The sequence below is a fragment of the Dromiciops gliroides genome, chromosome 2, assembly GCF_019393635.1.
Source record: "Dromiciops gliroides isolate mDroGli1 chromosome 2, mDroGli1.pri, whole genome shotgun sequence".
NCBI lineage: Eukaryota > Metazoa > Chordata > Mammalia > Microbiotheria > Microbiotheriidae > Dromiciops > Dromiciops gliroides.
Genome location: NC_057862.1, coordinates 274,051,364 through 274,191,588, shown reverse-complemented (window position 1 = coordinate 274,191,588; position 140,225 = coordinate 274,051,364). Strand labels below are relative to the sequence as shown.

General features: G+C 36.4%; 2 protein-coding genes across 2 annotated transcripts; one reads left to right on the top strand and one right to left on the bottom strand.

Moving 5' to 3' along the window:
* Positions 1 to 20,274: 20,274 nt before the first annotated feature.
* Positions 20,275 to 112,556, bottom strand: WDHD1 (WD repeat and HMG-box DNA binding protein 1). Its single transcript, XM_043986204.1, has 26 exons — positions 112,443 to 112,556; positions 111,124 to 111,243; positions 107,423 to 107,534; positions 106,216 to 106,367; positions 104,768 to 104,879; positions 104,544 to 104,594; positions 103,344 to 103,439; positions 101,783 to 101,875; positions 92,251 to 92,357; positions 91,970 to 92,111; positions 91,039 to 91,252; positions 87,917 to 88,101; positions 85,555 to 85,739; positions 84,599 to 84,840; positions 79,090 to 79,227; positions 70,221 to 70,377; positions 62,593 to 62,707; positions 61,794 to 61,925; positions 51,154 to 51,365; positions 50,951 to 51,066; positions 50,215 to 50,271; positions 49,353 to 49,390; positions 47,483 to 47,650; positions 27,690 to 27,817; positions 21,458 to 21,596; positions 20,275 to 21,096 (listed from the first exon to the last, which is right to left on the bottom strand). Exons 2-26 carry the CDS (start codon positions 111,198 to 111,200, stop codon positions 20,902 to 20,904), a joined length of 3,363 nt encoding a protein of 1,120 aa, XP_043842139.1. The 5' UTR covers positions 111,201 to 111,243; positions 112,443 to 112,556; the 3' UTR covers positions 20,275 to 20,901.
* Positions 112,557 to 112,697: 141 nt separating this feature from the next.
* On the top strand, positions 112,698 to 138,853 carry SOCS4 (suppressor of cytokine signaling 4). The gene is made up of 2 exons (XM_043987356.1): positions 112,698 to 112,944; positions 131,850 to 138,853. Exon 2 carries the CDS (start codon positions 131,944 to 131,946, stop codon positions 133,252 to 133,254), a length of 1,311 nt encoding a protein of 436 aa, XP_043843291.1. The 5' UTR covers positions 112,698 to 112,944; positions 131,850 to 131,943; the 3' UTR covers positions 133,255 to 138,853.
* Positions 138,854 to 140,225: the final 1,372 nt, after the last annotated feature.

Genomic DNA, 140,225 nt, shown 5'->3' with positions numbered 1-140,225 from the left:
TACACGACTTCTAGTCAGTGGAACACAATTATTGTTGATTACCCTATGTTAAATTGCTTGCCTTCTCTATGGGGTGGGAGGGAGGAAGGGAGAGAATTTAGAACTCAGAGTTTTAAAAATGAATGTTAAAAACTGTTTTTACATGTCATTGGGGAAAAATAAAATACTAAAGAAAAAAGTCTTCACTTCTTCACACTAAACATCCCAAATCCTTCCCTCTATTTTTTATGAGACATTTTTAAATCATTAATTAGGTAAATTAATTTAATTAACTTAATCATTTAGTTAGATTCCTGTGACCACCAAAAACTGTAATCTTTCACTAAAAATTGCTGAAAATACTTGCTGCATATGAATTTTTAAATTATTTTTAAATTTTTAATTAAAATTTTAAATTAAAAAAAACTTTAATCACTTGGTTTACACTCCTGCTCAGCAAACTATCATTACTCTCATTCTCAATACTTTATTTCTATTAACACAATTTTTGGTTGCTATGTTACATTATTAACTCATATCCCATTATGAATATGATCCCCTTGAAAACAGGCTTTTGTATTGATAATTCCCAGAGCTTAATACAGTGCTTTGAACATAGTAAGCACTTAATCAATGCATTTTAATTCATTCATATCAAGCTTACAAGACCACTAAAACACTCAGATCTTTTTCACAAGACACAGCTGTCTAAGATGCCACATCAATGTATTTTTGCAGGGGTTTGTGCTTCCATAGTATGTCAGTAATAGTCCAGATAAAGAGTCTGGTAGTTTAGAGAAGTATTAATGTTAGCATCAAAGATAAATGCAAAGAGGTGTGAAAAATTATACACATTTTTGTGCCTGTTGCTTATAATACCAACTTCTCTGTCACAGATCCAACACTTTCCCTGTTTTCTGTGATCTATTACACTGAAATCTTCTATTCAGGTCTCTGATTCACTTATCACTCAGGTCTGTATGTGACCATTTTAAATTAAAATTGAGTTACACCTAATAAAATCTTATTGTTCAGCCAGCCTGTTCCTGCAGCCTGCTTTCTGGCCACTTAGAATAAATGACACATGGATGAATACAGTTCTGTCAATCTAACAAAATATACTGAGAGGATTTTTGCAACCTATAAAAAAGGAAATTTAAAATGCTAATAATTTTTGTTTTAATCAGACTGATGTTTTTGGTACCAATGCCACCACTCAAATGTGACATTATTCTTTAAGTGGTCTGAGCAGATAATAAAAAAAAAATAATTAGGAAAAGGCTATATATAGTCTTTGGTCTGGTTTTGTAGGGCAATTAGTAATTTTGGCATTCCCACCAAACTCCACAAAAAGATATTCAATTTGTATCATATATTGGCATAAATGAAAAGTGTGTGACATTATTTGTGGCATAGTGTTGTCTCAAGAATCCTTTATTTAGAGCATAGGGTAAAACCAAAATAAAACAAAATAAAACAAACAAAAAACCAATGATCTAGCCACCAGTGTACTGAAAATTCTCTTCATAACCTTGTTTTCATTTCAGGTTTTTCTTTACATATACTTTTCTTACCAAATAAGTCATTCTTAGTAGCATACATCCTTCAATCCAGGTTTTCCTGATTGGCTCTTCATAACAACTCAGAATCAATATGAAGCATAAAACATTAAAAATGAGTATGGGGGCAGCTAGGTGGCACAGTGGATAGAGCACCAGCCCTGGAATCAGGAGGACCTGAGTTCAAATCCACCCTCAGACACTTGACACTTACTAGCTGTGTGACCTTGGACAAGTCACCTAACCTCAATTGCCTCACTAAAAAAAACTTTTTTAAAAAAGAGTATGGAGGTCACTGTAGAATAACAGCTCTGACCAGTACATACATAGTGCTTAGCATATAGTAGGTGCCTAAGAAATGTTTACTAATGGATTGACAGTAACATGTGATTCAAGTCATAAGTTCACAGAATCCTAAATTGAGAGATGGAAGAGTCTCAAAGTGTTATCTCATCCAACCCCTTTTTTACTAATGAAGAATTTGAAGCCTAAAAGGTTAAGTCATTCACCCAAGGTCACCTAGGCAGTGAAAGAGCTACCATTCAAACTTTGGTCCTCCACCTACAAGCACTATCCCATCTTGCCCAAATGCCCCAACTCAGTCTCATCCTATAATGAATGTGGACTGGACATACATTTACACAAAATCCATGGCTGGCTTCCAGCATGTGCTAGCCTTGTCATTACCAACATCCTAAAGACATCCCCAGCATACTACAAGTCTCCATGGCAAGAAGGGATAGGGACAAGAGGTCTGCCTACTCACTTTGCTGGGGTACCAAAGCCATCCTCAGGGGTCACCTTCTCCATGTCAGCCCTAGCAAAGGCTCCTTGGTAGAAGGGATTATCTCATTTTTGCATTCATATTGCCAACACCTAGCACAGTGACTTGCATATAGTTGGTATTTAATAAGTGCTTATTCCCAAAAATCCTCCCCCAAAAAAGTAAGTGCTTGTTAACTGATTAGTTTCACCAAACCTATCCCACAAGAGAAAACTTTAACACTGCTGGTGCAAAACCATTTTTGGTTTATTATTTCTCTCCATTTTGCATTCAGGGACAAAGATAAAAAAGTTTGGGTGTTTGGTTTTTTTTAATCATTGAACAAGGTGGTCATGTTAGCTATTTAGACAAGACAAATTTTCCTGTCTGGTTTAAAGGCAAGGTTTTATTCTTCTCTGTAACTGGGAGTAATCATGGGAACACCTTGATCTTCAGGACGTGGGGTCAGGCACTCTTCTGTGGGACACGTGTTCCAGTGCCTTGCTGGAGGACATGACCCTGGTCGAGATAACACAGCAACTCCTGATTGCTCACCTTGGGAAGAGGGGCAGTACTGAGGATGACTAGCCACAGAGACCTGAGGGTTAAAAAAGTAACCAATGAGTAACAACTGAGATTCTATTTTCTGGAACTCTTCTAATGCATACCCTCCCTTGGCAAGGGTGGGATGGTGGGTGAGTGTTTATCTCCCCTACCCACCCCCAATGGCAGTGGAGGCTACAAGCACATGTCAGCAAGAACGTGTGCTTGCCCAGATGGGCCTAAGTCCTTTTTTCCCTTCTGCTTTCTGTTTATTTCCCTGGGCAGAGTCCAGCAACAGGCCATCCTGAGAGAAACAGACATCTCTGGGCCTGCTGTAACCTTGTGAGTTTGTGAGATTGGGAGTTTCAGAGGTGGGGATTCCAGGCATAGTGCTACTTCTTGGAGGCTGCAACTTGGAGGAATAAGTCAAAGACATCCCCTGGCTGGCCAGGAAATTTGGATCTTCTGAGTTGTTCAGACAGTGCTGGTCTGATGTCAAAATGAACTATTTCAAGTGGTGCCAAAGAGCTGTTTTTGTTTTTAATGGAGACTATCAGTTGTAATGAGTTATTCTTTTATCTTTCTATATTTGTTAAGGTATGCTTAGGAATCTTGTGTCTGATGCATTTTCAGTGGTGGAGAAAATAAACCAGTCTTGTATGCAATACTCATGTTACATGTTGAGTTTCAGCTGCTTTTGGTAGAGACCCGAAGAGAAGAGCTATGTCAAAGTTTTGGGGGTTTTAGAGATTTCATTAGAGTTTAGGGACTGCAAGGAAGAGATAAAGAGATGTCTGACTGACCTGCTTCTCCATGGTTAGGCCAAAACTTAATCTGTGGAAATCTGGAGCTAGCTGTCCTTGTGGGAGGGGATATAATATAATGGATTAGACTTTCTTTAAGTTCTCCTTGAGTTTGCTCTATCAAGTACAATGTTCAGGGGAAAATCATTCAGTTCAAAATCATTCTGTTGCCAGAAATACCCTGGACTCTAGGGATATAAAGCCATGAATGAAAATAGTCCCTGGCCTAAAGCAGGTTACATTCTATTGGGGAAGACAACTATGTTTATGTGTGTATACATATATATGTATGTTTACATGCATGCATATACGAAATAAGTTTATATAAGATCAATTAAAATTAATGGGAGAGCAGCTAGGAGACACCGGGAAAAGCCTCATGTAGGAGGTGATATTGCAAATGAACTTCAAAGGAAGTCAGACATCACAGGATGTATAAGTGAGGAAAAAGTGCATTCCATGTTGGAGACAGCCTTTGCATAGTCACCAAGATGACATATAAGGCAAAGCAAAAAAGGCTGTTTTGCTGGGACATAATATATAAGTAATGCATGATAAAACTGGAAAGGTAGATTGTAGTCGGGTTGTAAAAGGCTTTAAAAATGCCAATCAGAGGGATTTGTGTCTAATCTTAGAGATATTAGGGAGCCACTGACATTTATTAATCAGGGAGTGATGTGACCAGATCTGTGCTTTAGGAATTTTATTTTATTTTGGAGGGGCAATGAGGGTTAAGTGACTTGCCCAGGGTCACACAGCTAGTAAGTGTCAGTTAACTGAGGTCAGATTTGAACTCAAGTCCAGTCTCATGAAACAGTGAAAAAGACTAAAAAAGTAAGCATCACTACTTAAGGCAAAGTAAAATACTGACCTTTTTAACTTTAGACTCAATCTAGTTTATAATCCAATTCACAGAGACTATTTCTATCTGAAAGGATAATGTAAGTGAAACAGATTTGACTCAAGGGCAAGTGCTTTATCCACTGCACCACTCAGGGGCCCCAAGAATTTTATTTTGACAGCTGAGTAAAGGATGAATTGTAGAATTGAGAGACTTCAATTGGGAAAACCAAAAAGGAAGAGGTGATGAAGGATTGAAATAAGGTGATAGTTATGTGAGTCCAGAGAAGGGGTTAGATTCAAGACATGTTGCAGTGGTGAAATTAAGACTTGGCAACTGATTGAACATAGAAGGTGGGGACCAGATGACTGAGTTAAAGATGACTGAAATTCTGAATCTACAAGATTAGTGTAGGATATTTGTTTGCATTGGAAATGGGTTTGGGTTTAAAGACAGGTTCTGTTTTGAACATGTTAAGTTTGAGATGCCTCAGGACACTAGTTCAAAATATTCAATAGGCAATTGATGACATGAGACGAGCTTAGGAGAGATACTAGGACTGGAAATATAAGTAGGAAATACTGCAGGAAAGGTAGAAAATGATCAGGTAAAAGCCACACAGAGAATTTTATATTTGATCCAGGACATAAGAGGGAACCAATGGAATTGACTGAACAGGCACAGGAAGTAGGGAGAGTGTTATATCATCAGACATGCCAAGACCAGTGAGGTACCCACCAAATGCCCTTTTCTTTACCCTGCAGTAAGTGCATCAGAAGCAGTGAGAAAATATCTGCACATGCTCTGAAGAGAAATTCTGTGCCCTTCTGTTCTGTCATCACAAACTTTCAAAAGGAGGCTCAGTGATCATACATGTGAGTTCTCTGTTCATGTACTCAAGACTGGGCCCTCATTGACAACTCCTCCATTACATCTTTAAAAATATATCTGGGGCAGCTAGGAGTTCAAATCTGGCCTCAGACACTTGACACTTACTAGCTGTGTGACCCTATGCAAGTCACTTAACCCTCATTGCCCCACCAAATATATATATATATATATATCTGATGCATTTTGCAAGGACTGTAATTTTTAACTGGGGTCAGGAAGAGGCAATGTAACAAGAATTAGATTGAGGGGAAACTTGTACTTCCTAGTATGTTTTGCCACTAACACCCACCCACCACATCAGAAACTACACTTCCTGCAGGGTCCAAAGTCCCAGAGGTTGAACTTGGTATCAGGGGACCAAGATTTCAAGTTCCCATGGAATGTTGTGCTTGCAACAAGGGTATATCATGATAGTTTGAGATAAAGAGAAAAGAAGAAAAATGGAATTATTCAGGGGGTTGGCATCAGGTCCTTTTTCTGGAGCTGACCAAAATTAGAATCAAGGATGAATCTAATGAACCAACTAATGACTAAATTACAAGGGTCTGAGCTAAGAGAGCTGCCAAAATGCTATGCTGTTGTAGCAGGTGACATGTTCTCCCCAGTCCTTGGGTTCCAAGGGCAACATGGTGCAGGCATAAGGTGCCCCTTATGATTATGATTATATAACAGAACTGAAATGAGAACGTAGGTATCACTATGATGGGGCATTTTCCATTAAAGACACATAGATGAAAATTCAAATTGGGCAACAGAACCTTACCCACTGATTGGCTAAATTTGCTAAGTCCTGCTTTTGTTGACAGTGAGGGCTGCTACTGCTACTCATCTGGGTATGTCCCACTGCGAAAATAAGGAATTTAGAGAGTTGTACTTATATATCCTTGTTGTTTCTGTATGTAGCCTTGCTATCATTTTCTAGTAAAAGAGTTTTGTTTTGATTTTGTTTTGCCATCTGTTTCATTGACTCAATCTCAGCTAATCCCAACCCTGTACTTGGGACCAGTATGCGTGTGACTTGAAACATTTGTCATTGCCATCGGGATTTGGTGATGAAGAATTAGTGGGTTGTCAAAAGGATGGATGGTGATTACAAAGAAGAGAGTGATGGGGTACTTTGATTACTGATGTGGCATGACATAGGCCTTTATTATTCAGTAGGGCTATTTTCAGGCAGCTAAGTGTCACAGCAGATAGAGTGCTGGGACTAGAGTCAGGAAGACTCATTTTCATGAGTTCAAATCTGGCCTCAGATACTTCCCTGGGCAAGTCACTTAACCCTGCTTGCCTCAGTTTCCTCATCTGTAAAATGAAGGAAATGGCAAACCCCTCCAGTGTCTTTGCCAAGAAAACCCCAAATAAGGTCACAAAAAGTCAGACTAACTGAACAACAAAGATGACTATTTTCCCCAAGTGTATGTGAGAAACTGGATAAAGTAGAACTTTCAAGACCATGCTGGGGAAGTAGAGATTGGTAACTTATCCACTTGAGAAATAGTTGTTAAGATTATTATGTTTTCTTTATTTCTTTTCCTGTTCCAACTAAATGTGTTTACTGATTGTATGGTTGTAATTTGTCTAGATTTCTGTGAGCACAGTAATGACCAAGGACCTAAACAACATGGGAAACACAAGAAAATTCCCTTCACAGGCATGTGTGTGAAGAGCTGTGTCAGGATCAAGACCACCCCTCTCTTTATTCCTCTCCTTTTACTATTAAAAGACAACCTGGGGGCAGCTAGGTGGCGCAGTGGATAAGAGCACCGGCCCTGGAGTCAGGAGTACCTGAGTTCAAATCCGGCCTCAGACACTTAACACACACTTACTAGCTGTGTGACCCTGGGCAAGTCACTTAACCCCAATTGCCTCACTAAAAAAAAAAAAAAAAAGACAACCTGGGTGGGGGGGGCAGCTAGGTGGTGCAGTGGATAGAGCACTGGCCCTGGAGTCAGGAGTACCTGAGTTCAAATCCAGCCTCAGACACTTAACACTTACTAGCTGTGTGACCTTGGGCAAGTCACTTAACCCCAATTGCCTCACTAAAAACAAAACAAAACAAAACAAAAAAAAGACAACCTGGGGGGCACCTAGGTGGCACAGTGGATAAAGCACTGGCCCTGGATTCAGGAAGATCTGAGTTCAAATCTGGTCTCAGACACTTGACACTTACTAGCTGTGTGACCCTGGGCAAGTCACTTAACCCCAATTGCTTTACAAAAAAAAATGCTATAAATATTTTTGTGCAAATAGGTCCTTTTCCCTTTTTTGGATGTCTTTGGAATATAGACCTAGCAGTGGTATGCTGGATCAAAGGCTGTGCACAGTTTTATAGCCCTTTGGGCATAGTTCCAAAATGCTCTCCAGAATGCTTGGATCAGTTCACAACTCCAACAACTGTGCATTAATGTCCCAGTTTTCCCACATCCCCTCTATTATCCAACATTTTCCTTTTTTGTCATATGAGCCAATCTAATAGGTATGAGGTGGTACCTCAGAGTTGTTTAAATTTGTACTTCTCTAATCAACAGTGATTTAGAAAATTTTTTCATATGACTATAGATAGCTTTGATTTCTTTGTCTCACTGCCCTACAAAAACAAAACAAAACAAACAAACAAAAAAAGACAACCTATTTTCCAGAGCTAAGGCCCAGCAAGCAAGCTGTGCCCTGAGCTTGGCATAACAATCCTTTGCACTCACCCCCTGGTTGAACTCTTGCAGCAAAATCCCAGAATTGTTTCACACCAGCTTCAGATAAGTGCTGAACTTGGACAAACACCTGCAGGAACTAGTCATGAAGCCCTGCTATAAATCAAACTTGTCTCACTGTTGCTGTTACTCCTCATTGTCAGGACTACAGCTCATTGCATAGCCACTGCTATATGTGTCAAGGTTGGCCTCACTAAAGCAGGTTTCCTAGAAGAGGTCCTGGTACGTCTGTCTAGTTTCACTCCTCCAACCGAATAAAGAAAGCTTTTTGCGTATAATTACTGTTAGCTTTTTGGTTTTATTTTGTTTTGTTTTGTTTTGTTTTTTATTCATTTCTAGGGTTAATTGTGGTTGTGGTAACTTATGTGGTTCTTTGGTTTTGTTTTATTTTTCAGAGTTAACTGTGGTTATGATAACTTCTGTGAACTCTTTGGTATTTTCAGAGTTAACAACAGTTACATAATCTCTGTTACCCTTTGGTCATTTGTTTTCAGAGTTGACAGTTGACACTGTCTAGCTCATGGGATGATGTTCAGTTGTTTCAGTTGTGTCTGACTCTCCATTAACCCCATTTTGGAGTTTTCTTGGCAGAGATACTGGAGTGGTTTGTCATTTCCTTCTCCAGCTCATTTTACATATGAGGAACTTAAGGAACTGAGGCAAACAAGGTTAAGTGACTTGTTCAGTGTCACATGGCCAGTAAGTGTCTGAGACTAGATCTGAACTCATAAACTCACAAAGATGAGTCTTCGTGATTCAAAGCCCAGTACTCTATCCACTGTGCCATCTAGCTCCATGGAATGATACTTAAAGACAAACATGTTCTAGGAGCAGCTAGGTAGCGCAGTGGATAGAGCACCGGTCCTGGAGTCAGGAGTACCTGAGTTCAAATCTGGCCTCAGACACTTAACACTTACTAGCTGTGTGACCCTGGACAAGTCACTTAACCCCAATTGCCTCACTAAAAAAAAAAAAAAAGACAAACATGTTCTACCAAACTAAATACAGAGCCATTCTCACCATCTTTGCTGATCCACACAGGTGTTCTTTTAAAAATTCTACTCAATAAAAAGTGAAGTAATTGATTAGCTTTCCTTGCCCCTAAGAGAGATAACTGGTCCAAATCCTGACTCACATGTATTGGCTGGGTGACCTCTTAGCAAATTGTTTACACACTAAACATCCCCAAGCATCTCTCTCTAAAATTATACTTTAAATTATAGACTACTTGATAATCTCCATTGGTAGAATGACTTTCCTTGCCAAGACTTCCATATAGTTATGAAATCAGAGGTCTGGACCAACAGATAATTATGGCTTACTTTCCTCTTACCTTAAAATCTTCATCTCCCATCATCTTTTAAATATATAACAAGAGCAGGCATCTCATCATTGACAACTAAATGGTTGTGTTCCTCCATCTGTCTGCTTACTTACTTTGTGTCACCATTACCATGAAATCAATACTCCTATTTGTACACTGGATACAGTTTCCTGGCAACACACATCTTGAACCAATTCAGGTGAATTTCCTTTGTCATTTACAGCCAATTGGTTCCAACATCAAGTGGCTCTTTGCAGTGTCTGGTAGGCATTAGTATTTTGTCTGCTTTGGGGAATTAAAGGTTATATTTATGCAGCATATTTCACTTGTGGTTTTGAGGTTCTGAAAGAACAGGTATCCACGGAGGCATTCATGAATGTGTGTTAAGCTAGTGAATGTTTTTTGTGAGATTCAGATAGTGCTTAGGGTAAGATGTCTTGTGGTTCTCTGGGATGCAGCTGAAGAAAATGTCTGGAAGGGACCATCCCCAAAGAGGATATTCAATAAAAATTTGTTGTCAATGATTCTACCTTGCCACTTTCCCTCTTCCCACGGATTGCAAATTGACTACTAGCATTAAAACATCCTTATAAACATAAAACAAAACATCCTTATAAACTTATTTTCAAGCCAATAAATATGCATTGCGGAATACCAGTTTAGAAATAGTCTCAAGAGGGCAACTAGATGACCCAGTGGATAAAGCACTGGCCAGGATTCAGGAGGACCTGAGTTCAAATGCGACCTCAGACACTTGACACTTACTAGTTGTGTGACCCTGGGCAAGTCACTTAACCCCCATTGCCCTGCCCCCCCAAAAAATATATCATGAACCATACAAGACAGACTTTTGATATGACTAGCATATCTAGTGTCATGGTGTTAATTCAGTGGCACGGGGAGAGGAGGCAAATTTGCATTTTTGTTTTTAATGTGTTTTTATCTTGGTGATTAACACATTTCTATACATCTAAAGCATGTCTTTTCATATTCATGTACATGTAGATCCACATGCATATATCTCATGAAACAGTGAAAAAGACTAAAAAAGTAAGCATCACTACTTAAGGCAGAGTAAAATACTGACCTTTTTAACTTTAGACTCAATCTAGTTTATAATCCAATTCACAGAGACTATTTCTATCTGAAAGGATAATGTAAGTGAAATTCAAATGATGTAGAATAAATTTTTTAAAATTGGGGGCCATTTCACATGATACTAATGCTAACTAATAGAAAGAATGTTTGTCTATATAGAAAGAAATGCTCGGTCTCTGACAAAACCTGGGTAGCTAAGTCCTTTGGAGATACAGGCAGAGAAAACTAGACAAAAGTTGATTTCTGCAACTCTGTTGATTCATACTTCAGCCTCCATGCCTTTAGGCTATATCTCTCTGGCTCCATCATCACACAGATCTCCAAGCTCATCTACAGACACTGTGCAGATGACCTGCTAAGGGCAGGAAATTTATTTTTCTTTATTTCTAAAATGTCAAAATCTTTTTTCCAAATAAAATTTCATTATGGATTTGGCATTTGGAATTCAGCTATTTTAAAAAGAAAGTTTACTATGAGGAAATGTCTTTTTAGCTATTTTTCAAACAAGCTGAAATATTTCTCAAATTCTGAAAAAGAAAATTACTAAATTTCCCTGCAACTTACTCTATTAAAAATGTATCCAAACGGGGCGGCTAGGTGGCGCAGTGGATAAAGCACCGGCCCTGGATTCAGGAGTACCTGAGTTCAAATCCGGCCTCAGACACTTAACACTTACTAGCTGTATGACCCTGGGCAAGTCACTTAACCCCAATTGTCTCACTAAAAAAAAAAAAAAAGTATCCAGACAAATAAACAAACAAACAAAAGTGTATCTAAGATCCAAGGGTGTAACTGGTAAGTTTTTAACAACCAGCTCTTCAAAAATATACAACATATTTTTAGGTTTAATCTTTATTATTTCCCCGCCACTTTTTAAAGTGCAGTTAATCAACAAAATAATAAATCAGGTCCTCATTTGTAAACTATATATACAGATAAATACATACACAGCATCCCCTCTCCCCATAGGAATGATGGGATATTCAACATATTTGGTTATTATAATCATGACTCATACATTTTCAAAATGCTTATTTGGATATGTGATTGCATTAATTTGGAAGATCCTTCCAACAATACAGATCGCAATTCATCCATATCTGTGCAACTCTTGCCCATGTTCTCCCAAAAGCTCCTCATGAGGGCTAGTGCACTAGTGGCCTTCGTTGGTTTCTCTCACCATCAAGAGGGTAACACGGGTGTACTTGCTCTTGCCATGTGACCAGTCGAGGTTTTCTTTTTATCATGTTGTCCTTTATTCTTGGTTTTTTTTTTTAAATAACAAACATTTTTATTTAAAGTTTTTAATTCCAAATTCTATCGCTTCCTTCCCTCCCCCCTCCCTGAGGTAGTAAGTAATCAAATATAGGTTATACATGTGCAATTACTTTTCTCTTGTTCTTTGGACCTCCCTATTGGATAAATGTTAATGCCTGTTCATACCCACCAAGTGCCTTTTCATTATCTTCTATGGGATACTCATTTTTAGCTCTTCACAAGCAGTCAGTGGGCAGCAAGGTGGCAAGTGGATGGAGCACTGAAGTCAGGGAGACCTAAGTTCAAATTTGGCTTCAGACACTTACTAACTGTGTGAACCTGGAAAGTCACTTAACCCTGTTTGCCTCAGTTTCCTCATCTGTAAAATGAGTTGGAAAAGGAAATCCAAAGAAACCCCAAACGGGGTCATGAAGAATCAGACATGACTGAAGACTACTGAACAACAAAGCAGTTGAGTTCTGCCTTACTGACATTAGTAACACCAATACAATGTTATTATTAAAAATATAGGCCTTTGCTTTGTTGTGAAAATTTCTAAGTCACAGTGTTAGTCGAAGAAAAAAACAAAGTCTCCAAATCAAAAGAAAACAGGTTTATTGAGAGAGGGATCCTGTCTTACAATAAAACCAGCCTCAGGTCTAGGACCCAAAGATCCCCAGCCTCAGGATCCATGGATATTTATACACCATGACTCCTCCCACAAATTAATATAATTCAAGGGGTACAAATACAATAAGTATGGAATAGGAAGGAAAAAACCCATCAGTCAGATACTAGTACAATCACTCACCATTCTATATATCCTACTTAAAATAGCTCTGTTACTAAGTAACAGGCTCATAACATAAGAAGCCATCTACTGGGTTGTCTTTGCCATCTCAGACGTAGCATCTCTGGCCTATCTTTCTTTGAGTTGTTTCTCAGCTATCAAGACTTTCCACCATATTGGTTAAGCTTGGCTTTCCAACTTCTCTCCCACCCTGACTGGTCCCTTATAACTCAGAAGTTACTATTTTAGGTGTCTGACCTTTAAGCTGATTGGTGGCTATACCTAACCACAATTAGAAGTCAAATAGTTGAATCTTTGGTTAAGCTTGTAGAGGAGACAAGTTAGCATTTGCCTTACCTCCTTTCAATATCTATCTTACTCTTAAGCTAGTAAAGAATGTCGCGGTTTGTAGTTTATAAACTGCTTTGTACTACTGTTAAATCACTTGTATCTAAGGAGTGGGGCAAATCTCACTTACAAATTCCATGTGAAGACTTTGTAATTTCCTAAAAGTAATCTCTCTTCTTGTTCAACTCTAGGATCAGTTCATTGTACTACCTGCCTCATATATATAAATTGTTGGATAACTTTTATAGGCTGTCCATCCAAATGTCTTTTGAAATCTAGATACTTTTCATCTACTTGGTCTTTCCAGTATGAACAGGCAAGCCAAACTCCTTTGAGTAATTTCAGATATCTTCTTCTTCAGCCTTCTGGGGCTTGATGCAGTATAATGTAATCCTGGGATTCTGAAGGATCTCCCTATACACACACAAGGATTCTTCATTTTATACAATGGTAGACATTATTGAAATATTTGCATTTTTGCTTAATTGTTTTCTTTAGCACAAGGAAGGTTTCTTTCTTGAAGAGGGTGGTAAATAATCATAAGGTGAATATAAACACAAAATACAATGCTACATTTTTTCCCCTTCCATATAAATATTTTATTATTTTCCAGTTACATTTAGAGATAGTTTTCAACAATTTTTATAAGATTTCTAGTTTCAAATTTTTCTTCCTCCCTCCACTCTCCCCAAGATAGCAAGTAATCTGATATAGGTTATATATTTACAATCACATTAAACATATTTCTGCATTAGTCATGTTATGAGAGAAGAATCAGAATAAAAAGGCAAAACTTCAAAAAAGAAAAACAACAACAACAAAAACAAGATAAATAGTATGGTTAGATCTGCATCCAGATCCAACAGTTCTTTTTTTCTGGATTTGGAGAGCATTTTCCATCATGAGTCCTTTGGAACTATCTTGGACCATTGTACAATGCTACTTTTTTTTTGGGGGGGGGGTTGCAGGGCACTGGGGGTTAAGTGACTTGCCCAGGGTCACACAGCTAGTAAGTGTCAAGTGTCTGAGGCCGGATTTGAACTCAGGTATTCCTGAATCCAGGGCCAGTGCTTTATCCACTGTGCCACCTAGCCGTCCCCCCACCTAGCTGCCCCCACAATGCTACTTTTTAAAAGAAAAAAAATAAGGGAAGACAAACCAGAAATTTAAAAACTTGTGATGATCCTTAAAGTTGAAGAGATTCGATTGCTTCCCTTTATTTGGTTGTTTTTCATTTGAAAAAATCAGAGATGGTGCTACATGTGAAATTAGATGGTTATGAATTCTGTAAGAAGTACTGGCACCAAACACACACACACACACACACACACACACACACACACACACCAAAATTAGAAAACACCAATAAAAAAAGTGACTTATAGCACCTAAGAAGAGATGAAGAGATGAGTATCCTTTTTTGGTTTTCTGCATTTTGTTTTAACTGGAGCCGTACATCTGTACATCTGTCACTACTAACCATCCAAAAATTGGGGAGAAATTAACTGCAATATTATGAACATTTGATAGACTGATGAACCAAAGCTGATGGAAAAAAAAAGTTTGGCAAAAAACGGATTCCTCATTTCTTGTACTCTGTCACAGTACAAAGTATTATGCTAGCTGCTATTTTAATTAACTGATCTAATAATATTTGCATTTGAAAAACATGAAGGCTATTGAAAGCTTAGTTAGCTAGATGACTCAGTGGATAGAGTGGTGGGCCCAGTGTCAGGAATACCTGAGTTAAAATCTGGCCTCAGATACTAGCTGTGTGACCCTGGGCAAGTCACTTAACCTCTGTTTGCCTTAATCAACTGGAAAAGGAAATGGCAAACCACTCCAGTATCTTTCCCCCCCAAAAAAACCCCATGAATAGTGTGGACCACAGGATCATAAAAAATTGGACTAACTGAACCACAACAACAAATTGAAAGTATCTCACTGAGCCAAGTTAAGACTCCTCTAGAGCTAGAGATAATAATAATAAAATTCATCTGGAGGGATAAAATTCAAGAATGTCAAAGGAAATAACCTCAAAAATCCAAAGGGGACTAAAGCCTACCAGGCTCTTAGTGTTCACATACTTGCAAAAGCAGGTATAGAAAACATGAAAAGATACTAGTGAAACTACACCATGATAATGAAATGGTGCAGGACTTAATGCAGATATCCAATCAGCTTTAGCCTTGCTGAAGCTCAGACCTTCTGAACTCAAATAATCTACCAGCCTGTTTCCCCAGGAGCAGCACCATGCTAGGCTTTAACTAAGATCTTAAAAGAAAAGCTATTAAAATGAAAAAAAGACATTGGAACTAAGTCATAAATCTTAGATTACCTTAATGTTCCTCTATCAGAGACTGACATATCCAACAGATAAACCCAAAGGAAATGACACCCCCAAAAAAGTGTTAAAAGCTGAATTTCAACGTCCTGAAAGAAATGTTAGAAGATATAATACTACTAATAATAGCAATAATAAAAGTAATAGAAAGGAGGAGGGAGAGGAAATGAGAAGATGAGAGAGGAGTTAAAGGAGGAGGAGGATAAAGGAAAAGAACAAGGACAAGAATGAGAAAAAGAAGAAAGAACAAAAACAAGAAGAAAGGAGAAGGAAAAGTTAGCATCTATAGAGCTCTTCAAGGTTTACAAAGCACTAGCTGGGGCAGCTAGATGGTGCAGTGGAGAAAACACCTGCCCTGGATTCAGGAAGACCTAACATCAAATCTGGCCTCAGACACTTGACACTTACTAGCTGTGTGACCCTGGGTTTGAAGCACTTTACAAATATTATCTCATTTTATCCTCACAACAACCTCTTGTTCTCATCACTTTTATAGGCAAGGAAACTGAGGCAGAGTGACTTTGCGCAGAGTCAAAAAATTTGTAATTATCTGAGGTCAGTTAGATTTGAATTCAGTTCTCCATGACGCCAAGTCTTGCATTATAACTACTGCACTACCTAGGTATTTCTTAGCTCCAATGGGATTTACAAGAAAATTAATCCTGTCCTAGGCACAAAGAATTCACAAACAAATGAGGGAAGGTAAAATTCTTAAGACACATCCTTTCCAGACCATAAACTAAAAATCATAAGAAATAGTGGAAATATTTTTTAAAGCTTCAGACCTAAATGGAGACTTAAAAAGCCATCCTAAATTGAGGAGTTATTAACCTTTTGTTAGTTGGAACCTTCTGACAGTCTATTGAAATTTGTGGACCATTTCTCAGAATAATGCTTTTAAAAGCATAAAAATGAAATACAAAGGATTACAAAGGAAACCAATGATAGTGAAATAGTTTTTAAAAAATTTTTAAAGAGTTCATAGACCACAAGAACCACTGTCCTAAAAAAAAATAAATCAAAGACTAAATCATAGAAACAATATAAAATGAAATACGTAAAATGAAAGATAATTATGACATATAGGATATAGCTGTCTTCAAATGAGAAAAAACAAAAAATTTGTTAAGAGAAAAAAGAAGGGGGCAGCTAGGTGGCGCAGTGGATAAAGCACCAGCCCTGGATTCGGGAGGACCTGAGTTCAAATCCAGCCTCAGAGACTTGACACTTACTAGCTGTGCGACCCTGGGCAAGTCACTTAACCCTCATTGCCCCACCAAAAAGAGAGAAAGAGAGAGAGAGAGAGAGAGAGAGAGAGAGAGAAAAGAGGACTAAAGAATTGGATATATAATTTTTATTTTATTTATTTGTTTGTGGGGAAATGAGGGTTAAGTGACTTGCCTAGTCACACAGCAGGTACGTGTCAAGTGTCTGAAGTCAAATTTGAACTCAGGTCCTCCTGAATCCAGGGTCAGTGCTTTAGCCACTGTGCCACCTAGCTGTCCAGGATATATAATTTTGAAAACAAATTAGAAAAACAACAAATCAATAACTTTAAAACAATCACATGGAGCTATTTTAAATTAAAGAAGAAAATAAACAGAACTCAAAATTTGCCATCCACCTTCCTTGTTGCTGCACATTCTGGACCACTGAACCTCCCACCCTTCCACTTGGAGTTTCGTAATGAATGAGTATGTCACATGAGGCACTCTATCTATCCAGTCCCAGCCACACTTCACATTCCACCTGTACTGATGTACCTATCATCTCACAACCTATCTATCATATTTGTATCTCTTATCATTTTTGTCAATTTGCAGGGTATGAAGTAGAACCTCAGAGTTATTTTTACTTCCATTTCTTTTATCATTAGTGATTTGGACATTGTTTCATATGGTTGCTAATAGTTTGCAATTCTTCTAAGAACTGTTATATGTTTTGTAATATAAGATATACAAACGGGGCAGCTAGGTGGCACAGTGGATACAGCCCCAGCCCTCGATTCAGGAGGACCTGAGTTCAAATCCGGCCTCAGACACTTAACACTTACTAGCTATGTGACCCTGGGCAAATGACTTAACCCCAATTGCCTCACAAAAAAAAAAAAAAGATATACGAACAGCTCTGTCTATATCCATATAGATCTAAGAAATTTTATTAAGATTTTTCTCATTTATTTCCCTTCTTATGCTGGATTAATTTGGTGTAGAAACTTTTCAATTTCATGTAATCAAAATTATATATTTTATCTTTTGTGATTGCCTCTACCCATGTCTCCTAACCATAATTGGAAAGATATATATGATCTGCTCTTATAATTTTAAAATATGATCTTTAATATCATGGTCACATACCTGTTTAAATCTATTGTGGAACATGGTATAACATATTGCTCTAAAATTAATTTCTGCCTGACTACTTCACAGTTTTCCTATCAGTTATGTTTTTGAACTATTGAGTTGCATTAATTCTAATTCTTCTTTTTCTGTTCTACTCCACTGATCTACTTCTCTACTTTTAAATTTTGATTACTATTTTATACTAATGTTTGAGGTCTGGATTCATACCTTCACTCCTACCTTTTTTTGTTATAACCCTTAATATTCCACATCTGTTTCTCAAAATGAATTTCATTTTACTGAGTTTTATAAAGTATCCCTTTGTTACTTTAAATAAATTTTAGTATAATTTTTATTATATGGCATGTTTCACCCACGGGCATTGAATGATCCGTCAGATCTTTAAGTTGTTCTTTAAATAAGGAGCACTTTGCAATTGAACCCACACTTCGTGTACTCTTCCAGCCTTCCCCAGCTACAAATGGTCTTGGATCCAGTAACACTGATCTCTACTGTTTCTCAAACGTAACACTCTATTACCCAATTCTGGGCAATTTCACTGACTGTCCCCATGCATGTAATTAATAATCTCCCTCCTCATCTCTGGGCTTCTAAGTCCCAGCTAAAACCTCACCTTGTAAAGGAAGCAATCAATCTCTCTTAATTCTGTGCCTTCTCTATGTTGATGACTCCCCGTTTATCCTGTATATAGCTTGTTTGTATATTATTTGCATGTTGCTCCATTAGAATGTGATCTCTTTGAAAGTAAGCATGGGTTTTGCCTTTCTTTATATCTACAGAGCTTAGCATTATGCCTAGAACATGGTTGGGCTAATAAATGCTAATTGGCTAACTGACTAAGAAATGAAACTTTTCCCTCTCAGCATAATTTCTCTACATTTTTCCTTAGTATCAATTTTAAATAAAACAAGAAAAATAAATGAATAAAACAAGACTTACAAGAAAAATTGAAAAGATTTGAACTTTAAATAGGATAAAGATTTAGAGCTAGAAAGCAGAAATATGTTTAATGTGATTGTACATATATAACCTATATCAGATCGCTTTCTGCCTTGGGGAGAGGGGAGGGAAGGAAGGGTGGGAGAAAAATTTGGAACTAAGAATCCTATGAAAACAAATGTTGAAAACTATCCTTACATGCAACTGGAAAATAATAAAATACTTTTATAAAAAAAAAAGATTTAGAACTAGGTGATACAGTAGATTGGAGTGCTGTGCCCTGATTTCAAATACAGCCTCAGACACTTCCTAGTGATGTGACTTTGGTTAAGTCACTTAACTTCTGTTTACTTTGGTTTCAACTGCAAAATGAGGGTGATAATAGCACCCACCTCCCAGGATTGTTGAGAGGGTCAAATGAGATATTTGTGAAGTACTTAACTTAGCATAGTGCCTCACACACATTTATATAGATGCTAACTATTATTACTTGTTAAAAGAGTCCATAGATATAATGTGATTTAACTCAGATTTATATGTAGTAAATTCGTTTGGAGGGCAGCTAAGTGGTGCAGTAGATAGAGCACCAGGCCTGAAGTCAAGACCTGAGTTCAAATGCAGCTTCAGACACTTGCTAACAGTGTGACCCTGGGCAAGTCACTTAACCCTGTTTGCCTCAGTTTCCTCATCTGTAAAATGAATTGGAGAAAGAAATGGCAAACCACTCCAGGATCTTTACCAAGAAAACCCCAAATGAGGTCACAAACAGTTGGATACAAGTCAACAACAACAACATTCATTTGGCTGATAGTGAAAAGAAAAGCAAGCCACTCTAGTCACCTTTTTAGCTGTTCTGATTATACAGCCTTTAATGATGCTGCTCAGAAAAGTACTGCTGTTACTGCAGAGATATCAAACTCATAGCCCATGAGTGCAAGCTCCTGAATGAGGCCAGAACCAGATTAAAATTGGGAAATGTTTAAGAAAATAAATGCATCACCACCTGGGTAATATGAATTTGTGGTTTTCTAAGTCAATAGGTGGTCTATAAGAATTAATTTCCATTTGAGTTTTATACCACTATTGTAGTGGATTAAGAAGGAGATCTGGCTTCAGATTCTGCCTCTGTCACTGACTACCTATGACACCCCAGGCAACTCACTAAACCTCACTAGGCCTCAGTTTCCTCATGTTAAATGAGTAGCTTATACTAGATGACCTATATGATCCCTTGCAGCTCTAAATCTGTGATCCTATATAAATGTAGTTCACATCTATTCAACTATTCTCGGCCTTATCACAGTGCCTGGCACATAAAAAGAGCTTAATGTTGATTAACTGATTGATTAAGAGAATCTATGACCAAGCTGGCCAAAAGAAAATTATACTCTGGGCTGTAGAGTTGTCAAAGCATTATCACTACAAAATTTTTTCTGCCCACAGCTTTTTTTTCTTATTTTTTGGCGGAGCAATAAGGGTTAAGTGACTTGCCCAGGGTCACACAGCTAGTAAGTGTCAAGTGTCTGAGGCCAGATTTGAACTCATGCCGGTGCTTTATCCACTGTGCCACCTACCTGCCCGCCCCTGCCCACAGTTTTTTAATGTCCAAAAGACTAAGAAAAAAGAGAATCAAGGTAGCAAAAATAAATTTTGCTTTCTAGTATAAATTGTCATGAAAATGTTAAGAAATGGACTACTCGGTTAATCATAAAAATGCTGTTTTATTATTTTAAATAAACTACAAAAACAAACCATAAAAAGTTGGACATAAAGAAATCTCTTAAAGACAATAAACAAACACCTATATACATAAAACATCCATATTCATAACAATGTCTCCCTGAAAATGGCCAAACAAGTCCTGGAAAATTGAAGAAAACCATTTTATGTCAACACATTTTGAAAGGGACAAGTAATAGGCCAAATGTCAAATCTGTATTGATCTGTGATACCTGTTATTTGTGATTAAAATAAACATAATTTGCTAAAGGGTGTTTCTGAGACATTTAGCCTTTGATAATGACTTTAAAAGGCAGGAAAACAAATTAGAACTAATTTCGTGTTGAGTAAAGATTGGTTCATTCTACTTATCTTGGTTAATGCCAATAGTCATAATGGTTCTAAATGGCTTTCCACATATGGACAGAGTAAATAGTAAATAGTAACATTTTATTAAATAGAACAGTAAACAGAACATTTTATACATATGAAATAACAAATACAGATAGAATCACAGTATTTTGAAGGGAGTCACTGTCTGCACACTTAAACACATGTAGCTTAGCTAAAACATAATCAAAGCTGATAATGGAAAAGAAATTTATTTTTTTAAGATCAGTTCATTTTTTATGTTAGTCTTTCTTAAATGCAAAAGCTGATAGTTTCTGATTGGTAGAAATATCTAGGGGTTTTCGTTTTTTAGACAAATTCAGATTCTCCTTTGGTTTTTCTTGTTCTTTCTGTTTTGTATTATCATTGCTGGGCTGTTTTCGCTTTTTTGTTTCAGCTTCATTTGCAGCTCCTCCTTTGGCCTTGTTGGTCCATGCCTTATAAAGTAATTTTTAAAAAGGTTAAGTGAAAAATAATACAATTTTAAAATATGACTGGATATTTATGGTTCATAGTATAGTGGCTAGAACAACTGACCATCTGTATTGATAGAATTAGTTTCTAAAGAAGGAGTAACTCATACTATTGAAATCAGACCTAGAACAACACACACACACACACACACACACACACACACACACACACACAGTGCATATATGTAAAGCAACACTTTACAAAGTTCAATAAGGCTCATTTCCTGTTTTTCTTTAGAATATTAGATGTATTAAATTCCCAAATACTAATGGATTTTAAAAAACAGGTATTTACTTTTCAAGAGTTCTCTACAGCTTTTCTTACCTTCCTTTCTTCATCTGACAACATTCTGAATCGATTTATTCCCTCTTTTATTATATCTGGTTCCTGTGATAAATTAGGATGATCGGCCAAAATATCACTTCTGTTTTCTTCAAGCCACATCTGAAATCCAGTCTTTGGCCTAAAAGAGTTACAGCAAAAAAGCTATTTCAACTCTCCTAATTACACTTGGAAAATTATCTTTATACTTGAAGCTACATGGTGCCTTTACTTTTTAGTAATTAAAGTGCTTTTTCCCCCTGGTCATTCTTCAAATTGGTAATTAACCATTAATACCATAAAATCTATATGTGATCCACAACTATCATGGCTAACAGTCCAGAATAAATTACTCGAAATTTTCTTAGTACTACAATTTATTTTAAACAAGAAAACATAACTTTATATAATCAAGTTAAAAAGAGAGAAAAAAGTTAAAGAGGTAACTTTTCACTTTCTCAGAAATATCTATAAATTAAACATGTATTAGTGTTAAATTCAGAAAGGACTGAACTTTGGGTAATGCCAATTATTTTTTCTGATTAAAATGTTCTCAAGTCCTTCTTACTACCACTTTAGGTTTAATAAAAATTTAAGAAAGAAATAAATCTTGCTAAGTTCTTGTCTTTATGTACTTAAATGATACAATAAAGTCATAATATGAAATCTAGATTTCATTTCATTAACCACTTAAAATAAATCTAAGGGAATAACATGATTATATGGCCCTTTCTCCTTTGATGGATATTTCAGATCCATTATTTTTTATCATTATTACCATTACTATGCTATTTATTTTTTTAAAATATAAATTTAATATACGTCAACTAAAAGATGCCACAAAGAACAAGTCTTACATAAAACTATTAGCATCTCACAAAGCAAATCTGAACAAACCAAAGGAAAACCAAAGAAAGCCAGATTTGCTGTCTCTTTCAAAGTTGGTCTCAGGTTTTGCAATCTTTCATTAAAAAAAAAATGCAGGAGTAATTAATGTAATTAATATACTATTCTGGTTCTGCTCATTTTACTTTATACATGTCTTCCTATATTTCCTTGTATTCTTCATATTTTCCTCATTATTTTACAGCAATATAGAATTCTATTATATTTATACCATAATTTATTCAGCCACTTTCTATGTATTAGAAGAAAAAAAAAGTGATTGTCTAGATTAACATAAATCTGATTAGGGAATATGTGTGTCTTTTCACATACTAAAGAACATTTAGGCAATAGTTTGTATTTCCTTCTTCAAAAATTGTTTCTTTGTACCCTTTTACCATTATATCACCAACAAGTAAATATTACTCTGATAAACTGGCAATTCTAAGGCTATGGTTGTAGAGCATTTTATCATTTTCATTGGTAGAGGGAGCTTTTTCATTAAAAGTTCCCTAGGGGGGCAGCTAGGTGGCGCAGTGGATAGAGCACCAGCCCTGGAGTCAGGAGTACCTGAGTTCAAATCCAGCCTCAGACACTTAATACTTAACTAGCTGTGTGACCCTGGGCAAGTCACTTAACCCCAATTGCCTCACTAAAAACAAACAAACAAAAAAGTTCCCTAGGGGCAGCTAGGTGATGCATCGGATAAAGCACCGGCTCTACATTCAGGAGGACCTGAGTTCAAATCTGGTCTCAGACACTTGACATTTACTAGCTATGTGACCCTGGGCACATTACTTAACCCTCATTGCCCTGCCAAAAAAATAAGTTCCCTATGCCCATGAAATCCCATATCTAATTTTTAAAAAAAATGCATGTGTGTGTGTGTATGTGTGTGTGTGTATGTATATGTATATGTATATGTATATATCACTTCCTTAGAGGTTCTGAAAGGTTGAATCTTTATGATATTTTTCCATTATGTCTTTTAATTACAGAAGTATTATTTTGTGCCATGCAGCATCTTTTTAATTTTGTATAATTCAATTCAGTGATTATGTCTTCTAATAATTTCTTCCATCTGTCTGGTTCTTCCTTTCTATAGCTGAGACAAATTCAGTTGTTTCAACAATATAGTTGAGACAAACATATTCTTCCTCTTTTAAAAATGATTTTTAAAAAATCAGTTATTTGGCAAAGAATTGGAAATTATGGGGATGTCCATCAATTGGTGAGTGGCTGAACAAGCTGTGGCATATTAAAGTAATGTAATACTATTGTACTATACGAAATAATGAACAGGCCGATTTTAGAAAAACCTGGAAAATCTTAGATGGACCGATGTTGAAAAAAATGAGCAGAACCAGGAGAAGATTGTATACAGTAACAGCAACATTGTGTGATGATCAGCTGTGATACTTAGCTCTTCTCAACAGTACAATGATAAAAGAAAATTCCAAAAGACTTGATAGAATGTGGATCAAAGCATACTATTTTTACTTTTTTTGTTGTTGTTTTTCTTTCTTGTATTTTTTCCTTTTTTTTCTGAATCTTTTTTTACAACATGACTAATGTGGAAACATGTTTAACATGACTGCACATATATAACCTATATCAGATAGCTTGGTGTCTTGGGGAGGAGGAAGAGAAGGACAGAGAAAAATTTGGAACTCAAAAATCTTAAAAAAATGAATGTTGAAGACTATCTTTACATGTAATTGGAAAAAAAAATACTATTAAGAAAAAATTTTTGATTATTTGTCCAGTTAGGAGTTTGTCATAGTATAGCATAATGTACAATTCCAAACTGATTATTTTTGGTCATAAAGATATTCAGGCTTTAAGCCTGGGTTTATATATTTAAAAAAGAACAACAAAACCCCCAAATTTTTCATATATTGCCCCATAATAGCCAGTCTCTAATATAATTATTTGTTTTAAAATACATTTTGAAATCTGGAACATATCTTTTTACCAGTAAGTCTTTTCTCTCTCCACACACAAACTTTAGTTTGTTTAGTGCTATTTAACTGTATAATCTCTTTTGTATCTTTTTATTGGGCTTATAAAACCTGATAGGGATATATTAAAATCTACTACTACTAATTTTTTTTCAGCTATTTCTTCTGGCAAGACTGAGTTGGTGGCATTTTTTTTAAAACTACAGAATTATTTGGTAAATCCATATATGAGGTGCCTGTCTCATAATTTTGTGTTTTTACATATATGAATATACATATGTGGGCCTGTCATTTCATCATTGCAAGGACCTCATAGTGTAGAAATAGCCTCAACTTCTGCAAATTAAAAACTCATCCATAACTTTGGCAGTATCTGTATCTTTTATAGTTATTTAAAGCTATCTGGGGTACAATATGGCATAGTCAAGAATAAGAAGGCCTCAGAGCCAGAAAGAGCTGAGTTCAGGTCCTACTCTGACTAGCTGTGGATTCCTGGTGTGTAGTGATTTAATTCTCAGTGCTCCAAGCAACTAGAGTCCCTAAACTGATATGTTGTATTGAAAGTGTCCACCAGCACTGGTAGAAGGTGTTTCTTTACATCAGTGAAATCACAGGTCCAATCCCTATCCATACTTCTTTAAATGCTTCAGTGCTACTCCTCCTTCATGGAAAATTTTAAGTCATTCTTTCAGTCTGAAATGATGTAAATCTTTCTGTATTGGGGCAGCTGGGTGGCACAGTAGATAGAGCACCGGCCCTGGATTCAGGAGGACCTGAGTTCAAATCCGGATGCAGACCCTGGACACTTACTAGCTGTGTGACCCTGGGTAAGTCATTTAACCCCAATTGCCTCACCCCACCCCCCAAATCTTTCTGGATTAACTATGTCTCCTATAAACAGTATGCTATTGTATTTTCTTTCCTAATTAATTGTAATTTTTTTCCCCCTCAGAGAGTAAATTTGGTATTACAGTTATTAAGTTTGTCATTTTTTCCAATCATTCTACATAAAAGGGAATATGGTATTCTTTCTATTTGTTATTAACCTATATTTAATGAATTGACTATAGTAAAAATCCTTCAGTCTTTTGTGAATAATTATGGATATTGGCCTTTTAAATTTGAAATTTTCTGACCTGATCTCTTTTACCCTCTTAATTTTCTATTCTTAAAAAACTGCAACATCTTTCTTGCAACTTACTATATTTATTCCTTATTATTATAGTGTTGGAGTTTAATTAAAATGTCTAGTAGAGTTGTATTTTGGATTCTTTCTTGATAGGACTCTACAGATTTTATTTGCATAATATCACTTTTTTGTTAATTCTGGGAACTTTGTGATTACTTACTGTAACTCTACTTACTACATATAGTTGATATCTTCTGTTTTTCTAAATTTTCTAGTATGTCAGTAATTCTGAGGTTGCTTTCTTTCACTCCATGTCTATCACCTAGAACTGTTTAACAATTATTTTGGTAATTCAAGTGACTTTCTAAGTTTGTTTTACTGATTGATCTGTTTTGTTTGCAATCCTGTTTTCTGCTATAGCATGCTGTTAGTTGCTTCTGTGGACTTGTTTAGGTTTCCTATTCTATTCTATATTCATCATTTTAATAATGATTTCATCCCAATCTTTTTTTTAATATCTTTGAATTCTAGAGTTCCTGTGATTGTTTGGGGGTTTTTTGAGATCCTTTCTTCTTGCAATTTTCTTCCAAGTGCTAATTCTTGCTTTAAAAAAAAAAGTCATTTTTCCATTTGAGGACATATCTTAGAATATCCTGCACTGTTTCTTTTTCCATTTGCATTACTTTTAGTAAATTAACTGCTTAATAGTTTGCTATTGTATTAATGCTTTAAAAAATTGTTAATGTTTACTTCAGGTGATTTTTATTTTCTGATGTGCTTTTTAAGAATTTTTCTTTCCTTTGGTTTTTCTTTTTTTTCTGGTTCTTTTGCACTTTTTGAACTGATTCTTTTGCAATAAAATCTATATTACTTTTTTTAAAGCAGAGACACCATACATTTTATTAGGTATGAATTTAATTATTACTTGCAATATATTATAGGATTATTACCCTGTTATAAATGAAGGACGTGAGCACATAGAGAGATGAAAGGACAAGTAAGTATAAATACAGATTGAGAAACTGATGGCATAACTGCAATGAGAACCAAAAGCTTTTAAAGGTTTATTGCCCACTGTTTAACTTAATGTATTCGGGAGTTTTGTAAATTCTAGATGAAAAATCCCTCTTGAACAAGTAACTTAACTTCTCTCTGACACTGTTTCCTCATCTGTAAAATGAAGGGAATTGGACTAATAGGTTATCTCTAAAATCTCTTCCAGATCTAAATGTAGAAACCCTAGTTCTAAAAGGATTTTTAAAAAATACATATGTGGGGGCAGCTAGGTGGCACAGTGGATAAAGCACTGGCCCTGGAGTCAAGGAGGACCTGAGTCCAAATCTGACCTCAGACACTTGACACTTATTAGCTGTGTGACCCTGGGCAAGTCACTTAACCCTCACTGCCTTGCAAACAAAAGAAAAGAAAAGAAAAGAAAAAATATATATATGTGAAGTAAGATTTAAACTCATACCCAGAAAAGTGGAAAAATAAATACTTCTTTAAAAACGTATGGAAAATAAATCTAGTTTAAAGTTATTGTTATTTTATTCAAGTTAAATTTTTCTTTTCTCAAAGTGTAAATAGTTTGGATTTTATGGATTTGTTAGAGATTTTGTTCTTTGACTAGTCATATTTGCTGAGATTAAAATTATAATTCTAAAATTATCTTGAAAAATATCTCCTAAACTTTAAAAGATTATTACATTAATATTCTAACCAAAGTTGGCAGAACAATATGGCAGAATTAGTGCGATTTTCTGCTCATGCTGCCTTGCCTTGAATCATAATCTTAAAGAAAAAATAGGGGCAGCTAGGTGGTGCAGTGGATAGAGCACCAGTCCTGGAGTCAGGAGTACCTGAGTTGAAATCCGGCCTCAGACACTTAACACTTATTGGCTGTGTGACCCTGGGCAAGTCACTTAACCCCAATTGCCTCACTAAAAAAAATAATAATAATAATTATCAAATACCATCTAACTATATAGACAATGTCTGGTCATATCAAGGATTAAAGATACATAATTCTAGAGTTAAATTGTCATTTTTTCCCTAAGTACAGTAAAACTTTTATAATTCATGAACAGAAAGCTTAACAGAAGGGTAAAATCAGTTTGATGCCTTTCCCCATCTGAAAAGATAAAATAAAATGTTACCCATATCACTTTAAATGATATAGTTAAAATAAATTTTATATAATAAAGCTTAAAAACTATAATGAACTATAATAAGAAGGCAATAAAATCTTATGTAACTTGACCTTTCATTTTCAGTATTTTGAGCAGACATAGCTGGACTTTCAGATAATGAATTTTCAGGATTTTCTTTCTCTTCCACTATTTTATCTGTTTGGGAAGTACAGGGCTGAAAAAAATTTGTTGCTGGTACCTATAAAAGAATTACAAAAATTGTCATGGCTTATAAAAGTTAATAATTTTACATATCACAAGTACATGTGAAAATAGCATTTAAAACAGGTCAAAATCACACTCAAATTAAATAATTCCCACTTTCTGGTAAGTCCCTGACTCCCAGAACCTAGTCCCCTCATATTAGCAAAACTGCCCCCAGATATTTCAACCTTGTTTGCCCAGGGCACAAATAGGAGATTTTTTGCCTCTCAATTCCTCTCTTCCCAGACTTTTAATAAGGCTCTTAGTTTTAGAAAAGCAAACTGATGAAACAATTATGAGTCCTTAAGATATAAAAATGAAATCTGGTTTTGAATATTTACAATACAAGACTCTCTCCCTAAGATGATTTACAGTACTTTCTTATTATAATTTCACTCTAGAACTGTACATTAAGGGCAGCTAGGTGGTACAGTGGATAGAGCACCGGCCCTGGAGTTAGGAGTACCTGAGTTCAAATCCAGCGTGGTAAAAAACGGAAGTTTTAGCTTAATCATTTGAGAGTTGAGGCATGCTACTGAAGTGACTTTTGAAGGACCGCCCTTTTGGGGAGGAGACCACGATGAATGGCGGTGCGCCTGCTGCTGCTGGGAGAGCTGGCCAAGCACGCCATACTTCCAGGACGCCAACTTAAAACTGAGAGTGGAACTGAAGTTCGCTCTCTCACTCGGGCTTCTCCGTTAAACCAGGGCAGTGCACCTCTGGTGGTTGGCTCTGGTTCTCGGGCTGGCAGGCAGTTTTGGGATTCGGTAAGTTTTATAATGGAATATAGACTAAGCTTAGATCTAAGATTATTCATTTGTATTTCTACTTTCCTATTTCCCTAATTGGTATCACTTTGTTATCTAATTAATTCCCAAACAATAAAAGCTAATCCCTCACTGATTAAAGCTCAGAGGCTTCTTTTTCTTAGTATTCTGGGAGATATATAAGGGAAAAGTTAAAGGGGGAGTTTAATGCTGTAATGATTGGAATAACGCCACCTGCTGGATACTTACTGTAGAGGAGTTCTGCCCATGAAGGGAAGGTCTTTGAGGGCAAGACCAGGAGTCAGGAAGTGACGCGAGCTAGTGGGAGGAGGAAGGAAGAGACTGGCGCTCAGTCTCTCTTCTTTTTCCTGAGGACGCTGGCGGAGAAGGGAGCTAGAAATGTGCTCTCCCTTTAATAGATAGGAATCTAGGCCTTTCTCTCTCTCTTTACCAAATTCTTATTCTCCTTAATAAATGCTTAAAAGTCTAACTCTTGCTAAAGCTTGTAATTGATTGGCGACCACTCATTAGATATTTTAGACAGACTAGCTAGAATTTTAGCCCTTAACAATGCTCTTATAACTAATTTTAAATCTCACACCAGCCTCAGACACTTAACACCAAATCACTTAACCCCAATTGCCTCACTAAAAAAACCAAAAACAACAACAAAACTGTACATTGAATTGTTATATAGTTTTTTGATATTTTCCTATTTTTCCTTCGTGACCAAAAGGACAAAAAAGATCATAAAGACAAAAATAACAATTCTGATTATGAGAAAGTTTTTATACAAACAAAACCAATACAGCTGGATTTTAAAAAGGAGTTGTCAGGAGAGAGGATGGGGCAGGAATCTACATCAAACAGCTAACAAAAGTCTGATTTTACACACACACACACACACATACACACACACACACGGATTTGGAGTTGACACAAATATATGACTGAGATCCATTTCCACATAGAAGCATTCAGAAAATATGAACATTTTTTAAAGAAATGCAAACTATCAATAATTCTGAAAAAATGCTGTGTCACTAATAAAAATAATGCAAACTCAAACACTTTTACTTTACACCCAGCAAATTGATAAGGATGAAAAAATATGGGAATAGTTAAAAGAGGCATATTACACTGTTTGTGGAGCTGAGCATTAGTACAAACACTTTAGAAAATAATTTAGAATTATACAAAGTGACTATGTCCACACTCTGACACAGAGATTCCACTGCTAGGAATATTATACCTCTCCTTTCCTAAGAGGTGATGAAAGATAAATGACATATATATCAGAATCTTTATAGAAGTACTTTTTATATTAGCAAAGTATTAGAAAAAAATCAGATGTCCATCAACTGAGAAATGACTAGATGAACGATAGTACATGACTATAATTTCCATAAGAAAGGAAGAATGTGAAAGATACAGGGAAGCATAGGACGCCTTACATGAATTAATGCAGAATGAAATAAGCAGAACCAGGAAAATAATATATACAGGGACTATAACAATGTAAACAGAAAGAATACCATAACAAAATAAAAACTTATTACTAATCATAATGACCAAACTTAGTCCGAAAGAATAAATCTGAAAATGTGCCATCCTCCCTTCTTTGGAGAGGGAGGGAACTATCATTATTAATATAATACTATAACATAAGAAATCACAAAAGGGACAGTTTCAGAGATACCCAGACTTATATGCGCTGATGCAAAGTAAAGTGAGCAGAACCAGGAGAACAATTTATAACATCAACATTATAGAGATAATCAACCCTGAAAAATTTAAGATTTCTGTTCAAAAACAAAATATTTCCAGAAGGCTATTAATGTCTTTGTATACTTATGTAAGTATTTTTATACTACTCATCTCCTGACAGAGAATTGCTGGATTCAAGATACACATTGAGACATACATTTGAGGGCATGCCCAACTTGAGAATTTGTTTTGCTTGATCATGCACACTTGTTATAGGAATCATGTCGTTCCCCATCCCCCACACTCCCCTGACCCTCCGCAATGGGATGGGGGAAGAGTGAGAACAGCCAAAGGAAGGGGGAAAAGAAAAGGAAATAAATGTTTGTTCACTGAAAAAAGATTAAAATATAGGAAAAAGGGGCAGTTAGGTGGCGCAGTGGATAGAGCACCGGCCCAGGAGTCAGGAGTACCTGAGTTCAAATCCGGCCTCAGACACTTAACACTTACTAGCTGTGTGACCCTGGGCAAGTCACTTAACCCCAATTGCCTCACTAAAAAAAAAAAAATGTATAGGAAAAAAAGACAGTTTAAATCCCAGGTTCAGCAAAATGTGGGGGCAGGGCTGCTTATGTTTTCTCCTCTAGGATTACCTTCTCCCTACTCTGTATAACTTGTATTTGCCCTACTGTTTATATCTTTTCTCCTTCATTAAGCCCCTTGAGGACAAAGGTTGTTTTTGTCTGCCTTTGTTTGATCAACACTTAGCAAAGTTGTAAGGTATATAGTAAGTACTGAATAAATAATTATTGACTGTCAGACTAGTTTGCTCGACTCAGTAGATGTGTTGGTTAATTTTTCTCAACCACTATAATTTATATACACACATATATACAGATTAGTAGTGGGCTTCCACCAGTCATGGACAACCATGGATCAGCGCCTTGAAGAGCCACAGGCCACAGTGTGGCTGTGCAGTCCAATACAGGAACCACAGCTCCTGCCGCAATGAAGACATTGGAAAACTGCGCTCTCTGTTGTCCATTGGTTCCTGCATCTCATTCGTTTTTCTTCCTCCAGAGCTTGGAGGCCCATCTCAGGTGCGAGCAAGCTGCTCCTGAGTACTGAACTCCATCGGGCGTGGTCCTTGGCCATCTCCTCCCAGCTGCCAGTGTCTATTCCCAGAGCCCTCAAGTCTCGCTTGCATACATCTCTGTAGCGAAGCTGGGGACGTCCAGCAGGTCTTTGGCCTGGGGCTAACTCGCCATAGAGTAGTTCTTTAGGAATGTGCCTGTCTTGCATGCGGTGCACATGACCGAGCCAGCGCAGCCATCCTTGTTTCAGTAGCGTGTAGATGCTCGGAAGTTGCATGCGTTGGAGCACTTCTGTGTTGGTGATCCTATCTGACCAAGATATGCCAAGGATGCACCAAAGGCAGCGCACGTGGAAGCTGTTAAGCTTCTTCTCTTGTCTAGTATACGTAGTCCATGTTTCGCTGCCATACAGTAAGGTACTCAGGACACATGCTCTATAGACAGCAAATTTGGTTTGTCTTGTCAGTTTACTGTTTGCCCAGACACACTTGGCAAGCTTAGCCATGGTTGAAGTAGCTTTCCCAATCCTCTGACTGATCTCAGAATTAAGTGACAAATTGTCACTGACAATAGAGCCAAGATATGAGAATTGGCTTACAACATCTAACTGGTAGCTACCGATGTGTATCAATGGAGGCGACATAGCACTCTGACATATGACTTTTGTCTTTTTAAGATTAATGGTTAGGGGCAGCTAGGTGGTGCAGTGGATAGAGCACTGGCCCTGGAGTCAGGAGTACCTGAGTTCAAATCCGGCCTCAGACACTTAACACTTACTAGCTGTGTGACCCTAGGCAAGTCACTTAACCCCAATTGCCTCACTAAAAAAAAAAAAAAAAAGATTAATGGTTAGGCCAAAGTCCATGCAAGCTTGGGAGAAGCGATCCAACAAGGTCAGCAATTCATGCTCTGAGTGACAGGCAAGTGCGGCATCATTGGCGAAAAGCAGGTCTCTAAGGGTGCTACCTCTCACTTTGGTTTTGGATCTCAGATATGAAATGTTGAACAAGCCTCCGTCCAACCAGGAATGCAGATAGATGCCATCAGTTATCGCACATATAATATGTCTGTGTGTGTGTGTGTGTGTATTAAGGGCCTAAAATTCTAGCTATGATGTCTAAAATCTAATGAGTGGTAGCCTTAAATTAGAAGCTTTAGCAAGAGTTTAGACTTTTAAGTATTTATTAAAGTGCATCAGAAGTTAGTGAAGAGAGAGAGAGAGAGAGAGAGAGAGAGAGAGAGAGAGAGAGAGAGAGAAGTAAAAAGCAAACTTCAGGGGCAGCTAGGTGGCACAGTGGATAGAGCACCAGCCCTGGATTCAGGAGGACCTGAGTTCAAATCTGGCCTCAGACACTTGACACTTACTAGCTGTGTGACCCTGGGCAAGTCACTTAACCCCAATTGCCTCACCAAAAAACAAAAACAAAAAATTTTTAAAAAAGCAAACTTCATCTAACTATCTAAGAAAGACCAGCATCTCTCCTCCCACCAGGCCTCAGTCCCGAAATGACAGGCCTCGCTCCTCCCAGAAGCCTCTTGTGAAACAGGAAACAGGGCCATCCACACACAGCTCCAAGCTAATTGGTTGGTAGCACTGATTGACAGGAACCACAGGTGGCAAACATCACTTCCTGACGCTGATCTGACTTTTGAAACCCCAGAAAAGGTCACTTCCAGATGCTAAAGTCACATGGTTTCTTTTTAGGCCAGAGCTCACAATGTCCCTCCCAGCAGGGAGTGTCATTCCAATTCTCACAATATATACATATATACACATTTATATACATACACACACACACACACACACACACACACACACACATGTACACACACCTCTGAACTGCTTCTCTTTGCTATAAGGTATGGTTCTTTGGGTGTTTGGGGGATATATTATTGGTTTTTAAAGAAAAGTGACATAAAAATAAAAGATATCAAAATTATTTTTTTAAAAACTTTAGTTCTTTTTTTAAATATGAAAGAATGTTCCAAGTCACTATTAGGAGAAATAAAAACAAAATTTTCCCCTCATCTCCATCAAACTGTCAAAGATGGTAAAATGACAAAAATAGTTAATGCTGGGGAAGCTATAGCAAGTCAGATCTACTAATAAACTCTTGGTGGAACTGTGAATTAGTCCAGTTGTTCTGCAAAAGTAATTTAGAATTACACGAGAAAAGCTATTAAATTACATGAAAAATTGCAATAATCACTACCTTCTTTGCAAAGCTTGGGGACTATGAGTATAGAACAATATAAGATTTGATTGATATATTAGTTTTGTTGAGACAGAAAGAAAAAAAAGGAAAGAGGAAAAGGAAGGGAGGAAAAGAAATGACAAATGTAAGGAATTCAAAGAAAATTTAACGAAGAGAAGACTATGCATGGCTACATATGCCACTAAACATGTCACAAGTCAAATTAAATGCAGTAACTCCTTGTGGTTCCACAGGTTTAAAACTGAAATATACTTTTTTTCCCCTTGGTAGAGGGGTGGCAGGCTATGGATATATAATTTGCATATACTGCCAAATGCGGTCCTTTGTGTTAGTTGGTTTTAATTATTTTTCTTTGTTCTAAGTGAGAGTTCTATGACGTAAGGATTTGGGAAGTGAATGGTGATTCAAAAACAAAAGGCATAAATAAAAATATTTCAAAGGAACTAGGATTTTCCAAACAAACAAAATATAGATTCCTTCTAAATTTCAATGCTGCTTCTCCCTCCTATGCTCTTGGGCAGGTTCTGGGTAATAAAAACCCCAGGTGAGCTTTTCTTTAGTTGTTCTTTTTATTAGTGGCAGCAGTCATGAGGTACTCTAGAATTGTCTGTTCCAGGGCAGTGATTTTCCTTTTGTTCTGGAGGACTTCTGTACACTAGTACTTGCATTCTAGCTGGTCCTCAGGGCACAAACAACTGAGACCTCTCGAAAGCAGATAGCATAAAGTTTTGTTCTGCTATCAAACAAACAAAAATCCCTGATGTTTTGTCACTTGTGTGTGTGTGTGTGTGTGTGTGTGTGTGTGTGTGTGTGAGAGAGGCAATTGGGGTTAAGTGACTTGCCCAAGGTCACACAGCTAGGAAGTATTAAGTTGTCTGAGGCTGGACCCGAACTCAGGTCCTCCTGAATCCAGAGCCAGTGCTCTATCCACTGTGCCACCTAGCCGCCCCTGTCACTTATTTCTAAGTGTGTTAGTTAGTATGAAGGTTACTTTATTATAAAGTAGAAACATTCAGCTCTTTCCAAGGCTCATCTTACTTTCTTCTCCTTAGCCTTTACTATCAGAATAACACCCTGTTTATTGCAATGTCTAGAAGTATCTCATTCTTCAGTCTCCTTTGTTAGTTCTCCATTCATTTCAGACCCAATAATTGTGAGTGTACCAGTCTTGGGTCTTCCTTCTTTTTTCTTTTTCCCTGCTATACTTTATCACTCAAGCCCCAGCCTCTCCCCTGAGCCCCAGTACCCATATTACCATCTACCCTTTAGAAATTTCTAATTGGATATCTCAGGCATCTCAAAATCAGCATATCCAAAACAGAAATCTACCAATTCCCCCACCTTACCAAATTCCCTATGGTTTGTTAGGACACCCACTTCCCAGTCACCCAGGTTCACATCCTTGATAATATCTTTGACTCCTCACTCTCACTTCACAAATCAATCCACTGCCAAATCTTGTCACTTTTTTCTTTCACATAAATGGCTTTTCTCATATATGTATGTTCCCTTCTCTTCACTTATATAACCACCACCCTAGTGCAGATCCTCATCATCTCTCTCTGTGCCTTTAAATTAGTTGAACCCCATGTCTGGAATGCCCTCCCTCCTTCACCTCTGCCTCTTCATTTCCCTGGATTGCTTCAAGATTCAACACAAATCTTACCTACTGCTCCCTCCAGCAGCTAATGTCTTCTAAGTGTTTCCATCTACTCTGTATATATTGTTTCCCCCATTAGAATGTAAGCTCCTGGGGCAGCTAGGTGGTGCAGTGGATAAAGCACTGGCCCTGGATTCAGGAGGACCTGAGTTCAAATCTGGCCTCAGACACTTAACACTTACTAGCTGTGTGACCCTGGGCAAGTCACTTAACCCTCACTGCGCCACCACCACCCCAAAAAAAGAAGTAAGCTCCTTAAGGCTAGGAAATGTGTTTTTGCCTTTCATTATTTAGGATGTAGTTTTTGTAAGTATTACTGACATATAGCAAGCACTTACAAAGTGCTTGTTTGATTAATTGAATAAAGAACTTATATAAGACTGTTAAAGTAATACTTCACAAATAAGACCAGGAAAACCAACTAGTCATTGTTTTGTGGATTACCAGACTTCTACTCAAATGATACAATGACAGGAAGGGATGGTATCAGGAAATTTACCTCTAAACCATCCTCTAAGGAAGAATTCATTAAAAAGCTAGCATATTTCATGTGCAGAGGTTTACTAATAATAAAACTGAGAGGAATGATCAAATCGAAGACACTTTAAATGTAGGTTATGCTTAGGATATATACTACAAAAATATTATAGGCCCACCTTCAAAATCATAGGACAAGATCCCTGTCCCTCTGGGGAAGGATCAGGAGAGGTCTGGATTGAATATGCCACAGAATTACTAAAAGATTGGCAGGCATCTGAACTTGTCTAAATGTATAATTTAGTATGAAGTATCAGAGGATAAGCTTTTGAATTTGAGTTCTCAGAGAGCAGAAACCTCTGAAACCAAATCAAGAATGCTAGAAAAAAACAGAAACTACTGGCCTGGTTTGAGGTGGCATTCTGCTAGTTTCAAGAACACTATTCAATATAAAGAAGAATCACTATACAAATGTGTTCTAAGAGTTGTAAGCCTATAGTAAGACTGGTAGAAAAAGGAATGAGACAAATGCATTGTTGGTGGAGTTGTGAACTGTTTCAACCATTCTGGAGAGCAATTTGGAACTATGCCCAAAGGGCTATGGGACTGTGCATACCCTTTGATCCAGTAATACCACTACTAGGCTTGTATCCCAAAGATCATAAAAAAGGGAAAAGGACCCACATATACAAAAATATTTTCTAACAGCTCTCTTTGTGGTGGCAAAGAATTGGTAATCAAGGAGATGCCCATCAATTGGGGAATGGCTGAACAAGTTGTGGTATATGAATGTAAAGGAATACTACTGTACTATAAGAAATGATGAACGGGCAGATTTCAGAAAAACCTGGAAGGACTTACATGAACTGATGCTGAGTGAAGTGAACAGAACCAGGAGAACATTTGTACACAGTAACAGCTACTTTGTGTGATGATCAGCTGTGACAGACTTAGTTTTTCTCAGCAATAAAATGATCCAAGACAATTAATTCCAAAGGACTCATGATGGAAAATGCTCTCCATATCCAGAAAAAAAAACAAAACTGTGGAATTTGAATGTAGATCAAACCATACTATTTTTTACTTTTTTTTTAAATTTTTTGAAGTTTTCCCCTTTTGTTTTGATTCTTCTTTCACAACATTACTAATGCAAAAATATGTTTAATGTGATTATACATATAAAACCTCTATCAGATTTCTTTCTGTCTTGGGGAGGAGGAAAGAAAGGGAGGAAGGGAGGGACAAAAATCTGGAACTCAAAATGTTATAAAAACAAATGTTGACAACTATCTTTACATGTAACTGGAAAAGGAAATAAAATACTATTAAGATTGAAAAGAAAAAAAGAAAGGAAATAAAAAGGAGTGAGACAACCTAAGAAAGCCAATAATTTGAATGACCTAAGTATGCAGAGAACTACAAGGATGGGCGGGGGGGGGGGTGTCAAAAGAACATATAACAAATGCTATACAGAAAATAAACATTTGACCTGTGAGCAGTTAATAGAAAAAGGTAAAAAATAATGTCCCAATGGGCTGAAACTGTATTGAGTCACCTAGTTCTAGAAAAATCTAAAACATCTTTTCAAATGTGGGCTAAAGAAACATAACAAAAGAATCACACTCACAACAAAGATTTGAAGATGAAAGCTTATAGTAATCCTCGAGAAGGCTGTAAAGGGATCAAGTTTTCAAGGGTCTAAAATGCCAAAAGAGTTGATATCTGATCCTGGAGGTAATAGGGAGCTTGTGAGTTTGATATAGAAATCTATCTCACCCTATAAGAAGTTCAAATAGGGATGGTGATAATAGAAGGGGGGAGAGGGGACTGATACAAGGGAGGGGATATTGGGGAAGGCAGTGATCATAAGTAAAACAATTGTGAGAAAGAAGAAAGTGGGGGGTCAGAATGGGAAGGATAAACAGGTGGAAATAGCATAGGGAGAAATAGACAGTCATAACTATAAATGTGAACACATTTAAAGCAGAGTAATACACACGGGGTAAATGTAAAGAGTTGAAACAAAATCAGCTTCAGCTGAAGCAAAGAAAGCAGGGGTAGCAATTATGATTTCAGACAAAGCAAAAATAGATCTAGTTAAAAGAGATAAAGAAGGAAACTATATTTTGCTGAAAGGTACCATGGACGATGAAGTCATATCAATGCTTAACATATATGCACCAAATGCATCTAAATTTCTGAAGTTGAATGAGTTGAAAAATCTCCAGGACCAGATAGACTCACAAGTAAATTCTAAGAACAATTCATCTCAATACTACATAAATTATTTGAAAAAATAAGTGCTTCAAAAAATCCTGGAAAAACAAGCATTAAATGATATATTGGGAAGTGAGCAGAACCAAGAGAATACTGTACACAGAGACAGCAATACTGTTTGATGAAGAACTGTAATGACTTGACTATTATCAACCATACAATGATTCAAAACAATCCGAGACAAAGAATATTGATGAAACATACTATCCCCCTCCGAGGAAAGAACTGATATTGATGGAACAGATTGGAGCATGCTATTTTTCACTTTCTTTCATTAAGTGACAAATATGGTGATGTTTTGCATGATCATATATGTATTGTGAGAATTAGAGTGCTACCAACCTGTTGAGAAAGATATTGCAGGGAAGCCCTGCCATGAGGAGAAAGCATGTGACTTGGCATCCACATGCGAGTTAGTATCCAGAAGTGACCTTTTCTGGGGTTTCGAAGGTCAGATCAGTGTCAGGAAGTGATGTTTGCCGCCTATGGGTCCTGTCAATCAGTGCTACTAAACCAATTAGCTTGGAGCTGTGTGTGTGGATAGCCCTGTTTCCTGTTTCACAGGAGGCTTCTGGGAGGACCAAGGCCTGCCATTTTGGGACCTTGACCTGGTGGGAGGAGAGATGCTGAGCTCTCTTAGATAGATGAAGTTTGCTTTTTACCTCCCTTTCTCTCTTCACTAACTTCTGATGCGCTTTAATAAATACTTAAAAGTCTAAACTCTTGCTAAAGCTTCTAATTTAAGGCGGCCACTCATTAGATTTTAGACATCATAGCTAGAATTTTAGGCCCTTACATACTGGCAAGCCAGGTAGGAGCCGAACCTACAATCACAAGAGGAATACATACAAGAGCAAACCTTGAACTGTCACATGAGGGGAGACATGCATGAAGTCCAGGTACTGCACTGCTTTGGGAAAGGCTGAGGAAACAGCTATTGGCAAACATCGAGGTTGGATTTTCTTGGTTTAATTTTCCTCCACATGGCACCAGGTGGCCAGGCTATGCCATCTCATTCAACACCTGACTTCAATTCCACCTCCAATATGCCTGATGTCATGGGCATCTCAATCCAATGCATCTGATTAAGCCTGACTCAGTTTTTTCTCTGTTCTTTTATGGTAACCCCCATAATTATCTCAGGTGTCATGATAAATACAATGTTGGATTTGGCCTTGATATCTGCTACCAATTATATTAGATTCTTTAATTTCTCATAATGGCATGAGGATAATTAGGCAGATGATGCAAAAAGTGATGAAACAAAGATAAAAATTATTTTCTAAATTAATAGCACAATTGTCTTTTCAACTTATCCTCCACAGGGGGAGTGTAATAATATTAAGTTTTAGAAAATGTTTCAATTTTTGTTTTTATTATATGTTTCATGTGTAACAACTAAGATTCTGAATTTCCTTAGACTTTTTTTTTGAGAATTCTCACTGTTTGATTTGATTATTGACAAAACTATTTTAAAGTTGTGTTAAGCTCAATTTTGTAAGAAATTTTCCTGGCTGATTAACAGCATCCACACATCAACCCTTGAAAAGACTTCCATTCCACGACTAAACCCAGAGGGCATCCCAAGAATCATCTGAGAAAAGCCTTCCAAAGACTTAAATGGACATTTTCTTGTTTCCTTTTCTACATTGTATACACGGTTTATAATGTCCACTTACTAAAGGGGTATGCCCCCTTTAGTTTTTCTGTTCGTAATGTCCACCCGCTAATAGGGGAGTGCCCCCTTTAGCCTTTGTCAATGTGTCACTCAATTTCTTTTTCTCTCTTTTCATTCCCTTTACTTTGTTAGTCATAGGCATCTGTAACATTATTGCTTCATGTGATGAAATGATGTTTCTTCGCATGAAGCACAGGGGGGACAGTGAGAATTAGCGCACTATGAACCTGTTGAGAAAGATATTACAGGAAAGCCCTGCCATGAGGAGAAAGCATGTGACTTGGCATCCACATGTAAGTTAGCATTCAGAAGTGACCTTTTCTGGGGTTTCGAAGGTCAGATCAGTGTCAGGAAGTGATGTTGGCTGCCTGTGGGTCCTGTCAATCAGTGCTACCAACCAATTAGCTTGGAGCTGTGTGTGTGGATGGCCCTGTTTCCTGTTTCACAGGAGGCTTCTGGGAGGACCAAGGCCTGTCATTTTGGGACTTCGACCTGGCGGGAGGAAAGATGCTGGGCTCTCTTAGCTAGATGAAGTTTGCTTTTTACCTCTCTCTCTCTCTCTTCACTAACTTCTGATGCACTTTAATAAATACTTAAAAGTCTAAACTCTTGCTAAAGCTTCTAAGACCACTCATTAGATTTTAGACATCATAGCTAGAATTTTAGGCCCTTACAGTATGGCCCATATCAGATTGTTTGCCGCCTCAGGGAGGGAGGAGGGAAGGGAGGAAAGGGATAGAGATTAGAACAAAAAATTATAAATAAAAATATTTAATCTGGAAAGGTGGGGGAGGGGTATGCTGGGAAGAGTACAGGAGGTATATATGTATTTATATACATACACATAAATATATAATGTGCATTTATGAGTTATTTAGGTCTTATTTATATAGTAATTATATTTAAACAAAATTGCCATTTGATTTATATAAATTGATATGTATATGTTATTTTAAACAGTTATTTAAGTGTTTAAAATACTAAGTTACATGTATTAGAATTATATCTAGGTATATCTAAATGTAATAATGTAGAAAATTTATATTACATGTCATATATGTGTGTATATGTATATCTGTTTGATATATGTATAAAATATAATTATATATCACAAATAAAATTTAAAAATTATTTTTTAAAGTTATTGAGCAGAGGGATGACATGGTCAGACCTACGCATTAAGAAAATCACTGGCAGCTGTGTGGAAGATGAATTGTAGTGGAGAGAGGCTTGAAGTAGGGAAACAAATTAGAAGTCTACTATACTATCACTCTTTGCAGATGATATGATGGTATACTTAAAGAATCCTCGAGAATCAAGTCAAAAATTACTTGAAACAATTAACAACTTTAGCAAAGTAGCAGGATATAAAATAAATCCACATAAATCATCAGCATTTCTATACATGACCAACAAAGTCCAGCAGCAAGAGATAGAAAGAGAAATTCCATTTAAAGTAACGGTAGATAATATAAAATACTTGGGAGTCTACTTGCCAAGACAAACCCAGGAACTCTATGAACACAACTACCAAACACTCTCACACAAATCAAATCAGATCTAAATAATTGGAAAGATATCAATTGCTCATGGATAGGCAGAGCTAATATAGTAAAAATGACAATACTGCCTAAATTAATTTACTTATTCAGTGCCATACCAATCAGACTACCTAAAAATTATTTTATACAGCTAGAAAAAATGATAACAAAATTCATCTGGAAAAAACAAAAAATCAAGAATATCCAGGGAAATAATGAAAAAAAATTCACAGGAAGGTGGGTTAGCGGTACCAAACCTGGAGCTTTACTATAAAGCGGCAGTCATCAAAACTATCTGGTACTGGCTAAAAAATAGAGTGGTAGATCAATGGAATAGGCTAGGCTCAGGAAATGCAGTAGTAAATGACACTAGTAATGTAGTGTTTGATAAACCCAAAGACTCCAGCTTCTGGAATAGGAACTCAGTATTTGACAAAAACTGCTGGGAAAACTGGAAGATAGTATGGCAGAAATTAGGCATAGACCAACATCTTACACCTTATACTAAAATAAGGTCAAAATGGATACAAGATTTAGACATAAGAGGTGATACCATAGGTAAATTAGGAGAGAAAGGAATAGTGTACCTATCAGATCTTTGGAAAGGAAAACAGTTTTTGACCAAACAAGAGATAGAGTATATTATAAAATGCAAAATGGATGATTTTGATTATATTAAATTAAAAAATTTTTGTACAAACAGAAGCAATGCATCCAAAATTGGAAGGGAGGCAGAAAGCTGGGAAACAATTTTTGAGGCCAGTGCTTCTGATAAAGGCCTCATCTCTAAAATATATAGGGAATTAAATCAAATTTATAAGAATCCAAGTCATTCCCCAATTGAGAAATGGTCAAAGGATATGAATAGACAGTTTTCTGATGAAGAAACCAAAGCTATCTATTCCCATATGAAAAAATGCTCTAAATCTCTAATGATTAGAGAGATGCAAATTAAAACAACTCTGAGGTACCACCTGACACCTATCAGATTGGCTAAAATGACAAAAAAGGAAGATAATAAATGTTGGAGAGGCTGTGGGAAAATTGGAACACTAATGCACTGTTGGTGGAGCTGTGAGCTGATCCAACCATTCTGGAGAGCAATTTGGAATTATGCCCAAAGGGCGATAAAGCTGTGCATACCCTTTGACCCAGCAATCCCACTTTTAGGTCTTTTGCCCAAAGAAATCATGGAAGGGGGAAAGGGACCCACATGTACAAAAATATTTATAGCTGCTCTTTACGTGGTAGCAAGGAATTGGAAGTTGAGAGGGTGCCCATCAATTGGGGAATGGCTGGACAAGTTGTGGTATATGAATACAATGGAATACTATTGTGCTGTAAGAAATGATGAGCAGGAAGAGTTCAGAGAAACCTGGAGGGTCTTACGTGAGCTGATGATGAGTGAGATGAGCAGGACCAGAAGAACATTGTACACAGTATCATCAACATTGAGTGTTGACCTACTGTGATGGACTATATTCTTCTCACCAATGCAATGGTACAGAAGAGTTCCAGGGAACTCATGATAGAAGAGGATCTCCAAATCCAAGAAAAAAAAAGAAAGAAAGAACTGTGGAGTATAGATGCTGATTGAACCATATTATTTCTTTTGTTTTGGGTGCTGTTGGTTTTTTTTTTCTTTCTATTTTGAGGTTTGCATCACTGCTCTGATTCTTTCTCTTGTAACAGGATTAATGCAGAAATAGGATTAATGTTATTATGTGTATATATATGTGTGTGTGTGTGTGTATATATATATATATATATATGTATAGAGATATATAGATATAACCTATATCAGATTACCTGCTGTCTAGGGGAGGGGGGAGGGAGGGGTGGGAAGGAGAAAAATCTGAAATTGTAAAGCATGTATAAACAAAAGTTGAGAACTATCTTTACATGTAATGGAAAAAATAAAATACCTCATACATTTAAAAAAAAAAAAAGAAGTCTACTATACAAAAGCCATTCCCCAAATAAAGGCATCCAAAATAACTCTATTGATAATAATAATAATAATAATAGATACTATTGTAAAGAATTAATTGTTATTTGAGGTTTTTATGACCCCATCTTTTGGCTAGAATTAAAAAAAAAAAACCCTCGGCACACGCACTGGCCTCTGGGGCTCCGCAAAGGGCACAGTGCTCCACTCACTGGTTGTAGCCATCGCCATGGTGCTGGCACCTCACATCATCACCACTCGCCAACGCCTACAAGAGCCTGGCAAAATTATAATGATTGGAAGCCCAGTGAGGGCAGTCATGTGACTGTCAGAGCGGCCAGCCAATTGGCTGGGGGCTGTGTGTGGTCAGCCTGGGGTCTGCTGGGAAGTCACCATTCTAGATTGAAGCTGGAAGGCAACAGGACACTGCTGTGTGTTCTCAACTGATTCCTGGGAGGTAGTGTTGTTCAGGTTGTATGATTTCCCTTTCCCTATTTTATTTCCTTTCCCTTGATCCTACTGATCCTGTTTGTGTTTTTTTAAGTTCGTTCTTATTAAATAAATCCTGCTCTGTTTTGAGGGAGGCTGTCTCCTTCTTTGCCCCAATATTGCGGCGAGCCACTTAGCTAACACTCCCCAAATTAAAAATTGGTCCCCACACCATTTATATAACACTTAAAGATTTTCAATGTGCTTTACATATATTATATAATTTTATCCTCACAACAACCCTGGGAGGTAGATATTTTATAGATAGATGAGGAAACTGAGGCAATAGAGGTTAAGTGATTTGCCCTAGGTCACACAGCCAATATAAGTGTCTGAGTCTATGAACTCAGGTCTTTCTTATCCAGATCCAGTGCTCTATCCACTGCACCACACAGCTGCCATAAGGCATATGTGATGCACTGGAGGAAAACAGGACTATTCTCCACTATAAATGTGAATGAGATGGCCATAAATATGTCAAATATACTCGAGAGTAGAATTACCATTTAGTTCAGAGGAAACTGATCCCCACAGATCCAGTATCAAGTAACAAATAATGGTATAAAGACTGAATGGTTATTAAGAACTGAAACAAAATCTGACCTTAGACACTTGACACTTACTGGCTGGGAAAGTCACTTAATCCTCATTGCTCTGCAAAAAAGTAAAATTAATTATCTTTTTAAAAGAACTGAAATAACATGATAGAGCTTTACTGAAAAATTTTGGTGTTCAAAAAACAATGAAGAAATTTAAAGAAACTAAACAAAGACTTGATAACCAGACAGAAAGGTGTAAATGTGGGGTATAACATCTGGAGAAGAAAACAAGAAGTGAGGAAACAAGAAAGGTATATAAGATATTAATATTACAGAGACAGAGACAGAACCCAAAACCATCACCTTAATTCAAAAGAACTATGAAAAGCAGCTCAAAAACTCAAATAGAAACTCACGAATGTTGAAGTCCAGCTTTCTTAATAGTCAAACCAAAGAGATCCTACAGAGGGGCAGCTGCTTTGTATAAAGCAGACACAATACACAGAAATTTTAAAATTTTGCCTTGGACTAAGGAGGACTTGAGCCAAACCCAGAAGCAGTACCTCTTCTGCCTAGAACTCCGACTACAGTCCCCTAACACAAGGAGACAAGCCACAGAGTTCAGAAATACTGGTGCTGAGCATTTAACTATTATTGTTGTTAGTACTGCAGTGTTGTTTTCTTTGCATGTATTGTTGAAATGTCTAATTGTCTTATGTTCTATATGTATTTTAGGCACTTAGCCTGTCAAGGGATGCTTTGCATATACTATAAAGTTGACTGGATATATGTTTTTTCAGGCAACTGAAAAAAACTTAAACATGAAAAAATATTTAACACCTAGTTACAATAGGTTCTCCCACAGGGACCATGGACAGATAGTGTTACTATCTCTTCAAGAAGGAAAAGGAATTTTGAGAGTTTGAGAGTTTAAATGTCATTCTGGAGAATTACTGAGAAAAAAGATCTAGAGAACTTCTTTCCTGAAAAACTGAATTTAATAGTTCTCTTCTGAAGAAACATTATAAATAGAATTTAACTGCTATCATGAAAGAGCTAAGTGATGCAACTAAGTTTCCAGATCTGAAAAGTCTGTAGTAGCAGCAATCGTTAGAGAGAACTCTGGCTGTGAGTTTTCTCACAGCCAACACACTATAATCTTGTTTTATTGTTTTTGTTAATAAATTGTATAGCCAATAACCTTGTTGTTTATTTTAGGTTGGAAGAAGAAGGGTGGGGGAAGAGAGGGAGAGGGAAAGAGAAATGACCAAATACTTATGGGAATAGAAGATTCTCTAGTTTATTAAATAAGTTATATGTTAATTATAATTTATTTAATAAACTGGATTTTAAATAAATTGGTTTACTTAATAAACTAATAATTTAATGAAATGTTACTATTTTAATAATTAAAGTGGAAATAAAGGGGAACATACCCCTTATCTTGGAATCCAGAATGAAAATGAACAAGGAAAATGATCAAGTATTAGGTGGAGAGCAGTGATCACACCATAAATGGTAAAAATGATGAAAGAGGAAAATAACAATTTTTAGAAGGAATATAGAAAGACAGGAACACTAGTGCACTATTAGTAAAGCTCTGAATTGTTCCAAATGTTCTGGAAAACAATTTGGATCTATGGCCAAAAAGCCACTAAATTTTACATACTCTGACTTTGTACCACAAAGAAATCAAATAAGAGGGATAAGATCCATATGTATAAAATGTTATGTCAGAATGTTTTATTGTAGCAAAGATATAGAAATAAAGGCTGCTCATCAACTGGGGAATGAACTGTAGTATCTGAATATAATGAAATACTATTAGCCTATAAGAAATGACAAATATAACAGCTTCAGAGAAGCCTGGGAACACTTATATGAACTGATGAAGAGTGAAGTGGGCAGAACCAGAACAATTTACATGAAGACTACCAAAACATAGAGGAAAACAACTCTGAGAGACTTTGAAGCTCTGAATCAATACAGTGAACAATCAGGATTTCAGAAGGCTGATGACAAAATACTCTTCTCAAATCTTGGCTAACAGATAATGGACCCGAGGTGTGAACATAAATTTACAGACATAGACAATATGATGATTTGTTTTACTTGGTGACTTGGTTATGAGGTTTCTATGAGGCATGGGGGAAGGGTGGAAGAAGGGACTTGGTGGGTAATGAAAGTCATACAGGCAAAAAAAGAAAACAGCATCAATAAAACATTTTTAAAATACATAGAAGAAAGCAGAAGGCAGTGCAGATACAGACAGGCAGGTCATTTTGCTACTAGGGTGTTAAATTTCATATATAGCTTTTGTAATTGTATGCAATCTCTTTTTCTTTATATATTTTCTTTTATTTTAATTGATGTTGATTTTTCACTTTTACTTTGACTAGTTGATGTTCTGATTGTACTGAGCTAGCTGATCATGATAGGGTTTCCACAATAGTAACTAGTAAGTTACCTATGTTAAATTACAACCAATCATATTTTTTTGAGTTGTTTCTCAATGCTTGCAACATCTAGTGACTTCTGGAAACATGAATGATATACAGGAATGAAGCTTAAAAGTAATCTAGAAACCTTTTACCACTAGTTTCTAAAACTCGGGCCTTATTATGCAATATACTTTTTTACCATCCACCCATTCATCTTATTTAAGTCATGAAATATCAAGTATTTGTTGTCTTAGGTTGGAGTTTATTATTAAGTTCTTCATAGAATTTCTTTACTTCCATTTTCTTCAACAGATGCCATTATTATCTTCATATTGGTCTTTTTACTTATGAGTGTCACAAGACTAGATGACAAAGTGCCCCATGAAAATATGTTTCTTATTGCCTTTGGGTATACCATCATAAGCCATGAAACAAAATAAAACTAAAAATGACTTTCAACTTCCACCCATTACTGAAGATCACAACCCTTTTAGGCCTTAAATGGACAATTTTTATGGTTTAATGTTATCCAAAAAGATCATCACCTTGTGATGAACTTTTTGGTGATGAGCCCCTCTGACTAGTCATTAGACAAAAGATAATCTGTTGCTAGGCCATAGTTAAAATAAAACCTTCCAGTTTGGTTAGATCTGCCAGACCATGCATTCTAATGATATAACTTGCAAAAGTCCAAGATTTTTTCCATATCATAATGAAGTACTGGAGTTGGACGTCAGTAGAAGGTGCAGGAATCACTAACCAAATTTAAAGTAAGGCAAAAAGATAAGATGTTGCTATTCACAAACAATAATAGCAATGGAAATAATACCTGCTTAGATTTTGGTTTGGGAATCAGAGGCTTTAAAACTGGAGATTTTTCCTTAGTTGAAGTTCGATTAGGCACAGTAGATTTCTTGGATAATTTCTTCATATTATCTAAAATGTTACTTGATGTTGAATTTACTGAAATAGTTGATTCTTTTGCACTGGCTGATACCTAAAAAAGACACATTGTTAAAATTTCATATTAAAAAGAAACTTTTCCATTGGAACACTAATACACTGTTGGTGGAGCTGTGAACTGATCCAACCATTCTGGAGAGCAATTTGGAACCATACCCAAAAGGCTTTAAAACTGTGTATACCAGGGGCAGTTAGGTGGCGCAGTAGATAGAGCACCAGCCCTGGATTCAGGAGTACCTGAGTTCAAATCCAGCCTCAGACACTTGACACTTACTAGCTGTGTGACCCTGGGCAAGTCACTTAACCCCAACTGCTTCACCAAAAAAAAAAAAAAAAATTCAGCAAGACAATGCTTTGGGAGGGGCGGCTAGGTGGCGCAGTGGATAAAGCACCGGCCCTGGATTCAGGAGTACCTGAGTTCAAATCCGGCCTCAGACACTTAACACTTACTAGCTGTGTGACCCTGGGCAAGTCACTTAACCCCAATTGCCTCACTAAAAAAAAAAAAAAAAAAAAAAGACAATACTTTGGGGCAGCTAGGTGGCGCTGTGGATAGAGCACTGGCCCTGGAGTCAGGAGTACCTGAGTTCAAATCCAGCCTCAGACATTTAACACTTACTAGCTGTGTGACCTTCGGCAAGTCACTTAACCCCAATTGCCTCACTTAAAAAAAAACAAAAACAAAAACAAACATGCATACCCTTTGACCCAGCAATACCACTATTAGGTCTATGCCCCAAAGAGATCATAAAAAAGGGAAAAGGACCCACATGTACAAAAATATTCATAGCTACTCTTTTTGTGGTAGTAAAGAATTGGAAACTGAGGGGATGCCCATCAATTGGGGAATGGCTAAACAAGTTGTGGTATATGAATGTAATGGAATACTATTGTGCTGTAAGAAATGATAAGCAGATGGATTTTAGAAAAACCTAGAAAGATTTACATGAATTGATGCTGAGTGAAAGGAACAGAACCAAGAGAACATTGTATATAGTATCAACAACATTGTGTGATGATCAACTGTGATCGACTTAACTCTTTTCAGCAATACAATGATCCAAGACAATGCCAAAAGACTCATCATGGAAAATACTCTCCACACTCAGAAAAAGAACTACAGAGTCTGAATACAGACTGAAGCATACTATTTTCACTTTTGTTATTGTTCTTGTTTATTTTTTCTTGCATTTTTTTCCTTTTGTTCTGTGGAAATATGCTTAACATAATAGTAATGTATAACTTATATCAAATTGCTTGATGGCCTCAGGAAGGGGGAAGGAAGGGAGAATGGGAGAAAAATTTGGAACTCAAAAATTATCTTTATGTGTAATTGAGAAAATTTAAAAAAAAATTTTAAAAAGCAAAAAAAAAAACCCTTTTCCTTTCAAATTTCAATCAAAATCTTTTCGCAAATCTTATCTTTAGAAATAAAATTGGGGGCAGCTAGGTGGTACAGTGGATAGAGCACCAGCCCAGGATTCAGGAGGACCTGAATTCAAATCTGGCCTCAGACACTTGACACTTACTAGCTGTGTGACCCTGGGCAAGTCACTTAACCCCAATTGCCTCACCAAAAAAAAAAAAAAGTGAATGACAAAATAAAATATAAAAGTGAATGACATACTATAATCAGCCTTTAATGACCCCAAAACCTCTTTAATTTTGAGCACATGTGGACATTTCTCCCAAACATTATTAAATTACAGAAAATATATTGCTTAAAAACTTCTTACCTTAAAGGGATTCACTCGTCCTTGATTGCCAGGTGTAACTATAACATTTATAATAAAGAGAAAGAAACTCAATTATGTCTTTTTTACAATTAAATACTTTATCTTTTTTTCAGATAACAAATGAATCCTACTTAAACCTCTGCAGATTCAAAAAACTATTTCATACTTAGAAGAAGAGAACAAGGAAGATACTCTCCTTGGCTTCCTTATCAAATAGAAATTGATAGGGGCAGCTAGGTGGCGCAGTGGATAGAGTACCGGCCCTGAAGTCAGGAGTACCTGAGTTCAAATCCAGCCTCAGAAACTTAACACTTACTAGCTGTGTGACCCTGGGAAAGTCACTTAACCCCAATTGCCTCACTAAAAAAAAAAAATAGAAATTGATAGCCATTAACTCTAGGTATACAGAAAGGGCTAGAAGCTGTAGAAGAAGAGGTCACTGAAGGAGAGAGATGCCAAGAAAGACAAGACCAACACACACTTACATTTTCAATAAGACCAGGGTTAACTTTTAGGTTGGTAAATTTTCCCTTTTATTTTCTATTTTAACCCCGATGTGTCCTTGTGGATAATAGAAGGGGAAAAAATAATATGAAGGGCTGTATGCTTGTTTCAGAGCTACTAGGATAGGGAGAAGTTGGAAATCTACAACTCTTTTCAAAGGGTTCTGGGAAAAGAGACCAGGTAAAATGAAAACTGGTGAATATGATAACAAGGGCAGCAGGGGAGCAAGTCCTGGATTCAAAAGCAGAAGAAAGCATGGCCTGAGTACTTAGCCCAGGTTTTACCACTAGAAAGAAGTCCCATACATTCTCTCCTTCTGTCCCCTCTACCTCAGGAAAAACTTGAAATTGTTTCTCACCTGATTTGATAGCTGGCCCATCAGCTGAACTTCCACTTTTACAAAATGGATTCTGTTCTACAGAACAATTAAAATTAAAGAGTACTGCTTAAATTTTAGCATTAAGCTCCACTATCAACAAAAGTATTCAATAAAGAGCTAATCCTCTTCCTTCACCTCAGAAAATTAGCTGTCCTTTCTCAGAATCAGGCCAACATTTTGGCCACTACTTTTTTAAAAGCTCATATCATATCTTATTGTTCACTCAAGTTATTTTATTGTATATTTGTGTTATTTCCTCCTAGGCAGATTCATGTCTTAATTCGTTGGACCACAGGCCTTTTAGCTGAGATAAGGCATTTGAGATCTTGTAGTCCTCACTTTACTTTCTTCTGTGGAAAGGCAGTAGGCATAGTGCCTTAATAAATGATTATTGAATGAACTACAATGGAGGAAGAGAAGGTCCTTTTCAAATGCAACATTTCTCTAACCTTACACCCAAAGCTACAACTTATCAGACTTGCCAGAAGAAAATAATTACTATTATGGAAATTAACTATTATGGAAAATTACTATTATGCCATTGCCCTACTCAATATGCAGTCTTATCTTTTTTTCTCTCCTTTTCTACTGCCAAAACCTTCAATAGGAAATGTTGTATAGAACATAACTTCTTCATACTATAATGTGGACATGTAATATGAATGTCAAGAGAAAAAAATAAAGATTTGTCTTACTGTCCCCAAATGTATCTTACTATTCTTATGTAGATCTGTTTTTTCTTCTATTTCATCAGCTTCTTCACTGTCCTCAGAATTATTTTCTTCAAATTTGCGATTTACAATGCTAGGCTGACTCCATTCTGTAGTGCTGCTATAATTAAAGGAGAATAACAGTATTCATTATAAACATCAATATAACATTTAGAAAAAATTAACATCACCAAAAATTTAGTTTTACCTGGAATTCAGTTTATTTCTGAAATCTTCCTCTTCCTCGTTTAAGGATGCTGCCACTTCTGTTGCCTTCTCTACAGCCAATTCACTAAGCCTTTGGGCTAATATTAATCTCCTCGAGCGAGAAGCATATTTAATGGCCAGATTCACAGCATTTTGAGTCATTAGTTCAGCAAGCTCTACACAACGAAACTCTCGATCCAGTTTACAAGAAAGCTAAACCAAAGAGGACAAAACACAGACATCTTAGTCTGATCAGGCAATGAAAATGAAGTTTCTATAAAATGATGAGATGTGAACCTACTTAAAAAAAAAAATCAAAAAGACATTGAAGAGGAATCAACACTTTAAGGAAGTACGCAGGCCAGCCATGCTCACTCCTTCATTCTTCTCCAACTCCATTTCTGACTCTCTGGACTTCTTTCTCCACTACTTCCTCAAATGGCTGCCTTCTCCCTTTCCTCCCATTTTTCTACACCTTTTAAGTGTCGTCTTCCTTCATTAGAGTGAAATTTCTTTGAAGGCAGGAACTCTTTCTTTCTGCACATATTTGTATTCCCAGTGCTTAGCACAGTATCTAGCACATGCTAAATGCATAGAATTATTGATTTTTTATAGCAAGGATGAAAATCAGTATCAAATCAGGAAAAAAAAAGAGAAGATATGGCACAGAATTGAGGTAAAAGTAACCTGATGTTTAAATGAGCTACTGACATTGAAAAATGAGAAATGGATAAAAGAACACCAAGTATTGGCATTTCTAGGGACTTTTAAAAAGTCTTTAATCTGACTTGTCAATGACCTCATAGCTAGTACATGTCCAAATCGTCCTGACCTTAAGGCTCTTGCTCTCTCTCTGCTATTCCACTCTAGAAAAGGAAGATTAGTTGATATAAAGCTACAAAATTATGCCAACATAAGAATTAAAAAGAAAAAAAATGAACAGATGAAAAAGGAAAAAAGATCTAGAAAAATTCTACAATAAACTTTTTCCAAAAATCACAGTGGACCTTTGCACTCTATCCAGTACCTGGTGTACTTATGTGAGAAAATAGATATGGCCTTTAAAAAAAGAAAAAAAGAATAAAAGAATATAGGAAGAGAAACTAGACCAAGTACACATGGAGCAGCTCTGTGCTGAAAGTAACAATTGAGAAATAATTTCTCAAAGTATCTGGAAGAAAGGATACTAAAGTCCTTAAAAAAAATTTTAAGAGCTCATTATTACCTTCTTACCCTCTCCCCAAAACTGACTGTTAAAATAAAAACTATTGTATCATATGCCTATTTTTCCATCTCTAAAAATGCTTATTAAAATAATCTACACATATATGCAGGGGTACTCCTTGACAAATGTATGAATAGGGATGAGACAAGATTTTAAAAACAACATTCTTCAACAACCACCTTTATTGTCCACACATAGGATGCCACTGTGGTTACTTAATGTTGACCATTTTTAAAGTATTTAAATTGGTAGAGCAAAACTCTACTTTAAGCTGAGCTTTCCTCCAAAAAAAGTGTCTCTGATAGGTATCAAAGTTATACAATATTCCCTAAACAACAGGTATAATTTTGTCTGATTTAATTCTGATTATTAATACTGAGGGAGACAGAAAACTAAGACATGCCTTCCTGACGATGGTATTTGCCATTGCTAAAGAAGATATCAAATTTAAAATCTATTGGGAAGAGGAAGAATTCCATATAGAACTAAGGTTTTTAACCTATGGTACATGAACTTTAAAAAAAATGTTGATAACTATATTTCAGCATAACTGGTTTCCTTTGTAATGATATATACAGTAAGTCGTACTATAATGGGACATGTTCTTAAAAATCACCATGCTGGGGCAGCTAGGTAGCACAGTGGATAGAGTACTGGCCCTGGAGTCAGGAGGACCTGAGTTCAAATCCAGCCTCAAACACTTAACACTTACTAGCTGTGTGACCCTGGGAAAGTCACTTAACCCTCATTGCCCTGCAAAAATTAAAAACAAACAAACAAAAAAACCAAGAGACCCTTGAAACAAAGACACACACAGAGTTAAAATAAAAGGCTGGAACAGAATCTATTATGCTTCAGTTGAGGTAAAAAAAAAGGCAGGGGTAGCAATCATGATCCCAGACAACACAAAAGCAAAAATAGATCTAATTAAAAGAGATAGCAAGAAAACTACATTTTTCTAAAAGGTACCATAGACAATGAAGTAATGTCAGTACTAAATATATGTGCACCAAATGGCATAGCACCTAAATTCCTAAAGAAAAAGTTAAATGAGTTACAGACGGAAATAGTAAAACTACACTAGATAAATCTAAATAAGAAAGAAGTTAAGGAGATGGATAGAATTTTAGAAAAGTTAGATATGATGGATCTCTACAGAAAACTAAATTGGATTTGAGTCTCAGCTGTATGCGGCATCTTCAAAAAAAATGACCATGTATTAAGGCATAAAAATCTCATAAACAAATGCAGAAAAGCAGAAATATTACATAGCCTTGTCAGACCATAATGCAATAAACATAAATTAAAAATTAATTGGAAACTAAACAAACAAATCCTAAAGAATAAGCGGGTCAAAGAAGAAATCACAGAACGACAACAATGAGACAACATATCAAAATTTGTGGGATGCAACCAAAGCAGTGCTTAGGGGAAATCTTCTATCTCTAAATGCTTACATCAATAAAATAGAGAAAGAATATGCAATTAAAAAACTAGAAAAAGAAAAAAATTAAAATTCCCAATTAAACACCAAAATGGAAATCCTGAAAATCAAAGCAGAGATTAATAAAACTAAGTTTTTTTAAAAATAATTGAAGCTGCTTTTATAAAGAAAAAAAACAACAGAATAGACAAATTATTGGTTAATTTGGGGTTTTTTTGGTTTGTTTTTTTTTTTTTAAAGTGAGGCAATTGGGGTTAAGTGACTTGCCCAGGGTCACACAGCTAGTAAGTGTTAAGTGTCTTAAGGCCGAATTTGAACTCAGGTCCTCCTGACTCCAGGGCCGGTGTTCTATCCACTGCGCCATCTAGCTGCCCCAGTTAATTTGGTTTTAAAAAAAGAAAAAAAACAAAATTACTAGTATCAAATTTTTTTTTTTTTTTAGTGAGGCAATGGGGGTTAAGTGACTTGCCCAGGGTCACACAGCTAGTAAGTGTTAAGTGTCTGAGGCCAGATTTGAACTCAGGTCCTCCTGAATCCAGGGCCAATGCTTTAACCACTGCGCCATCTAGCTGCCCCCAGTATCAAAAATTAAAAGGGTGACTGTACCACAAATGAAGGTGAAATCAAAGCAATTATTATGAGCTGTTTTGCTCAATGATATACCAATAAATCTAACAATCTAAGTGAAATGGATGAATACTTACAAAAATATAAATTGCCAAGATTAACAGAGGAGGAATTAGAATACTTTAATAACCCTATATTAGAAAAAGAAATTGAATAAGCCATCAATGAGCTCCCTAAGAAAAAAATCCCCAGGACCACATGGCTTCACAAGTGAATTCCATCAAACATTTAAAGAATAATGAACTCTAATACTATATAAACTATTTGGAAAAACAGGCAAAAGAGTACTACCAAATTTCTTTTATGACACAAATATGGTGCTGATATCTAAACCAGGAAGAACAAAAACAAAGAAAACTACAGACCAATTTCTCTAATGAATATTGAAGAAATATTTTTAAATAAAATACTAGCAAGGAAGGTATAGCAATATGTCAAGAAAGAAATCATTATTAAATAACTAATTATTAATATTGGGGAGGCATAGGATGTATCACTCTCTGAAACCTTATTCTCTACTAGGCCAAACCAGGATCTGAAAGACATTAATTATATTGATTGGATTAACTTTCTTTTCAATCTTGGACCAGTACATTGTGTTCTACTCAGGTTTGGGTGGAGATAAATTCTTTGATTAGACTGCCCAAAGGGGGTGGGGTAAAATTGGGAAGCAAGTGACATGATCAAAGTCACATTCCCCCCCCCCAGCCCCTCATTAGAATAGGCCCACCTCTCATCATAATATTAATTCTCATTACTTGTTAACCAATAAGAGCTGATTGCCACCCTCAGGAATACTCACTCTTCCATGGGCATATAAGCATTGAGTGGATTCCATCAGGGGTCTTTGGCATTTGAGTGTGTCATTGACCCCTTTCATTAATTATTGCTAGCATGATTAATTATTTTTTATAGGTCACAATCACAAGGATCATACACTATGACCACGTGGGATTTATACCAGGAATGCAGGACTGGTTCAGTATTAAGAAAACTAACAGCATAACTGACCATATCAATAGCTAAAACAACAAAAATCATATGATTAACTCAATAGATGCAGCAAAAGCTTTTGATAAAATACAATACTGATTCCTATTAAAAACAATGAAAAGCATAAGAAAAAATGGAACTTTCCTTAAAATGATAAGTTGTATGTATCTATCTAAAACCATAAGCAAGCATTATCTGTATTGGGGACAAGCTAGAAAGAAGCCTTACCAAAAAGATCAGGGTGAGACAAGGATGTCAATTATCACCACTATTATTCAATATTTTAATAGAAATACTACCTATAGCCATAAGACAAGAAAAAGAAATTGAAGGAATTAGAATAGGCAACAAAGAAACAAAACTACCACTCTGCAGATAATGTGTTGGTATACTTACAGAACCCTAGAGAATCAACTAAAAAACTAGTTGAAACAGTTAACAACTTTAGCAAATTTGCAGGATATAAAATAAACCCACATAAATCATCAGTATTTGTATATGTTACCAAAAAATCCAGCACAAAGAAATAAAGAGAAGTTCTGTTTAAAATAACTACAGACAATATAAAATACTTGGGAGTGCTTACCAAGACAAACTCAGGAACACAATTACAAAACACTTTTCGTACAAATAAAAACAGATTAGAATAATAAGAAAAAATTAGAAGAATAAGGAAGAAATTAACTTTTGAATCTATAGATAGGGGAACAACAGTTCATGACCAAACAAGTGACTGAGATAAACAATCTTGAGTACATAAAATTTAAAAAATTTTGAAAAGACAAAACAAACCTAATACAGATTAGAAAAATTAGAAATGAAACGGTTAGCTAGGGAAAAATTTTTATAGCAAGTTTCTCTTAGAAGGGTCTAATATCCAAAAATATTGTGAACAGATTCAAATATATTAAAAGAACCATTCCCCAAAAGATAAATTAATCAAAAGATATGAATAGGAAAAAAAAGATATGAATAGGTAGTTCTCTAAGCAAGAAATTCAAGCTATCAATAAACATATAAAAGATGTTCCAAAGCACTATTAGACAAATGCAAATGAAAAGAACTTAAAGTTCCACCTCATATTTCTCAGATTGGCAAAGATAACAAAAAAAAAATAAAATGACATATTGGAGATGCTGAAGGAAAATGGGCACAGTAAAAGCTATTGGTAAAGCTGTGAAATGATCCAGCCATTCTGGAAATCAATTGGGAGCCATGACCAAGCCACCTACCTATGTGGACTTTTTAATACTAGTAGGCCTAAATCACAAAGAAATCAAAGAAAAGAAACGAGACCTATATGTACAAACTAACTTAGAGCAGTTCTTTTCATAGTGGTAAAAATGTAGAAAGAAAGAGGCAGCCCATCAACTACAGAATGACTAAACAAATTGGTATATGGTATGAAAACCGTTATCTCAATATAACAGGATATTACTGTTACATAAAAAATCATGAAAGGCACAGTTTCAGACAAATCTGAGAAAGCCTGAATGATTTGCTGCAGAGTACAATGAAAAAAACCAGGAGAACAATTTATATAATGCTATTATAAATAAAAAAAACTTTAAAATACTTACAAACTTGAATCAATGCAGTGACCAAAGAAAATTCCAGAGAAATGATGATGAAACAAGCTACTCTCCTCTTGACTGAAATGATTGATTCAAGATGTAGAACAAGATATACCTTTTCAGAAAGCTACTGAGGATATTCATTTTGTTTAACTATACATGTTTGCTACAAAGGCTCTGTTTTTCATGTTTTCTTTTTTTTTTAAATGGGGATTTAGAGGTGAGGTAAGGTTAATGACAGAGTACTTTTTTTAAATGGGGGGGTGGGGGGGGAAGAAAAGAGTCATATCTTTTACAAAAATATACACTAGGGGCTGCTAGATGGCGCAGTGGATAGAGCACCGGCCCTGGAGTCAGGAGTACCTGAGTTCAAATCCGGCCTCAGACACTTAACACTTACTAGTTGTGTGACCCTAGGCAAGTCACTTAACCCCAACTGCCTCACTAAAAAAAAAAAAAATACACTAGAGCCTAGCTTCTTAAACTTAAACTCCATATGGGGTCGCATAACTGAATGTGGGGGTTACAAAAAATTTGGCCAAAGAAAAAGGTTATGTATACCTATTTTATATGCCTATATACCTGGGGTGGAATAAACATTTCTTGGGCAAAAAGGAGTCACAACTGGAAAAAATTCAAGAAACCCTACACTGGAGAACAGAAGGAAGCCCAGAAAGAATCACAGACAAGATAGTTTTGAATGTCTGAATTTATGCTAAATTTATTATCTATTTTTAAAGTAAGTTTACAGAATAGAAATTCATAATTCATATACAACACTTTTTCTGTTTCACTATATATACAGAAATGCCCACTCTATTAAGTGTTGTTAAATTCAAAATAATTGGGGGGGGGCAGGGCAACGGGGGTTAAGTGACTTGCCCAGGGTCACACAGCTAGTAAGTGTCAAGTATCTGAAGCTGGATTTGAACTTGGGTCTTCCCGAATCCAGGGCCAGTGCTTTATCCACTGCGCCACTTAGCTGCCCCAATAATTTTTTTTTTTTTTTAAATGAGGGTATGCAACAATAACATACTCAAGGGAAAGAAGAAAACCATTAGCTTTCCCATCAGAAGGCTAATGGTTTCAAGGGTCAAAGAGGGCATATATAAGATAAAAAGTGGACCTGGAGGTGATTTATTTTGCATTGATAGTCTTAAGAGAATAAAGAAAAGGGAGGGAAAAGGGAATATACTAAAGAAGAAAGGAAATGAAGGACAGTGAAATTATAATCTTACTTTGGATGCACTAGATGAAAAACATACAAACACAGAGGTAGGTAGGAGAAAAGAAACCTCTTTTGAAATATATAAAGGAGTGTTAAACACAACACATTGGGTGTAGAAATACATTAAATTCAATAGGAAAATAAGTGGACATAGGGAAAGGGGAGGAAGGTTTCAAGAGAGGGAAGGATCAGGAAGTGATTAAACATAAGCAAAACAAACTCTAACAACATTAGGGGTACAAAACAGTGATCAGGGTGGGTAGGGGAAAAGAAGTGGGGCAGGTAAGCAGAAATAGATTGCTTCGATTATAGATGACTTATAATAGCATTTATAAGAGTGTTTACAAGGTTTACAAAGCACTTATACATATTATCTCATTTGATCCACACAACATTCCTTCTTCAAACATTTCCAAAACACCTGTGATTTTGCAGTGTGGGTCCTCTCCCCACCAGTAAATCCCCTTTATGTATAAGTAGAGTTTTCATGAGGATAAAAAATACATCACTTTGTGCATAACCTTTTGGTGATAAGCCTCTAACAGAGCATTAGTTACATAAAATTAGTTTAGGTTTCATTTCTTTAAGACAACAATTAAAAATGTTCTCTCCTTTATCAAAACCTACCACTATATACGGCCTCCCAACAGTTTGAAGTTTATTTAAGATATGGAAAAATTTAAGTATAATTGACTCATATGTACCATATCTAATGATTATGCAGAAATAAGCAGTTGCATATTTAAAATTTTAGAACTGTAACATCTATACAAATATTGTTTTTGTCCTACCAGCCTCATTTTCTGTTAACCTATCAAACAGAGGCTGCCTCAGAATTAGCCAGAAGTACAGTTGGTACATAGGCAGAAAGGAACAAGAGAGAGTACATTAGGCTGGAAACAGCTTTCCAAAGTTTCTTCTTATGTACATAACAAGTGGGAGAAGTCCTACAGTGATGCAAATACACAGGGTGAATAACCCAGTGAATTTTGGCAGGACTCTCATTTACAAAGATCGATTTCGTCCTGGCCCATTCCCAGAAACGTAGTTTGGCAAGGAGATGGGTGCAGATCAGTTCTAGAATCTATGTGAGAGTGTACCTAGGAATCTGACTCAGTACAGGGTCTTTAAAGCTGAAGGGGGAAAAAAACAACAAAAAACCAAAGCTTAAGGGGAGAAGCTTCAAAAATTCCTTGGTTACTTAGGGTCCTTTGAATTGGGTTAACCATTTTCTGGACTATATAGACCCCACTAATCCTCTGGAGTCCAGATAACTTCAGTGCAGAGTAAGAATAAGCTTTTATTTGAACATGAACTAATGAAAAGCAACTAGCCTCTTCCTTCTTTGACACTCTTAATCAGCCACCCTCTCTGCTCTGATTTTTAATGACACTGCTTTTTCACCATTCTCTTTCTGTTTGGTTGCTACTACTCAGTCTCTTCTGTTGGATCATCAACCACTTCCCCCCTAAACTGTGGGTTTACTTCAAGGTTCTGCCCTGAGCTTTGTGCTCCTTTCTCTCTCTCCAGTCTCTAGAGGTGATCTCATAACTCTTAAGGGTTTCTATGGGCATAACACCCAGATCTATAAAGCCAGTCCTTGTCTTCTATTGTGTTTCAGTCCCACATCAGCAACTGCCTAATGAACATTTCAAACTGGATGTTGTGTTTGAAACATTTTTGGCACATGAAACTCATTATCTTTCCTGCAAAACCAAGCCCTCTTCTGAACTACCTATTTCTATAAAACCATTCTTACAGTCATTCAGGTTTGTAACTTCGGGGTCATCATTAACTTTGCATTCTCCCTCACACATACAATCAGTTGTCCAGTCTTTTCAATTCTTTCTATAACAGTACTTAGCATGCATCTCCTTCTCTACACTCACAGAGTTAACACCCTGGAACCTTCATCACTTCTCACCTTAACTACTGCATAGTTTCCTAATAAAGATCCTTGCCATGGAGTCTCCAAACCATATTATATAAATGGTATTGCTAAAGCACAGTTTTGACCATGTGACATCCTTGTTCAAGAAACACAAATGGTTGCTTGTAACCTCTAGAAACAAATACAAAAACTCCTTTGGCATTTAAAGCCTTTTACAACTTGATTCCAGGCTACTTCTACAGGCTTCTTGTACATTACTCCTCTTCACATACTCACAAAGTAGACAAACTAGCCTTCTTATAACTTACAAACAACATTCCATAACCTGCTCCACTCTTTCACATGATCTACTCGCCATGTCTAGAATATATATCTTCCTCCCCTTGGCCTCTTGGTATTCCTGGCTTCCATAAAGGATCAGCTCAAGAACCATCTTCTACAGGAGGATTTTCCTGCTCCCTCAAAACTACTTATGCACCACCTCATGACCTCTAATTTACTTTGCTTTCTTCTCTTTGAAGACAGAGATTGTTTCATTTTTGCTCCTAGGTTACCAGCAACTAGCACAGTACTTGGCCCAAGAATAAGTGCTAAATTAAGAGTTGATGATTAAAAAGAAGGAAACTCACTCAGTGTGACAGAGCTAATCTGTACCTCTATATTAAATGTTATAGAAAATTCTTGCTCAAAAACTTTAATTTCTCATATCTATTTTACTCTTACTGACATTATATAGCAGAATCTCATAAAACATCACAAAATCATCAAGAATCTGAAGGATCATGAAAAGATACAAAGGGGCAAATCTTGTTATCAACAATGACTTGTGGGAGCAGCTAGGTGGTGCAGTGGATAAAGCACCAACCCTGGATTCAGGAGGACCTGAGTTCAAATCCATTCTCAGACACTTGACACTTACTAGCTGTGTGACCCTGGGCAAGTCACTTAACCCTCATTGCCCCTCAAAAGAAAATGGTATATATTAATCTTAATCCAGCAAGGTATAGAAAAACAAACAAAAAAACCCAATGACTTGTGTAATAAAGAGAGTCCATTCTGTCCTGTAACACTGAAGCACCCAGGAAAACACCACCTGAGCCATTCACTAGAAAGAACTAAGCCTGAGATGGTGAAGACCAAAGTTAACATGAACGCTCCTGCTCCATCATTAACATCTCCCTTCACCATCACTGCACCCACAAGGAAGAAGCTACGGGGGTTCCTTTGCCACTTCCTGGGACTGTATTAGGGTTCTCTTCCCCATGGGACTTATTGCTATCCTGACCCCAATTGCTAGTGCTCTCCTGTCTCCTCAAATTACCTTCTATTTACTTCTCTGTATGCATGCTCAGTCCTCAAAAGGAATATAATACCGCCTGAAGGAAGTAACTATTTCACTTTTGGTTTAGCAGGCCCAGCACTTAAAACAGTAGATGCTTAATGAATGTTTGTTCATCAAGACCCACAAAAAGTGAAAAGACCCATCTAAAGAAAGGCCTGGAGTACACAGGACAGGTATCCTGTAGATTATCTGTGGGAGGACATGGACAAGAATCCTACTGGAGAGGTGGCATGGATGGGTTGCAATTTGCACTGATGCCATCACAGATCTGATATCAAAGTATTTCAGGATTTTACATAATTATTTGCTTTACTCACCGCAAACATTTTCATTAACAATTCTTGTTGTTCTTTTACTGCCTGATTTTTAGTGCTTTCTTCATATTCATAGCCATTTTCAGATAAGTAATCAAGGTGATTATGAAAGATAACTGAGCGCCAAAATTGTTCCTTAAGAGAAAAAAGAAATACTTGTTTATTGTAAATTAGTGATTTCATTACTTCCTGGGGATATGTCAATTCTTTATCTTCAGATATCAATCTGTGATATATGCTTCCTTGACACCTCCCTTTTAGTCACCTGTTCTTCAAAATAAAGAAACAAAGTGCAAGACAGAGACATCAAGGAATGTCTTAGAAAACAGTTTATTCTTTGTCTCCTTAGCAACAATGCATTTCATCTGTACAGTCTTGAATCCCTTCTAAGAAGTTTGACTTACTGATGTGTCAAACAATAATTCCTTATTAAATTGATGTCTCAAGTATTAGAGAGTCCCAGGGCATGTATCACAGTGACATTTTCATAGTGAAGTTCAGGCAAGGCTACTCAGCACTGGTTTAAGGGCTTTTTTTCTATAGAGCACTGTATGGTGTTAGATTTTAAGGAGAAAATACAAATTTAAATAGGAGATATGATCTCAACCATCAGGGAACTTATAATCTAGTTGGAGAAATGGAATATACAATGAAGTAACTTGCACAGAATTCTATACTTCAGCTGCATATTAAACTGCATCAGAGATTCCACTGTATTAATTTTCTTCTGAAGACCATACTGTTTCACTATCAGTACTTAACAGACATCTCTCAAGTTCAGCGGTGCTTGATTTTTACGTACCTCCATTTGTCCTTTCTCTGTTCCGATCTGACAATAAGGAAGCTGAAAGGATAATATAGCTACAGCAGGGCGTGGAAGAGTAGGAGGAAAACGAGACCCTTTACAAGGAATGCACCTGTTGACAAGAGAAAAGCCTAGTTCATCATTAAAACCACCAAAATAAAACAACCTTTATACCTTTAACAGTGAATATTTGATAAGTAACAGATTCTATAATACAAATCAAATTCATTTACTATTAATATTTGTTTTACACAGGAACTTGTTTGCTTTGCCTATGGGGAAACAAAAACAAAACACACTTTCCCAATTCTGAAAATGTCTCACTTTTCCTTTCACCTCTGAATTAAACAGTCAACTTGTTAATAAGCTCCTAAGCGAAATCAGCTTTCTTAACATTTGCCCAAACAAACTGTTATAGGCACTTGGGGGTCCAAGACTCATTAGATTTATTTGAGTGAGTGCCTCTTCTCTGGAAACTTTCATACCACATGCTTCTGCTCAACCAATCCCCTTTCCCTCCTCAGACAATAATCTAGCACCTTTCTGCCTATAATATCAATTGCTAGGAGGAAAAAAAAACAAAACAAAAACACATGTACTTTAGTGAAAACTCATACCCTTCTTATAAAACCCATGACCTTAGATGGTTTCAGTGAACTGCACTAGTGTGGAAGAAATAAAGGTCCTATCTTTAGGATGTGAGAGAGGTGTCTCTAACATTGACTAAGAGAACAGGCTTGGTAGAATCTGGATATGTCAAGTATTGGGGTTACCCCTACCCCTATTCTTGTAATGGACTGAAGAACACTGTACTTAAAACTCCAGGGATTAAGACCATTTGGTACTCTTAGCCTTAAATCCCTCTTTCCTCATTGCTCAATTTAAAATCCTCCTACCCTCACACCCCAAGGCATTTCATAACAAGCCTGGGGCCTTCCATTGTGTAATTAGCAATATAACATAATAAAACTCTATAGCAGAATTCTTCAAAGTCCTCAACTACTCTTCTGATCTAACCCTTTTTACGACTCAAAGGCTATTGTAAAGCTTGCCACAGTAGGACAAAATGTAAAATTAGTATATCTTATTGATACCTAACCAACATAGGTTGACACGGTCATCAGTGATAACCACTTAATGAGTTGGGAAAGGAGACCAAAAGTGAAGTATAAGTGTTTATTTGGCAGCTGTGAATGAGAAAAATGGCAAAATGACAAATGGTCATAAACCATTCATGACCTGAATAGCTGCTATGAGTTCATACAAACCCACATATATCTAAACAGGTTTTGATCAGTACATTTCAGATAATAAAAATGTTTATTATAATTAATACTAATATGATTTATTAAGTTATAAAATATTCGTTCAACATCAAATGCTATATACTACTTTAAGGTTTAATGACTATAGCATATTACTCAGGATTTCTCTAAAGTCACTAAAAACTATGGTATAATAATGTAAATACTAGGGGTAGATTCCTTGACTTGTATAAGGCTATTTAAGGGGCAGCTAGGTGGTGCAGTGGATAAAGCACCAGCCCTGGATTCAGGAGTACCCAAGTTCAAATCCGGCCTCAGACACTTGACACTTACTAGCTGTGTGACCCTGGGCTTAACCCTCATTGCCCCCCCCCAAAAAAATCCCTAAAACAAAAAAAGAGACCATGAAGAGTTGGTCATGGCAGAAAAATGGGTAAATAACAACTGGCACATAGAAGGTATTTAATAAATGCTTATTTGGTTGAATCAAATAAATTCAGTTTACTAGAGCACTATGTGACCAAAAACATTTCCATTTCCCTTTTCCTAAATTCTCTTGATCATGAGGTGGTTTTTTTTGTTTTTTTTAACTCATATACTGGTTAGGTCAGCTGCTACATATATACATGTAAACTCAAGCTTCAAATGTTCAGTCATCACTAAGATACTCAAAGAGTCCACCCCTCACTAGAAGCTATTGGTCAATTTACCCCTTAATCTGTTGTGTAATGGAAATCTCAGACTCTCTTGTGTGGCTTCTATGACACTTCTGGAGAACTGAATGACCAAGAGGCATTTCTTATCTCCACCTTTCTAGATGCTTGGCTATAAGTTTATCGGACACTTACTTTCCAAGCATATTTAAATACCCTCAATAAAATCTTCTAGGCTGTTTAAAAACAACAACAACAACAAGTATTCACAGCCTTTAACACAGTAATTCCACACTAAACCCCAAGAAAGTAAGCCAAAACAAGCAACACAATTTTAAAAAAAGAAAACAAAAATAAACAAAGAAAAAAAAGAAAAAAGTTTGCACAAATAGGTTCACAGAAGATCTAGTTATAATAGCAAAAAACCAAAACTATATCCTTTAACACGATGGGATACTGTGTAGCTGGAATATTTCATCCAGTCCATTGAAATATGTATAAAAATGTTCATTAGAAAAAGATAATAAGATAGCTGTGATTCAGCATTTAATATGTAAAAATATGTATATTAAAGAGAAAATAATTTAAAATAACATAAATAGTTTAATGCTAATTAATTTTATATAAAGTAGCTTACGGTTCCAATTAAAAGCAAATATACTTTTAAAAGAAGAAATATATAATTCAAATATTTTTATAACAAAAATTATTTCTTCCAACAGATGTTCATGAACTGCTGCTGTTTTAAACCAAACGTTATACTCTAATGACTCACATTAGAGTAGATTTTTTGAGACAAAAGAACTTTGAGATCATCTAGTCCAACTAACCTTCACACTTAATAGATGATAAAATGGGCCAAGAGAAGAAAAGCGAGTTATCTCAGCAAGTTAATAAAAACCTTCTTTTATAAGGCTTTGATGAATTATAATAAAGAACATTTGATAACTGATAATGTAATATTTCTTAAAACAGCAAGAGGAAAAAGAAGCTCGTGTTGCTACTAAAACATTCTGGTAAAGAAAGAAATGAAGTGAGATTTACTAAATACAGAATTAATTCAAATGCCTCCTGATTAAATGTGTACACAATACACTATCTTTTCCCTAGAGCAAAAGCCTACCCTCTTTTTTTTAATTGCAGAGGTATAGGTTTAGCCACCTCTTTGGTTTCATGTATTACACAAAGGGACAAAAAATTATGGATGGGGAAAAGTTTGGGTTAATGTTCAAAGTGAATTAATAATATTACATTAAATTTTTCAAGAAATACCAAATAATCTTTAAGTAAGGACTATGACTAGAGAAAGGAAGCATGATTTCATTCATATAGAGCCTTTTCCAGGTAAGAAAATTTGCTACCAATGCAGATCAGCTCCTTCTCTGCAATTTATAGTCTTAGAGAGCTTCCTAGGTAGTAAGAGGTTAAATGACTGGCCCAGGATCACACAATCAACAACAAGAACAACAACAATACTAGCAGTATGCACCAGATATAGCTGGCTCCTGGGCCAATTCCCTCTCCACTATGCACCACGCTGCCTCTCCCTTTCAGATACTGAACTTTAAAAAAAAAATACTCAGGGGCAGCTAGGTGACGCAGTGGATAGAGCACTGGCCCTGGATTCAGGAGTACCTGAGTTCAAATCCGGCCTCAGACCCTTGACACTTACTAGCTGTGTGACCCTGAGCAAGTCACTTAACCCCAATTACCTCACCAAAACAAAACAAAACAAAAATACTCATTTCTATAGGTGACCATCAAAATAGACAACAGAGTAAAACTCATCAATAGAGCTTACATCACCATCAATAAACTGCTATACCTATTAGTTACACAGTGACCAATAGTGATTACTAAAAAGGCAAAGAATACTGGCAAGGAAAGGAAAATACTGTTTAAACTGAAATAAGAAAGATTTATCTTAAATGTAAGGAAGAACGTTTTTAATAATAAAGACAGTTCGGTTTATTTCTACATAGAATCAGGCTGGCCATTACAAAAGGATATGGGATTCTTTTCCTTGTTTAAAAAAAAAAGTCACATACAGTCACTGCACAGGTTGCTTTTATTTAACTGTTTTTCTTTTCACAAGGAAGAGTTCAATATAATCTGGATTAGGGAAGTTTCCAGAAATAAAAGTGACAGAAAGATAAAAGACACCAATAAAAATAAATTTAAATATAAATAAAAATAAAACCAAATTTCCCCTCCATCAAAGGGGGGAAAAAAGACAATCAAGTCACTCTCCTAGAAGAAGGGAACTAAATGAAATAATCTTCTAAGTCTAAGTGAAATACAAGGCTGGAATATACAACTTTAGCTTTAATAGAACAAAATGTCAGTTACAAACATGGATACTATCATCCAATTGCTTATATTTTGAAAATAAGAAAATAAGCTGTAATATCAGTGGGAGAAGGTTGGTATGATACTAAAAACAATAAATTCCTACCACTAAAAAAAGTTACTGATTCTAAAAAAAGAAAAAATTCAAATTTATTCATTCTGAAAAGGGACAAAAAGATCTGAAGACAGGGATATAAAAAATCTCTTTAAATAAGCTATCCTAAAACATGACCTCCTAGTTTAAAAAACAAACACTAAAACACGACCTCCTAAACATTTCCATGTAGTCACCTAATCTTAAAAAAAATAGCAAATCTGGGCACTAAACTGGTACTGAGGTGTTATTTCCTACATTGTTCCCATATCCGAATATAGAATAAACATTTTGGATCTGATTTATTGTTGGAAGGGACCTTAGAACTTGTCTAGTCCAACCCCTTTATTTTTAAGAAAGTCTAACTGACTTGCCCAAAATTGCTAAGATAGTCAGTGACAGAATCCAGGCTCTTTGACTCCAAATCCAGAATTCTATTAGACCACAGTTCTTTATGTAGCACTATAAGGACTAAAGTGGAAGGAGTCCAAATGTGATGATTCCTCTGTCACTGATGATGAAAACAGCCTGTTACAGGCTGTTGAAATTTGTTCCATTTTACTTGCATTTGTTTTCCTCCTGACAGTTAGAATCCCTTAGCCAATGCTATCTTCCTCAACCAACCCCTCCCCGAGATTAACTCGTGTTTACTTTGTGATATTCTGTAAGCAGCCCTCTAAGGCTGCAGAGCACATGCCAATGTTTATTGGCAGAGAAAATTCCTCAGTGGTCCTTCCACTCCCTGCAGCAACGAGATCACAAATTTGGTTTAAAAAAATTTTTTTGTATTTACTTATACTTTTACATGCCTTTAAAAAAAACAACCCACCTAGGCATCCTCTTTGACTACTCATTCTATAATCTGTCACTATGTCCTACTGATTTTACCTTTGTATGGTCCCTAACTTTTTCTTCTCTGATAACTGCTACCACCTTATCCAGGCCCTCATCACCTCATGCGTGGTCGGTCTATTTTTCATGAGCCTCTGATGAGTTGGCCTGCCTCAAGTCTTTCACTCCAATTCACCCTCCACTCCACTGTCAAAATAATCTTCCGAAAGCTCAGATCTAACCGTTGATACACCCCTATTCAATAAACTCCGGTGGGCTCCTATCATCTATCTCCAGGAACAAATATAAAATCTTCTGGTATTCAAAATCTCCAAAATGTGCCTCCTTCCTCCCACTTTCCACTCTTCTTACACCTTACATTCCTACCCCACACACACATATTCTGTAATCTGCAACAGTGGTCTCCTTGCTGTTCTTCAAACAAGAGACTCCATCTCTTAACATTGAGTATTTTCACTGGCTCTTTTTCATGCCTGGAATGCTCACCCTCCTCATCTTCACTTCCTCACTTCCCGGGCTTCCTTCAGGTCTTAGATAAAATCTCACCTTGTAAATGAAGCTTTTCACCATTCCATCTTTTTTTTTTTTTAAGTGAGGCAATTGGGGTTAAGTGACTTGCCCAGGGTCACACAGCTAGTAAGTGTTTTAAGTGTCTGAGGGCAGATTTGAACTCAGGTACTCCTGACTCCAGGGCCGGTGCTCTATCCACAGCGCCACCTAGCTGCCCCTTCACCATTCCATCTTAATTCTAGTGCCTTTAACCTGCTGCTTATTTATCTTCTATATAACTTGTTTATTCATAATTGTTTGCATGTTGTCTCTGCAAATACATTGTGAGCTCCTTGCGGGAAGGAACAAATTTCACTTTTCTTTGTATCCCCAATACATAACATGGTGCCTGGCACATAGTAGGCACTTAAATGTTTACTGACTGAAGTTGTACACTGGTAACAGTAGTCCATAAAGATAGAGAGGTTGGGTTTTTTTTGTCTGTTTGGGATTTTTAATTTATATATCCAATACCAAATACAGTGCCTGGCATATAAAAGGCACTTAGTAAGTGCTTGTAGATTGACTGCCATCATTAAGTTTAGGAAGGGATACTTAAAATTCTTACAGGTTAACAACCTAGCTGCTTTGAAATACAGGAGATAAGTCTCTCAAGTCAAAAATCAAGGATGCCAAGTAGAATGAGAATATCTTGGTCTCTCATGTCTGCTGAAAAACTAACAAAGACAAAAGAGACTGATTAGACTATTTCCTATGAACAAAGGTCAAATACTAATGCACAAAAATAAAACTAAACTGAGGTGACATTTGGTTAGGGGAGGAGAAAGGAAGGGAAGGTAGTAACATAAACAAGATATCTAGAACTATTACTCTAAAACACAAAGGGATTTAGAACCTTCTGTGCTGAGCTTAGGAGCTATAAAATTTCAAGTCTATTTTCCGATAAAGAAATAATTAAATAGAACCCTTCCATCACCCACCAGAATTCTCCCTTCTATAGCTTTTTAGCTAATTAACTTTTAAATAGCACCAACATCAGAGCAGAATCACAACTCAAATAAGTCCATTTTTATTATTTGCTAGCACCTTTATTAAAAGGAATTGATGGGGCAAAACTCTTGAAACTAATGGCCATAAAAAAGCTTAGAGACCATCTATACATTTCAATCATTTGTGCTAACCGTGGCTCCCTATGACCGATAATCAAGTAATCTAGCTAATCAACTATTTATGAATTTAAAAAATCATAAGAATTGTGTCTCCTGGGGCAGCTAGGTGGCGCAGTGGATAGAGCACTGGCCCTGGAGTCAGGAGGACCTGGGTTCAAATTCGGCCTCCGACACGTAACACTTACTAGCTGTGTGACCCTGGGCAAGTCACTTAACCCCAATTGCCTCACTAAAAAAGTAAAAAAGAAATAGAAAAAAAAAAGAATTGTGTCTCTCCTAAATGGAAGATCATGATGAGCAAAGTCTATTACTTTATGCATGGCTGAATAAACTTTGCAAAAAAATGTGATTGACACCCCCTGCAAAATATACTTCCACTCAAATTTCAAACCACCTGTTGAAAATGTCAAACTATGGGGCAGCTAGGTGGCACAATGAATAGAGCACCGGCCCTGGAGTCAGGAGGACCTGAGTTCAAATCCAGTCTCAGACACTTAACACTTACTAGCTGTGTGACCCTGGGCAAGTCACTTAACCCCAACTGCCTCACCAAAAAGAAAAGAAAAGAAAAGAAAATGTCAAACTAGAAAAGTAACAAATTCTAATTTGGTAAATGAGGAAGGCAAGTATAGTGATTGAATTAGTAAGAATAAGTAACAATAAATACGTATTATTTTGAAGTAATTTTTATAAAAAAAAAAAGGTTATTTTGTAATATTATCTAATGTCCCACCTTAGCTGCTGGGGGTTTTCATGGATACCAACTACCCAGTAGTGATCAGATTTTCCTTTGCAATGTTCTTTTGTATTACATATGGGAGTCCATGTATTGCCAAGTCTTCTGTTTAACATTCGTACAATGCCCTCTGAATCCACGTAACAAGGGGTACCTATTTACAAATTTAAAAATAATTTTTAACAGATAAAATATAAATGTAGATATTTGTAAGGCAAAGAATATATATTTAGGAAATAGCTTTACATTTCAAACCAGAAAAACAAGAGGCAAAAAAGTTAATAATTAGATATTCATTATAAAAAGTCATATTTAATTACAATTACACACATCATGACATATTTCCTAAAATCAATTATATATCTTAAAAATAAATACATGGGAAAAACAAACATTAGTTTTGGTGAAAATTACGCCACCTGCTGGAAGTTAAAACACTAGCTTTAAATTTTATAAAGCACTTTTTTCACACTCATTCTATGAGGACCATGGTGCAACTATAGAGAATGATAAATAGTGCAACTGTTACTGATGAAGAAACTGAGAAGAAACTGAAGCTTACAAAACTTAAGGTGATTTTCCCACAGTGACAGAGATGGAATTTGAAGTCATACCTCCTGTCTTTGAGTTTTTCTACTAAAAATATATAGAATATGAAGACTCTCTTGCTAAACATCTAACAACAACAATCTGTACTTATTATTTTCTTTGTAACTGTCAGACAGGTAATCTTAGAAAAATTACCAGGGTTAAATCTTAAAAAAATAGTGAAGCTATGTTTGACTTCAGTGTTCTCTCCCCTCCAATCCCCACCTCTCTACATGCTCCCCCTATCCTTCTTCCTGGTCAGTCAGTAGCCTATAACCTTAAACTCCATCAAATCTCCATATTTGGATAGAACTGTCCAGTTCTCCTACACCTACCCTCCATATATAAAACCCAAAATTCTTTCTTCTACCCCCAAAAATTCCCATTCCCTTGCCATCCTGAATTCAACTAGTATCTAAGGAACCCTTGTTATAATCTAAAAGCTACACAAATCCAAGGTATCATTAGTTCACAGCAAGGTGTTAATTACTAATAACAACTCACAGTCTTCCCAAACCCAAGGAGTATTTGCATTTTATAAAACGACAATATGTATTAAGGAAAAAAAAACTGTTGATAGTGGGATAGCACTTGTGGCAGAAGGGTAGGGGGATATATTTTAGAGTAGGGAGACCTACGAATAATAACAGAATAAGCAGTGGACCAGCGTGTCTAATCAGGAAGTTAGCCCTGAAAATAACATTTTCTGCTAAAAGTACTATAAAAGTAACAATCATTCCAACATATGCTGTGTTTCAGGAGTTTCTGAGATCAGGACTTTCAGGTTAAAAGTACTATCCATCTCTGTATTTCTAAAAGATATTGACCATGGTGAGCCCTCAAAAGCTAAGTAACTGAATAATAATCTCTGAAGTACACCCGCCCCCCCCCCAAAAAAACTGCATTTTTTCAATTCATCAAGATGCTACTAAGGAAAGGAAAAAAAACATTTCAACCAAGTAAGAATATTAAAATTAAGGAACCCACCTCAGCCGAGCCAACATCCAAAAGTCTGGGCCCCATTATGGCCCAGATGCCAAGCCCAAGGGCCCCTGCCTATACCCTGAGGTCTTCTACAGCAGCCCAGGACCTCCAGGCACCCTGGTCCCAGGGGGAACAGGGGACTCTCATCTGCACCCCCACCAATGGTGGCTTCCACCCCGAGACCCCTTCCCTGCATCCCTACGCCTCTCTACCCCCTGGCCCAGCCCCTGCTTCAGCACTTCTTTCAGGCGTATCCCTCAAGGGCCAGTTCCTGGATTTATCATTGCAAGCAGCAGAGCTGGGGAAGCTGCCAAGTGGGGACATCCTCTATCCCCCACCCTCCTTCTTCTACCCACTGGCCTTCTGTCCCAGTCCCCTGCTTGACCCTCCCTTGCTGCAGGTGCACCAGGACCTGCCCTCCCCTTCAGATTTATACTCAGCTCCTCTGCAGCCTGATGGCCAAAATGGCTTCCTGCCCCCAGCTGCCCCCACACAGAAGATGCTGCTACCAGTAGTGAAATCCCAGCTAACTGTGGTGAACTTCAGCTTCTTGCCTCCAGCCCCACCTCCTGCCTCACCTCCACTTTCCCTGCCCTACAGCCCCCGAGTCTGGCTGTCTGGCCCCCACCTGCTCTGGCAGCCCAGGTGCTACCCTCACTCGCCTAGTCCTTCCCTCCCAGCTTGGGGAGAGCAGAGCTGCACCCAAAGGAACTAAAGCTGTTCCAGGATTATCGAAAACTGAGCAACCTCAGAGGACCTGGGGCTCAAACCCCATCCCCAAGCTGGAATGCCCTTCTCTGCTCTCAGCTCCCGACTCAAGGCTCCCACCCACTGGATACAGTGGTGTTGATGTGTCCTACACCCAGCGCTTCAGCCTCCACCAGCAGATTGTATGTGGTAATATCGCTCACCAGGGGCATCAAAAATAATAAGTGATCTAGTCCATCCCAGCTAATCTTCCCACTTGCTGATCTGATCTAATGGTCTCTTGTACTTGAATCCACCCTTTTCAAAATGAACCTGCCTGCCCCAAACTATTCCATTTCAATTCTAGGAATGGGAAGGAACGACTCTTAAGAAACTTTCCAGTAAAGAATTGCTATTCTGGGGGACAGCTAGGTGGCACAGTGGATAAAGCACCAGCTCTGGATTCAAGAGGACCTGAGTTCAAATCCAGTCTCAGGCACTTGACACTTACTAGCTGTGTGACCCTAGGCAAGTCACTTAACCCTCATTGCCCTGCCCCCCTCCAAAAAAATTGCTATTCTGTGTTGAAAGGGTGCACCTGCTGCCTGTAGCTCTCCTGAACCTCTGGTGCCTTCAGGTCATGACTCAGCCTCTCCCGGATAGTTGGAGGTGGGGCTCCAGCTGCCTTGGCTGCCCTGCTCACAGCCTCTGAAAAAAGCAGCTGAGGCCCTCGCCCTGCATTGTCTATGGGGAGAAGAATGGCTTTCAGCATCAGACCAGCTCTCTACTCTACAAGAAACTTAACAACTCCTAAGTTTCTATACAAGCAGAGAAAAGAAAATGGGAGAGAATGCCATGCTAGCAGATTGCAAGTCACCAAGTAGGGGCTCAATATATGCCTATCTTGGAATTAAAAAAAAAAAAAAAAGGAACTTTGGACCAGCAAAGATCACAGAACATCAGACTGAGTAGTGATCAGAAAATCCAGGGAGAAACAAAGGGGATCGTTTTTCCAGTCCAGGTCAGCACTGGTAAATAGTCATGAGACATGTGGAAATTAGGAAGAGAGAGTTCAGGCAAGAAAATCTGTGCAGAACCTTCCAGCAAAGGAAAGTCTTTGACACAGCTAAGAAGGGGCCTGAAACTATGTACTAGCAAAAGAGTTTGAACAAAAGCCAAGGAGGGACAATTGCCAAGACACCATGGTTCTGACCCAAAGTAAGGTCACTGATTCAGTCCACAAACCTAAAATGAGGTCTGAAGCAGAGTAAACAGGGCAAGGCTATAGTTCTGTCACTGTACTTGCAGAAATTACAAGCTGACAGGTATGGAAAACATTAGTCTACTGAAGCTCCAACCAAGGGCAAGCTTCAGTCATGTTACTTTGACCAAAACAAGTGGAACTGGAGAGGGCAAAGCTCAAACTAGGAAGACAACAATCACACTTCACCCTAGATCAGATTTCTTAAGTTTAGATGAACGTATAACCCTGAAGAACACAACTCTCAAAACTTGAATAAAACAGCAGTGAAACCCCAGAGAATAGAGATCAGGACTAAACAAGACCCCAATGCTCCCTCCAGAAATGCGCTGTCTAGCCCTAATACAAAGTTCCATTTTGGAAAGTGAGGCTAGAAGAATGAGTAAACAATAAAGACCTGTTATGGAGCCAGAGGCACCCAAAACAGAAAATCAGCAAAAACAAAACAAAATAAAATAAAATACCTTGGCTGCAAAGCCAACAAAGATTTCTATAAGAAAGGGTTTGTTGTTCTTGTTTTTAAATCATATCATAAATTAAATGACATCTCTAAAGGAAATAAATAGAAAAGAGATCTAGAAGAAAACCTTGGAAGAGAATTAACAGCTTAGAACAAGAGGTAGAAAACTTACCCAATTAACAAACTAGCTGAAAATTAGAATGGGCCAAAATCAGAATAACGCCATGAGGCAACAAGAAATATATTTTTCTTTTAAGTTAAGACTACACAAAAAGTCAGTCAGAAGCCCAAGAGCAAGAGCAAAGGGTCTACCAGCAAAATCAATGCTAGCAAAAGGCAATATCCCAGTGTGAGCAGAGTTGGATCAGGAACAAGGGTAGCCTTCAAGGCTCTATGCCAAGAGCACACAAGAATAAACCCAAAGCTCCTACATCAAAGAAAAAATATTATAAGCAATCAGAAAGAATCAGTTTAAATATCATGGGACCACAGTCACAATCACAGAAGTCCTGGCAGCTTAGTCTACTATAAACAAGAGGAGCCCTTAGAATAGAATATTCCAAAAGGCACAAGATTACAACCAAGAATAACTTACCCTGCAATGCTACATATAATCCTATAGAATGAAAAACAAAAAACCAGATCTCTAATGCAATAAAGCACTTCAAAGCATTTCTGATAAAAAGATCAAAGATGCACAGAAACTATGAAATACAAACACAAGAGTCCAAAGAAATCTAGAAAAATAAATGTATTTGAGCAATTAGAAGCTGTACGATGGAAACAACCAGGATTAAGAAGAGGAGTGATATTTAGGAGGAAGAATAATAGGAAGGAGTAGTCTTAAGCAAAACAAACTAGAATTTAAATGAGTGTATTAGATAGCCTCTTAGACAAGTGAGAAATGGCTGAATAGAATTGGGGCATATGAATATAATGGAATATTACTGTTCCATAAGAGACGAAAGACAAGTTCAGAGACTCTTGTATTGTATGAACTGATACAGAGTAGAATGAACTGGACCAGAAAAAACAATCTATACAAAGACAGCAACGTTGTAAAGAAAAATAATTTTGAAAGACTTAAGAATTCTGATCAATGCAATGACTAACCATGTCCCTAAAAGGCCTATAATAAAGGTGAAAGAGATGATGAACACAAAGCATAAAAAGACAAATACATTTTTGTAAATAGCCATGGTGTGAATTCATTTTGCTTTACTATGCATATTTATTACAAAGATTTTTTTAAAATTCCTCTCACTTTTTGATTAGATATATGTTTAATAAACCACTGGATGATTTGATTTAAAAAGAAAGAGGAAACTCAAAGTAACAGTACCAAAAGTGAAAAAGAAGCCTTCACAAAAAATAAAAAATAAAGAAAAGTATTAGAAACTATTCTGCCTAACTATAAATAAAACCAAGAACTAAAATTAAATAGATGAATAATTATATAACTATAAAAATGCTCCAAATACTATAACAATAAATAAATAATAGTCTCAGAAAAAGAAATTGAACAAGACATAAATGAACTAGCAAATGAAAAAATAGGTCCAGATGGATATTCGAGTTATATCAAATATTCAAAGAACTATTCATTTTAATATTAAATAAACTGATAGCAAAAGTAGGAAAAGATGGGATTTAACCAAATTCCTTCTATGATACAAACATGGTCTTGATATTTAAACCAGGGAGAGTCAAAACAGAGAAAACCAAAGAACAATATCCCTAATGAATATCAACACAAAATTTTTAAATAAAATATTAGCAAAGAGACTACAACCAATATATCACAAAAATTATATGCTATGCCCAGGATAGATTTAAACCAGGAATATAGGGGTGATTCAATATAAAGAAAAATATAATAGATCATATGAATAACAAGGAGAACAAAAATCATGATTACATAAATAGATGTAGAAAAAAGCTTTTGAAAATGCAATAACTGGAGCAGCTAGGTGGTGCAGTGGATAGAGCACCGGCCCTGGAGTCAGGAGGACCTGAGTTCAAAGCCAGCCTCAGACACTTAACACTTACTAGATGTGTGACCCTGGGCAAGTCACTTAACCCTCATTGCCCTCCCCCCAAAAAAAGCAATAACTATTTGCATTAAAAATACTAGAAAAGAGTAATAAATAGAATCAAAGTAACCACTATAGTGATTGATAAACTCAAGGACCTCACTATTCAGCAAAACTTCAAGAAAAACTGGAAAGCAATCAGGCAGAATTTAGGCTTGAACAAACACCTCCCATCACATACCAAGACAAATTCCAAATGGACATATGACTTCACCATAAAAGGTGTCATCATAAACAAATCAGAGCAAGGACAAAAATTCCCTTTCAGATCTATGGATGTTCATGACCCAAAAAGAGGAATAAGGGAAAGGAAGGGAATAAGCATTTATATAGCATCCACCATGTACCAGGCTTTGTGCTAAGCATTTTTTAATAAAAATTCTTATTCGATCTCACAACAACCCTGAGGCAGGTGCAATTATTATCCCCATTTTATAGCTGAGGAAACCAAGGCAAACAGAAGTTAAGAGACTTGCTGAATCACAGAGCTAGTAAGTATGTGAGGCTGGACTGGAACTCTAAACCTAATCCTCTATCTACTGTGCCACCAGCAGCCTCAATAAGGGATAGAGAGGATTACAGAAAATAAAATGGAAAATGTTGATTATATAAAACTTTAAACAAAACTAATACAGCTAAAATTACAAGAGAAACAGTTAACTGGAAAAATTCTTTGTAAAAGATTTTCAAGTGAAGACTTTATTTCCGAGATGAATAAGAGCCATTTAACAACTGATAAATTATCATGGGCTTTGGGCAGGTTTTAAAGGAAAAACTTCAAACTATCAATAGCCACATGAAAATAAAATGCAACTAATAACTAGAGATATGCAAATTAAACTTGATGTTTGACTTCACATCCAGCAGATTAGCAAAAATGACAATTATTGAAGAGGCTGTGGGAAAACAGGTAAATATTAAAGTACTGCTGGCAAAACCATGAATTGGTCTAGTCATTCTGGAAAACAATTTGGAATTATGCCTCCAAAATTACTAAGCTGGGGGCAGCTAGGTGGTGCAGTGGATAAAGCACTGGCCCTGGACTCAGGAGTACCTGAGTTCAAATCCAGCCTCAGACACTTGACACTAGCTGTGTGACCCTGGACAAGTCACTTAACCCCCATTGCCCTGCAAAAAAAAAAAAAAAGAAAAGAAAAGAAAAGAGAAAAAAAAATTACTAAGCTGTGCATATATCCCGTGACCCTGTGACTCCACTACTAAGCCTATACACCAAAGAGATTGATAAAAAAGGAAAAGGACTCATGTGTACAAAAATATTTATAGCAGCTCTTTTTGTAGCAGCAAAGAATAAGAAACTATGGGATGCCCATATATTAAGGAATGCTTAAAGAAATTACGTTGTGACAATTATAAAACAGTATAAAAACAATTCTGAAAGCTTTAAGTAATTGATTTAATGACCAACCACAATTCCTGAGGAATGATGATGAGCATGCTACCCACCTCCTGAAAAAGAGGTGATAGACTTAGGATGCAGAGTAAGACAGGCATTTTTCAAAATGGCTAATATAGGAATTTATTTTGCTTCATTATGTATATTTGTTAGAATGTTTTTATTTTTTTTTAGTGAGGCAATTGGGGTTAAGTGACTTGCCCAGGGTCACACAGCTAGTAAGTGTTAAGTGTCTGAGGCCGGATTTGAACCCAGGTACTCCTGACTCCAGGGCCGGTGCTCTATCCACTGTGCCACCTAGCTGCCCCTGTTAGAATGGTTTTAATTACATGTTTTTCAAATGGAGCATGGAAGAGGTTGGAGGAAGAGAAAATTAATGCTTATTAATTGAAAAAGTAAAATAAAAGACAGTTAAAATGTTTAAAGAATTATGATACTTTAACAGAATATTATTGCACCAGAAGGAATGAAAAAGGGAGTATTTCAAAGACATCTAGAAGTCACGTATGGACTAATGCAGTGGGAAGTTAGAAAAACCAAGGGAACAATTTGTATACTAATAGGCATCGTCTTCTCCATGAAGCCTTTTCTGACCCTAACTAGTAGTATCCTCCCTCACAAACTACCTTGTATTCAAGTACTTTGTACACATTTTATTCATTAACTTTACATTTATGCTGCATATTTGTTGTCTATCCCATTAGAATGTAAGCAGGCTGAGATGATTTCATTCTATTTACTTATATTCCTAGCAGTATGTGACAACATATTTGTGCTTAATAAATAACTATTGATTAATGGGTAAACAACTTTTGAAGACTTCAGAACTCTGATCGATACAGTGAACAGTCATGATTCCAGAGGACTGATAAAGCATGGTACCCTATTCCCAAAAGAGAAATGTAGAATCAAGATGTACAATGATAATAACTATCATTTTTATCATTTTTTATGTATTTTATATATTTTAAGGTCTGCAAAGCACTTCACACATATTATCTCATTTTATCTTCAAAATAACCCTAGGAAATAGGTGATGTTACAATTCTCATTGTACAGATGAGGAAACTGAAACAGACAGTGGTTAAATGACTTGCCCAGGGTTATATAGCTAGTCAATATCTGAAGTTGGGTTTGTGCTCAGGTATTTCTTACTCCAGGTCCAGCACTCTATCCACTATTCTACCTGCATCTCTGAACATGATTAATAGAGGAATTTGTTTTGCTTAACAATACCTATTTATACAAGGGTTTTGTCTTTCTTAACCGCCCCTCACCCAATTTGGGGGCCTGAGGGATGCTAGGAAAGAGAAAAAATAAATGTTTAATATTTGACAATAAAATAAAAGGTTAAAGAAAATTAAGTAAATTTATCTTGCCTTCAGCTGAAAACCCAACCCATGCCAGATAAGATTTCCTTGTAAGAGGAAGAGGGTCTCCATGCAAAACCTGCTTTTTCCTTTTCCCCAGCTCCAGCAGCTGAATTCCAAGGCACTGATCTCCATCAAATCCAGTACCTATCAATAAAAGGTAGATATCAAAACTATGCATCAAAGGTTATCATACTATAAGAAATAATCTAAATGGTTATTTGTGATAGTTTTACACTCTGGGTGATTTAATTTAAGATTAATATCAGGCTTACTGTCTAGCATCAAAACCATATCTGACACTATTCAGTTCTTAGTCATAAGAATATCTATACACATATATAAACACATAAAATACACACATATATATGTATACACACACATATACATATATATACATATATATACATATATATATACATATATATATACACACACACACACACACACACATACACTAAAATGTAACTACCACACTTCATATATGTTGCAACTGTGATTTTTACCAAGTGTATGACAGGATGTTTCCATGTTGTTTTTAAAAACTATTAGAGGGGCAGCTAAGTGGCGCAGTGGTAAAGCACAGGCCCTGGACTCAGGAGTACCTGAGTTCAAATCCAGCCTCAGACACTTGACATTTACTAGCTGTGTGACCCTGGGCAAGTCACTTAACCCCTATTGCCCCACCAAAAAAACAAACAAACATAAAAACCATTAGAGTACAGTTATTTTCTTCATTTCTGCAATCAATATCAAATAATATTTACAAGTACCCAATATGCACAAAGCAGTTCACTAATCAACCTTAATAAGTAAAATTCCAAACCTCAAGCACTGTACAATAGAAAAAGTCTATATTTAAAACAGGAAGGTTAAAAACCTTTCTTAATTAAGTTTTATGAATGTTTGGCTTCCTACACTACATATTTATTTTTGGTGTGATAATCCACAATAGAGGTGATAAACATGAGGCTCATGGGCTGTATGTGGCCCACAACATTCCCAAGTGTGGCTTGAACCAGATGAAAATATAATTGGGAAATATTTAACAAAAGAAATCAAAATACAATAAAACATAGATAATATTACATTTTAAAACTAAGTCAATATGTGGCCCTCAGGAATTCTTAAATATGGATGAATGACCCCCATTCCTATTTGAGTTTTGACACCATGGGTGGACAAAAATTAAATTTCCAAATTTTCGTCAACAAAATACAAACTGAAAAAGACATGGAAACAAAATCCTAACATGTAATGGTTTTGCACATACTAATAACCCTATAATTAGGTTGTACTTTCACTAGTGAAAAATAATATAACTGTTCTTTCTTAATAGTCTAAAATTCCAGTTCCACCTATCCAAAGATAACTGTGGGATTAAAGAAAACAAAGACAAAATTATACTGTACACAATACTGTGCTACAATAATGTAAATAAAGTTAATACTGAGAGGCAACAAAACTCTGATCAAATATAACAGTCAATGTTATTATGAGACTGTGTAACGATTGGAATGACGCCACCTGCTGGATACTTACTGTAGAAGAGTTCTGCCCATGAAGCAAAGGTCTTTGAGGGCAAGACCAGGCTTCAGGAAGTGACGCGGACTAGTGGGAGGAGGAAGGAAGAGACTGGCGCTCGGTCTCACTCTCTTTTCCTCTGGACTCTGGCGGAGAAGGGAGCTAGAAATGTGCTCTCCCTTTAATAGATAGGAATCTAGGCCTTTTTCTCTCTCTTTACCAAATTCTTATTCTCCTTAATAAATGCTTAAAAGTCTAACTCTTGCTAAAGCTTATAATTTATTGGCAACCACTCATTAGATATTTTAGACAGTTTAGCTAGAATTTTAACCCTTAACAGATGGCTGACCACGAAGAGGAAAGCTAAACCTCAGTCTTCTTCTGATCTTCTGGTTGGGTAAGAAATTTCCCCTCCCTCTCCCTTTAACTGCTAAGTACTGGTGTACTGGCTGTGTTTTCCTTTAAATTTTTTCAAATGGACCTTTTAAACTCCCTAATTATCCTATTTTTGATTTTAGTCTGTTTAACCAGACAAATGGGAGATAAGATCATGTTAATGCTTTGTTTTTGTGGATTTTCTATTTTTCTTTTTATTTTTGTTAAAAGAGCCAGCAACTTACTCACACAAGGAAATATCTCTCCCTCTCCCAACCATGCTTTTTCAGAGAAACCTGAAGAGATTCCCGCAACTTTTCCCAGTTCTAACAGTAATTGTTGCTTTAATTTTGCATGCCTGGAGGCAATGACCCACCCTCTAGAAGCTTTTAATCCCCTAGCACCTGGAGGCAAAGTGGGGGAAGAGGAATCCAGGCCTGAGTTCAAAATCAAGTGTGATTCAAATTGTGCTGGTCCCTCCCCTCCTCTCCAGACCCCACCCTCTACTCCTCCTATGGCCAAGCCCATTGCTTCCCCTGCCTGGGAAGTCCAGAGATCTGATGCGCATGCTCAACTTTCTCTAACTACATTTGCAGCTTCAGGCTCAGCCCTTCCCCAGCCTGGCTGTGCTTCTGAGACAACCTTAGAAAACCCTTTAAATTCCAGATATGCTCGTTTTGTTGATAATTTTGCTAACCTGCTTTTGTCTTTCATTAGTAATCTTATAAAGCATTTGTATGGTGAAAAGACTGACAGACAATATAGAGGGGTTAAAGAAGAAAAATTTAAGCTGTATAAGAATGACAATCATCAACATAGTTCAAGACTCTGCTTCTTTTGCCATGGAAGGGTATATATTGTACAGAAATGTAAAAGTAAGGGGCAAGGTATTGATATGAGTGTTGGGGATTTTAGATATCAGAATCAAAAGTGTTCTGAATTCACTCAGAGTAATAGTATCAGTTCAGAGGTTACATAGGATTTCTATGCTATTATATATACATTTTGAAATTAATGGTATGGGTTTATTTTCATAGAGATTTTCATGCTTTTGAGATTGTGACTTATACTTAGTTTCTAAAACAAGGAGAATATTTGTAAAGCTTTTTATAGTCATATGATCAAGTTTATATTTTATAATACTCTTATTAATATTAAGTTCATATTCATTTAGATTTCCTTAGTTTGAATTTCACTGTCTTTTATTGTTCCATGTGTATTTTCTTCTATTCATTTGTCTATCTAATTTTGAAACATTGCAAGATGGTTTTGATTTTATTATACAATGTTAATTCTAGGAGTATTGTGCTCCCATATTCTGAGTTGTTTGTTTTTGTTATTTTTTCTCAACTGATTATTTGATCAAACTCTTTAAAGCATTTCCCTGGCAAATTGTTTGCCATGGCAAGTGTAAATTGATTCTAGAAGTATTATTTTTGATAAGCATATTCCAAAAAAAAAAAAAAAAAGAGGGGAACATTTGTAAAAGTTTTCTTTTTAAAAAAAAAAAGTTTTCTTTGAGATTCTGTTGTGCTTTAACTTGTATTTAAGTATGTTCTGATTTTTCACAAAAGTAATTGTATACTAAGTAAAAAAAGGGTATTATTTGAAATTGTTGCATAATTATATATTATATTTTGAGTCAAGATGTATTCACATTTTTTTGCAATCATTTATTATCCTCAATTTTAAATCCATATGAGACTTGGATTATGGGAACTTATCATTTAAGACATTAATTGCCTTTATTCTGAGTTATCAGATGCCAGTTGGCCAAGATGCCATCCAATCACAAGAGGAATACATGCAAGAGCAGACACTGAACTGTCACATGAGGGGAGACATGCATGAAGTCAAGGTATGGCCGAGGGAACGGCTTTTGACAAATGTTGAGGTTGGATTCTCTTGGTTTAATATTTTATTCTCTTTTTCCCCACAATATTGTACAGATGGCTGGAAGTATTCATCCCACCCATCTCACTTCTACACCTGGCTTCTATGCTCCCTCCTATATGCCTGATGCCATGGACATCTCAATCCCATGTATCTGATTAAGTCTGACTCAGTTTCCTCCAATATGTTCGGTGGCATGGACATATATTCCATCCACCTATTTTAGACCTGGCATACTGCATGGGCAGTATATATTGCTCAAGTGTGGGAATACTCATATCCCATCATTTCTCTGTTCTTTTATGGTAACCCCCATAATTATCTCAGGTGTCATGATAAATAACAGTGTTGAATTTGGCCTTGACATCTGTTACTAATTATATTAGATTTTAAAATTTCTCATAATGGCATGAGGATAATTAGGCAGATGATGCAAAAAGTGATGAAACAGATAAAAATTATTTTTAATAATTAATATTGCAGCAATTGTCTTCTCAATTACCCTCCATAAGGGGGGGGACTATAGTAATATTATAATTTTAAAGAATGTTTCAATTTTTGTTTTATTATATGTTTCATGTGTAACAACTAAGATTCTGTATTCCCTTAGACATGTTTTTGAGAACTTTCATTGTTTGATTTTATTATTGACAAAGCTATTTTAAAGTTGTGTTAAGCTCAATTTTGTAGGAAATTTCCTGGCTGATTACCAGCATCCACACATCAACCCCTGAAAAGACTTCCATTCTACGACTACACCTAGAGGACATCTGAGAAAAGACTTTCAGAGACTTTAAATGAACAGTTTTGTTTTGTTGTTGTTTTTTTTTCTCTTTTCTCTTTCTGTTATAATATACACCATCTGTAACGTGTATTCTCTGCAGAGGCCCTCCCTTTGCAAGACTAATGTCAAAGCGTCGGTTCATGAGGACAAAAAAAAAAAAATCGCCCCTCTGGACAAAACTTTCCTCTCTTCCTTTTCTATATTGTTGTTCACATATTATTAGTTAGCAATAGTTATTATATTGTTTTTACTGTTCCGTCAAGGAAACATTTTGTTTCTTGAGGAACAACAGGGGGGACTGTAACGATTGGAATGACGCCACCTGCTGGATACTTACTGTAGAAGAGTTCTGCCCATGAAGCAAAGGTCTTTGAGGGCAAGACCAGGCTTCAGGAAGTGACGCGGACTAGTGGGAGGAGGAAGGAAGAGACTGGCGCTCGGTCTCACTCTCTTTTCCTCTGGACTCTGGCGGAGAAGGGAGCTAGAAATGTGCTCTCCCTTTAATAGATAGGAATCTAGGCCTTTTTCTCTCTCTTTACCAAATTCTTATTCTCCTTAATAAATGCTTAAAAGTCTAACTCTTGCTAAAGCTTATAATTTATTGGCGACCACTCATTAGATATTTTAGACAGTTTAGCTAGAATTTTAGCCTTAACAACTGCCAAACTTCAATGACACAGCCTTCCTTTCTGTTAACATTTAATAAGCTGTTTTGGGAGTAATGTACTTTTTTTGGGTTGTTTTTTTAGGAGTAGCTGATGGGTCAAAACAAAACAGAGTGATAATTTTTTCAAAGACTGCAGTTGAATAACAGCTAAAATAAGTAAAGATAAAAGTACACTGTGGAATTAAAAGCAAAAAGAAAATGTCTCGGCTCTTCTGTATTCAACACCACACCACATCATGGCAAAACTACAAAAAAAAATGATAAAAAAGAGCTACCTCTGTGGAAAGCAATCAAAAGTTGCTCTCCATGTCCAGCCATTGACACAACAGGGCCAGGAAGACTGAAGACCTCTTTCTGAACACCTCCTATAGAAAATATACGAAGGAGCAGGGCACTGGTGGCAGAAGCAGCCCATCCTTGACCAAGACAAATAGCTTTAATATCTTCATTTGGTGGCATGTCTACTGTCCATTCTTTACTTGAATCCCATGAACTAAAATGCAGGCAATGGAGCTTGCTTAACATTGAAAGAAAAAAAGAATAAAGAAACATTTAAAATCTTTGTATTTTATATTTAAGCATGTGGCTGCTACATAAAATCCCTAAATAGAAAACTGCTTATTTATTATCATACAAAAAACCAAAATTCAGTGGCTAATAAATGATATGAATCTGTGTAAATAACTGAAGAGCCTTCATTAATAATGCTTTTTGTAACTTTAAAATCCTGAAGTGATGTAGTCACTATAACTATACAGAAGCAAAAAACTACATATTTTCTAAAAACAATTTTATTTAGGAATTTTAAAATAATATAAAAATTATATTTAAGATATAATTTATTGATTATATAATATATAACATATATGTTTACATAGCATATATTATGTAATATATAAAATGCATATATTTTATTTTATAATATGACATGTAATTCTATTTAGGCTATAATTTTATATATTATATGATATATAGTTTATATGTATATCCAACATATATTATATCACATATAAAATACATATGTATTTTATAATAAAACATATAATTGTATTCAAGATATAATTTTTTAATTGTATTTACTAATGTAAGTTAAAAAATAAATTAGCTCACAGACAATTTCAATCGATTACTGGAAGAAAATGTAATACAAGAGTTTAAAAAAGCAAAATTAAACTATAAGGCCTAATATTTTGCTTACCGTATTAATTCTTCATCTAACTATTAACTTTACCTTGCAAGTTCTGTGGTACTCTCACATGCCAATAAAATAGCTTCATTGGAAAGATCTGCAATTGTATAATTCAAAGTGTTTGACAAATGTGTTGCATGGTGTATGGATGTATCGTGAAATTCCACATCTATAGCACTGTCCTGATCATCATTATAGCATCGAATAATTCCAATAGAATTCCAAACCTATAACAAAAAATCACTAGGATTAAATTGTCAGTCTTGATGAAACATAAGGACCTAAAATCAGCTAGCTATTCTGATTGTTATAATTATTTCACAATTAACTGAAAGATGGTAAAGATGATTCCATTGTATACATTTATAATAAGGTATCTCCCATACATGTATCAGCTATCAGGCTTTGTCCTGAAACAGAACATTTTAGAATACCAAAAGGTTGCAAGTCTCCAACCTGTTCCTGAGATCCTGAAATAACACAACATTCAATACCCCAAGAAAGCAGCAACCAGACCAGCAACAGACCTTCCCTCCAGAAGTGTGGCAGAACCCAGTCCTAACAAAAATTCTGAAGTCAGGAAGAAAGCTGGAATATTGGGAAACAAAAAAAGAATTCCACTATGACAAATTATTACAGAAGAAATGATGCTCAAGACACAAATGCAAAAGAAAAGATTGACTCCAAAACATCTATAAGCAATGCCTCAAAGAAAAACACAACTTGAACACAAACTCAACTAAAAATCCTAGAAGAGATGAAGCAAGAGTTTTTTGTTTTTAATTTTTTTTAAGAGTTATAAATAGGGGCAGCTAGGTGGTGCAGTGGATAGAGCACCGGCCCTGGAGTCAGGAGTACCTGAGTTCAAATCCGGCCTCAGACACTTAATACTTACTAGCTGTGTGACCCTGGGCAAGTCACTTAACCCCAATTGCCTCACTAAAAAAAAAAATTTTTTTAATTAAAAAAAAAAAAGAGTTGGGGCAGCTAGGTGGCGCAGTGGATAAAGCACTGGCCTTGGATTCAGGAGGAACTGAATTCAAATCCAGCCTCTGACACTTGACACTTAACTAGCTGTGTGACCCTGGGCAAGTCACTTAACCCTCATTGCCCTGCAAAAAAAAAAAAGAGTTATAAATGTTTTTTATAAATAAAATGAGAATACTTGAAGAAAAAACTGGAAAAGAAATGAGAGTTAAGGAAGAAAGATTTAATTAGAAAGGGAATTAACAGCTTGTCACAAGAAGTACAAAACCTTGCCCAAGACACAAACTCCTTGAAAATTAAAATGGATCAAATAAAAGCTTATGACTCCACGAGACAACGAGAAATATTAAAATAAAATCAAAAGCCAAAAAAATAGAAGAAAATATAAGGTATCTGGTAGAATATTTTAAAAAGGGACAGACATTAGTGACTCATTGCATGACATTTAGTCATCAAACAATACACATTTATTAAGCAACTTCTATGCACCACACACTGAGGATGGAGACAATCTTTTAGGTAGATATTGGATAAAGACAATCCTACCTTCATGGAGCTTGCATTCTGTCAGAGGAGGTAATGTGCATATATTCGTGTATACAAAATATACACCATAAATACAAGGAGGGTGGCGGTGGGCAAGCTAATGGTATCTAAGCTGAGTTCTAAAGGAAGCCAGGGATACTACAATGCAGAGATAAGGAAGGAGTGTACTCCAGACATGGGAAACAGCAGGCATAAAGGTATGTGGATGTGCCTTTTCTACAACTGTACCTTCATCAAAAGTCAAAATCCACATATTACATAGTACATAATGACCAGGAGATTAAGGCCTCATGAGTAATGACAATTACAACAAATTTCAAAAACTTTTCAAAATAAAACGCTGTCCCTGATTCTTAAATATAATTCATCTCAGATTCATTCCATCTAAAAGAACCACAAGCACACACTAAAACCTTGATTAAACAACATCAAACTATCTGAAATGCTCAATTAATTTCTTTCTGAACTCAACTTTGAGGGGAAATAGGCAAATATAGCAGAAATTTATTCAAAAGATCAATCTTTAAAAAAGCCTTTACAAAAAAAGTCAATACAAATTCAATTTTCTTTTTCCTTTTATAGCTATACTCATGTACAATGAATAATATTCTAAATGAAGACTCTGATCCACTGCAAGAGATAAAATCATTGAAAAAAATGCAATTTATGTTCAGTATACTACATTCTATAAGATAGAAAAGTAGAGTCATACATGTTAGAATAATTTCTAACAAGACTTTAAACCTTTAATTAACCAGAAAATTAACTTAACTACAATAACACATTTCAGGTAATCAAGGTTTTCTATTGTCTCATAACAGTGAGGATAACTGCTAACCATAATTTAAAGACTTGTCCTGATGAGCCTTACCATGAATCGATGCGTGAGATGTGGGGGTGTAGAACCAGACTGGAAAGGCTTTTGCTGGGGAGATGGCATTGGTCCATCATAAAATGGCCTTAGGGAAGTTGTAAGTGGCATAGCATGCGTGCTACCTGACTGCTCATCCTTCTCCTCTTTTTCATGATGAGAACCTTTTTCCATCAATGCAACTTCTAGAATAGAAATTTTTATAAAGGACACAAGCTAAGAAACTATTGTGGAAATAAAGACCAATCACAAACTGTGAGCAATCTGACCTGCCAATCAGCCAGTGAGGAGATAGTCTCTTGGCAATATTGGTCTTAGTACACTGGACATTTATACACTAGTCAAAATAGAAAAAGAAACATCCTAAACAAAGGGCAGACCTAAACCTCATGACTTCCTCACGACAACAATGGAGCACCTGGTGGTTGCTAATGCAAAAGTAAAAAAGACAGTTGCTTAGGCAAAAACAGACCTATGTAACCTCTGACTCTAGGGTCAATGAAAAATAGCTGCTAATATGGAATCTCATACTAAATTAAACCTAGTTCTGTATAGTATTAGGCAATCTACTAGCCTAAAATCATATAAAATAATTTTTCATGTATTGCTACAAATCTGGAAACCAAACTACATAAAACAAGGAAGTTTTTAAGATCTACTTTTAAATTACAGCCTTTATTTGAAGTAACCTTACTTGTGGAATTTCACCTTGAATATTCAAATGTGTATTTTTTTAGGCTGTAAAATAAGAGAATCACAGAACTGGTGATAATCTAGTCCAATCTACTACCCAGGATCCTCCTCTATAAAATTCTTGACAGGTAGTTGTCTTACAATCATTTTTTTTCTTCCAATCATTTTTTATAAATACAACCAAGGATTAGAAATTTACTACTTCATAAATGTTCATTGCATTCTTAAACAGTTCTCAATGTTGAAAAGTTCTTCCTTACATTGAAAGAAAATCTGTTTTCTTAAGCTTCCAACTGCTGGATCTAGTTCTGCCCTTGGGAGCTACAAAAAATAAATCTAGTCCCTTGTTTCAACATCTGTCGCCATGTTAAAACCTCTTTATCAAGTCAAACAGAGTTCTAGAATGTTAAGAATGGAAGGGACTGTGGAGATCATTTTATCCATTACACTCATTTTAGAGAGACAGTGGGAAAAAGTCCTGGATTTGGAATCAGAAGGCCTGGATTCAAGGCCAAGATATGCCATTTATTGTGGGAATTTAGAGAAGTCACAAACTCACTAAGCCTACATTTCCTCACCTGTAAAATGGGGATAATACTTGTGATGAAAATGCTTTTAAGTCCTAAAATTAAACATTTTACTTTACAGATGAGAAAAATAAGTACCCCAGAGGGGAAAAAGACTTATTACCAAGGGTCTCTCATTCCTTTTTCTGACCCTCACATTGCAGGCTCACCACTCTTTATCACGCTCCTCTGGAATTATGTCTGTCAGTTTATCAGTGTCCTTTCAAGGACGGTAAATCAAAATTATTTATTAAACATTTTAATTACTTGAATTATTACCATTTAGGGAATGGCTAAAATGCTACAGTACTTCAATGAACTGGAGTACTTGTCACTAGTAAGAATGACAAGCATAAGGAATATAATATGAAAAGGCCTGTACAAAATAATGCAAAAATTTTAAAAGCTAAATAAGAAGTACAGTTTACATACCACAACAATTTTATATTTTAAAAAGTATACACTTATAGGTATGCGTTTGAATTTTTTTATTGCTGTTTTCGATGTGATTCATCAGTGTACATAGAAAACTACCAGGGAAGAAACTGTTTTTCAGCACAGATGAGAAATCGCTGCAACTTGGGGGTACTAAGAGATTAAAAGACTTGCCCAAAGTCACAGGGCCAGTGTATCAGAGGTAGACCTAAATCCAGGTTTTCCGGACTCTAATACCAACTTTCTATTATACCACTCTGACTCTCCCATATATAAATATGTAATACCAATAGGGAAGAGAGATTTAGAGTTAGTTACCTATCAGTTGATATTGTTATTAGTTTAAATACATTTCAAAATAGTAAAAAGTTTGGAGTTTAATATACAATAGGTTCCTTTTTTTTTTCTGTACAGCTACATGAATTTATAATGTAAAAAGAAAATGAAGTGAAGAGAACACTGTACTCCAGATGTGATCTTAACAATATAAAACATAAAGGGTCCATTACCTTCCTTGTTTGGGATACTATTTGGGGGGGGAGAGCTAATTAAGCCCACTAATTTCACTTATGTGGGTATCTCCTGAAGGAAACTTCCTCCACCAATGACGATCAACCAATTATTTATAATTTACAATCTTAAAGCATTTCAATGGCACCGAGAGGTTAGGTGATGTGTCTACTATACTAGCATATGTCAGAGGTAGAACTCAAACCCACATCTGCATGACTCCAAGGTGGCACTCTAGCAACTACAGTTCTTTGATTAGAGGAGCCTTTCCTGGCAACTATTGTCACACTGCTAATTTGTATTGAGCCTGCCATAAACAAAACCCCCTAACCTTATATAAAGTCTGTAAAGCCAAATGGCCCCTAGCCCATACCAACAAAGACTTCTAACAAAATTTTAGTATAGTACCTAAAATTTATTCCTACTAAATTTCATCTTATGAAATGTGGTACATTATTCTAACTAGCTGGGAATTTTTTGAATGTAGATTCTATCACGTAATATATGATGTCATATTATTGTGTCATACACAAATTTGAAACTAGACCTTAAATCAAGTCTAGATATAAATGTCAAATGGGGACAGAATCTTATTTCCTGCCTCTAGAGACCTTTCTCAAAACTGGGAAAAAATGGCATCAATACTTTGATATTTTTTGTCTGGCCATTCATCAGTTATGAATACAACTAACTGTTACATCACCTCTCTGACATTTCTCCATCTTGTCTACAATGACATCACAGCAGACTATCAAATGATATTCTGAAATTGATAGGCACTATCTCTGATACTTCCTGATCTGACATATCAAAACTAATCTTTAAGAAACTTTTAGGAATTTCTTAATTACTTCAATTAAAAATTGAAATAATTCAGCAGCAGCATGACCTACCATATATACATTGTTAGCCTCTTACCAACTGAACTGTCATCATCTTCGAGGATGTGATTTCTGTGTCTAGGGTAACCTGAAGCCAACATAAGATCATCTTCATCATCTTCATAATCTGTTCTTCCTTTTGGAGTTAATTGGAACTCCTTATTTTCATTTAAAAAATCACCATTGTCAGCATTCTCACTATCATCATCATCAAAAAGATGATTGTAAACTTTGTTTCCTATGCCAGAAACCTTTAAAAAAAATAATTAATCTCAGGAATTATTTAGGGAAACTTAATTAAACAGAAGTTAACTTAAGTAATTAATAATCAGTTGAAATATATCTGTTCCCTTCTACAGCACTAGTCTATGCCATTTATTTGGCCATTGAAAATTACTGCCTTGTATTGTAAATTATCTTTTGCATACATAAATTCTTCCCAAATATTCCCCAAAACTTTTAAAACTAAAACTTTCCCCAAACTAAATGCAAACTCCCTTAGAGCTAGGGCATAGGCTCTGGTTTTACTCCCCACAGAACACTATATATAGAAAGCACTAAATAAATATTTAATTGATGGTGGTTGTTTTTTTAAAGAAATGTGTTACAAACTGCATACAATGGATTAATGTCATGGCAGATAAGAATTAAGATATTTGTGAAGTAAGGTTCTATCCTAAAAGTTAATTACTGATTATGTCTTTCACAACATGCTGTGAAAATTTAAGATTATACAATTCAAACAGTTATTGAAATGAAATGAAATGAAAAACATTTTCATTTATTTATTTACTCTCATGATATAGGTAGGGAGGCAAGTAAATGACTAGAATTCACAAATGAGGTTTAAACAGAGGCCTAATTTGTGAATTTGTCAAATGTTCTTTTCTATAACATACATTAACCATAGTTTATGTATAATATGTGTGCATAATCACCACTAAAGAATCAAATTTCTATAGTATTACTTTGCTACTTGACTTTGTTCCATCTGTATCACAAACTTTCTCCAGCAGTCCCAAGTTTCCTTCAGCATCTGTATATGCTATTTGCCTAGAAGTAGGGTGCCACGCCAGGCCACAAATTGCATAACCTTTCTCATGTTTCACCCTAAAAACAAGAGGTTGAATTCAAGACATGATAAAGAAATTCCAATGAACAAGATTCTAGTAAATTCTAGTTAGAGGAAGTCAAATGAATTCTTCAAAACCAAAAAGGAATAAGACAAACATAGTATATTCAACTCTACCTTTCCACGCAGTCTTTGGTTTCCATACTCCAAACTACAATACAACCATTTATACTTCCTGCTGCCAAATATTTTTCACAAGGAGACCAGGTTACTACATTGAGGGGCTATCAAGAAAAACATGATAAAAAAAATATAAGTTGGTACTATATTTAGTTAAGTTGGGACTATATACATATTTTGATTTTGCAAATAGGTGACACGGTGGATAATGTTGGACTTGGAGTCAAGAAAACCTAAATTCAAATGCTGCCTTATACACCTACAAGCTATGTGACCATGGACAAGTCATTTTACCTCTCTCTGCCTCAGTATTCTCATCTGTAAAATGAAGATGATAATAGCACCAAATGAGATAACACATGTAGAACACTTTGAAACCTTAAAGCACTATATAAATGCTAGCTGCTATTATTATTCCGTAAATGTCATTATCTTAGGTTTCAGAAAACTTTTAACTAGATTGCATCACACAAAGGAATACATATTTTCAAAGAATAAACATTTAATTATTCTTTGAAAATATGACTTTGGCTATAGGCTTGAAATTAACAAAGTTGTAAAATTAACAAAGTGTTAAAAAAAAAAGTCTGTAACCGTATCCAGATCTGATATCATATGATTCTATGACTCAACTTTGTTGTTTCTCAGTTGTTTTTCAGTCATGTTTGACTCTTCATGACCCCATTTGGGGTTCTCTTGGCAAAGTGGATTGCCATTTCCTTCTTCAGCTCATTTTACAGATGAGGAAACTGAGGCAAGCAGGGTTAAGTAATTTGCTCAGAATCACACAGCTAGTAAGTATCTGAGATCACATTTGAACTCGGGTCTTCCTGGTTCCAGGCCCAGCACTCTATCCACCATGCCAAAATATTTATCGTCAAAAGCCAGAATACACTGATCGATTTGGTCACTTCCCTAGGTGAAAAGCAATACCTCAACTATAGTACATAAAAAGGGAAAGATATTTCTATCATTATGGAAGGTCTGCCACCATTGATGAGTTAATGAAAGCTAGAAAAAGAGACCTTTGAAACCTGGATTCTATTATACATAAATTCACTTATATCCTTGATCTTTTCCCTCTGTATATTCTTTCATTTATTTGTAATAATTGAAACCTGTTTTTCCCCTGAATATATCCCTTCAGAGAGGATAGTTAACTTCTCCCATTTCCCCAGACAAGTAAAGTAGTATTCCTCAAACTCATATCCAGACCTTTAATCTGCCCCCATTACTCAAAAGCCTCTCCTTTAGTTCAAGGCCACCTATCACAGCTCTCTCTGTCATTTACTATCTTAAAAGATTTTCTTCTACCTTCCTCAGTCTATTCTGTACCTTTTAGGAGGCACTGTGGAAAGATGCAGTGTAAAAACATACTAAACCAGGGGCAGCTAGGTGGCGCAGTAGATAGAGCACCTGCCCTGGAATCAGGAGTACCTGAGTTCAAATCCGGCCTCAGACACTTAACACTTACTAGCTGTGTGACCCTGGGCAAGTCACTTAACCCCAATTGCCTCACAAAAAAAAAATAATAATAATAATTTAAAAAAAAAACATACTAAACCCAGCTCCCACAAAAACACCCTAGTAAGTCCCTAAAAATCCATCAGAAAGAGCAATGATAAAGAAAATCAAAGGGCTCTCAGGGAGGGGGAAGCCTTGGTGAGTAAGTCAGGGCAGTGACACAGGAGGAACTTAGACCCTGAATCAAGTTGGGTGTAAGAGGCTTATGACCTCTTAGCCATAAGAGATGTCATCTGTGCTGTGGTTCTGATATTCCTAATGCTGTTCCTGTTCACTGTCAATTACTTAATCTAAAAACACCCATTCCCCTGACCCAGTGAACTGCAAAGATTTGACATCACCCACCAAAGATGGTGCAGATTGAAGGAAGGAGGCAAAGGATAGGATTTCTGGTCTTCCTTCTCTTCCATATTTCTGGCCACTTCCTCAGGGCCTGGGAGTGGGAGTTATGGGGGAGGGGTTAAAATTTTTTGTTGCATGTTTATTTTAGTTTGGGTGGTTTTTTTCTCTAACATTGCCTATGCCAGGTTCCTCATATGCAGGAGTAGGACTATCCAGAAAAAGCCTTAAAGTCATTTATATACCCAAAGAGGTAGGATGTAATAAGATTACTATTTAAATTAGCATTCCTCCTTCCCCTCCACCCCCCATCCCACATTGGTTGTTAGGCAGGTTCTTTCCCTGAGAGGTGATAAAGCTGGCTCCTTTCCTACTACATACAAATATGCCTATGTTTCCCCCATCCTAAAAAAACCTTCACTTGATCCTTCCATCCTCACTATTGTGAGAAATGACTATTTCTCTTATATTTAATAACTAATTATTGTATTAGGACCAAGGTTTCCCCCTTTTCTACTTCCTCATTCAGAAACCAACCACTGTGGAAAATTTCAGAGATTTATCCAGAGATCTAATCAGACAGTAAAAGAAATTCTAAGTTTGGGCTAATAGTTGTATTCCTGCTCATTGTGTTGGCTCAGACAGGTCTTGGGAAAATGTTGATTCTCCGTATTATGAAAACAGGTGATACGGAAATTATGTCTCTAGGACCAAGATTTGAGTGACCTATGTCACATATCCCTAGATAGCCCACCTCCCATTTGATTAACCAATCAGAGGTGATTAGGCATCCCTCAGGAACACCTCCTTTTTGAACAGTATATAAGCTGTGACCCCATGGCTATTAGGGGTCTTTGGTCTGAAAAAGAGCCAAACAATCATCCTTTTATTAATACCCTGATGGCTTTATTAATAAAATGATTAAATTACCCAGAAACTATGTCTCTCATATTTCAATTGTCACACTATTGGGTGGCGCAGTGGATAAAGCACCGGCCCTGGATTCAGGAGTTCCTGAGTTCAAAACCAGCTTCAGACACTTGACACTTACTAGCTGTGTGACCTTGGGCAAGTCACTTAACCCCCACTGCCCCGCAAACAAAAACAAAAACAAAAAAACAACAATCAATTGTCACACTATTGTCCTATACATCTTCTGCCTTTTATGGCTAAACTCCTTGAAAAGGACACCTACAATAAAGGCACCTACACTTTCTTTCATCATTCTCTACTTAAACCCCTACATGACCTCATCATTCCACTGAAAGTGCTCTGTCCAAAGTTACCAATGATCTTTATTCTTTTTTTTTTCAGGGCAATTGGGGTTAAGTGACTTGCCCAGGGTCACCCAACTAGTAAGTGTCAACTGTCTGAGGTCAGATTTGAACTCAGGTCCTCCTGACTCCAGGCCCAGTGCTCTATCCACTGTGCCACTTAGCTGCCCCCTATCAATGATCTTTTAATTGCCAAACCCAATGGCCTTTCCTCATATCTCATTTTTCCTTGACTTCTCTGCAGCCTTTTAACACTGTTCATTGCCCTCTTTTCCTCAATAGTTTCTTCTCTCTAGGTTATTGTGGTACCACTTTCTTCTCATAACTCTCCACCTCCAAAGAAAGAACTGATATTAATTGAATACAGACTGAAGCATGTTATTTTTCAACTTCTTTCATTTTTTTCTTTTATTCAAGTTTTCTTGTATAAAATTACTAATATGGTAATGTTTTATATAATTGCACATGTATAACCAATATCTGGTTGCTTGCCATCTCAGGGAGGGGGGAGGGGAGGAAATATAGAATTCGGGACTCAAAACTTTAAATAAAATTGTTTTTAAAAAAAAGGCAAGTTTGTTCTTGTCAGCCTACTACTCAAACTCCAGTGGTTCCCTATTGCCCTCAGGACCAAATACAAAATATTCTGCTTGGTATTCAAATCCCTACATAACCTACTAACCTACCACTTCTTATCTTTCCCATCTTCTTACCTTTTATTCCCTGCCACATTCTTTTTCATTTAGTGACACTGGCCTCCTAGCTATTCCACAAAGAAGACACTCCATCCTCAGCTCTGGGTATTTTCTCTGGCTGTCCCCCATGCCTAGAATGCTCTCCCTCTTCCACTCTAACCACTGACCTCCCAGGTTTCCTTTTTAAGTCCCAATTAAAATCCCATCTTCTATAAGAAGCCTTTTCCAACCTCGTGCCAATTCTCGTGCCTTCTCTCTCAATTTTTGTCATAATTATTCTGTATATACTTTGTTTGTAAGTATGCCATTGCTTGTTGTCTGTCCCATTAGATTGGGAACTCCTTCAGGTTGGAGGCTGTCTTTTGTCTCTTTTTGTATCCCTAGCACTTAGCATAGTGTTTGCCACTTAATAAGTATTGACTGACAAAGTTGTCCTCTAGACCTGAAAGACAGGCTGCTATGGCTCAAACTGTTTCTTAGTTGATGTAGCTTCCTACTGATCTCTGACCATAATGACAAGGTTTCCAAGTCACCTAAAGAAGTAAAAAGCCCCACCCATATGGGGTTGGGATCCTTCAGGCTTGGTGAATGTCCCAAGGACACTACAAGTTACCACCCGGACCAATGGTGATCAGAGACTTTGAGTGACTACTCAAGCTAAGTGCTGCAGTATTCTTGCAATGTTATAACTAATGGTTTTATTATTGTTGTTATTATTATTATTTATTATTATTCTATTACTAACTGTCAAAGTACATCATTTTCTTTTTTTTTTTTTTTTAGTGAGGCAATTGGGGTTAAGTGACTTGCCCAGGGTCACACAGCTAGTAAGTGTTAAGTGTCTGAGGCCAGATTTGAACCCAGGTACTCCTGACTCCAGGGCTGGTGCTCTATCCACTGCACCACCTAGCTGCCCCCCCCCCCTTTTTTTTTTTGGTACATCATTTTCAATATCTAAGCTAAACTAAAAGACCAGGCTGACTCAGGCCTACCCATTATAGGAGCAAAAATTCAATCCATCAAGTCTATCTCTTTTAAAAATTTTATTTCCTACTTTGCTGACCAATGAGGAATTAGCTGGACTGAGAATTCATCTTTATGGAGCAAAGCATTTATAACTTCTCAATTTATCCACATGAAAAAGGACAAAGAATAATCCTCACAGAAGCCTCCAAATGACTGAACTGATTTTACAAAAGCAAATCAAATGTAAGCTATCCAAGACATTGAATTCTACAACTGAAAAATACTCTGAAATTTTTCTTGCAACTGTCCTAGCTCCTTAGTAATGAAATACAATCCATTCTCTGACTCTCCCATACTTAAAGTCTCTCCCTGAGAAGTAGTATTTGGCAAAGAGGAATGGGAAAGAGAGCTACTAATAGAGCAAGCCAATCCCTCTTTTGCCACCTGCTGGAAGTAAAGAAGGTAAGCATTAATATGAATTCTAATGTCTTTCAAAGATCTTTTTCTCTATAATGTTGTTATCAATGTATAAATTGTTCTCCTAGTTGGCTCACTTCACTCCGCCTCTGTTCACTCAATTCTTTCTAGTTTCCTCTCAAATTGTCCATTTTATTATTTCCTATAATCAATCAAAAAATATTTATCAAGTGCCTACTCTGTGCATGGTACTGTGCTAAGCATTACATACATACAAAAAGAAGCAAAAGAATAGTCCTTCCCTTTAAGGAGCTTACAATCTAATACAGGAGACAATATGCAAATAAATATATATTATAAGCAAGCTAAATACAATATAAATAGGAAATGACTAAAAGAAGGAAGGCACTAGAATTAAAAAAGGTTTGGGAAAGACTTCCTAAAGAAGACGGGATTTTAATTGGGACTTAAAGGAAGCCATGGGAGGTCAGTAGTCTGAGTGGAATGGGAAGAGTACTCCAGGAATGGGGGACAGCCAGAAAGAATGCCCAGTGCAGAGAGATGTAGTGTCTGGTTTGTAGAATAACCAGGAGGCCAGTATCACTGGCTATAAGAATACATGTTGTGGGGGCAGCTAGGTGGCGCAGTGGATAAAGCACCAGCCCTGGATTCAGGAGTTCCTGAGTTCAAATCCGGCCTCAGACACTTGACACTTACTAGCTGTGTGACCCTGGGCAAGTCACTTAACCCCCATTGCCCTGCAAAAAAAAAAAAAAAAAAAAAAAGAATACATGTTGTGGAGTAAAGTCTAAGAAGATGGGAAAGATAAGAGGGGACTAGGTTATGAAGGGCTTTGAAACCAAACAGAGCATTTTTTATTTGATCCTGGAAGCAACAGGAAGCCACTGAAGTTTATTGATCATGTGTATGGGAAGTAGAGGGAGTAGGAGATGACATGATGAGATCTACACTTTAGAGGCTGAATGGATTCCGATGGACTGGAGTGGGAAGAGACTTGAGGCAGGGAGATCCATCAATAAGATATTATAAAAGTCTAGTTGTAAGGTGATGAGAGCTTGCACTAGAGTGGTGACTATGTCAGAGGGGAGCAGGGAATTTATTTGAGAGATGTGGCAAAGATGAAATCAACAGACTTTGGAAACAGACCGGATATGTGGATTGAGAGATGTCAGGAATCCAGAAATATTCCAATAATATTCCATTACATTCATATATCACAATCTTTTTTGCCATTCCCCCAGAGAGTGACACCCCCTTAGTTTGCAATTTGGGGCAACTCCAAAAAGAACTACTATAAATATCTTGTACATGTAAGTCTTTTACCTTTACCTTTCATCTTTCTTTGGAGAATTCTAGTAAATGGTATAGTTGGGTCAAAGGGTTCACAACTTTTGGGGTTTCCTAACTTTTGGCACATAGTTCCAAGCTGCTTTCCAGAATGGCTGAAGCAATTCCTGGAACCAGGAATACCTAATGTTCAAATCTGGCAGCAGGCTGAACTCAGCCATTTCCTAGCTCTGCGACCCTGGGTAAGTCAGGATCAAATCTCTATTTGCTTCAGTTTTCTCAAATGTAAAATAGAAATAATAATTGCTATTGAGTCATTTCAGTCATGTCCAACTCTCGTTTGGGGTTTTCTTGGCAAAGATACTGGAGTGGTTTGCCATTTTCTTCTACAGCTCATTTTATAGATGAGGAAACTGAGGCAAACAAGGTTAAGTGACTTGCTCGGGGTGACACAGCTGGTGTCTGAGGCTTGATTTGTACTCAAGTCCTCCTGACTCCAGAGTTGGCGATCTATCCACTGTACCACCTAGCTGCCCCAGAGATAATAACACCTGCCTCCTAGGTTTGTTGTGAAGATCAAATGAAATACTTGTAAAGTGCTTAGCACCGTGCCTTGCACTTAGTAGGAACTTAATAAATGCCTTTTTTCCTCCTTCCTTCCAATTTATAGCTCTAACAATAGTGCACTAGTGTACCTGTTTTCCTAGAGCTCCTCCAAAATTTGTCATTTTCCTTTTTTGTCATCTTTGTCTGATGGGTATGAGGTGAAACCTCAAAGTGCTTTAATCTGCATTTTTCTAATTATTAGTGATCTAGCACATTTTTTCTTATCATTATTGCTAACTTGGATTTACTCCTTTGAGAAGTACCTGTTCATATCCTTTCACCATTTATCTATTGGGAGATGGCTCATAATTTTAAAAGATTATATCAATTTCTTATATAATTTGGATATTAGAATTTTATCAGAGAAACTTGTTTCTCTCTATTGCTTGTTTAGTCATGAACTCTTCCCCTACTCATACATCTAGAAGGGAATTTCTTCTTTGCTCCTCTAATTTGTGATGTTACTTTTGATACCCAGGTCATATATCCATTTGGAATTTAACTTGGTATATGGTGTGAGTGTTGGTCTAAACCTAATTTTTATGACACTGCCGTTAGTTTTTCCAGTAATTTCTTGTCAAATAGTGAGTCTTTCCCCCACAAAGACTGGGGGTCTTTGGGTTCATGAAACACTATGCTACTATGAACTATGTTTATTTTCTTTTGTATGCTGTGTACTAATCTGTTCAATAGATTCACCTTTTTTTTAAACCAGAACCAAATTGTTTTGATGATTACTGCTTTATACGACAGCTTAAAATTTGATACCCATAGACCCCCTTCCTTCCCACTTTTTTCATTATGATCCTTGAGAGTTTTGGACTTTTGTTCTTCCATGTGAGTTTCATTATTATTCTTTCTAGAAGTAAAATATTTCTATGATAGTTTAATTGGTGTCACTGAATAAGTAACTTGTCATTTTTATTATGTGGGATCAATCTACCCATAAGCAATTAATGTTTCTCCAATTCTTTAGTTCTGTCTTTATTTGTTCAAGAGTATCTTATAATTGGATTCATATAGTGCTTGGGTATGCTTTGGTGGATAAACTCCCATATATTTTGTACATTCTGTAGTTACTTTGAATGGAATATCTCTTCTAGTTATTCCTACTGGGTTTTGTTCCTGCTACAGAAGATTGCTGGTTATTTATGTGGATTTATTTTAGATCCTGCAACTCTGCCGAATTTACTAATAATCTGAATTAATTTTTGATGGATTCTTAAGGGTTTTCTAACTATATCATTTGCAAAAATTGTTTCTTCTTTGCTAATGATTATGACCTTAATTTCTCTTTCTTGTCTTATTATTACACCTAGCACTTCTACCACTATGTTAAACAGTAATGGTGATATAACAGGTTTCTCTGATTGACCCAATCTCAATGGAAAGGCTTCTAGCTTTCCTATGTTATCTAGAATGTTTGCTTTAGGACTCAAATAGTTTACCGTATTAAGGAAAGGTCCACTAATCTCTATGTTTTCTAGAATTAACCAAAATGGGTACTAGATTTTATCAAAAGTCATTTCAGCAGGGCAGATAGGTGGCGCAGTGGATAGAGCACTGGCCCTGGATTCAGGAGGACCTGAGTTCAAATCTGGCCTCAGACACTTGACACTAGCTGTGTGACCCTAGGCAAAGTCACTTAACCCTCACTGCCCCGCCAAAAACAAAACAAAACAAAACAAAAACCATATTAGTATCATAGAAAGTGAAAGTTGTCATCTTTTCTTATTACAAATGATTTATGTAAAATTGGAATTAATTGTTCTTTAAATGTTCAATGATATTCACTTAGAAATCCATGTGTTCTTGTAGTTCATTTCTTTAGGATTTTATTTTTCGGGTTTTTTTCAATTTCTTTTTCTGATACTGGGTAATTTAAATAGTCTACTTTTTTTGAAAATCTGTGTATTTTATATTATTGTAAATATTCATCAATTTCATCTGCTATCAATTTTATTAGCATATGATTGGGCAAAATCTTTCTGATAATTTCCTTTATTTTGTCTTCAATTGTTATATCTTTTTTTTTATTTTGATATGAACAATTTGGTTTTTCTCTTTTTAAAAAATCAGTTAATTATTTTATTTGTTGTTCTTTTTAAACCTTATGCTTTGTTTTGTTACTAGGGTTCACTGAAATGGTGGGAGAGTATACTGGAAAATTACTAATGTCAAAAAAAGTGGTAATTTTAAAAAGAAAACTGCATTTTAGTATGGTATATTTTTTAATATATTATAACACATATGATCTATGATTAATCATAACTGCAACCTGAAGATTTGGCAAGAAAAATAAAACTAAAGCATCAACAGCAAGTTTATCCTATCAAGTTATGCAGAGTGTACATTGAACATTCTTCTCTCTATCTCGAAAAAGTAATCAATAAAACCTACCAGAGTGATGAAATCATCTGAAAGATCAAATTCATTTCTCCAAGTTTCTCTTTTGTACAGTTTGATGGTGTTTCCTACTGGAATTGCCAGTAACTGTTAGAAAGATAAATATTGTAAATTAAATTAAACAACTTCAGGCTAAGTTTAATTTAGAAAAGAAAAAATAAATGAAAATTTTAATGTATATTATTGAAACATTAACTATACCGAGAAAAAAGAAAGCTATTTATTACTAACTGAAACATTTTAAATATAATACTATGGAGATTCTATCCTACTCTCCTTAACTTATTATACTAAAATTTTGGTGTATGATACTATTACTTAAAAACTGGCAACTACTAATTTAAAAAATGGATATCCAAACACTAGGTATTGAGAAGCTGTATAATTGGTCTCCTCTGATGAGCATGACCTGTGAGAAGGAGATGTAGTGATGGAATGGCCAGAGAAAGAGAATATTATCCATCTTCAAAAAACCTAGAATTCTTTCAACATTTTGAAAGTAACTTTTAGTTTTTAAATTTTACAAGTAAAATTTCTTACACATTTCCAATTTTACAAGTAAAATTTCTTACACATTTCCAACTGTTAACATATTGAGAGAGGGAATACTATGTACTTCTAATGCTAATTCCAAAATCCAAAATAAAAACATGTCAATTTTTATCATTTTAATGTGGCAAGAAAAAAATTTAGAGTTAAACTTTTGATTTAAGGAAAGAGAAATAAAAATTGTGGATTTTTTCAATGTAGAATATACAATTCTTAAAATGTCATTTTAGTCTTAAAACACTTCAATAAAAAAGGTTTCAGGGCAGCTAGGTGGTGCAGTGGATAGAGCACTGGCCCTGGAGTCAGGAGTACCTGAGTTCAAATCCGGCCTCAGACACTTAACACTTACTAGCTGTGTGACCCTGGGCAAGTCACTTAACCCCAATTGCCTCACTAAAAAATTTTTAAAAATAAAAAATAAAAGGTTTCAAATTATTTCCCCATTATCTTTCATTTAGATTCTGAAGTTTCTGAGTATATTGAAGATCCCACAATCAAAAGCTGACAAATATGAGCAAAAAATTAAAATAAAGGTTAAAATGTTTGCAATTTTAGAACCAGGAGAACATTGTACACAGTAACAACAACATTGTGTAATGATCAGCTATGATAGACTTAGCTCCTCTCAGCAATACAATGAGCCAAGATAATTCCAAAGGACTCATGATGGAAAATGCTCTCCACATCCAGAAAAAGAACTGTGGAATCTGAATGCAGATTGAAACACACTATTTTTACTTTTTTGGGTTTTTTGAGGTTTTCCCCTTTTGTTCTGATTCTTCTTTCACAACATGACTAATGTGGAAATATTTAATGTGATTGTATATAGGTATAAAACCTATTATCAGATTGCTTGCCACCTTGGGAAAAGGGGAGGGAAGGGAGAGAAAAAAATTTGGAATCCAAAATCTTATAAAAATAAACATTGAAAACTATCTTAACACATAAATGGAAAAAAATTAAATACTATTAAGACTGAAAAAAAATATTTGCAAGTTTTCCTTACCTTCCCACTTTTTGGCTGCCAGGCAAGTCTGCATATTGATTTTGCATTTATCACATCGTTGCACTTTTGTAGCAATGGCCAACTAATAGCACATGTCTGATTTTTTTAAAAAATAGAAAATTATTTCCCTTTGTGAAAAATCTCAGAAAATTATGGGTAGCGCAAATGTAAAATTTTGAAGCAACATAAAATTAACATGATAGGCACTTAATAAATGCTAGTTAATTCATCTATAGGAATATGTAAATAGAAAAAAGGTAATTAATTGCTAGCTGAGGGTAGGAAGGGGAATTAAAATTAGAAAAGGTCTCATGAAGAAAGTGGTGCTTGGTTTGAAACTTGAAGAAAACTAGGGATTCTAAGAGGCTGAGAGGAGGAGGGAATTTATTTCCAGTATGAGGGACAGGAGATAGATCACTGTGTATGACAAACATACAGTCCAGTAAGGCTGGACAGTAGTGGGTGTTCAGGGTACAAGGAACATGCAATACCATTGTAAAAGTAAGTTTGGACTAAGATTTGAAGAACTTTAACATCTAGAAGAGTTTATATTTTATCCTTGAAGAAATAAGAAGCCTCTGGAGGCTTTATAAACATTAATTCCAGTCTTTATAAACATAACTTATGGGGGCAGCTAGGTGGCACAGTGGATAGAGCACCGGCCCTGGAGTCAGGAGGACCTGAGTTCAAATCTGGCCTCAGACACTTGACACTTACTAGCTGTGTGACCCTGGGCAAGTCACTTAACCCCAATTGCCTCACCAAAAAAAAAACAAAAACAAAAACATAACTTACTTATATGTCCCTTTGATCTATTATGTGTCTACAAAACACACAAATGTGTGAATAGACAAAAAGTCCATCTAATGTCACTCAAAGATGAGCAGAAGGGGGCAGCTAGGTGGTGCAGTAGATAAAGCACTGGCCCTGGATTCAGGAATACCTGAGTTCAAATCTGGCCTCAGACATTTGACAATTATTAGCTTTGTGACCCTGGGCAGGTTACTTAACCCCCATTGCCCCGCAAAAAAACAAAAACAAAAACAAAAAACAAAAATGAGCAGAAGAGACAAAAAGTTACACACCTAAACAGACATCAGGTTATTCAGATTAACGATATCATGCAGTATCATAAACAGTAAATATCTTGGCTAATCAGAAAATACACACAAATATTTAAACTGAAATGGATGAGTTTACCTGATCTGAGATTTGCCATACTTTAACTGAGCCATCACAACTTGCTGATGCCTGAATGGGTAAATGAAAGTTAAAGGTATATTTCTATTTATAAGGCTCATCCAAATGATAAAAGAAATATTGAATTATCAAATTGCATATAAGTTTCTACTTAATTATTCTCTTATAAATCTAAAAAATATACATTTATAGTGGGGAATAAATGAAAACAATTGAAAAACTACCAGAAAGATGTCCTTTGGATCAAAAGAAACACTTAACACAGGAGCATCATGTCCTCGAAATGTTTTCTGTTGACTACTATCCATCACATCCACAACTTTCACCATAAAATCACTGTAAACAATGAAATAATTATATAATAAAAGTAAAAATGGAAAACTTTTAAAAACCATGACTCAAATGTAATACATGCTTCAAAATAATTATAAGCATTTTAACAATGTCGATTTTGACTTCATTTAACTTTCAGCTCTGCTTCCACATGTAATCTGAAATTGCATGTCCAAAATCCTAATAATTTAGGTAAACATCTGCAACTATTTGTTAAACTTTTCTACATTTCCAATTTAAATAGTCTGTTTTAAAAATTGTGGGAGTACTCTATCACTGAACCTGTCCCCAAAGCAACCCATAATTTCCCCTATCCCTAATAAACAAGAGAAATTTCAAATGGCAGAATCTAACTTTGGTTCAGTTGTCTAGCCTTCACCAAAAGTATTTTAATAAGATTTTACAGCAAAAATTCACCTTTGAAAAAAAAAATTCACCTTTGTATCCTTTTTTCAATCAAAAACATACTGAGATTCATCTACAAAGTAGTATGCTAAAATTCAGTGTGAAGTTACAAAGGAAATAGTTAACTGCCTTCAAGAAGTTTACAATCCTAAAACTATTTTTAAAATATCTTTTTAGAATAATGTGACATAGTAGCAGATATAACAAAACCAACTAGGTCAGAATATTGTAGTATCACAGATCTAGAGAAGGAAGGTACCTCAGAGGCCATCTATCTAAGCAACCCCCTTATTTTATATATGAGAAAACTAAGGCACAAAGAAGTTAAATGACTTGCCCTGAGTCTCACAGGTCGGATGTAGGATCTCCAGATCCTCTGATGCAGATCTAGTATGGTCATTTTTGCTGTTTTCTGGGAACATCACTAATTTTTCAATTATTTAAGGTTCAATTTTTTTTTTAGTGATCTTTACATTTACACTACAATAGTTACTGTGTAAATTGCTCTCCTGGTTCTGCTTACTTCACTCTGTACTAGTTTACACAAAGCTTCCCTTTCTCTTAATGTCTGAGCTATTTTATACTCTACATTAATATTTCCAGTACATTCACATACCACAGTAGTTTTTTTTAATCTATTCCCCAAATAATGGGCAATCACCTTGTTTCTAGCTCTTTGCTAACACAAAGACTAAATTTACAAATATTGTGGACCTCTATCTATCAATCACAGAAGTGAGTATATGCTCAATGTGGACTACTGAGTTGCTTTTCTTCTCTAATTAGGTCAAACTAAAATTCAAAATAACTAGACTAGTTCGAATAGCACATCAGTGTTCCTGTCCTTCTACAGTCACTCCAACAATGATTGTTCCCAACTTGCGCCAAGGACATTTTGTGCCAAACTGTTAGTTTTTCCAACCTCAAACATTACCCAGATCCAGCAGCAATTTTAGCACCATCTCTATTAAAGACCACATGGTTTGCATTTGTAGTGAATCGAGTCAGTATGCCATCTGGAGCTCCATCAGGGAATGTATGAAGTTGAATAGTATTGTTAGATACTGAGGTAACCAATTTTCCTTTCTAAAAAAAAAAATGCACAAGAATTTATCAATTACAAAATTGTAAAATGAAAAATGTTTGACAAGATGGATCAAAATTGACCTGAAATGTTTCCAATATTCAAAACTTCAAACTATTAAATCTCCTAAATATCAATTGAGTAGCTTTTAGAATATTCGACAGTTAATAAAACATACTCTGAAAACACATTTCTATTTCTCTAATAATTGACAGATCATTAACTCAATTATACACTATAAGACATTAGGAAATATTCAAAAGATATATATGTATATATAAAAATTAAAGGGAACATTTAAAAATTTGATTATCATTCTTTACCTCAACATTCAAGAAAAGCGGGGATATGGTAAGGCTCATTTTTAAAGCAAAAAAATGCCTTTGTCTTTTATTATTTTAATTTGCTGGATTCTAGCACAACAAGTGCTCTCTTATGCAAGAAATATTACTTAACTTTTAAAAATTACATACAATCTTTCCTTCTTTGCAGAGATATGGAGTTATAAGTGTAGAATACTGAATATAACATTAGACTCTATGCTTTGATTATGCTAAACCATTTTTCTTTTTTTTTCTTTAATAGGATACAGGGGAAAGCAAGGGAAAATATTCAGAAATGAAGGTAATATAAAAACAAAAAAAAGTTCAAAAACCATGTCCATATCCCTAAATGTACTAAAAGGTACACTAATGTATACTATTTTGTTTTTTGTTTTTTTGTTTTTTTTGGTGAGGCAATTGGGGTTAAGTGACTTGCCCAGGGTCACACAGCTAGTAAGTGTCATGTGTCTGAGGCCAGATTTGAACTCAGGTACTCCTGAATCCAGGGCCTGTGCTTTATCCACTGTGCCACCTAGCTGCCCCACACTAATGTATACTAGATGTATTCAAAAGTTGACATTTTTCAGTCCTTGGTGTTTTTATTTCTTAAAGAGATTTTATGTTTCTGAAAAGGCTTTAGTTTGCCAAAGTATGAGAAAACTAAGGCACAAAGTATGAGATTTAGACTACTATGCCTACTTTTAACAAAAAGATCTTATAATCATTTTTAATACCTTTAAAGCACATGAATAAGCCCTGTCTCCAACATTAATAGATTTAGGATCATCGTCATCCAGGTCTTTCCAAATTCTCACATCTCCATCACTTCCACACGTTACAATACAACTGTTAAAAAAAATTACACTTATAAACATATATGTACAAACATACAGCCCATATTCACAACATATTACAATACTCACCTAGTTTTTTTATCCTATTAAATGCTAATTTAAAAGTCTCACACATTGTTACCATTTTTTTATGGATTCAAGCTGCCATTTGATATATTCACTCACATTTAAACAAAAGATAACATTAACTTCCTTCAGCTGTTAAAATATATAAAAGGGGGCGGGGTTCGTTAGGACAAGATTTCTAAGGACCCTTTCCTGCTCTAAGTTTTAAGATACTATAGTTATTTATGATCCCTAAAAGGAAAATATCAATCAATAAATAGCATGAAAAACATATGAGCTCAATTGTTCACAGTTTATATGAATTGTGGCATATAACATACAGATCACATTTATATGAGACTTTAAGGTTCTACTTCTCATTACTATGCCCTGCCTCCTGACTGAGCTCCCAGAATCCCCCGGCCATACCTCCTTCTGCTTCTTCAGAGACTCTGAGAAAAAAGTGATACCATCTGCCTTGAGGTCAGGCTTTGAGGGACAATCTTGAACTATATTGATATACATGTATCTTAAACCTGCTTCCTTCTAAAGACCCACCGCCTTTAGCTGATATTCTGCCTAGATTCATTCACTCCAAACCCACTTCCCAATACCAACTTCTGCACCTTTATTTCCATCCCTCTCAACCCTATCCAGAAATATCCTAGTCCAAAAATGCCTATACATGTATTGTGCTCTCTGGAATGCTTGCTCCATAATTAACAAACTTCATGTGATTATAAACCTCTTCTTCTTTCTCTCCTACCTTCTGGCATTCACTGAAACCTGGCTCCCTCCTGATGACACAGTTTCTTTGGCCACCCTTTCTAGCACTGATTACACTTTCTTTCATATCATTCCTCTTATCATTCATTCATGGAAGAGTTTCTCCCTACTATCATTTCCAGATTCTCCCTTTACTATCATCAACTATAGAGTTCTTTGGCATTTAATGTTCTTTATGACTTGGCCCCTTCCTTTCTAGCCTTCTTACACAATACTCCAGGGTGTATGGGTGTGCAGGGAAGACTAGTACCTCTGGTATTAAGGCTACCAAGTCCTTTTCAGGGTTGCTTTCCACCTTTGGCATCCAACTCTCACCTGTGGCTCCAAGAAGCTGCAGCCACATCCTTGTAAACCATTTCAGCAGATGGGTCAAATCAAATTGAGGGTAACTGAGGATTCTTAAACCTATCAATGAGTTGGGGAGTTGCCTACTCAAAGCGTGTGAAGACTTCCCTCAGCAGAATGGGTACATGAGAACAATTTGTTCCAATGGCCATGAAGGCGCCTGAAGCAGGCACTGTGGAGTGTTGAGAGCTTTGTTAGACACTGAAGATGCCAAAGTCATCCACTGTATCCCTAAGCCATCACCAGTTGTCTTAGCTTTTGTGTTGCCACTGGACTCCAATGACTCTGGAACAGAGAGCGAGTCCAACGATTTCACACAATTCTGCCTCCTTTAAGGTTAATTTCCACTTACTACATATCTTGTATTTACCTATTTGCATATTTTCTCTTCCAGTAGAGTCAAAACTCCTTGAAGGAAGGTGGGTGGTTTTTTTTTTACTTTCTTTGTATCCTGAGTACTTGGCAAAGTATACCTAGTAAACACTTAATAAATGTTCCCCTCTCAGGAATTAATGAATTATACAAATAGATCTGGAAAGAAACTTAGAGGTCACTTAGTCCAACCCCTTTATTTTATAGATGAGAAAATTTTGGCAGAGAGGTGAAATCATTTGCCCAAAGTAATATAATAAGGAGCAGCACCAAAATTTAATCCCAGGTCTTCTGACTGCAAATCCAACACTTTTTCTACCACACCACACTGCTAAGTGCATATACTGGTAAATGTTTCCTAGGTAACACATATATTATCATTTCCATTTTACAAATGAGCCAATAAAGGCTTAGAGAATTTAAGTAAATTGTTCATGTCACATAGCAATTAAGAGAGATTTAAGTCAGATATAACCTATTGTATTTAGCTGCTTGAATATGTTGGTGATCTCTGAGAGAGCAATTCTAGTTACAGTTTGGGAACAAAAGCCAGATTACAAAGAGTTGGGGAATAAGTAAATAGTTAAGAAAAAGAAACATTATATAGACTCTCATTTTTAGAAGTACAGCAGGGGCAGCTAGGAGGCCCAGTGGATAGAGCACCGGCCCTGGGCAAGTCACTTAATCCCAATTGCCTCACAAAAAACAAAAAAAAGAAGAAGTAGTACAGCAGTATTTGTTTCTATCAAGTATGGTTCACTGGATAGAAAAGAATATACCTAAGGATATCTAAGGATATACTTAGAAATAAAAACAGAAGTTATAAAGAAAAATATTATTTTAAAGTAAAATAAGGCTTGTTACTAATATTTAGCACAGAGAAACCTTAGTATATTTGTAGGCCAAGGGAAAGGATCCAATAGAGAAAAATGAAAGGTAATAAAAATAGTATTTGACATTTAGATAACACTTCGTTAGCAAAATAAATTACATACATTCTATCATTTGAACCCCACAACAATTCTGTAAAGTGAAAAAAGGAAATAAATTGGTATTGATTATTTTGATTGTATTTTTAGTTTGCTTGTAGAATTAAGCTCCTTTCTTTAGGAAAAGCGAGCACTAACAGCTAAACTAGACAAATATGGTTTCTTAAGTCTAGGTTACAATAGATTTAGTGAAGACAGGTTGATAAAACTTTATCATTTAGTAGTAAATAATTTAGAGGAATAAAATAATCATAGGATTATAAGGCTTTGGCTTTTTTAAAGACAAATACCCCTTTCTAGTTTCTAGCAGAAAGGGGGATTGACCAAAAGCTAGATTCCCCTTTCTAGCAGCTAGAAAAAAGTCAGACAGTTCCTCTTTCCCCTCCTTTCATTAAGGAAGGAATATCTTAGTGAATAAACTCCCCTTTCCTCTTGAGCTAGAGTCTAAGTTGAGTAATGGAATCTTCTAAGGAAGATGGGGGAGGGGGGTGTTACCAAAGATACCACCTGTAAAGCAAGGACTTCTGAGGTAGATTAAGAAAGTCCAGAAGAAGCTAACTATTCAAGTCACCTGCCTAGTCCAGTTGAATAATGTTCAAAACAAGTTTCTGTCCTTTTTAAAATTTCTCTTTTCTATTATAAAAATCAGTTCTGTAAATCACTTGGGGTCTCTGACATCTAAGGAGGCAAAGAACCTGATTTGATATGCAAATACTAGCTTTATAAATAAAATCAGAGACATGAGGACTTTGTCCTCACTTTCCTTTTATTTCAGATAATTAATTTCAACAGAGGTATAAGTATTATTATCTCAATTTTTGAGGTCAAAAACTGATGCTCAGGACTTCCCGACTCTAAAACAGTTCCAAAGTCTGTGATTTTATGATCTGACATTTGGCATTATCCCTTCCTTGAATAATTCTGGGTCAAATGCATATTTAACATACAAAAGTGTATTACATTTCTAAAAGTTTACACATTTAAACATTCTGTTTACTATACTAATATTTCATATCTGCATAAAATATTAGGAAAATACATTACCTCCCAGAATCATCAAAACAAACATCTGTATGTCCCTCTGGATGTCCATATCTCATTGGCATTTGCGAGGCAGGCATCTTCTCCTTTTGCTATCCGAAACAGGTTTTTCTAAAAAGCTACCTTAAATTTTAAAATATAGTAAATTAAATTTAAATTAGCTACTCGGTGATAAAGAACATAAACCAATGTAATTCCTAACCTTGACTCTAGAGAGCTGATGAAACTATTACCTCCTCTGAGTAGAGGTGGTCAACTACAGGGGGCAATGAAGCATAGATGCTTACAGATATGGTCAAAGCCTGAGTTTGTTTTTGTTTAACTGTACATCTTTGCTATGAGGGAGGGTTCTGTGGAGAACTGATTATTGGGAAATGACAGCTGTTTTTTAAAAATCCATACAACATTTAAACACTTTGAAAAGCTGACTGATAACCTGACTGCCTTCAGTACTAGTCCTGCGCCTAACCAATATAAATTGACAGATGATTCCACCTCCTACAGAAAGTCTTCCCCAACCTCTCTTAATTGCAGTGCCTTCACTATATTAATTTTTCTTGGTTATCCTGTATAAAGCTTCTTTGTAAATATTTGCTTGGATGTTGTCTCCGTTAAATTGTCGGCTCCTTGAGGGCAGGGATAGTCTTTTGCCTCTTTGTAACCCCAGCGCTTAGCACAGCACCTAGCACATAGTGGGGGACATCTCCAGTGGTCCTGATCTATGTTTTGCTACTTAGACCCAGGTGGCTCTGGAGGAGAGAGTGATGCTGGCGACCTTGCACGGCCCTCCCTCACTAAAATCCAATTCACTGCAAGTCATGACATCATCTCCCGAACTCATGGTCCTCTTTGAGCACAAACAGCAGCACACAGTAGGCTCTTTACAAAAGTCTGTTGAACAGTATAGAAACTGACAAATTTGCATCTAGCTAAAGAAGGGTGACAGTGGGAAGGAAGGGAGTACTTAAGAAGAAATTAGCAATTTAAAACTGAACTTCCAAGAGTTGTTTTTCTGGGGAAAACCAAGCAGCGGAAGGAGGAGAGAGGGAAGAGAAGGGGATGAGGGGAAAGGGAGAAAGGGAGAGAGGGAGAGAGGAGACAGAGACAGCGAGGAAAAATGGTGTATTCTTTACAGTACTTTACTGTGGGGCCCAGGGGCCGGCGGTGAGGCTGCCTCACACCCGCGCATAGGTCCCCTCCCCTCGGACAATGGGCTGTCAGTGCCCGGGAGCGTGACAAGAATGGAGCTAGCGACATCGAGATAGTCATTCCCTCCACGGACCGAAGGGCGGAAAGCCAGAGCCTCCGTGGCCGCTACTCACCCAATCTAACCGGACAGAGGACGAGTGAAGAACCGCGGCTATACCAGTCAAGCTTCAGGCGGTTTCCCGCGCTCTGCCGTCGCTCAGATGACGACCTCAGCGCGCCAGCTCCACCCCCAGGCGCTGGGAGGCTCGAGGAACTGGGTCGCGGAGTGATGCCGTCACCGCCACGCAGGTGGTTGCTAGGAGACCGGCGGGGAGGGAGGGGAGAGTCAGCTAAAGGAAGAGAAGGAGTCGAACTCGGAAGTGGCGGTGTCGACCTAGCAGGCGGGCGGAAGAGGAGACGGCTCCAACGGAGACGGAAACCGAGCGAGCGCCCAGGGGAGCCCGTCTGAGGAGGTGGAGGAGGAGGGGTGCAGTCTGGGAGGGGCTGCACAAGGAGCCGAAGCGACGGGCTTTACTTTCCTCACACACACCACCACCCCCAGTGGGCCGCGGGGTTAAGGGCTTCGGCGATGGAGGCGGCTCCTTGGACGGCTCGGGTCAAGCTACGCTGCGGCAGGTAAGCGAGGGAGGAGGAGGAGGACGGGCGGCTGCGCTCGGGCTCCTGGGGCTCCCGCCCCACACCCGGCTCGTCTCCCCGGGCAGCGACCTGGCCCTGGAGGAGAAGAATAAAGAGGTTGCCCCGATCCCACCCCACCCACCCCCCTGCCTCCTGGGGCAAAACACAGAGGGATAAAGGAGGAAAAAAATGTATTAAATACTTTTCCAGCCAAGTGTCTCGATTATGTTTGGGTTAAGTGGGGCGCCCCGTGTTGTTAATCCCGGCTCCGTTCTCCATTCAGATGTTCTGGCTGAAGGGGAACATTTCACGACTGCCTGGTTTGCACTCCACAAAGAGCGAGTGTATCCGTGCTCGCCTCTCCTCACCCGGGCCCCAGCCGGCCCTTGAAGCAGCGTGCTCAAACCATTCAGGTTTTAGCTCGTAGCCCTTTGATTCAGCCTTTTTCTGAATGACTCGTCCCACATTCCCCCAGACGACGCGGTGATTTAAAGAAACACTACTTTTGATGCCTTCCGAAGTTTCCTGGATTCTCATGGTGCATTACGTTCCAGTCTCAGCCTAGCTCGCTTTTTCTATAATGCTCTATGGTTTACAAAGAGCTTTACATGTGTTACCTCTGGTGATCTTCACCGCAACCACCTTGTGGGTAATTTTTAGTGAATACTACCTGCTTCTCATGCAGTTCCTACCCCTCGTTATTTTTTTTAATCGTGAGATGCTTAAAAACAAATCATAATGTTCAGTATGATTTTTTTTTAGAATACATTTGACAAGTGACAATGAATGGGGCTTTTATACATCTTAAAGCCTCAGTGACTATGGGCAACTACCAGTGGTTAATTGTCATTGAAGTTGAGATTGTTGGAAAAATAGCCTGATGGGTTCTGACAAAGTAGACCAACCTAAAATAGTTCTGTAATTATTTAGGGACTACCAATGTAGTGAATAGAGACATATTAGATTACCTTATAATAAGTTCAATTTTTACATCAGTAATGAGGCCCAAGAACCTTATTGTATGGTTTCATGGAATCATTGTACTAAAACTAAACTTTGTACAGGAATTTGCATGTTGGAAAACAATCATAGTTAAGAATTTACCTCCTAATTAAGTGGATCAGATCTCTTTGAACTTTACTAATGTTATCTTTTCTTTTTGGTTGTCAGCTTTGTCTTTCTATTATAGAAGTTCATACTTGACAAATTTTTAAAAGCAGGATTTCAAACAGTTTCTTTTAAAAGTTTTGTTCTTCTATGTGACCTTGGGCAAGTCACTTAACCCTCATTGCCTGGGCCCCCTGGCCCCCCCCCAAATTAAAAGTTTTGTTCTTAAAAAAAAAAGTTTTGTTCTTGTTAGTCATGATGTTAGTAATCTTTCAGTTCAGATATAGAATTTAAAACAATGTTCCATTTAATCCTTTTGCAGAATAATTTTTGCAGATACCTCAGGAAATTGATTTGCTTGTTTATGTGCAGGTTTGGGGGAGGGGTTAGGTCCCCCCCCCAATAATTTTGCTACAGATACAATTTCATGAGTGTTGGGGAATTCCCAGAAACTCCTCCTAGGAGCAGTTGGACAGCTTTTTTCTGTAACATAGTTTTAGAAAGCTAACCAGAACCACATGTGTGGGTTCACAGCTAAGATTTGTCCAAAGCATAACTTGAACCCAAGTCTTCCTAACTCAGAGTCTAGTAAACTATCCACTGCGCCATGCTGCCTTCAATGATTTGATTGTTTTAAAAGTTATGATATGGGGCAGCTAGGTGGTGCAGTGGATAAAGCACCAGCCCTAGATTCAGGAGGACCTGAGTTCAAATCCGACCTCAGACACTTGACACTACCTGTGTGACCCTGGGCAAGTCACTTAACCCTCATTGCCCTACCAAAAAAAAAGTTATGATAACTTAAATAATGAGAAATGATTTATGGGTAAACCATCTTCAACAAGTTAGGAGTCATTCAGCTAGCATCTATTAAGCACCAACTTCATACTAGGTATTGGGGATGAAAAGATGAAAATTAAACAGTCCCCTTAGAAAATATATGCAAAGTAAATAATTTTAGAAGGCAAGACTGGCAGCTGGGGGGATCATGGATTTAAAACTGGACAGGATCTTAGAAGCCCTTCCACCAAATCCAACCTCCTCATATTACAGATGGGGAAACTGAGGCACAAAGCATTTAAATGATTTACCTATAGTCATACAACTAGTAAGTATCTGAGGTATGATTTGAACCTAGGTCTTTATGGTGCCCAGTCTAGTATCTTATCCACTATACCAGACAACCTCCTGATTTTACGTATGAGGAAACTTAGGCCCGAAAGATTGTGACTTTTCCAAGGTAATAAGGATCAGAAGTGGGGTTTGAACCCAGTTTCTGTGACTCCACAGCCAGTTTGGCTACCTCTTGCCAAAGAAAAAACTTGATATAGGAGAATTGAGCTGAGTCGTGAAAGAAACTAAGGTTTCTAAGAGACAAAGGTGAGGAGAGGTCCATACCTGGGCATGGGGGACAACTTGCATGAAGGCACAGAGATGGAAAAATGTAATGTCTTGTGTGAAGGACCACGAGTATCCAGTGTAGCTGGATCAAAGATTGAGTAAAAGAGACTAATGTGTGATAAGCTAGAATGTGAAAGGCTTTAATGACCAAAAAAAAAGGAGTTTGTGTTTTATTCTAGCAGCAAGGGAGATCCACCAGAGCTTCTTAAGCAGGAAAGTGACAGGATCAGACATGTGCTTTAAGAACGTCACTTTGATTTTTGAGGGAAATGAACAAGAAGAGTATCACTTTGGTCACTCAATAGAAAAGGTAGAGTTTAGAGGCAAGAAGACCAATTAGGAGGGTATTCAGTAATACAGATGAGAGATGATGAGTCACATAGTTGTGGCCTAAGTAAGGAGAAAGGATGTGGAGGTAGAATTGACAAAATTTGGCAGCTGGTTAGATACAAGGAGGGTAAAAGTTGCTCATTAAGAGTATAAAGGTGTGGGGGTGGGGGGCCAGCTAAGTGGCACAGTGGATAAAGCCCCAGCCCTGGATTCAGGAGGACCTGAGTTCAAATATGGCCTCAGACACTTGACACTTATTAGCTGTGTGACCCTGGGCAAGTCACTTAACCCTCATTGCCCCTCAAAAAAAAAAGGATTTTTTAAAAATTGTTTTAAATTTTTAAAAAGAGTGTAAATGAGGTGGGGGGCAGCTAGGTGGCGCAGTGGATAAAGCACCCGCCCTGGATTCAGGGGGACCTGGGTTCAAATTCAGCCTCAGACACTTGATACTTACTAGCTGTGTGATCCTGGGCAAGTCACTTAACCCTCATTGCCCCACCAAAAAAAAAAGTGAACCTGGGCAATTGATGATTGAAAAACAATACCAGATATTTAATTTTTTTTTATTTAATTACTAGAATCAATCCAAAGAAACCTTTTTTTCTGCATTTGGAGGAAAAGCTACTGTTTGTTTTTGTTTTTAATGTAATACAAATACTATAATGATCTCTCTTAAATTCATATACTAATATAACTTCCAATTCATTGGCACATCTTTTAAACAGTGTCAGCAAGCCTGTGGTATTTTTTTTTTTAATTTATCTTTTCCCTGGAATATATAATAGTTGGTATTATGGACATCTCTTTTTAAACAGCTAAGCATTAGCCTTGGTGTTTCACATAGAGAAGTTAGTTGGAAATAAGCCAAATATTAATTACAAAATGTTTATAAAATAGTTATATTGATATGTATATGTTACGTAAAATGATATTTGAAGGACCTATTTGGCTACCTCTTGCCAAAGAAAAAATTTGATATAGGAGAAGGACCTGTGATTTCATCTGTTTGGGGACTCCATCCACTGAAACAAACCTAGTGGTTATAACCCTTACACGTTATCTGTTCTGTGTAGTCTTAGACTGAGTCCTAAAGCTCATCTAGCTGTGCCACAAGGGCAACAGTGTGAGAGGGTATGGATGAAACTGCAACTATAATCCATTGCTAAAACACAACTTAGTGCATGGTGGAATAGTATTGTCATCTTAATATTACAGAGAAGAGCATTATGAAATCCTTCAGTACATAGTCATCTGACAGGCATTTATATTTTTTCTGTCCATCTATGGATATGTTGAATGTGAGCTTCTTGAGGCCAAGGATAGTGTTTTTGCCTTCCTTTGTATGCTCAGTGCTCAGGACAGTGCCTGGAATATAATAAGTACTTAATAAATACTTGTTGGGTAATCTTTTCAAATAAAGTGGTCAGTTCATTGAAATGGTTACCTGATCAGCAGATCCTAATGGAAAGTGTAATAGAGCAGAAAGAAAATACGGTGACAGCTGAGGAGGTATGCTGAAAAATAACATTATAGGCACTTTGAAGAAAATGTACAGATTTTATTTTCTCTTACTTACCACATCAGATTTCCCCCCCCCCCTTTTTTTTTACCTTTCTATTGTATTTGGCCCTGTTGGCCACATTTTCCTCCTGGTTTGTCTCTCCTTTCTGGTTTTCTGTGACACTGCTCTCTCCAGGCTGCCCTACTACCTGTCTTACTACATCACTGCTCCTAACTGGATGTGTCCGTATTAATAGATTGGGCTCTACCCAGGCTGGACACTTCGTCAAAATGGAGGTTCTAAAAAGAATTGACCAATGAGAGGAAGAAACCATTGGGTCAGAGGCATCTTCCAGAGTGAGTAGAGTTCTGGGACATGGGAGAGAACATCCAGAGTCAGAAGGAGAACCCACAGAGGAATGAATTCTTTCTTAGCCCAGTATTCTGTGGTCCAGCTAAACTGACATTCTCTTTCTTCCATCTAGCGTTCCATCTCATACTTCTAATCTGTGACTTTGCACTGCCCATCTTCCATGCTTTAAATGCACTCCTACTTTACCTTCCACATGAAGGTTTTCTTGATCCCCCAACTCCTAGTGTTCTTCCTCACTACCTTGTATTTTTTAAATGTATTCTCTTTAAGATTATTCCATACATACATATAAATTTATTTTCTCACCTTGAGAGCAGGGAGTATTTTGTTCTTTTGTATCCCCAACACCTAAGGCATTGCCTGGCTGATAGTAGATGCTTAATAAATGTTTATTGATTGACTGAAAACACATTACCTATACAACTCCAGATCTGAGGAGAGGAAGAGAGAAGATGTTTAGTCTTAGCTTTCTTGTAATCATATGGCCTGTTAGTGTTTCCAACTGGGCAGTAGTTTAGCTTGATTTAAAGAGTTTTTTAACTTTTGGGAAACTGTATACTGATAATTGAGCTATTGAGATGTGGGCACTAGTTAGAGAGAGTGTCTTCACTGACTGTGGTCTGCAATACCTTTTTCTTTTTTCAATTTTACACCTAGAGGCCAGTGAAGGTCCATTTCCAGGGGAATCTCTTGAACAACTTTGAGAGATTCTGCAGTTTTATTCTATCTCCAGAGTGGCAGGGAATCCTCAGAGGTCTCATGAAATAGGAACTAGAGTTCCTAACCTGTCTTAGATTTGCCAAAACTATATCAAAGAAATTTGTTTCAAGTTCAGTATTGTTCAAGTTCAAATTGGAGGGAAATTGCTCAAGTAGATATGTTATCTTAATTGCCTATAATATCCAAACATTAAATGCCTTCTGTGTGCAAAGCATTGTATTCCTCATCACAGTAAGTGTATTCTAGAAGATGAGTTGTAATTTTCCAACTCTTTTGCAGTTTCATTAGAGATGTCTTATGAGGGATAATATTACCAGTGTGCAATATGAACATCTGCTTTCACTTTCCATTGTTCCTGTTATAGAGATAACTGTCCCCAAAGCTTTAGTAATTTGATTGATTTAGTTTTCTTATGCGTCAAACCTCCTTGACACTCCTCATCATGCATGAGGGAAAGGGTTCTGTACTTTTCTCATTGCTTGTACTTTTGAATTCTTACTATATATCTGTTCTTCTAGATTTGATTACTGTAAAAGAAATAGAGAACACACAAAACATGGGACTTAAGTGCTCTGTAAAATCTCATCCCAGTGTCTTCTGGGATTTGTGTTTGTCCAGCAGTTGGCTAAGTTAAAAGACCAAATTAATAGACTGTACCAGAATGACCATTCTATACCAACCTAATGGTCTATTTAACTGATGTCCCCATTAGGGGTGTTAACGTATTAAAGCTGTGTTTGCTGAACTTGGCAAAGTATTAATGGTATTAGATAGAGTGAGTCAGTTACTGTAATGGCAGCATTGTAAATAAAATGAAGAGCAAGACCACTAATTCTGTAAATTTGGGGAATTAATCGCTAAATTATAGCCTGATTCATAAATTGTTTAAATTGAAAAGAAATCAACTTATTGGGAATTCCAGACTTAGCAGTCCTAAGTTTGTTAGGGTTCTTTTTGTGACATGATCATCCAGAAGTAGAAATTCCTAAAGAATAAGGACTTCTAGGGGCAGCTAGGTGGTGCAGTAGATAAAGCTCTGGCCCTGGATTCAGGAGGACCTGAGTTCAAATCCAGCCTCAGACACTTGACACTTAACTAGCGGTGTGACCCTTGGCAAATCACTTAACCCCCACTGCCCCACCAAAAAACAAAACAAAACAAAAACAAAAAGAATAAGAACTTCTAGATGTCAAACTACATCCTTTAATTTTTTTATTTCTTAGAAAATGAAGTTTCCAAAATAAGCAGAGCAGCTTATAAAAAAAGGTAAGAGGAGCAGCTAGGTGGCGCAGTATATAGAGCACTAGCCCTGGAGTCAGAAGGACCTGAGTTTAAATCTGACCTCAGACACTTGACACTTACTAGCTGTGTGACCCTGGGCAAGTCACTTAACCCCAATTGCCTCACCAAAAAAAAAAAAAAAAAAAGAGGTAAGAGAAAAGGTATATGATTTGTGTCCCTAAAATGGTTTGGGGGCAGTGGTCTTGAGAACAAGTGAATTGCCTAAAAATAGTTTTTTCAAGGATATAGAAATTTGCTCTTGGCAAGGGAATCCATGACTATAAATGTTTCCTAGATAGAAATATGTGTTTTGGTGAAGAAATTCTGGAATAGCAACAATCATTTCTCAGCTTCTTTATTTTTACTTCCCCTGCAACTCTTTTCTTAAGAAAATAATCTTTTAACATGGTGATTTCTTTCAAAGTAAATAGAAACTGAGAAATTATTAAAATGCTGTATAATGATATCTAGCATATATCAGTATGCACATATATAAACACACTATATTATAGTTAGACTTCTGCGCACACTTGATACTTTTAATCAGTATATTTTTAGAATATACTATACCATAGAATACTTATACCAAAGGTAATCAGCAACCAGTACCCTTAAATTTTCCATACTTCCAAGATTTTATTAAGTTTTTATCCTTGTTAGAAAAAGTTAACTCTTATCCATTATGTTGATATTTTTTAAGTCCAGACATCCTTCCTTTCATAACTAGCCAGCACTCTTCAACCAACTTCCTCCACTTTTCATCTGTTCAACTCATGTAATACAACTGCACTTTACTATTAGCTTAAGCATGCCTTATCTTACTGGAAGCTTTCCCTCATTCCTCTAGTGGAGGCTTGAGGAGAGGAGAAAAGTTTGAAATAACCTCTGTGAGGGAATACAATAGAGAATCATATTTTTGCCCTGGATATATAATTTCATTTACATAGAAAACTCCCAGTGAAGAAACTCCCTCTACATATACAGTTGCCTCACCTCTTAATCTTAGAGAGTTGTTTGCAGCACCAAGAGGTTGTGACTTGTCCAGCATATGCCAGAAGTGAAATTTGATCCCAAGTCTTCCTGACTGACTTCAAGGCTAGTTCTCTATCTTCTTTTCCAGTGCCTCTCATTCAGAGAATCAATGAGGGGGTGTAAAGACTGACTTGCTACAGTGAGGGGCCAGTTGCAATTAAATAACTTAGATTGTATTCCTCCTGCAATCTTCAGCAGCATTTAAGTAGGATTGGAGGAATTAAATGATAGAAGTAATTCAGGGTTGGAGTTTGATAGAGTAAGAATCAGGTGACTGGATAGGGGGTCAAGAGAGTCAGGAATAGAAGTCAGTATAATGTTGGACTATTTGATTTTATGATCAAGATTGTTAAGAGAGAAAAGGAAACCAGAGCTATAGTGAATTTGGGAGGGTACTGAAGTAGAGAGAGATAAAAGATCAAGGACAAAGAATATAGGAGTGACGGATGAGAAGAGACGGAACAATAAGGGTTATAGTTGAACAAAGAATTTTAGAATTCTTGATCATGGGAGTAGAAACTTGTTAGTGAATCCAGTGGTGTAACCATCCCTGTGTGTGGCCAAGGTAGAATGAAGGAATAGGTCATAGGAATTCAGTTACTCAGAAGTTACAGTGTTTGTAGTATATTGAAGCCCCCAGTAAAAAGACATGTATTATTGTGGAGAGGAAGAATGTGATCTGGATACAGAATGTGAAGAGAAAGAAATGACCTGAGAGCTAGTAAATAACTATCACTAGGATCTGATTAGGCATTATGTCTGGATAGAATAGACCTCAAAGGAGGAAGAGTTAATGAGTGACAGTGGCAGAGGGAGTAGCAATGAAGTATAAAGAGTATATAGACTAACCCATCTAAGCCTGGTGTGTCAGGGGATAGAGAAAGATGCAACCAGTTCTGGAAAAGAAGGCCAGCAATAGAATGTCTTCTGATGAAAGACAAGTTTCTGTGAAGGCTATAAGATAGGAAGAGTAAGAAGAGGAATGAGATGAGGGGACATTTAACAAAAGACTGGTGATCCCATTGGGCACCCATAGGGGTTGAACAGTACTAGATTGAGATAGTAGGCATGGGAAGGTATAGGGTGAATCGGAAACAATGTCGGGAGAAGGCTGGCTTTTGCCCATGCAAAAGGGGAATTTTCTGTCATTGGAATTGTTTCCATGAAGCTCTTTCTATAAGTCTTCCACAGATGATCTACTTAAAGCCTCAGTGGCCTTCCTCTAGGTCTCTGGACATTACATGGGTACCATTATGACAGCTTTTTGGCGGGGAGGGGGGTGGGGTTTGCCCAGGGTCACACAGCTAGTGAGTGTCAAGTGTCTCAGGCTGGATTTGAACTCAAGTCCTCTTGAATCCAGGGCTGGCGCTTTATCCACTGCGTCACCTAGCTGCCCCCTTGATGACAGCTTTTAAGGCAACATTTAGCTCCATGGGATCAATTTTTTTAATCAAATAAGAACAGTGGAATCTTGCATTCAGTATGGTGTAGTCAAAAATTGCTAAGTGTGGAATTAGAGGACATGGGTATTTGAATCTCAGGTCTGCTGCTTACTAGCTATGTAAACTTGGGCAAGTCATTTGACCTCTTTTGGCCTGTTTCCTCACCTGTAAAATGAAGGGTTTGGAATAAATGGTTTCTGAGGGTTTTTAGCCCTAAATCTATGATCCTTTGATCTATATCTTTCCATAATTTTTGTGCCTGTAAAGAAGAAGCTTTTTGACAAGATACAATACTCATTCCTGCTAAAAACACGAGAAAACATAGGAATAAACAGATCTTTCTTTAAAATGATAGGTAGTATTTGGAAGGACTTACATGAACTGATGCAGAGTGAGGTGAGCAGAACCAGAACATTGTACAAAGTATCAATAACATTGATCTACTGTGATAGACTTGACTCTTCTCAGCAATACAGTGGTCCAAGATAGTCCCAAAGGACTCATGATGGAGAATGCTCTCCAAATCCAGGGGAAAAAAACCAACTATGGAATCTAGATGCAGATTGAACCATACTATCTCTATTTTTTTCTTCTTTTTTGAGGTTTTTCCTTTTTTCTCTGATTCTTCTAGCACAGCATGACTAATGCAGAAATATGTTTGATGTGCTTGTACATATATAACCTATATCGGATTGCTTTGCTTTCTTGGGGAGGGAGAAAAAATTGAAACTAGAAATCTTATAAAAACATGTTGCAAACTATCTCTACATGTAACTGGAAAATAATAAAATACTTTTATGGAAAAAAAATGATAGGTAGTGTCTATCTAAAAACAAGAATCAATATTATTTATATTGAGGACAAATTAGAAGCCTTTCCTGTAAGATCTGGGTAAAACAAAGGTGTCTTTTATCATCCCTACTATTCATTATAGTGCTAGAAATGCTAACAATAGCAATGACAAGAGAAAGAAATCAAAGGAATAAGCTTAAGCAAAGAGCAAACAAAATGATCACTTTGCAGATGAAGTGATTTAGTGAGAGAACCCTAGAAGCAACTAATCATTAACTTTAGCAAAGTTGCAGGATAGGAAAAAATCACACAGATCATAAGCATTTCTGTATATTACCACCGAAATCCAGCAGGAAGAAATAGAAACAAAATTTCATTTAACATAAACTACAGATAATAGAAAATACTTGAAAGTATACCTGTGAAAGATACACAAAGGAACTATGTCAACCCGATTACAAAACATTTTTTACATAATTAAAGACGAAACTAAATAGAGAAATATTAGTTGTTCATGGGTAGGTCAAGCCAATATAATAAAAATAACAATACTACCTAAATTAATTTACTTATTCAGTGCCATGCCAATCAAACTACCAAAGGATTACTGGGAGGGGTGAGGGGGGAGCAGATTACAGTATTCATATAGAGGAGTAAAAGGTCAAAAATAGCAAGGGAATTCATGAAAAAAAAAGAAGAAGAAGAAGAAGGAAAGGGGCCTGGCAGTCCCAAATCTCATACTGTACTACAAAGTGGTTATTATCCAAAGTTTGGTACTAAGAGTCACCTGACATGCCATGAAAAGTCATCTAAGTAGGGCTTTGTAAAGGGAATGAGTAGTAAGATATCCACATTACATACCTTTTTCTGGTATGTAAAATGCCAGCTATTTCAACCCCAGAATATCATGAAAAGTGAGAATTTGGGGAAAAGTTATCTGACTGTCTCATTTATTTTAGGTTTACTTTGTTCCAAAGCCTTTCAGAGTTGCTCATCTTTACAATGTCATTGTTATTGTATAAATAGTTTTGATTCTGCTCACCTCACTCTGAATTATTTCGTCATACTAGTTTCCCAAGTTTCTCTGAAACCATCCCCTCTGTCATTTCTTAGGTCACAACCAAAAATAAAGGATTTTTTAAAAAGTAAAGTTACTATAGTATTTGAGCTGTCCTTTAAGGAAATAATCTAGTTAACTTCTAAATCTGTATAGTGGATGTATGTATGAGGGAATGTATGTATGAGGGAATTGTAGGTTCAGAAAGAAACCAAGAAGGAACATAAGAATTCAGTGAGTCAGGCCGATTATTACTTAGACAAATACATGTGTGAGTGATTGTCTCATACTTCAGACCCCCAGGCACATGTCAGCAGTGGCTTGGTCATACAGCAGGTTGTTTACCCCAAATAAGAACTCAGATCTCCTGTGTCTCTGCCATTATATCTGATTTTGGTTCCTATATGGGACTGGGTAGGAAGGGGAACCTTAGGAGCACTCATTCAGCAGATAGTACTGCAACAACCCCCTCCCTTCCACCCCTTGTCTATCACAAGGCTACTGTGACTAGAAAACTTTGTAGACTGCATACCTGGATTTTGATGAAGGTTGCTAAGCTTATAATTAGCTAACCTTGCATTCCTAACCTTACATGTAGCTGACCAAGCTAGTTATTGGGTACATAGGAAATTCCCTATATATTGATGGGTCAGTCATGATTTCTTTTTCCTAGAGCCTAGCAACACATACATTTTAGACACACACACACATACATAGATACATATATATATACATATGTATGTGTGCATGTGTGTATGAAACATGCCTGTGTATAAGTACATGTATATATGTAGGCATTTGTATACATATAAAGAAAAGTCAGGAATACTACTATATAGATAGCTGTGTTGTGTACATACACATATACATGCACATAAGTGACTATAGTTTTAAATCATAGTATTGTTAATATTAAATATAATTTTAATATATTTAAATAATAAGTAGTCATCAGTATTTCTCTTTTTTCTTTATATCCACAGTCTCCTTCAAAGAATGTAATGCATTGTGTAAACTCTGCCTGTCCCCAATAAAGTCAGTGCAATAAAAACATTAAATGTTCACTGATTCTTCCCCAGACTAAACAATCCCAGTCCCCTCGACTCGTACTCACGTGACGTGTTCTGCGACCCTAATGACCCTCTCCTGGTCACATTCCAGCTCTTCCGTGTCCTCCTATACGCAGAGCGCCAGGAGTGGCACAAAATGCTCCAGACTTAGTCTCAACTGGGACTCTCATTTCCCTTACTCCGGGAGCCAGGCCTCTCCTAATTTTGCCCAAGGTCACGTTAGCTGATTCTCATTAAGCCTATAGCCCACTAATTCTTTTTCAGAGCAACTGTTATAAGTTGGGGTTTTGGTACCTAAAGTATAACATTTACCTTAGTTAGTCTCACCTTACTAGAGTCAACCCAATGCTAGTCTGTCAACATCCTTTTCATTTATTACTCTTTAATATAATCAACTCACAAATATTTATATAAGTGATGAGGGCTTGGGATACAAAGACAAAGGGGAAAGCCTGCCCTCCAGGAGCAAGGGGGACAACATGTGTGTTACATGTATATGTGTGTGTGTGTGTGTGTTTGTGTGTATGTGATACATAAACAAATCACATGCAAAGTAGTAACCTTGAAGCGGAAGGAACTCAAAGTTGTAGGGGACCAAGAAAAACCTTGCACTAGGGTCAGGACTTGAACTAAGTTTTGAAGGAAATCAGGGATTTCAAAAAGCAGAAGTGTAAGAGAAGATTGCAGGCATGCGGACAGCCAAACATAGACCTGGGAAATCCAGTATGTTAACTATCCCGTTGTGTCACCTGCAAATTTGATGAGTATGTCATAGTATCAAACAAATGTGTCATCTGCTTACAATAGCTTTTTGTATTCTTTGACCTACTTTTGAGGTTCTTGTTTATTACTGATGAACAGAATTTTAGCAAATAAGCAAAGCAACTCTTCCTGTTCAGTTTTGGAAACCATGTTTTATAAGGACTTTGACAAGTCCAAAGGAAGTTGATCAAAATGAAGGAAATTGAAAACATGCCATACAGGTATCATTTTAAGGAATAAGTATATTTAGCCTTGAGCAGAGAAGTCTTAAAAGCATTATCCTTGTCTTCAATTAGTTGAACATTTATCATGTAAAGGAGGGAGTTGATTTGTGCTTCTTGACTTAAAGGTGCATAACTAGATCCAATGGATGAAAGGTACAGAAAGAGAATTTTCAGTTCAGTATTAGGGAAAATTTCCTAACATTTAGAGCTAGCCAAAAGTAGAGTGGAATGCCTCATAAAATAATGAGTTCTCTGTGATTGGAGGTCTTTATTTAGATGTTGCATGATCCTTTTTTGGAGGTGTTGTAAAAGAGGTTCATGTTTCAGGTGATTGTTGACCTAGATGATCTTAGAGATCCCTCCCAACCGGAGACTCTTTGAATGAAGTAGTGAAGGTATTATTAACAGGTTGCTTATCCTTAAATATTAAAAGCATGGAAGAATATTAAAAGCTTCCCTTTTTAAAAAAAAAGCTTCCTTTTTAGTTTATCTAGAAATATTAAGAAATAATATTTTCCTTTAAAGCCTTTTCCAAATACCTGATTTTCTTAGGATGATGAATTGAGGGTGGTACAAACCTTATAACTCTTGTTTACATCATTTCCTACCCATCTACCCCAAATGATCATCATTAGGACCCATCTTTCTCCATTTCGAAAAGATTAGGTAATGATGGAAAGAAGGTCCCTATGGTTAACACTCCAAGAGGAATAGGATTGTGGCTTTTTGCTCATTCTGAGATGTCAAGCCAGACTTTTCTTTTTTTTTTTTTTTTTTTTTTTAGTGAGGCAATTGGGGTTAAGTGGCTTGCCCGGGGTCACACAGCTAGTAAGTGTTAAGTGTCTGAGGCCGCATTTGAACTCAGGTACTCCTGACTCCAGGGCCGGTGCTCTATCCACTGCGCCATCTAGCTGCCCCTCAAGCCAGACTTTTAAAATATCTTTTCCTTGTTCAAGATTCCTATAAGTGTTTCCTGAAATCTTAGAACAGAGTCATATCTAAGTACCTGGAGAACTATGCCAGTTCTCTCTCATCTAGAATCAAGTAAAAAACCATTTATTAAGCATCTACTATGTATTAGGCACTGTGCCAAGCTCTGGGGATACAAAGAAAGGCAAGAAAACACTTTTTCCTTGGACAGGTAAGAGGAGCACCAGAAAGTGCTCGTGTCAAGAAATCCTAAAAAGAAGAGATAGAAGAGGGTGATCCCCAGTGTCAAGCTGCAGAGAGGTCAAGAACTATGAGAACTGAGAAAAAGCCATTAGATTTAGCAATTAAGAGATTTTGGTAACTTTGGAGAGAGCACTATCAGTTGAAGAGGTCAGAAGCCAGACTGCAGAAAGTTAAAAAGAAAGGAAATGGAGGCACTGTTTGCAGATGTACTTCTCAAGGAGTTTAGCCACTAAAGGGAGGAAAGATACAGGGTTGCAGCTGTCCGGGATAGTCAATCCAGTGAAGCTTTTTTGAGGGTGGGAGAGATGTGGGTGTGTTTATAGGCAGTAGGGAAGCAGCTAATAAACAGGAAGATACTGAAAATTATTGAAAGTGGTGGTGATTAGGGAGATAGTCTGGAGAAGATAAGTATCACTTGTGCATGTAGAGCAGTTTGCCTTGATACGGAGAAGAGCAAGTCTTCATGTGAGATGGGTGAAGGATGAGATAGTTGTGGAATGCTTCTGAGTTATGTGAGATGGGGAGAAGAGGGAACTCTTGGCAAATAGCTTCACTTTTTTCAGTGAAATAAGGCAAGTTTCTCAGTAGGGTGGGGGGAATGAATAGGTTTTGAATAGCCACTGGGGTGGTAAGAAATGGCTTTTGAATATAGTTTAATGCTAAATGAAATTGTTTCTTACATACTTAAGACCAAATCCTAAGGTATGGTATTAGTATTAATATTTTTTCATCAGTAGAAGTAATTTTCACCTTGACAATTTAAAATGATTTTGCAAAAATAATTTGTAAACTAAATCACTGGGGCTTGAGGCAACTTAGTGGGTGTGCTAAGTCAACATAAGAAATGTAACCCAGTTCCTACTTAAGAAATTTATTCAGTAATGGGAATTTTTTTTCTTTCCTTTTATCAGTTTTTATTATTCAGGGCTCAGGGCCTTCTGCAACTTTTGACTAAAGCCTGTCTTCCATTAACATCATCTGACTAAAACCTGTCCCATGGGATGTGAAAATATACTTAAGGCCTTAATATTCCTTAGATAATAAGCTAGAGGAAAGAATCTCAACTGTCCTTGACTTCTTGACAACATATAGATCTTGCTCCTAAATCAGTTTGTTTGTGAACCTTCTCAATAGTTTAATCTGTAACCTAACATGTTTTACCTATAAAATCTATTTAACTAAGTATGTTTTTTTGTTTGTTTGTTTGTTTTTTTAGGCAATGGGGGTTAAGTGACTTGCCCACGGTCACACAGCTAGTAAGTGTCAAGTGTCTGAGGCCGGATTTGAACTCAGGTACTCCTGAATCCAGGGCCGGTGCTTTAACCACTGTGCCATTAGCTGCCCCCTAAGTATATTTTTGTATGAGATTATGACTGTTTAAATTTGTTCAACATTTATAACATTAAAGGAAGCATGAGATTTTGGATCCATCTTTTCCTTAACTTTTATGGCCTAAGAGGAATGTACAAGATTGAAATATGTTAAAGAATTATTCTCTGGGGGGCAGCTAAGTGGTGCAGTGGATAAAGCACTGGCCCTGAATTCAGAAGGACCTGAATTCAAATTGGGCTCAGACACTTGACATTTACTAGATTGTGTGACCTTGGGCAAGATACTTAACCCTCGTTGCCCCCCACAAAAATAAATAAATAAATGCATTTATTTCTCTGTCACTCTAATGTAATTTTGCCTATAAGAGGCCTTGTTAGAATTCTAATGCTTGTTCAGGTTTATTGTTTTCTCTAAGGCATGAACCCATGCTAGAGCATAATAATAAAACCTAGATTTTTACCTCAATAATTTTTGGGTCATGGTAAATATATTTCAGCAACAAAGTTACCACATGAACTTAGAGAGGAGATATTTCTCCCATAACATTTGACTCATGTCTTAATCAGAGATTCACTATTTCAGTTACACAAAAGCTTAATTGATTCAGATCTGAAACATGAAACAGAATCCCCAATTTCTCTCTATATATGTATGTGTGTGTGTGTATACATATATATTCTTCTAAATCTTATATAACAAAATCAAAATCTTTTTCTCAGACTGGGTGACATTTAATTTATTCAATTGTAAAATTAAGTTGTTTTCAAAAAGATTTTTGAAGAGATGAATAGAAAAGGCCATATTTGAGGCACAGAACTTCTTCCTGCACAAAATCCCATTCTCATATCTCATCATTGAGCAGAAATGACCCTGGGTTGTTTAAGGCTATGCCAACAGCTCATAAGCTTTGATAGGTTCTAACCTACTGAAAATACTTTAACTACATTCCCAGCAAAAGACTGACTCTGTTCTCCAGGAACCAGCCTAAGTACAGAGAAGATTGTCTCCAGTAGATTGGTCAGTGGGTGATAAATTCTTTGGTGATGGTAATTCATAAAGCCAAAGAAAAACAAAATATGCTCTTCAGACTCACATAAATTATTATTTCATCAATGGGGAGCAAATACCCACATGAATGAGATTTCAGTTTATGTCTTCTCATTCCACCTCAGTGTTTCTGTAGATTTCATTGACCCGTAAGTCTTTGAAACATTTAATTTAATTGCTTTAATACTCTAGTACCCATCACCTTGGAAAAATAATTAAGCAATCACATTCTCTGAGTTCTATTCTGTCTCATTTCATAGGAATGGTTATAGCAATACACTATAGAAAGAAACAGACTGAAAGACTTTTCCTTGATGATCTAATTTTATTTATTAGAAGACTAAAAGGAAGTAAGCAGTGCCAGATACTTCATTCAGTCTTTCCCTCTATAAACGTTGCTCAGACTGACTGGCAACAAAATTTTAATATGACTCATGATTGAAGTCAGTTGGCAGAGCTACATGGGAAAATTTGCTTGGCGCCTCTTCAACCTTGCTTATGATCTGGGGAGTTTTAGATATTTGGGTATATGTATATATTTACTGGATTCTCACCTCCACTGACTTAGCTCGTGGATAAAAAGTGGGCCTTGAAGCCAGGAAGACCTTAGACCAAATCCTGCCTCTGATTTTTAAAGGTGCCTGACTCTGGGCAAGTCACTTAACCTTTCATTATTTTCTCTGGGCAATATTCAAAGTTATAAATTGTAAAGAAGTCACCAGCCTACATTGGTAGACTTATGCCAATGAAATCATAGGTCCAATCCCTATCTCATATGTGTGCATAAGTCTTTTCAAGAACTCTTCTGGAATTTGAAACAGATTATGCAAGTACCATTTACAGTAAATCTTGTAAAAATGTTTTAAGTCTTTTAAAAATACTTTTAGGGGGAAGCTAGGTGGCACCGTGGGTAAAGCACTGGCCCTGGATTCAGAAGGATCTGACTTCAAATCCAGCCTCTGACACTTGGTACTTACTAGCTGTGTGACCCTGGGCAAGTCACTTAACCCTCATTGCCCCCACCAAAAAAAAAAAAAAGAAAAGAAAAATAATAACGATAAGCAACAGAGAGGGGAGAAAACAGAAGGAAACATAGACATAGCTGGATAAAATAATATACTTATGACACCAGCTGGTCACTATGGCTACTATTTTTTTCCATATTCTTTGCTGTGGTGTTTTCCAGGTTTACTTTTTATTCCTTACCACAATAATATTCTATCAGTGTTTGCTTTACCTTCATCAAGTCAGATTGTGATTGAGAAAATGTAAAGTCATGTACATATTTAATAAATATTTGTTAAGCTCATGCTGTAGACCATCATACCAGGTACTTGGTGCAGATATGAAGTTTAGATAAGGCAAGAATTGCTCTCATAAAACTCACAGGAAATAATACACAGATAATTATTTATAATAGTTCTTGATAGATACATTAGAAAATTATGAAACTTTGCTAGGTAAGGTCTGAGGGAGACACTTATTAGGAAGGATCAGAGAAAGGGGAGGAGGGAGAACTTACAGTAAATAACCTAAACAAAAGCATAAAAGCAGGGGGGAGTATGTGTTTTGGAGACAAAAAGTACTCCAATTTTAGGTGGAATTTTAGAATACTTTGAGGGCTGTAATATTGGGTAAGACTGAAAATGTAAACTGGTGCCAGATTGTGAAAGGCCTTGAATTCCAGACAAGGACATTTGAACTTCACTAAGTAGACCATAGGGAGAGCTACTAAAGATTTTTGAGCAGAGGCTCAAACTGACATGACCAGATCAATGAAGTAAAAAAGATACCTTTTGCTCAGTGCCAGTTCCAGAGTTCCCTAATACGTATTTTAAATGGAGGAGCATTGGACATGCATAGCATACAAATAGAAAATATTTGAATTTTCATTATTTACATTATGGCTGAAAATAGAAGAATTTGGCTACTGCTCAGCTGCACCTAAAATCAATGGGAAATGTGTGTATCTTTGTATTATTTCCACAATTTTCTGAAGTTATTAATTTATAATAAAAACAATTTGTATAGTGCCAAGAGCAAAAAGATCCTGGAACTGCCCTCACATTCATTACCCACTCTACAGCTATCTGTATGTATAAGTAATAATTTAATTCAGTAAACATTTATTGAGTGCCTGCTTTTTTTCAAGATATATAATTGTGTTTTTCATAACTTAGTCTCGCCAGAAGTTGGGATTTAACATGAACTGTGATGATTATATGACAATTGGTTGATAAACATTTTTGTTTGTTTTTCTAGATACTTCCATAAAGGGCCCAGAAGAAACTTCCTTCTTGAAAGCCTGAAAAATCTGCATATGTAACATCTGGACTTGTGGATATAGTCTGACAAAATGGCAGAAAATAATACTAAAGATGTAGATGTGAGACCCAAAACCAGTCGGAGTAGAAGTGCAGACAGAAAAGATGGTTATGTGTGGAGTGGGAAAAAGCTCTCTTGGTCCAAAAAGAATGAGCATTCTTCTGATACTGACACACCAGGTGCCACAGAGAAAGCCGACATCCCTTTAGGGAGCCCAGAGAGGAAGCACAGCTGTTCATCCATTGAGTTGGATTTAGATGGCTCATGTGGGCACAGATTTTTGGGACGGTCTCTTAAACAGAAACTGCAAGATGCTATGGGACAGTGTTTTCCCATAAAAAATTGTAGCAGTCGACACTCTTCAGTGCTCCCATCAAAAAGAAAAATTCTTATCAGCGAACTCATGTTAGATAAGTGTCCTTTTCCACCTCAGTCAGAGCTGGCCTTTCGTTGGCATTTAATTAAACAACACACTGCCCCTATAACTCCAAAATCAGATAACCGCAGAAGCACAGACTTATCTGAAAGTGATATGAGGGATGTCCAGCTGAAGGAAAGAGGTAACAGGGAAGAAAGTGTAAACCCTTTTCCACACACTCAGGTTCAGCCATGTGACACAACTACTGACAACCATTCACATCGATGTGATCCAAAGACTGATTCTGTAATGAATTTGACATCTAATAACAGTATAGAGGATAGCGATATGGATTCAGATGATGAAGTTTTAACACTTTGCACAAGTTCTAGGAAAAGAAACAAACCAAAATGGGAAACTGATGACGAAATGCTGCAGTTGGAAACACCTCCTAAATACCACACTCAGATAGATTATGTTCACTGTCTTGTTCCAGATCTCCTTCAGATCAATAACAATCCGTGTTACTGGGGAGTAATGGACAAATATGCAGCTGAGGCATTACTGGAAGGAAAACCAGAGGGAACCTTTCTACTTCGTGACTCAGCACAGGAAGACTATTTATTCTCTGTTAGTTTTAGACGCTATAGTCGTTCTCTTCATGCTAGGATTGAACAGTGGAATCACAACTTTAGTTTTGATGCACATGATCCTTGTGTCTTCCATTCTCCTGATATTACTGGACTCCTGGAACATTATAAAGACCCAAGCTCTTGTATGTTCTTTGAACCACTTTTATCCACTCCTTTAAATCGGACTTTCCCCTTTTCCCTTCAGCATATATGCAGGACAGTTATTTGTAACTGTACAACCTATGATGGTATTGATACCCTCCCAATTCCTTCATCTATGAAATTATATCTGAAGGAATATCACTATAAATCAAAAGTTAGAGTACTCAGGATTGATGTACCAGAACAATAATGCCTGGGAGGATTAGTGGCATTTAACTGACTGATCACATAAAAGCTCTTTCGTGGCTTTTCCAAGTTTTTTTTTTTTTCTTTTGCCATTTAAAAATTTTCTACAAGGGTAGAATCCAAATTAACTTGTACCCTTAACTTTTATTTGAAGTTACTTTTTTGGGAGGGCTGGTGATACACACTGTTATTTTAATATTACACACTAAGGCTTTATGGACTTGAGGGAATGTCTTCTGAGGTACCTTATAGTAGTTATTCTTTAGATTTTAAATTTTATTCATTTATAAATTTTAATTGGCATATCTACAGACATGTTTAAAGCATCCTGTAAATGACAAACTAAAAATTGAGTATTTTCTATTTTACACATTTCTTTAATACTAATTCAGTGTGCACTATATAAAGTATAACCCTTTGTTAATCTAGTTCTAACATTACTATTCTTGTACATAAAATAGTTTTTCTAGCTTCTTTTTAATTAGTGCTTCTCCATTCTTCTAGTAAGATGGACCATCCTGTTGATATTTAGACCATGTTTCAGACTAACATAGCAGACCTTCATAATTTATTAATAATGGTGTTAAAGATGACAGTAGACTTACCTGTAGATTAAATGATACATCTGATGGCATAAGAAGCTTACACAGCAACTGTCTGCATAGTTTCCAGTCTGTTCTTTACTATGGATTCCATCATCAATTTCCTGTCCTTCCCACCCTACCATAACTTTCTAGATAGAAACCTTTTATTTAAAAATAAAACTAACACTGTATTTTCATTTTGGAAGTTAATTTAAAAGAACTAAGTACAAAGGTTTAAGAAACTGAGCTTTATTCTGCCAGCGAGGATGAAGCAAAAAAAAAATTATATTTTAGAGGTATTTTTTACTATTTTAGATATAATAGTACCATTTAGTGTACTTGAAGAGGTCATTTTCTAAGTGTTCTGAAAGAGTTAAACAATAGAGATCATTACTTTCTCACTGGAAAGCCTAATAAATGCCCATAGTCTATATAGTACTGTAGTAATTTTTAAATGAGTCCTCTGACTTCAAGCAGGCAATTCTTTTTTATTCTATAACATTTAAGGTTTGGGACCACATTCATTTAGGAATTGTTGTTCCTATGTAGCCTCATTAAAGAACACCTAGACCTATTATTTTGTGCTAAACTCTACCTATATAACTGCCACAGATTTTCACTGGGGACCAAATAAGGCATCAAATTCATTTTCCATTATTTTACATTGGATTCAAGTCCAAAATCTGAGGATTAGATAGAGTAATAATGATCAGGGTGCTCTGTTGTCTGGTATTTTAAAAGAAAAAAATTGATCTACACATTGCAAATATAATTGTTCCTGTCTTCAAAATTGACTTAAATCTTTAATGTGGCCTTGACCAGGGAGAAACAAACAAAAAAATTGTTGCCATTCATAGTCACTACTTTTAACCCAACTTAAGGCATAGTAAACCAAAACTAGCTATGATGGTTAATGTTGGTAATATTTTGAATATGTTATTCCATGATTTGGAAGCAGTTTATAAATAGCATTTGATTTAGGGTTGAGAAATATCCTATCAAACAATATCCCATTTAAAGAACTAATTGAGAGATTATATTTTTATTCAGACTTCATTATGCACATATATAATTCCTTATTTGTCTTCCAGTGAATTGGCATTCAGCATTTACTGGCCTTGTTACACTAATTCATGCAGCCAGCATTTCCTTATTTGTGGCTTTTTTAACTTTATTGACTAACTCCTTCTCTGGGGTCAAAGAAATGCACTTCCAAAATATCCAAAATGGAACAAATGTTGATCCATACTCAATATTTCATTTATATTTAGGAGTAACATTTCTGTATTTTACCCTTCTGTAAGCAACACTAATAGTGCATATTTGAATGATAGTTTCAAAATAAAAGTCTTAAACCAATTACCACAAAATCAGAAACCAGAAGAATGGCTAACCTTTTAGGATTCCCTACAACTAGTTTGGCAAGGATCCCTGCACAAAGATTTTGCCTTGAATTTAAATAATCAAGATATGTGAATTTACTGTCAAGATAGCCTCTTCCAAATACATATTGCTTTGGGTAAGGGTAGGAAAGTCTTGTACATTATCTTAGATGTTTTATGAATCTTTTATCAATATAAGAAACTTACCCCGCTTACTAACACAATACTTCTAAATATAAATAATCACTTTGGAGAAGGGGAAGGGGGGCAGAAAAGCAAATTGCTGTTCATTTTTTATTATGAGGGAAACCCCTCTTCCATTTCCCAACTTAACTTATCAGAATTTGATAATGAAAATTTCTGTTTCTGTGAAACAATCATTATTTTAAATATTTTTCTTTTAAAAACTTTTTATCAGTACAGATTGACCTAATTGAAGACTTGCTATGGGGGGAAAAAGCATGGATAGTTTTGTAAGGAAACAGAATCTAATTCTGTCAAGTCTTTTGTAATGGATAAAATTTAGTGTTTATAAAGAAGTCATCTTCTAAATAGCTTCATAATATTGTTTAAACTATGTTGATATATTTTCTGTGATTTTCCTGTTCTTTCAGCATCTTTGTAGAACCATAAGGTTACAGTCATTAGTAGCCATGAAATAATTACCTGCAACAAAAAAGAACAGAAAATAGGCTGATCCATCCTGACACATTTTGCATTTTCCCCCTTATATGTACTTCAGCAAGAAGGAATTTAGGAAGTAGTAATAAAAGGTCTTGGTATTGGTATGGTAGTGTTAGAGGCAGGGATGGAGGGAGGGATTGGTAGGTTCAAATGGAATATCAAAGAGATAATCCTTTGACTTTGGTGAATGTACGTTTAACAGACTATCCAGTGTTTAGGCTTCACCTTCAGAATATAAAATCAAAGGAGGTTTCTAGATTGTATAATTACATAAGAGTAGAGTGTTTTAGGAGAAAAGATGCAGGAAGTTAAATATAAATAATTTGACTAAAAAGTAACCTTGTAAGCATGAGGCAGCTATAGCAGACCATTAAAAGGTATTCTTGAGAAAGCATTTAGCATGGTGGTACTGAGTAGAGCTTATTTGGCATGAAGATGAAGCTAAAAGAAACAAGATATAGTATTTAAATTAAAAATTTAGGCATTGCCTTAGGGAAATCTTGACAGTGAGTGGGAGTTACTTAATCACTAATAGCTCAGCTGGACAAAACACTTAACTCTGGTTTAGGAAGAATCTTTGCCGGAAATCGAACTTGGCTTTCTGTCAGTTTTTCAGGACATCCTTGGGGGGAAAATCACAAAGATTATGCTTCTTCACCATATGCTTTTAAAAAAAGCTACTCTGGATTTCTAGCTTCTTTGACAAATTGTATGAAATAATCATACATGGTCTTCCTCTAACCACAATGTGCACTTAAATAATTCAAAAAGAGAGTGCTTTCATTTAAAGAGAAACCTAATAGGAAAAAGGTTGAAGGAAGCTTTTAGTCAGCTTTGGGGCTAGAATTATTGATTTGGTGATCAATCCTGCGTTCTTTCCTGAATTTGAACTAATGGTCAGCTAGTCCAAATGAGTGACTTTCATTTATAGTTGGAACCCTTGCAAATAATGTTTTAGAAAGTAGAAATCTTTTTTTTTTTTAAATAGAGCAGATGTGGGATATAGGACTTAATTTTTTTGTCATACAGATTCTTATATTTTTGTCCCTACAAGTAAGATACATATATTATTCATGAGCCAAAACCATTAAGAGGATAAATCAAATTATCAGCTTCCTGTCTCTCTTTAGTTTAAATCACTTTATAGATCCTATAATAGAAAGACAACTTCCTTCCTATGGGGAAAATTATGACCTATCTTCTTTCGAAACATACTTCTTTTCCATTTTAAAATATATTCTGATGTTTTTCTTGTCACTTAGTTGTAACCAGAATCCAGTAAGAATCTTTTATATTGATAGGGCAGATTTCATTGAAGAATATTCTTTAATTTGGGGTAGGGGGATTTCAAATGACAAGCTTCATAGAAGGGAAATTGTGTGATACTAACTTTTAAAAATGCTTGTATAAGAATGAGTCAAGTCAAGATTTGAATCTAATATAAATTATTTTTTCTTCACTTGGAAAAAATATCCTTCTTAATTTCTCAGTCTTACCATATTCGTAAAGATAGCTGAAAGCACAAGAACATATTTTTAACTTGGGCACACTGGACTATTGAAGAACAAGTACTGTATGATGTCTATACATATTCATTGTAAGTGGGGCAAAATTTTTTTGTATCCATGGTTGACTATTGTTATAGCCATGTCCAGTTGAAATTTCAACTTATGGGTAGATTTTTAATACAGATATTGGGCAACCAATAGAAATCTTTTTTTTAAAAAAATGCTACTTAACTGTCAAGAAGCTGTGCCAATTAGCACGAAAGGGGAGTTGGGAAAAATAAATTCAGCTCCCCACTCCATCTTTATTTTACTGTGTAACCTTGGTAGGCTGAGCTCTACCTCTATTTTCCAAGGTACGATGTAAGTCAATACTTGCCACCTGACTCCCTTAATTCTTTAGTGAGATTTTGAACTTCTTAAAAGGTAAATACTGTGCAACTATAAGTTGTAATATGTATAATTGATAATATGGTTATAGATGGTCAAAGTATTCCCTTCATGTTGAACAAATGGAGAGTCATCCTCCATTACTTGTAGGCAAGCTTTAACTTAATTTGATCATACAAATTAGGACACTAATTTTAATTTGGCTCTGAGGATCCCATTATCCCTAAAATGGCAGCTGGTTATACTTAAATTCTGCATTTAGATAAACAATAGCAATTTGGCACCCACGTGAGAATTTACAAAGACACAATTTTAGAAAAATAATCATGTTCTAACCATCCAATATATTAAAAATTAGTTATTTGGGGAAATAAAAACAAGGTCATATTTACGATAGTTGAATGAAACCAGAGCCTTTAGATTTGAGCCACACTGTAAAAAGCAATTCGTGTTTACTTAAAATCTATGCTGCCTTTTCTAGGATTGGATATGTAAAGAGTATGAATTGAGTGATATATGCTTGATGAAGAATATTTAAATAGTAACTTCTTTTAACTATTGTATAGTCTTGTTGGCTATTTCTGTTCCCTGTCTTCTATCAAAAGAAATATACTATATTTCCATTTTGTCTCTTATTCTTGAATATTAGATTGTTTTAATGTTTCCTCATAGATGGAAGAGTTAAAAGAAATTTAAGTAAGTTTTAATTTCTTAATTAAAATTTGATAAATTTAACCTTTGTATTATTTGTGTCAGAAAAAACCGTCACTAATCATTAAGCTCCTATTGTGTGCCTGGCACAGTACTGAGGCAAAAGACAGTCCTTGCCCTCAAGGATTGTACTGTCTAATGGTAGAGACTACAAATATGTGTGCAAGCTCGAGAGCGTGTGTGTGTGTGTGTGTGTGTGTGTGTTTATGTGTGTGTAAATGCAAAGCAAGCTATATACAGCATAAGTAGGCAGTAATTAACAGGGAAGGCACTGGAATTAAGAGGAGTTGGGGAAGGTTCTTGTCGAAGGTGGAAATTTATTTGGGAAACGGAAGTCACTGTTTTCACTATATCTTTAACAAAATGCACTTGTTAAATCTATGTCACATGCTTTACATTATAATTCTGAGTTTTCTAAATTCTCATTTTCCATGTTGACAACTCTAAGAGGAATTATATAAAAAGCTGGTGACTTGAAAAGATAGGTACAAATTCTGTCTCTGCCACTTAGTAGCATTATGTAGGTATGCTCTGATAATCTGAGCCTGTTTTCTCATTTCTCAAATGTGATACTTGAACCACTACCTACTTCAAGTAATGCTTGAAAGGAAAGTCCTTTGTAAACTATAAAGTGGTATGCAAACTTGAAATATTCTCTTCTCCCTGAGGAATTCTAAACTTCTTAGAGATAGAATTATGGCACTACGACTCAAGCAAATTAAACATGTGACTTAATCTAGGTGAAAAGAGTATTGGACCTACAGACAGAAAATCTAGATTTGAATCTGGACTCTTAATTTACTAGCTCTATGACCATAATGAACTTTATTTTCCTCATCTACAAAATGGAGATAATAAACTATCTGCTTCCCAGAAATGTTAAGAAGGTACTTTGTTATTTTTTTTTTTTTGGCGGGGCAGTTGGGGTTAAGTGATTTGCCCAGGGTCACACAGCTAGTAAGTGTCAAGTGTCTGAGGCCGAATTTGAACTCAGGTCCTCCTGAATCCAGGGCTGGTGCTTTATCCACTGCGCCACCTAGCTGCCCCAAGAAGGTACTTTGTAAACCTTCATATAAATGTGATATATTTTACTTGTATTAGCTTTAGAATGCAAGGGGAGTTTGCACCAAGAACTCAGAATAAAGTTAGGGACAATTTGGCCTCTACCACTATTGTTTGCCTACTCTTGTATTCTCAGCCTCACACCTACCTAGCAAGATACCAGCCAAAAAATGGTTGAGTATTTACATTACAGTCCTAGAGTGTTATCAAGGACAACAGATCTAGAGTCCAGTGGGCAGCCCCCTCAAGTTATTCCATGACCATGTCTATATAAGGAAATTTAATATTTTAACATTTAGGAATAGAGGTAACTAGATCTGGCCTTCTATATTGACAAACCAATTCAAAATTTTTTAGGTACATTACCAATTCATTTCAGTATTTATTAAGTATCTACTACATGTAAGACATTGTGCTGTGAATCATTTCCTGCCTTCAAGGATCTTAGATGAGACAGTATGTGGGTAGAAAATGAGGGAGCAAAGGCCAGAAATCCAGAATGTTCCACAAATATTTGAAGAAGAGGGGACAAAGAAGGCACTGATCTTTTTTTTTTTTTTTTTTGGTGAGGCAATTGGGGTTAAGTGACTTGCCCAGGGTCACACAGCTAGTAAGTGTTAAATGTCTTAGGCTGGATTTGAACTCAGGTACTCCTGA

Coding starts and splice junctions, on each gene's coding strand:
- WDHD1 (XM_043986204.1), bottom strand. CDS start 111,200: ATGCCTGCCTCGCAAATGCCAATGAGATATGGACATCCAGAGGGACAT. Junction 104,880..106,215: donor AAAATTGCTGCTGGATCTGG/GTAATGTTTGAG, acceptor CATTGTTTACAG/TGATTTTATGGTGAAAGTTG. Junction 47,651..49,352: donor GACGAGTGAATCCCTTTAAG/GTAAGAAGTTTT, acceptor TGTCTTTTTTAG/GTATCAGCCAGTGCAAAAGA.
- SOCS4 (XM_043987356.1), top strand. CDS start 131,944: ATGGCAGAAAATAATACTAAAGATGTAGATGTGAGACCCAAAACCAGT.